This window comes from Cervus elaphus, chromosome 20 (genome assembly GCF_910594005.1).
Source record: "Cervus elaphus chromosome 20, mCerEla1.1, whole genome shotgun sequence".
NCBI lineage: Eukaryota > Metazoa > Chordata > Mammalia > Artiodactyla > Cervidae > Cervus > Cervus elaphus.
Window position 1 is genome coordinate 87,804,183 of NC_057834.1, and position 144,179 is coordinate 87,948,361.

The 144,179-nt window shown below is 38.7% G+C and overlaps 1 protein-coding gene, 1 non-coding gene and 1 pseudogene across 3 annotated transcripts; 1 reads left to right on the forward strand and 2 right to left on the reverse strand.

Annotated features, from left to right (window-relative positions):
- Positions 1-33,469: 33,469 nt before the first annotated feature.
- Positions 33,470-34,099, forward strand: LOC122677504 (annotated as a pseudogene).
- Positions 34,100-36,427: 2,328 nt separating this feature from the next.
- Positions 36,428-96,022, reverse strand: PTGFR (prostaglandin F receptor). Of its 2 annotated transcripts, none has more exons than XM_043877323.1 (3): positions 95,591-96,022; positions 93,288-94,155; positions 36,428-40,317 (listed from the first exon to the last, which is right to left on the reverse strand). In XM_043877323.1, the coding sequence occupies exons 2-3, from the start codon at positions 94,083-94,085 to the stop codon at positions 40,027-40,029; spliced, it is 1,089 nt and encodes a 362-aa protein (XP_043733258.1). In that variant the 5' UTR covers positions 94,086-94,155; positions 95,591-96,022; the 3' UTR covers positions 36,428-40,026. The 2 variants fall into 2 exon arrangements, with proteins under 2 accessions (XP_043733258.1, XP_043733259.1); XM_043877324.1 differs by lacking the exon at positions 95,591-96,022 and adding an exon at positions 95,468-95,586.
- Positions 96,023-132,655: 36,633 nt separating this feature from the next.
- Positions 132,656-132,819, reverse strand: LOC122678604. The gene has a single exon (XR_006336254.1). It is a non-coding gene; the product is annotated as a U1 spliceosomal RNA (small nuclear RNA).
- Between the last annotated feature and the right edge of the window lie 11,360 nt (positions 132,820-144,179).

Consider the following 144,179-nt stretch of genomic DNA (forward strand, 5'->3'; position numbering starts at 1 on the left):
CTGAGTTTGCTCAAATTCATATCCATTGAGTCAGTGATGCTATCTAACCATCTCATCCTCTGCTCTCCTCTTCTCCTCTTGCCCTCAAACTTCCCCAGCATCAGGATCTTTTCCAGTGAGTCAGCTCTTCTAAGCAGGTGACCAAAGAATTAGAGCTTCAGCTTTAGCATCAGTCTTTAAAATGAATATTCAGGGTTAATTTCCTTTAGGACTGACTGGTTTGATCTCCTTGCAGTCCAAGGAACTCTCAAGAGTCTTCTCCAGCACCGCAGTTTGAAAGGATCACTTCAGCGTTCAGCCTTCTTTACGGTCTTACTCTCACATCTGTAAATGACTACTGGAAAAACCATACCTTTGACTAGATGGGCCTTTGTCAGCAAAGTGATGTCTTTGCTTTCTAATGCACGGTCTAGTTTTTACACTTTTTTCCAAGGAGTTTTTCTTCCAAGGAGCAAGAATATTTTAATTCCATGGCTGCAGTCACTGTCTACAGTGATTTTGGAGACCCAAAAAATAAAACCTGTCACTGTTTCCAATTTTTCTCAGTCTATAGGCCATGAAGTGATGGGACTGGATGCCATGATCTCAGGTTTTTGCATGCTGAGTTTTAAGCCAACTTTTTCACTTAAGAGTGCTCACTGCCAAATGCCTTATATGCATTATATTAAAACATTTCAAATATGTCTCCTTCTTCAGATCTATAATTACTTCATTCTCTCTCATGTTTCTGCTGTTGAAGCTCAATGTTCAATGGAATTTAAAACCTGTCATTAGCTGTATCCTAAAGGGTATAAATAAAATAGAATAATATGCTATTAGATTCAGTGAGGGAATGAAAGGGCTTCCCTTGTGGCTCATCTGGTAAAGAATCTGCCTGCAATGCGGGAGACCTGGGTTCAATCCCTAGGTTGGGAAGATCTCCTGGAGAAGGGAAAACTACACACTCCAGTATTCTGGCCTGGAGAATTCCATAGACTGTATAGTCCATGGGGTGGCAAACAGTCAGACACGACTGAACAACTTTCACTTCACTTCACTTCTTAGTCAATTGCTTCAAAATCGGTGGGCAGTGCTTACTCAAAGAGTATACTGCCCCAAGTTCCTTTCGGCTGGTGAGAGACCTATAACTAAATTCTGGTCCTAAATATCAGCAGAAGTGTTTTGTAGGACTTGAGAACAATTGGCTGAAAGGTATTACTAAAGTTAGTTGGAGTTCATTATTTTCCCTTACACTATTCTTCCTTCTGAGAAGGCAAAATGATAGGATACTGAAAGAGGAACTCCCCAGGTCGTTAGATGCCCAATATGCTACTGGAGATCAGTGGAGAAATAACTCCAGAAAGAATGAAGGGATGGAGCCAAAGCAAAAATAATACCCAGTTGTGGATGGGACTGGTGATAGAAGCAAGGTCTGATGTTGTAAAGAGCAATATTGCATAGGAACCTGGAATGTTAAGTCCAAGAATCAAGGCAAATTGGAAGCGGTCAAACAGGAGATGGCAAGAGTGAATGTCAATATTCTAGGCATCAGTGAACTAAAATGGACTGGAATGGGTGAATTTAACTCAGAGGACCATTATATCTGCTACTGTGGGCAGGAATCCCTTAGAAGAAATGGAGTAGCCATCATAGTCAACAAAAGAGTCCAAAATGCAGGACTTGGATGCAATCTCAAAAACAACAGAATGATCTCTGTTCGTTTCCAAGGCAAACCATTCAATATCATGGTAATCCAAGCCTATGCCCCAACCAGTAACGCTGAAGAAGCTGAAGTTGAATGGTTCTATGAAGACCTACAAGACCTTATAGAACTAACACCCAAAAAAGATGTCCTTTTCATTATAGGGGACTGGAATGCAAAAGTAGGAAGTCAAGAAACACCTGGAGTAACAGGCAAATTTGGCCTTGGAGTACGGAATGAAGCAGGGCAAACGCTAATAGAGTTCTGCCAAGAGAACGCACTGGTCATAGCAAACACCCTCTTCCAACAACACAAGAGAACACTTTACACATGGACATCACCAGATGGTCAACACTGAAATCAGACTGATTATATTCTTTGCAAGCAAAGATGGAGAAGCTCTATACAGTCAGCAAAAACAAGACTGGGAGCTGACTGTGGCTCAGATCATAAACTCCTTATTGCCAAATTCAGACTTAAACTGAAGAAAGTAGAGATAACTGCTAGACAATTCAGGTATGACCTAAATCAAATCCCTTATGACTATACAGTGGAAGTGAGAAATAGATTTAAGGGACTAGATCTGATAGACAGAGTGCCTGATGAACTATGGATGGAGGTTCATGACATTGTACAGGAGACAGGGATCAAGACCATCCCCATGGAAAAGAAATGCAAAAAAGGCAAAATGCTTGCCTGAGGAAGTCTTACAAATAGCTGTGAAATGAAGAGAAGCGAAAAGCAAAGGAAAAAAGGGAAGATATTCCCATTTGAATGCAGAGTTCCAAAGAATAGCCAGGAGAGATAAGAAAGCCATCCTCAGTGATCAATGCAAAGAAATAGAGGAAAACAACAGAATGGGAAAGACTAGAGATCTCTTCAAGAAAATTAGATACCAAGGGAATATTTCATGCAAAAATGGGCTCAATAAAGGACAGAAATGGTATGGACTTAACAGAAGCAGAAGATATTAAGAAGAGGTGGCAAGAATACACAGAAGAACTGTACAAAAAAGATCTTCATGACCCAGATAATCATGATGGTGTGATCACTCACCTAGAGCCAGACATCCTGGAATGCGAAGTCAGGTGGGCCTTAGAAAGCATCACTATGAAAAAAGCTAGTGGAGGTGATGGAATTCCAGTTGAGCTATTTCAAATCCTGAAAGATGATGTTGTGACAGTGCTGCACTCAATGTGCCAGCAAATTTGGAAAACTCAGCAGTGGCCACAGGACTGGAAAAGGTCAGTTTTCATCCCAATCCCTAAGAAAGGCAATCCCAAAGAATGTTCAAACTACTGCAAAATTGCACTCATCTCACATGCTAGTAAGGTAATGCTCAAAATTCTCCAAACCAGGCTTCAGCAATATGTGAACCATGAACTTCCAGATGTTCAAGCTGGTTTTAGAAAAGGCAGAGGAACCAGAGATCAAATTGCCAATATCCTCTGGGTCATCAAAAAAGCAAGAGAGCTCCAGAAAAACATCTATTGCTGCTTTATTGACTATGCCAAAGCCTTTGACTATGTGGATTACAATAAACTGTGGAAAATTCTGAAGAAGATGGGAATACCAGGCCACCTGACCTGCCTCTTGAGAAACCTGTACCCAGGTTAAGAAGCAACAGTTAGAACTGGACATGGAACAACAGACTGGTTCCAAATAGGAAAAGGAGTTCGTCAAGGCTGTATATTGTCACCCTGCTTATTTAACTTCTATGCAGAGTACATCATGAGAAATGCTGGGCTGGAGGAAGCACAAGCTGGAATCAAGATTGCCGGGAGAAGTATCAATAACCTCAGATATGCAGATGACACCACCCTTATGGCAGAAAGTGAAGAGGAACTAAAAAGCCTCTTGATGAAAGTGAAAGAGAACAGTGAATAAGTTGGCTTAAAGCTCAACATTCAGAAAACTAAGATCATGGCATCTGGTCCCATGACCTCATGGGAAATAGATGAGGAGACAGTGGAAACAGTGTCAGATTTTATTTTGGGGGGCTCCAAAATCACTACAGATGGTGACTGTAGCCATGAAATTAAAAGACGCTTACTCCTTGGAAGGAAAGTTATGACCAACCTAGACAGCATATTCAAAAGCAGAGACATTACTTTGCCAACCAAGGTCCATCTGGTCAAGGCTATGGTTTTTCCAGTGGTCATGTATGGATGTGAGAGTTGGACTGTGAAGAAAGCTGAGTGCCAAAAAATTGATGTTTTAGAACTGTGGTGTTGGAGAAGACTCTTGAGAGTCCCTTGGACTGCAAGGAGATCCAACCAGTCCATCCTGAAGGAGCTAAGTCCTGGGTGTTCATTGGAAGGACTGATGCTAAAGTTGAAACTCCAATACTTTGGCCACCTCATGAGAAGAGTTGACTCATTGGAAAAGACCCTGATGCTGGGAGGGATTGGGGGCAGGAGGAGAAGGGGATGACAGAGGATGAGATGGCTGGATGGCATCACTGACTTGATGGACATGAGTTTGAGTAAACTCTGGGAGTTGGTGATGGACAGAGAGGCCTGGCGTGCTGCAGTTCATGGGGTCACAGAGAGTCGGACATGACTGAGCCACTGAACTGAACTGAACTGATTCTTCCTTCTGCAACTCAAACAAGATGACTGAAGCTCCTCCTGCCATTTTGGATTGTGTGGTGACCTGAAGAAGGAAACCACACCCTTCCATGGTGGAACACAGAATCAGTTTGGCTGCCTAATGAAGCTCTGTGACTGCCATACTAACCTCTGGATTTCATAGTCCCTTCTTTCTTTTCATGCCCTCCAATCTTCTGCTGTTGCCACATGATAAGCTACAGTAGTAGAGAAATCCATGAATGCAGTCCATTGATGTCAGCCTATGAAAGCATAGATTAGGGTAGAGAAAGAGAGAAAAGTACCCATCCTTCCAAGGTGTAAAATTATGTTACAGATGTGAAACAGTGACTTCAGAGAAGTTAAGGAGCCTCCCAAATTACAAAGATTATAAATGATAAGGTCTGGCCTTAAACTCACACTTTAATCCTTTCTATGGAGAAGGAAATGGCAACCCACTCCAGTATTCATGCCTGGAGAAGGAAATGGCAACCCACTCCTCCTTGGACCAAGGAGCCTGGTGGGCTACAGCCCATGGGGTCACAAAAAGTTGGACATGACTGAGCTACTTCACTTCATGTCATGCTAGCATTAGGATTAATTAACACAGGATGAGAAAGAATAGGTCTAGACAAGCATGCAGTCAACATGGACCATAGTGGATAAATTATATAGAATGATGAAAAGAAAAGGAGGGTTGGAGGTGAGTTCCAGAAGAGACAAGGTAAATAAAAGATTGTCTCTTAGACAAGGTAAGAGTCATTACATCACATTGAAATAATCCCCCTCTGATTGAAAGAACAGTAAGCAGAATTTACAAGCAACTGTCATCGTGTAATAGAGCTCAGGTTGAGTGTACAGAGTCTGAAGATTACCTTTACTCAGAAGATCTTACGACAGCTTCTCACTAACTGTGGTCAGCATAGTCTTTTAGAATGACTGTTGCTTCTGTCAGACTTTGGACGACATGAACAACACTATGTCTTCACTTTTGTATCCTCACTATCTAATGCAGGTCTAGACACATGGGAGGTGCTCAGTAAAACTTGCAGAATAAATTAACACAAATACATTGGTGGTCAGTGTCATGCCCTCTGTAGGAAAAAAAAAATGGCTAGATTGGACTCAAATTCTACAATTTAAGTTACTTGGAACAATTTTCTTAACTTTTACACTTATTAATTAGTAAACTGAGGAAAATGACATCTTCCTCAGATAGTTGTTTGGAATAATAAATGAACACAAGTAAAACAATGCTTGGAACGTAATAAGCATTCAATGTGTGTTAACTCTAATTCTTACATGTTTTAAAATATCTTTTCTTTATTATGTTCCTTTGATTACAAAAAAAATTTAGCCTAGTTGAATATGAGTATTTGGGAAAAATAAGAGAATGAGAGAAAACATTTATGTGAGAGAGGAAAATTTGCGAGATAGTCATTGGAGAGAATGGGTTAGGACTCAATGTCAAAGAAACTGTGAGTTCATGGTGTTGAATACTTGATTGATGTTGTTGATCAGCAGTCTGTGGCCCCAGTAAGCTCTGCAAATGTGGTGTTCCTCCAGCAACGTTCCACTGCTTAAGTACAGATACAAAGACAGTATGCAATTTGGTTTTCAATTTTGCCAACCAGATGAGTTAAATAAAAAAAAGGAGTAAGGGATTGGGAGAACCTGAACAAATGATAAAGCATGCAACTAGCAAGGTTATGACCAGAATTTCTAAGATTTCAGAAGTGATTCTGTTTTCTCATGATTTATATCTCAGAGTTAAATACAGTATTGGACAGTGAAGTACAATGGTGGAAAAGACCATTAAAGAGATGGAGAGCAATATCTGAGAGACCAAGATGTTGATTAAACCATGGAAAATATCTTGGTCAAGGTGGTAATGTTTCCACTCTGTGATAATAATGTTTCCACCAGAAGATCTACATTGATTCCAGGAGTGGGTGAAGGCGGCATAACAGGATGTTATTATAGGCCCTAAAAAGCTATGGACTTTATAAGAGAAAGGGCTAAGAAACACAGACATCCTTATATTAGCTTCTATATCTAACCATCTATATTTAAAATAAGAAGTTCACACAGATACCTCCAATTCCAACCCATTAACTTAGGGATTATTTTACCCTTGTCCCTTTTCATATTTATAAATCCCTTCTCTGACAGTGAAAAACCTGACTCCCATGATCCATGGCCTACTTACTTATTTATTTAATCCCCACTGTCTGTAACTAACTCCTAGTCAAGCGAGGTGAAATCTTAGCCCAGGACTCCCAGCTGTCCCTCACTTCCTGATGGGGGGCTACGGGGGGGGCTGATGGTTAAGACAGTTGGAGGGATAGGGAAGAAGGTAGAAGAATAATGTCCAGTTACAAAGCATGGCTTCAAGGAGTGCACTACAACTACTGATCCCACGCTCTAAAGCCTTTGAACCATAACTACTGAAGCCTGCACACTCTGGGGCCACAACCAATGAGCCCCTGGGCCGCAGTTACTGAAGCCCATGCACCCTAGAACCAGCAGGCTACAACTACGGAACCTGCGTGCTGCAACTACTGAAGCCTCTGTGCCTAAAGCCTGTATCCCACAAGAGGAGCCACCACAATGGGAAGCTCTTGTACCATTACTAGAGAGTAGCCCCTACTCTCCACAACCAGAGAAAAGCCCATGCAGCAACAAATACCCAACGCAACCAAAAATAAGTAATTTTTTTAAAATTAAGTGAATTTAAAAGAAAGTGTGGCTTGGCGCTTGCCGCTCTCCTGCTCTTGTGCAGAAAGTACTGAGAATTTTGTCTAGAACCAAAATCTCTGCCTCCCCTTGCCCCCATCCCAATGTGAAGGGCTTGATCCCCATGGCAAGGGAAGAAAATATTTTCAGTTAGGTAAAGCTGGCCCCTTGAAGTCCTTCAAGTGTACTGCACTGACCTCTCCACGTCTTAATTATTAATACTACTCAGTTAGAGATCTTCAACTTAGTAATTAGCACTACTGTTGTTGACTGAGACTAAATTAACTTTCAAAACTAGATTTCTTCTTCTTTTCCTATTTCTTCCCCATTTTCCCCAGCTGCTCTGCCTTAGTTCTATGAAGCGTAGGCAGTGGCTGAGTGTCTCTGACCAATAGCTCCTGCCAAGTACCCTCTTCTGCACGGCTCCAGCCCTCTTGAACTCAGGTGACATTCATTCCCCTTGTTGCTTCAAGCCTCCATGAGTCATAACCTTTTGCCACTGTTGCTGGGCTCCAGGCACTTCAGTATCATTTGTTGGCTTTCTTAATTCTGTCCTCACCTGTGCTAAAGTCTTTTCAGTAGATTCACTATGTGGAATTCTATTTTCCACCAAGATTCTCACTGATAAAAGATTAAAAAATGAGTGCAAGTTGCTTCCTAGAGTACCTTAACGTGTACCATGTAGCTATTAACAATAGCTCTTATAACTGAGTTATTATACTGCTTCTCCAAAGTTTTCAACAGAGCCAAATATGTATCCAGAGGTAGACTTTGAAACATCATTTCCTTCTCATGTATTTGAAATACACTTGATATCTCAAAAGTATTTAGGTACAACACTAATATTTCATGGGCATCAGCAGCTTTTTATGCACACTTTTAAATGTACATCTAGGCCATCTTAAAAAGACATTTTTATATATCACGTTAGCATGGGTATACATATTATTTGTAAAAGTTTTTAGAAAAAAAAGCTTTTAGGATAAGAATAAATTAGATAGCATTTGTTCTATTGGAATATAAAAATTTGAATTACATTTATTGGAACATTAGTTATGAACCTTACAAAATAAAACATATCTTCCCAAATATTTACTGCTTTCCAATAACTAAGTGTCCTAATTTGCATAGATTTACAATATGAGTCAGTAGAAAAAGTCACTGCAAGACTTCTAGCCAATAATAATCCCACATATCCATCCAGTACTTCTAACATACAAACTGAAAGTCAGTTCCCATGTACTTTAACTGATTATGGCATATTTTATTTTTCTCTCATTCTACTCCATACTCTTGAGAGTCCCTTGGACAGCATGGAGATCAAACCAGTCAATCCTAAAGGAAATCAACCCTGACTGTTTACTGGAAGAACTGATGCTGAAGCTGAAGCTCCAATACTTTGGCCACCTGAGGTGAAGAGCTTACTCACTGGAAAAGACCCCGATGCTGGGAAAGATTGAAGGCAGGAGGAGAACAAGATGACAGATGATATGGTTGAATGGCCTCACTGACTCAATGGACATGAGTTTGAGCATCCTCTGGGAGATGATGAAAGACAGGCAAGCCTGGCATGCTGCAGTCCATGGGGTCGCAAAGAGCTGGACATGACTGAACGACTGAACAGCAACAACCCTATACCCTAGCATATGTGTGTACCTAATCATATGTGCATGCAGACAGTGACTCTTTAGGAGAGGCTACCCAAACTAGAATAGATAAAAAATAAGAATTAATAAAACCATTAAGTTCCACAGTGGATAAGTAGCTCAGTAGCTTTTGTGAGTTATGCCTTATACGCTATCATCCGACCCTTTCCTTCAGAATCGTCTCTGGATTTTCAGACAACCCAAAGGGTGTATGTGATCTAAACACAAAGTTCCTCTTTACTTTCCTCCTGCTGTGTTTCATTGTTCAGCTGCTATTTATTCCCATTGCTGCTATATGCCAGAGAGTTGTCACAGTCACAAGAGTGCAGTAGTTGATTTATCAATATCTGTAACTTTCCCAACTGCTGATCAGTGCCCTTTAGCAGAAAGGAGTTGTTCAATGTGGGGGATACAGGTACCATTCTACAGCCACCCTATCTCCTTACTAGCCATATAAGCTTGTATGAGCCTCTCTGTGCCTCAGTTTCCTCTTTCTCTAAAGTTTAGGATTGCCATTATCTTATTGCTGTTGTTCAGCCCCTAACTCATGTCTGACTCTGCCACCCCATGGACTGCAGCACACCAGGCTTCCCTGTCCTTCACTATCTCAATTTACATAACCCTTTCTGTTCTTAAATTTGGATTAAAACAGTTCACAAAATCATCTAAATGTTTTAGAGACTTGAAGTAATCTCTTCCTTTGCCAATAAAATTAAAATGCTTCATTTGTTGGCAATTTGTTCATTAAAAGCTTCATTAAATCTGAATTGTTAGTTCTGATAAATAACTTCTACCAAAAATTCCTCCCAAATTTCAATGGTTAACTCAGGGGAAGTTTATTCTTCACTCATGAAATAGTGGTAGGGGAGTGGATGGAGGGTGTCCCTCTGCTGCATGCAGTAGGTCAGGAACCCAAGCTGAGGAAGACTCCACCATCTTCAACACAAAGTTCCTAAGGTTGCTATAGGCGGTGATATCCCCAGCACTGGAAGAAGAAACACAAATAGGATCAGGCAGAAGGCTTTAGGAGCCAGTGCTGGATTCAAGATTGCCGGGAAAAATATCAATAACCTCAGATATGCAGATGACACCACGCTTATGGCAGAAAGCAAAGAAGAACTAAAGAGCCTCTTGATGAAAGTGAAAGAGGAGAGTGAAAAAGTTGGCTTAAAACTCAACATTCAGAAAACTAATATCGTGGCATCTGGTCCTATCACTTCATGGAAAATAGATGGGAAAACAATGGAAACAGTGACAAACTATTTTTGGGGGCTCCAAAATCACAGCAGATAGTGACTGCAGACATGAAATAAAAAGACACTTGCAAAAAAAAAAAAAAAAGACACTTGCTCCTTGGAAGGAAAGCTATGACCAGACTAGACAGCATATTAAAAAGCAGAGACATTACTTTTCCAGCAAAGGTCCATCTAGTCAAAGCTATGGTTTTTCCAGTAGTCATGTATGGATGTGAGTGTTGGACTATAAAGAAAGCTGAATGCCAAAGAATTGATGCTTTTGAACTGTGGTGTTGGAGAAGACTCCTGAGAGTCCCTTGGACTGCAAGATGATCCAACCAGTCCATCCTAAAGGAAATCAGTTCTGAATATTCACTGGAAGGACTGATGCTGAACCTGAAACTCCAATACTTTGGCCACCTGATGCGAAAAACTGACTCATTTGAAAAGACCGTGATGCTAGGAAAGATTGAAGGCAGGAGGGGAAGGGGAGGACAGAGGATGAGATGGTTGGATGGCATCACCGACTCAATGGATGTGAGTTTGAGTAAGCTCCAGGAGTTGGTGATGGACAGGGAAGCTTGGCAAGCTGCAGTCCATGAGGTTGCAAAGAATCAGACATAACTGAGCGGCTGAACTGAACTGAACTGGTAGGTAGAGTTTGAGTTGGAAACAAATGGTCAGCATATTATTTTTAATAATCATTTTATTTTGGAATAATTTTAGATTTTTTTTAATTTCAACTTAGTACAGAGTTCCCATATTTCATCACCCTGTTTCCCCTAATATCTAATATAACCTTGGTAAATTTGTCGAAACTATGAAACCAGTATTGGTACATTACTGTTACTAAATGCCAGACTGTATTAGGGTTTCACTGGTTTGTCCACTAGTCTTGTTTTTTTATCATTGTTCCAGAATACAGTCCAGGACTTCACATTTCGTGTAGTTTCTTCTGGCCTGTGACAATTACTCAGTCTCTCCTTGTTTTTCATAACCTTGATAGTTTTAAGGAGCATTGATCAGTGATTTTATAGAAAGTCCTGCAAATTGAATTCATCTGATGGTTTGCTTATGATTAGGCTAGGGCTATGATGTCAGGAAAAAGTGCCACAGAGGTAAAACTGAAGTGCCCTTCCTATCACAACATATTAATGAATACATGCTATCAACACTCACCACTGGTAATGTTTATCAGGATCACTTGGTTAAGGCAATACTTGCAAAGTCATTATTTTCTCCTATTCCATCCTTCAGAAGTAAGCCATTAAGCCCAGATCACATTTGGAGGATATTTTAGGTTAAAACCAAGCAGAGTAAAAAGTCATTGAAAAACACGATTCCTGTTCCATGCTATTCTTGTCTCCATTCATAGACAATAGACACTAATGTCTACATTACAGTAAATAATAAAAGGCTATCTGTATTTACTGTCTAAAAAGCATTTTGAACCAGATGAATTTAGTGTTGCTTATTCATTGTTAAATTTTAAGCTAGCTCTTTTAGTAGTATTTAATACAATCTTAATTGAAGCAAAAGTCCACTCACACAGAATTAGTCTGGGATAGTTTCTCCTATAAATCAGATAGAACCAATAACACATAAAGTAGAAAGTGTTAGTTGCTCAGTCACATCCAATTCTTTGTGACCCCATGGACTGTAGCCCACATGACTCCTCTGTCCATGGCATTCTCCAGCAAGAATACTGAGGTGGGTAGCCATTCCCTTCTCCAGGGGATCTTCCCAACCCAGGGACTGAACCCTGGTCTCCCACATTGCAGTCAGATTCTATACCATCTGAGCCACCAGGTCACTCCTAAAATTACATTTTTTAAAATAATTCACATTGGCCTTCAAACAATGTTTTTCTAAATCACGTGGAATTATTTCAAAGTACAAACCTTAGTTTAAAATACATTTATATTTACTAAAAAAAAATTAATTAATTAAATAAATAAAATACATTTATATTTACTGCTTAATATTTGCCTTTAAGAGCCTAAAATTTTATTTTGGCAAAATAAACACTTTAAAAGCTGTTTCACATGTGAAATTTTCTTTGATGTGTAATTTAATAAAATGATCAACATACATGTGTTTCTACATTTTTTTTATAACAAGCTCTAAAAATCTGGCAAATTGTATTTAGTTTGTTTTGATTTTGTTTGTTTTGTTCTGAGAATTTTTTTTATTCTTAAGTAACCAACAAGGGAATGGAGAAATGGCTCCAATGGATGAAACTCAGGATTCCTTCTATTCTTTACAATATATATGGTATATGTGGTAAATCTATTATTCTTGGTATGACAACCACTATGCTAGAGTTTTTTTAACATTTCACTAGCTGAATGATTTGTTTGTTTAACTAATATATGGGGTGAGGGGGGGATACTACAAAAACGTAGTACTGAAATCTCTCAGCTCCTCCTCTTCCCCAGATTGGGAATGCTTATTAAGATTCTTCAAAGAAAGTGAATTATTTCATTAAAACTTGATGTACAGCAGGCCTTTCCTGAGGTTTACAAAGGTTTACAAGACTGTGTGTAGCCTATTACCATTTTATAAGTGGCTGGATGTTCTCTAAAATCAAAACTGAGGGAGACAAGACAGTAATTGGTCTTTTCATCAAACAATAAAGCAAATTAGCTTTTTGTTGGTTTTTTCTCCCCTTTAAAGTTTCCTTAAATTTCAAAGTCAAAGAAAATAAAATCTCTTTGGCCATCAGGCAAGCAGCCTGTTAAGAAAAACAACTTCTGATGACAGCAAAATGCTAAATAAAGCTCTTTCGATTTGGAGAAGCCTCTTCTCTGTCTCAGGGTAAGACTTCACCAAAACCATCCCCGATCAGAAGATATCAGTTATGTTTTTAAAGATATTCACAGAAGTAAATTTCATCACTGCTCTTAGGAAAACATCTTCTGTTAACAAAATACCAGTGCAACAAACATTACTGCTTCCAGCCACTGAGGGATGCTTTGTGATTCTATCTTCAGTTTCTGAAGTTACTGAAATTTTAGCCTGGAAAGCTGGCACTAGAAAAAAAATCAGAGAACAAGAATATGCAAGTAGCAAAGGATAAAATTGAAACTTATTCCAAATCTGGAAAAAATCTACCAAATTACAAATATTTTTCAGACAATTTAATTGATAGCATAGATACAGGTCTAATAAGTACTCATATAGTATTTATGAAATAAACAAATGCTATAAAATGTTTACAGCATCACCACGATATAGATCTCCCCTATCAGCATGATTCTTCCTGTGAGAAATTTATATGTAGCAACAAGCCAGGATAGGAATTTTAAAGAGGAATTTATTTCATTTTACCTTGTAAAGAAAATGACACATAATATCTGAAATAACTGACATTTTTCATATTTTAAGCTTTTAGAACAGATATATTAAAACAGCATAGTTATTTAAACTGATTTTGCTCTTGCCTTTGAAGTCTTCCTACCATTTTTATCTCATTAAGTATTTATTCCAAATAACAATGTGACAGACAACAAGGATATTGATAATGAGGTGACAGGGGCAGAGGAGCTGACAAATGTTGCTTTCTATTTCTTTACATTTTGTGGCAAAAATTGCATAAGAATTAATAATGTATTATAATCAGTATTTAAGTTCTAATTCTCTCAATAAACTTAGTATCATTTGGCCTCCATTTGCAGAAATCAGCAACAGTAATAACCTACCACAGAACTATTATGATGATTAAAGGAGACCATGTATGAAAAATAATTAGTGGCAGTCAGACATGAACTGAGTGTGTTATATATGCCAGGCACTATGCTGAATTCTTTTCATGTGTTATCTCATTTTCAGTGTTTAAAGAACTCTACAAAAAGAGCGACTTCGCTTTCACTTTTCACTTTCATGCATTGGAGAAGGAAATGGCAACCCACTCCAGTGTTCTTGACTGGAGAATCCCAGAGATGGGGGAGCCTGGTGGGCTGCCGTCTATGGTGTCACACAGAGTCGGACACGACTGAAGCGACTTAGCAGCAGCAGCAGCAGATGCTGTGATTAGTCGCTCATTCGTGTCCAGCTCTGCGACCCCACGTACCGTAGCCAGCCAGACTCCTCTGTCCATGGGGATTCTCCAGGCAAGAATACTGGACTAGGTTGCCATGCCCTCATTCAGGGGATCTTCCCAATCCAATAACCAGGTCTCCCACATTGCAGGCAGATTCTTTACTGTCTGAGCCACCAGAGAAACCCAAGAATACTGGAGTGGGTAACCTATCCCTTCTCCAGGGGAACTTCCCTACCCAGGAATTGAACTGGGGTCCCCTACACTGTAGTCAGCTTCTTTACCAGCTGAGTTACCTGGGAAGCCCCTCTCCTGTGTTAATATGCACATTTTGCATTATAGTAGTTATACAGTATAGATGGGGAAACAATGGAAACAGTGAGAGACGTTATTTTCTTGGGCTCCAAAATCACTGCAGATGGTGACTACAGACATGAAATTAAAAGACACTTGCTCCTTGGAAGAAAGCTATGACCAACCTAATCAGTATATTAAAAAGAAGAGACGTTACTTTGCCGACAAATGTCTGTCTAATCAAAGCTATGCCTTTTCCAGTAGTCATGTATGAATGTGAGAGTTGGACTATAAAGAAACCTGAGCACCGAAGATTTGATGCTTTTGAACTACTGTGCTGGAGAAGATTCTTGAGAGTCCCTTGGTCTATAAGGAGATCAAACCAGTCAATCCTAAAGTAAATCAGTCCTGAATATTCACTGGAAGTACATACTGAAGTTGAAACTGCAATACTTTGGCCGCCTGATCCAAAGAACTGACTTATTAGAAAAGACCCTGATGATGGGAAAGATGGAAGGCAGGAGAAGGGGACAACACAGGATGAGATGGTTGGATGGCCTCACCGACACAATGGATATGAGTTTGAGAAAGCTCCAGGAGTTGGTGATAGAGAGGGAAGCCTGGTGTGCTGCGGTACATGGGGTCACAAAGAGTCAGACACGATTGAGCGACTGAACTGAACTGAACTGAGTTTAAATCCTTCAACTTAATTTTTCTTTTTCAAGATTGTGTTGGCAATTCTATAGATCCTTTACATTTCCATATAAATTTTAGAATCATTCAGCAGTTTTTTGTTTTTTTTTTTTTTTTTGGAGTCTGGCAAATCTTTATTTTTTACCGTAGCTTTTTTTTTTTTTTTTTTAATTAATTTTTTTTTTCCAGTGGGTTTTGTCATACATTGATATGAATCAGCCATGGATTTACATGTATTCCCAATCCCGATCCCCCCTCCCACCTCCCTCTCCACCCGATTCCTCTGGGTCTTCCCAGTGCACCAGGCCGGAGCACTTGTCTCATGCATCCCACCTGGGCTGGTGATCTGTTTCACCATAGATAGTATACATGCTGTTCTTTTGAAATATCCCACCCTCACATTCTCCCACAAAGTTCAAAAGTCTGTTCTGTATTTCTGTGTCTCTTTTTCTGTTTTGCATATAGGGTTATCGTTATCACCTTTCTAAATTCCATATATATGTGTTAGTATGCTGTAATGTTCTTTATCTTTCTGGCTTACTTCACTCTGTATAATGGGCTCCAGCTTCATCCATCTCATTAGGACTGGTTCAAATGAATTCTTTTTAATGGCTGAGTAATATTCCATGGTGTATATGTACCACAGCTTCCTTATCCATTCATCTGCTGATGGGCATCTAGGTTGCTTCCATGTCCTGGCTATTATAAACAGTGCTGCGATGAACATTGTGGTGCACGTGTTTTTTTAAAAAATCTGCCTTCTTATGGCTTATTCTAACATAATGTTTATCATAATATATCATCATGATTTGTTTAAATACCTGTTTCTCTTCTACTGCGAGATCCCTCAAAGAAATGAGTGTGTCTTATTTATTATATTCTTAGAATCTAGACTCTTATTATAGAGAGTGCACTTTTGAGATTTCTGATTATTTGTTAACTGACTAATACAATTAAGTCAGCCTTGAGTTGGTTCTTATGGTGTCTATGAAACAGAGTACAATCTTTCTCCTGGTTTTCCCCTAGGAAGCAACAATTGAAAAAAAAAGTGTCCTTTGTATTTTAGCTATTTGAGACTACTGAGCTTGTCTCCCCACTCCTTACCTATGATAGAATTCATTTTCCTAAATTGATCCATTTTCTGTAAAGATCCAAATTACTGATTGATCTACTAAAGTTAAAACATATTGCCACTTACCCAATAGGTCAAAAATGGCCAATATACACAACACTGTTGAGAAAAATTAACAAAGACCTATATTATAAACATGCTGTGCTCATCGGTTAAAAGACTCAATGTTGTTAAAAATGTCTATTCTTCCAAACTGATCACAGAGTCAACATAATCATTACCAAATTTGATTTGGTGGTGAGATATTGGTTAACTAATTCTAAAACTTATTTGGAAACATAAAGGATCCAGATTACCAACGTAATCTTGAAAAAAGAGAAAGTTGAAGTACTAATCTCAGATTTACTGTGAGACTCATTGTGAAGTTACTTCAGTACAAAAAAAATGTGCTATTGATATGAGGATCTGTTCTGCTCTGTTCAGTCGCTCAGTCGTGTCCAACTCTTTGCGACTTCATGAACTGCAGCACGCCAGGCTTCCCTCTCTATCACCAACTCCCGGAGCTTACTCAAACTCATGACCATAGAGTGATGCCATCCAACCATCTCATCCTCTGTCATCCCCTTCTCCTCCTGCCTTCAATCCTTCCCAGCATCAGGGTCTTTTCCTTTGAGTCAGTTCTTTGCATCAAGTGGCCAAAGTATTGGAGTTTCAGCTTCAGCATCAGTCCTTCCAATGAATATTCAGGACTGATTTCCTTTAGGATGGACTGGTTGGATCTCCTTGCAGTCCAAGGGACTCTCAAGAGTCTTCTCCAATACCACAGTTCAAAAATATGAGGATAGACTGATAGAAAAAATAATATAATCTAGGGATAGACCCACATATACACATTCAATTGATTTTCAACTAAGGTGCCAAGACAATTCAATAGCATCAGTGTTTCTAATAAATGACATTGGAACAACTGAATATTCATATGGAAATAAACCTAAGGTACCACATATACAAAAATTAATTTAATAAAGTCCATGTACCACACACAAAACCCACAACCAAAAGTTCTCAGAATAAAACATAAAGAAATATCTTCTTTTCCTTTTATTAGGCAAGAATTTTTTGGATAACACACAAAAAAGAAAAAAATAATAAATTGGACTTCATCAAAATTTTAAAGTTTTTTCAATCCAAAGATACTACAAAAAAGAAAAAATAATAAATTGGACTTCATCAAAATTTTAAAGTTTTTTCAATCCAAAGATACTACTAAAGTTTTTTCAATCCAAAGATACTGCTAAAGATCAATCCAAAGATACAAATAAAAAAGATGAATGACCCAATTAGAAAACAGTCAAAACACTTGAACAGACATTTTACAAAAGAAGATATATAATTGGTCAACAAGCACATAAAAAGATGCTTAATGTTTTACTTCAACTCCTTTTTACTTAAAAGAAACTAAAACATAGATGTCTATCAACAGAAAAGCTTAGCTCTGAATACACACAGCAGCTTTAATAAGCCCCAAACATGGAACAGACCAAATATCCATCAACAGGAAAATAGATGAGCAAATTGTGGTAAGTTCAAACAAAGAAATACCACTCAGTTAAAAAATAGAAGGTGATGCGAACAAATTACTAATCCATGAGTTAATCTCAAAAACATTTTGCTGAGTGAAAGAAGGCAGACAGAAGAATATACATATATAATTCCCTTCATGTTCCTTGTAAGAATAGACAAATTGATCTCCAGTGATACAAGTACATTAAGGATTCTACAAATGAGGCAGCCTTCTTGGGGCTCCATTAGCAGAAATGTAATAATAGCAATACTTTCCACAGAACAGTTATGATGATAAAATAAGACCATGTATGAAAAAATAATTAGTAGCTGTCAGTAACATGAATCGAGTATGTAATATGTGCCAGGCACTATGCTGTTTGATTTATGGATTCTTCCATGTACTTGAACTTGATCGGTTTCCACACTGATTTCCTCAGATCAAACATGGCTTCGCTCCTAACTTTGTGAACTCAGGATTCTAAGCCAAAACTTAGGATTTAATAAGCATTTAGGCTCATCAAAACACCTTGAGTTATCCCAAGTGCAATAGCACCCCTGACCTAATCTGTTAAATAATTATTACTCCTAAGTTCTCACTCATCTTATCATGGCACAAGATTCCAAATGTATTAAAACATACACACACACACACACACACACACACACACACACACACACACATAAGTAGATTTGCTGCCTTCATTTCCACTTTTAAGGTTTCCACACTGATTTCTAAAGTGCTCAGTACAATATTCTTCACCTAGTGAGTTCTGTCATGCATAGTGATGATTAACTGACATTGAAAAGGTACATACCAACAAGATTAGGTTGATTCTATTAATGATTAATGTATTCTATTACCCTATAAAGGATAGGCCTTTTGGGATTCTGGTATTTTTAAAACATCTTTAAAATATCATATGCCTATTCAATATCTTGAAAATATCAAACACTTTGATTCCAGAAATACATTACTGAAGCATTCAAGAGATGAATGCTCAGTGATCAAAAACCTTTAGCAAAGGAGTTCCCATCATGGATTTTATTTTGCCAGTTCCCCGATGGGATGGGCAAGGGCTGGGGGAGGGGGGCTGGTAACCCTTTATTTGCCAAAAGCATCTAATAAAACCAATTGCTTTACAAACTAATGAGAAAAACAGTAAGAACAAAGCAGATCTTCTTGGAATATTACTTGTAGGATAAACAAACCATAGAATAGGAGAAAATAACATATTCAGCCACACAATTCACTTTTTTTCTTTCCAGCAACATGCATTATCTGAAAATTGAACCAGTACCAAAGAAAGGCATTCTAGGAAAATGAAGCAGAGAAAGGAGGAAAGAAGAAGCTAGCATATTCACTTAGAAATCCTGAAGGCACAGAATACCAAAGTGAAAAAGAAAATGTGGATATTGTACCACAGGCTTTTCCAGTGTACAAGGCAGTTTCCAGATCTCTAGGACTGAGTGATTCCTATAACAGCGTCTTGCTCTCCTGTCCCAGGTGCTGACATGGTCAATTCTCTGTGATTTTTCTTTAGATAACCATCATCTGCCCCAATGAAAGAAAGTGGTAAAATAATTTTTAAAACTGGGGATTTACAAGCTTCTAGCATCTCACTGTTTGCCACAGTTTGGTAATTCTCAGAATAAAGTCATTTAACATTCCCATTACTTTGCCAACAAAGGTCTGTAGAGTCAAAGTTATGGTTTTTCCAGTAGTCTTGTACAGATGTGAGAGTTGGACCATAAAGAAGGTTGAATGCCAAAGAAGTGATGCTTTTGAACTGTGGTGTTGGAGAAGACTCTTGAGAGTCCCTTGGACTGCAAGGAGATCAAACCAATCCATCCTAAAGGAAATCAACCCTGAATATTCATTGGAAGGACTGATGAGCTGAAGCTCCAATACTCTGGCCACCTGATGTGAAGAGCCAACTCAATAGAAAAGACCCTGATACAGGGAAACAATGAGATGAGGAGGAAAAGGGGACAACAGAGGATGAGATGGTTGGATGGCATCACTGACTCAATGGACATGAGTTTGAGCAAGCTCCAGGAGATGGTGAAGGACAGGGAACTCTGGCATGCTGCAGTCCATGGGGTTGCAGAGTCAGACATGATGGAGCAACTGAACAAAGTTCCCATGACAAAAATTAACTTAGATCTCACAGGGAGATTGACTATCTTTAGATTTCTCTTACCTGCCAACTACGACTTTGTTAGTGCAATTCTCCTAATAGTTTTGGGGGGTTTTGGAGGGAGGGGTACTAACATAATTCCCCACTATATTAATATTTAATAGTAATGTTATGGTATGATAAATGCACAAAGCCTCTTGGAGATTTACAAAGCACTTTTTGTTTACTTCAGTTTCATTGTAAAATAGTGACAGTAATATATGTCTCATGGGGTTTTCTTATTTATTTATTTTTGTTTGCACTGGGTCTTCACTACTGCACACAAACTTTCCCTAGTTACGAGTTGGGGTTACTCTTTGTTATAGAGCATGGGCTCTAGATTGCCGGCTCAGTAGTTGTGGAGCAGGGGCTTAGTTGCTCCATGGCATGTGGGATCTTCCTGGACCAGGGATTGAACCTGTGTCCCCTGCATTGGCAGGCAAATTCTTAACCACTCTACAACCAGGGAAGTCCTCAAGGGGTTTTTTTGAGGGTTAAAAAATGTCCAAGTTCAACTATTGGAATGAAGAATACTCCAAAAATGTGTTTCCCACCCCTCTGCACACACACACATATAGCCCCCTTTACCCAACTGCCCACTTGCAATTGGTGTAGAGGTATATGAACATTAGTAATGTCAAAGGATGTTATTAGCCCTAAATTTCTAAGAGCCAATTATCAACTAGAAATGAATATTTCTTTTTTAAAAGGTATATTCATCCTGTACATAAATAAAAAGTATTTATTCTTTTTTTCTAGAAACCGTAAATAAAACTTGTTGATTAAATGTACTTACAATGCAGAGTTTCAATTTAGGAAGGTGAAGAATTTGGGAGATGGATGCTGGTGAGAGTTTTACAACAATGTGAATGTACTAGTGCCATTGGAGTGTATGGTTAAATAGGATTAAAATATTAATAGTATGCTTCATATTATGTGACTACTGCAATTAAAAAAACATTTAAAATATAGGCATAGCAAAAAAAAAAAGATGGTTGAGTATATTTCTAGAAGAAAACAAAGAAAGTGGTAAAATAATGAGTAGTATTTGGAGTATATACACTACATAATAGAATCCTTTAATCATTAAAAAAAAAAAAAAAACACCAGGGTAATGGTGGTGCTAGAGGTGAAGAATCCACCTGACAATGAAGGAGATGCATGTTTCAATCCCTGAGTTGGGAAGATACCTTGGAGTAGGAAGCAGCAACCATTCAGTATTCTTACCTAGAGAATTCCATGGACAGAGAAACCTGGTAGGCTACAATTCATGGGGCCACAAAGAGTCAGACACGACTTGAGTGACTGCGCTATGGAATTGTCAATCATGGTATCGATGTCCAGTCCTATAAACTATGTGATTTACACAGCTCTTTAATTATACCATCACATTAAAAATTACTTTTCATAGCATCAGTGTAGCCTCAATCTTAAGAGACTGGTGTTTTAATCCTCTCTCTGTGCTTTTAAGCAAATATTTTCACCAAGTTATAGATTTTGTCTATTTAAAATGAGGTAATAGTATAATGGAATAATACTACCAAGTACAGATCAAATTAGATCACTGATAAGCTTATAAATCTAAAATTTCAGGCAAGAGAATTTGATTTTCAGAACTTGATAAAGAGGCCTACTTGTGGTCAAATTCAATTAGTCTCAGAACACAAGCATAATTAGGGGCTTCCCTGGTGGCTCAGAGGTAAAGAATCTGCCTGCAGGAGACGTGGGTTCAATCCATGGCTTGGGAAGATCCCCTGGAGAAGGAACTGGCAATACACTCCAGTATTCTTGCCTGAAAAATCCTATGAACAGAGGAGCCTGTAGGGCTATAATCCATGGGGTCGCAAAGAGTTGGACACGACTGAGTATGCAGGCATTCACAAGCGTAGTTATTGGTAAACACATCTGAAAAGTAGAAGGGGACTCAGAAATCTCAGAGAAGGGAAAATGGTTTGTTGGATTACCCAGACTCTCCAGAAAGGACCCACTAAAGACAAGATAATGAAGAACTTTGTTTGTCATGCTAAGTAATTTGGACAAATTTGATAGTAATGAAGACTGGAAATAATTTAAAATCAGTTTGTAACTGTTGTTCAGTCACTCAGTTGTGTACAACTCTTTGCAACCCCATGGCCTGCAGCACGCCAGGTTTCCCTGTCCTTCACTATCTCCTGGAATTTGCTCAAACTCATGTCCATTGAGTTAGTGATGTCATCCAACCATCTCACCCTTGATGTCCCCTTTCCCTCCTGCTCAAAGTGTTTCCCAACATTAGGGTCTATTCTAATGAGTCAGCCCTTCATATCACATGGCCAAAGTATTAGAGCTTCAGTTTTGGCATCAGTCCTCTCAGTGAATATTCAGGGTTGGTTCCCTTTAGGATTAGCTGGTTTGATCCCCTTGCTATCTAACGGACTCTCAAGTCTTCTCTAGCACCACAGTCCAAAGGCATCAATTCTTTGGTGCTCAGCCTTCTTCATGGTCCAACTCTCACATCCATACATGATCACTGGAAAAACCATAACTTTGTCTAGACAGACCTTTGTTGGCAGGGTGATATCTCTGCTTTTTAATACACTGCCTAGGTTTGTCATGGCTTTTGTTCCAAGGTGAAAGCATCTTTAAATTTTATGGTTGTAGTCACCATTTGCAGTGATTTTGGAGCCCTAGAAAATAGTCTGTCACTGTTTCCATTTTTTCCCATCTATTTGCCATGAAGTGATGGAAGCAGATGCCATGATCTTTGGTTTTTTTGTGTGTGTGTGTGTGATCTTTGTTTTTTGAATGTTGAGTTTTAACCCAGCTTTTTCACTCTCCTCTTTCACTTTGATCAAAAGGCTCTTTAGTTCTTCGCTTTCTGCCATAAGGGTGGTGTCATCTGCATATCTGAGGTTATTGATATTTCTCCCTGCAATCTTGATTCCAGCTTGTGCTTCATCCAGTCCGGCATTTTGCATGATGTACTCTTCATATAAGTTAAATAAGCAAGGTGACGATATACAGCCTTGACATACTTCTTTCCCAATTTGGAACCAGTCTGTTTTTCCATGTCCAGTTCTAACTGTTGCCTCTTGACCTACATACAGGTTTCTCAGGAGGCAATTAAGGTGGCCTGCTATTCCCATCTCTTTAAGAATTTTCCACAGTTTTTTTGTGATCCACATTGTCAAAGGCTTTAGCATTGTTAATGAAGCAGAAGTATGTGTTTTTCTGGAATTCTCTTGCTTTTTGCATGATCCAGTGGATGTTGCCAACTTGGTCTCCGGTTCCTCTGCCTTTTCTAAATCCAGTTTGTACATCTGGATGTTCTTGGTTCACATACTGTTGAAGCCTATAGCTTGAAGGATTTTGAGCTTTACCTGGTAAAGACTTTCCCTAGAAGTCCAGTGGTTAAGATTTTGCCTTCCAACACAGGGAGTGTAGGTTACATCACTGGTCAAGAGAGAAGATCCTACATGCCTAGAAGCCAAAAGAAACAAAACATAAAACAGAAACATTGTTGTAAAAACTTCAACAAATAAAGACCTTAAAAATGGTCCACATCAAAAAAACAGGTAACTAAAATAGAAATATTTTTAGGAGGAAAATTCCACATTCAATGTAAATGGTCAAAGTGGTTATTCTTTGTGCACAAAGTGGTTATAAAAAATAGTTAGGCAGACATAGATCAGGTGAAACGTAATTCTTGATTGCAGTGGGAATTATAATGAAGAGAAAAATTTAAAAACTTACAGGTTGGGACTCAACAGCCCTCTCTTAATCATCAGAGCAAAGAATGACTTGTATCCATAAAGAAATGTGTCACTGGGCAAGTGAAGGTCGAACCACACAGGCTCAGATGGTATTAATAGTTACAAATTTAATAATGAGACTCTCACTGACTTGCAAAACTTTTCAGAATTACAATTGAAATGCTGAATTTCAGGGGGTCATCATCTTGTAAAGAGTTACTGGCATTGCTTATGAGAGTTGAATTATTTCCAAGGGCAGTGTTGTAATATGATGGTGTATCATCATCCATTTCTCCTTTTTAAATTAATTTTTTTGGAATATAGCTGCTGTACAATGTTTAGTTTCTACTATACAGTCTCAACTATATATAGTATATATTCCACTATAGTCTCTACTATATATTCAATTCACCACAGTGCATTAAAAGTAGAATTCCCAGTAACCTGCCAGGCTTCTCTGTGGAATTTTCTAGGCAATGATACTGGAGCAGGCTGCCATTCCCTTCTCCAGGGGATCTTCCTAACTCAAGGATTTGACCCGTGTCTCTTATGTCTCCTGCATTGGCAGGCAGTTTCTTTACCATTAGCACCTTCTGGAAAGCCCAGTAGTATACATATATATATGTCAATCCCAATCTCCCTATTCCTCCCACCACCCCACTTTCCTCCTTGGTATCCATACATTTGTTCTTTATGTCTGTGTCTCTATTTCTGCTTTGTTATTCTTCAGATCTGCAGAAGTTTTTCTTCTGAGGCTAAAGACAATAATTCTTTTCCCCTGATGCTTACTTCTCACAAATTAAAATTCAGAAAACTTTCTAAATACCTACGGTGATTGACTGCAATGCCAGCACATAAGCTAAGCAATTGATGCTGCTTCATTAGGTCAGAATGAATTGCTGTCTCACTTCTGAACCGAATCACAATCCATGGTAGGTTCTCTTGAGAGGTAAAGGCAAGCTGGTCCAAAATGTATTTCTATTTTAGTCAGACATAAACTGTAATGGGTTTAAATCAGTAGAGGGCCAACAATTTATCATCAAAGGTGTGAAGGATGGACTAGCATGTTTAGAAAAAAAGCCAATTGATACCTCTTTGCGATAGCACAAAACCACAACCAATGCACAGATCCAAGCTGCTCTTCTCAAGGCTTTGGCACGTGGAGTTCCTGGAACACCCATCCCGATCACCACAAGTTTCTGATTAGTACAATTAATACGGGCTGGGAGATGAGTGCCACATACCAGAAAGAGGGTAAGACCCACAGGAGCCACAGTGAGATCATCTGGCGCATGCTCCCTCATGGGAAATGCCACTGTTTCTTAAGGCATCACTGAAAACATCACTCAGTGACAATTTTAATATCTGCTTAACCGCAGTTTGGAAAGCAAACAGCTATGTAGTGCTTCTAATTTTAGCTTCTTTAATTCTCAGGACCTTTTTGCTCTGTGTAGCATTTTCTTTAGAGCATTGCTGTGAGGAAATCACTAATCTTATAAAATAAAATCATAGCGTGATGACAAATGTCACAATCTTCAGGAAACTGCATCCAGTTGCTATTTTCCACTCTTTTAATAGTGCCATGTTTTACAGATTAGTGTATTTGGCACTGAGATTTCAGAATGATATATTTATTTAAAGAAGTGGCTACTTAAAACATGTTTATCTGTGTTTATGTTACTTTGTAAGTCTCCCAGTAACCAATGATACACTATTCTTGAGAGGGAGAGGAGCTTCCCTGGTAGAACCTTGTCTTGAAAAAGCAAAGCCTGGGCCTTTGCTTCTGTAGTTTTTTCCCTTTACCTTAGAAATACCATTTATTTGGTCTTGCATAACAGACCTTGTATTCTAACACCTTTAGAATGAGATTTTGGGTTCAAGTATTTTTATTTAGTTTTGGTCTGTTTACTGTCTACAGTTAGTCTAATTTAATTAACTTGACCCAAAAGCACTAGTATTATATTTTATTTGGAAACTGAAACATTTCAGTACCCCTCTGGGAAGCCAAAAACTGACTAAAGATTTATTTTACCAAAGCAGCAAATTATTTTAAGATTAACTGAACTCAAGCAAGAGTGGAAAATGTGAAGATCAAAGAAGATTGTAAACATTGAAAGTGTAGGCAGGAAAATACAAAATTTATCCAAATAGCCTTGTAAAAGGTTTTTGGTTAGGGTTATAAAAGGTAAGCAATATTTTGGGGCTACTACGGGAATTTTGCAAGTGTACAACACAAAACTTCGTTTGACACCCGTAAGAAATTTATAACCAGCTAAACTGTGGCCTCACTTAAGTCTCCTTTGTCTTTTTGAATATGATTTTTACTGTCAATCTATATCATCCCATATTCTCCTAGCCTCTTTCTAGATAGCTCTTAAATTTTTCAAGCAAATTTTTTGGGATTGGAGCAAAAAGAGTGTTTATGAAAGGAATTAAATTACCAGTACTAAAACAGTGATACCATTTTGCCCTGTCAAAAAGTTGTTTCTTGGTTCATTGTGAGTAGCTGATAGACCAGTGGCTCTCAGAGTGTGGTCCTCAGACCAGCATTGCCTAGGGACATTCCCCTGGATTTTGTTGCTACTGCTGCTAAGTGACTTCAGTCGTGTCTGACTCTTTGCGGCCCCATAGACTATAGTTCAACAGCCTCCTCTGTCCATGAGACCCTCCAGGCAAGAGTACTGGAGTGGGTAGGCATTTACTTTTCCAGAGGACCTTCGCAAAGCAGGCATCAACCCTCATCTCTTACATCTCCTGCATTGGTAGGCAGGTTCTTGTTCAGTTCAGTTCAGTTCAGTTGCTCAGTCAAACTGAGCAACTCTTTCTGACTGTTCTCAACTCTTTTGAGCAACTCTTTGTGAATGTTCGACTCTTTGTGACCCCATGCACTGCAGAACACCAGGCTTCCCTGTCCATCACCAACTCCCGGAGCTTACTCAAACTCATGTCCATTGAGTCTGTGATGCCATCCAGCCTCTCATCCTCAGTCATCCCCTTCTCCTCCTGCCTTCAATCTTTCCCAGCATCAGGGTCTTTTCCAAATGAGTCAGTTCTTCACATCAGGTGGCCAAAGTATTGGAGTTTCAGGTTCAGCATCAGTCCTTCCAATGAATATTCAGGACTGTTTCCTTTAGGTTGGATCTCCTTGCAGTCCAAGGGACTCTTAAGAGTCTTCTCAAACATCACAGTTCAAAAGCACCAATTCTTTGGCATTCAGCTTTCTTTATAGTCCAACACTCACATCCATACATGACTACTGGAAAAACCATAGCTTTGACTAAATGGACCTTTGCTGGCAAAGTAATGTCTCTGCTTTTTAATATGCTGTCTAGTCTGGTCATAGCTTTTCTTCCAAGAAGCAAGTGTCTTTTTATTTCATGGCTGCAGTCACCATCTGCAATGATTTTAGAGCCCCCCAAAAATAGTCTCTCACTGTTTCCATTGTTTCCCCATCTATTTGCCATGAAGTTATGGGACCAGATGCCATGATCTTAGTTTTCTGAATGTTGAGTTTTAAGCCCTTTTTCACTCTCTTCTTTCACTTTCATCAAGAGGCTCACTTTCTCCATAAAGGTGGTGTCATCTGTGTATCTGAGGTTGTTGATATTTCTCCCAGCAATCTTGATTCCAGCTTATGCTTCATCCAGCCCAGCATTTCTCATGATGTACTCAGCATAGAAGTTAAATAAGCAGGGTGACAATATAAAGTCTTGACTTATTCCTTTCCTGATTTGGAATCATACTGTTGTTCCAGATCTAACTGTTGCTTCTTGACCTGCATACAGATTTCTCAGGAGGCAGGTCAGGTGGTCTGGTATTGCCATCTCTTGAAGAATTTTCCACAGTTTGTTGTGATCCACACAGTCAAAGGCTTTGGCGTAGTCAATAAAGCAGAAGTAGATGTTTTTCTGATATTCTCTTGCTTTTTTGATGATCAAACAGATGTTGGCAATTTGATCTCTGTTCCTATGGCTTTTCTAAATCCTTCTTGAACATCTGGAATTTCACAGTTCACATACTGTTGAAGCCTGACTTGGAGAATTTTGAGTATTACTTTGCCAGCAAGTGAGATGAGTGCAATTGTGCAGTAGTTTGAACATTCTTTGGCATTGCCTTTCTTTGGCATTGGAATGAAAACTGACCTTTTCCAGTCTTGTGGCCACTGCTGAGTTTTCCAAATTTGCTGGCATATTGAGTGCAGCAGTTTCACAGCATCATCTTTCAGGATTTGAAATAGTTCAACTGGAATTCCATCACCTCCACTAGCTTTGCTTATAGTGATGCTTCCTAAGGCCCACTTGACTTTGCATTCTAGAATGTCTGACTCTAGTCCAGTGATCAGATCATTGTGGTTATCTGGGTCATGAAGATTTTTTTGTATAGTTCTTCTGTGTATTCTTGCCACCTCTTCTTAATATCTTCTGCTTCTGTTAGATCCATACCATTTCTGTCCTTCATTGTGCCCATCTTTGCATGAAATATTCCCTTGGTATCTCTAATTTTCTTGAAAAGATCTCTAATCTTTCCCATTCTATTGTTTTCCTCTATTTCATTGCATTGATCACTGAAGAAGGCTTTCTCATCTCTCCTTGCTATTCTTTGGAACTCTGCATTCACGTGGGTATCTTTCCTTTTCTCCTTTGCCTTTAGCTTATCTTCTTTTCTCAGCTCTTTGTAAGTCTTCCTCAGACAACACTTTTGCCTTTTTGCATTCCTTTTTCTTAGGGATAGTCTTGATCCCTGCCTCTTGTCTAATGTTATGAACCTCCATCCATAGTTCTCCAGGCACTCTGTCTATCAGATCTAATCTCTTGAATCTATGTGTCACGTCCACTGTATAATCATAAGGGATTTGATTTAGGTCATACCTGTATGGCCTAGTGGTTTTCCCTACTTTCTTCAATTTAAGTCTGTATTTGGCAATAAAGAGTTCATGATCTGAGCCACTGTCAGCTCCCAGTCTTGTTTTTGCTAACTGTATAGAGGTTCTCCATCTTTGGCTGCAAAGAATATAATCAATCTGATTTTGGTATTGACCATCTGGTGATGTCCTTGTGTAGAGTCTTCTCTTGTGTTCTTGGAAGAGGGTGTTTGCTATGACCAGTGCGTTCTTTTGGCAAAACTCTGTTAGCCTTTGACGTGCTTCATTTTGTACTCCAAGGCCAAATTTGCCTGTTACTCCAGGTATCTCTTGAATTCCTACTTTTGCATTCCAGTCCCCTATAATGAAAAGGACACCTTTTGGGGGTGATAGTTCTAGAAGGTTTTATAGGTTTTCATAGAACCATTCAACTTCAGCTTCTTCAGCATTACTTGTTGGGGCATAGATTTGGATTACTGTGATATTGAATGGTTGGCCTTGGAAATGAACAGAGATCATTCTGTCATTTTTGAGGTTTCATCCAAGTACTGCATTTCAGACTCTTGTTGACTATGATGGCTACTCCATTTCTTCTAAGGAAGTCTTGCCCACAGTAGTAGATATAATGGTCATCTGAGTTAAATTCACCCATTCCAGTTCACTGATTCCTAAAATATCAATGTTCACTCTTGCCATATCCTGTTTGACCTCTTCCAATTTGCCTTGATTCATAGACCTATCATTCCAGGTTCCTATGCAATATTGCTCTTTACAGCATTGGACTTTACTTCCATCACCAGTCACATCCATAACTTGGTGTTGTTTTTGCTTTGGCTCCATCCCTTCATTCCTTCTGGAGTTATTTCTCCACTAATCTCCAGTAGCATATTGGGCACCTACTCACCTGGGGAATTCATCTTTCAGTGTCCTATCCTTTTGCCTTTTCACACTGTTCATGGGGTTCTCAAGGCAAGAATACTGAAGTGGTTTTCCATTCCCTTTTCCAGTGGACCACGTTTTGTCAGAACTCTCCACCAAGACCCATCCCTTGGATGGCCCTACACAGCATGGCTCATAGCTTCATTGAGTTAAACAAGGCTGTGGTCCATGTGATCAGTTTGGCTAGTTTTCTGTGATTGTGGTTTTCATTTTTTCTTCCCTCTGACAGAGAAGGATAAGAGGCTTATTATGGAAGGTTCCTGATGGGAGAGACTGACTGAGGGGGAAACTGGGTCTTGTTCTGATGGGCGGGGCCATGCTCAGTAAATCTTTAATCCAATTTTCTGCTGATGGCTGTGTTCCCTCCCTGTTATTTGACCTGAGGCCAAACTATGGTGGAGGTAATGAAGATAATGGTGACCTCCTTCAAAAGGTCCCATGCATGCACTGCTGCACTGAGTGCCTCCAGCCTGCAGCAGGCCACCACCAACCCACACCTCCACTGGACACTCCTGGACACTCACGGGCAAGTCTGGGTCAGTCTCTTCTGGGGTCACTGCTCTTTTCTCTTGGGTCCTCTCTTGCATCAGTCTCTTCTGGGGTCACTGCTCTTTTCTCTTGGGTCCTGGTACACACTAGATTTGTTTGTGCCCCCCAAGAATCTGTTTCCCCAGTCCTGTGTAAGTTCTGGTGGCTGTCTGGTGGGGTTAATGGCGACCTCCTCCAAGAGGGCTTATGCCATAGCCAGGTCTGCTGCACCCAGAGCCCCTGCCCCTGCAACAGGCCACTGCTGACCTGCACGTCAACAGGAGACACTCAAACACAGTTCTGGCCCAGACTCTGTGGGGTCTCTGGGTCCTGGTGTGCACAAGATTTGCTTGAGCCCTCTTAGCATCTCTGGCGAGTGTGGGTTTTGATTCTAAATGTGATTTCACCCCTCCTACCATCTTGCTGGGGCTTCCCCTTTGCCCTTGGATGTGGGCTATCTTTCCTTGGTGGGATCCAACATTCTCCTGTCTATGGCTGTTCAGTAGCCAGTTGTAGTTTTGGAGTTCTCATAGGAGAAGATGAGTGCACATCCTTCCGCTCGGCCATCTTGCCACATCTTGTTAGAAATGTAAATTTGGTGGTTCCTCCCAAGACCTACTGAATAAGTCAGTGGAATAGAGTCCAGCAATCTGATTCAGCAAGACGTTCAGCTTAAAAGGGTTTTCCAGGTGACACAGTGGTAAAGAATCCACCTGCAATGCAGGAGGCCTGAATGCAGCCTCCATCTCTGGGTCAGAAAGATCCCCTGGAAAAGGAAATGGCAGCCCACAGTAGTATTCTTGCCTGAGAAATCCCATGGGCAGAGGAGCCTGGCGGGTTATGGGCTCTCAAAAGAGTCAGACATAACATATCAATTAAACAACAGCAAGGTTAAATGAGATCCCCAGGATGGACCCTAATCCAATATTACAATATTATCCTCATCAGAAGAGGATATTAAACACAGACAAAAGACCATGTGAAGATAAAGGAAACGGACAGGGAGACAGGCTTCATTAGAAATCAACTTTACTGAAACCTTGGTCTCAAACTTCTAGCCTCCAGAAATGTAAGGAAATACATTTCTGTTGTTTAAGCCACCTAGTCTGTGGTGCTTTATTACAGCCCCAGCAAAATAATATACCTCCTAATTAACCCACCTAACCACCTGGAAACTACTCACGGTCATGGAAGACATATGGCCAACAGGAAAAATGGTATTACATAAATATTCTTTACTCAAAAAACAATTCAAATGCTGAGTCCTACTAGTGATAGTGGCATTGTTTAATACTAAGGGTACTATTGCTTTTATTATTGTGTGGTCTAGACCACTGTTTCCCATTCTGAGTTAATAATAGAGGCCCGGTGAGCTAAGTGCAATATTTCAAAAAGCCTAGTGGAAATCTATCCAAGATAAGACTTCAAAAATATAACTTAGAAAAAACATTCTGAAATTACTCTCATGATGTGGGATCTATTGGTTATATATCTGGAATTTAAAAAGAAAAGTTAGAGGCCCATTTCACATGACATACAAACATACATTCCATGAAAACTACACAGTTTAAAGATTAAAAACAAAACTCAAATTGTAGAAAATGACATAAGGGGATATATTTATAATCTTTGAGGACAGAAAGTCTTTCTAAACAAGAAACAAAAGAAGGAATCCATTAAAGGTTAGTTCTGCCTGAGTGAAAATGTAAAATTCTTATGTGCTGAAAGACACCTTCAATGCAGAAGAAAGTGGCAGCCTGATAGAAAAGTATTTGTAGCAAACATAGAAAAGTATCAATACCTGCTGTGGACACAATCATGTCTCCCTCACACCAAATTCCTACGTGTAAGCCCTGTCTCCCAATGTAATGGTATTTAGAGATGGGGCATTTGGGAGGTAATTTAGTCTTTATTTTTTAATTAACTTTCATTGGAGTACAGTTACTTTAAAATGTTGTGTTAGTTTCTACCGTACAGCAAAGTGAATCACCTATAATATACATATATCCCCTCTTTTTTTAATTTCCTTCCCATTTAGGTCACACAGAGCACTGAGTTTCCTGTACTATGACAATAGGTTATCATTTGGTGAGGTCCTGAGGGCAAGATCTTCATAAGGGAATTAGTGCCCTTAGAAAAAGAGACCAGACAATTTGCTTCCTCTCTCTGCCAAGTGAGGACATAGCATATAGGATATAGCAAGAAGATGCTTAGAAGGAGAGCCCTTGCCAGTTAATTGTCTAACACCTTAATCTTGGTTTTCCTGCCTCCAGAACAGGGAGAAATAAATTTCAATTGTTTAAGCCATCTAGTCTATGGTACTTTGTTAGAGAAGCCCAAGCTGACAAAGATAATATCCTTAATATACACAGTCTTCCTGCAAGTCAAGAAGAAAAAATGAGCATATTAAAAATGGATAAAGGTCAGGGACAGGAAATTTACAGAGGAAGCGCAAATGACTCATAAACGTATAAAAAGTTGCTCATCTTCATTAGCGATGGAAAATGCAAGTAACCTCAAGAATGACTTAAATATAATTTATTTTTTGCCAATCAGATTGGTGACAATACAAAGATTGCTGGAATACACAATACCTGATGTCACGAATAGGGCATCTTCTCTTAAAAGAGGATGGGGGTACACGTTGCACAATTTAGCAATGCATATGAACATTGAAAACGAGCAGGTCTTAAGTTAGCAATTCCACGAAACACACATACACAAAAACATAAAGGTGTGCATATCAAAATAACATCATTTTTAAAAGGGAAATAACTGAAAACAAAAACTTTCCCTCAAATAGGAAAATTTTTAATTTAAATTATAGCACATTTATATTATGTAACACATTTATAAATGTGTATACACATTTATTTATATTATTTATATGATGTAATGCTATTTAACTGTTAGCAGTATTCTGAATATATTGACATGGACTACAGGAGATCCAACCAGTCAATCCTAAAGGAAATCAATCCTGAATATTCACTGGAAGGACTGATCCTGAAGCTGAAGCTCCAATACTTTGGCCACTTAATGCAAAGAGCTGACTCATTCAAAATGAACCTGATGCTGGCAAAGATTAAGGCAGGAGAAGAGGATGACAGAGAATGAGATGGTTGGATGGCATCACGGACTCAAAGGACATGAGTTTGAGCAAGCTCCAGAAGACAGTGAAGGACAGGGAAGCCTGGCATCCTGCAGTCCGTGGGGTTGCAAAGAGTTGGACATGACTGAACAACTGAATGACAAATTGAAATTAAAAAGTGCAGAACACAACAGCATGTCTTATATGATCTCATTCGTTAAAACTAATATGATGTAGGTGTGTATTAGTGTAAAATTGTCTCCTTTAACATGGGAAAGGTAGCAACATAACAACAGGCGCAATTTGCTAATTTGTAGTTTTACCAATCAGACATTAAAAATAACTCAGATGAAATTAAATACGAAACTCTAAGATTGAGTTTATGTCCTAAGTAGAAAAGTAAAGGGCACTTCAAATCCAAAATACAGTTCCTTCAGATTTCAGTAATTCTACGTCTCCTTTTTATGACTAAGATGCCTATAAAACCGATGCATAATTTTCCTTTTCCAGCCAGTACAGAGCTACTTGGAGGCTGGTAGGGGTGGTGAGGCCCGAAGCAGCTTCTGTTTTTCTGAGCAGCCCTGGTCAGTACAAAATGGACCCAGTAGTCTTGAGTTACATGGACAGTCTCCTGCAGCAGTCATCTCACTACTGGATCCTCCAAACTGGCTCAATGACCACATTATTGGGTTTTCCTTTGAGCACCTTGCCAACAGTCAATTTCATGACTGCTCTGACCATGTCTGCTTCATCAGCCCTGAAGTTACTCAGTTCATCAAGTGGCTGTCAACCCAGCAGAGATCACCGTGTTCCTTGAACCCTTGGATCTCCCCAACAAGAGAGTTGTATTTTTAGCCATCAATGATAATTCCAACCACACAGTTGGGGGAACTCACTGGAGCTCGTTGGTTTATCTGCAAGGTAAAAATGGCTTTTTTCATTATGATTCTTATGGTAGCAACTCATTCCATACAAAGCAGGTAGCAGAAAAACTAGAGGCTTTCTCAGGCAGAAAAGGAAACAAACTGGCCTTTGTGGAAGAGAAAGCCCCTGCTCAACAAAAACAGCTGTGACTGTGGGATGTACATGATATGTAACACTGAGGCCTTGTGTCAGAACTCCTTTAGACAACAGCCAGAATCACTATTGCAGCTAAATCACTCCTACATACATCACAAAGAATACAGAAGAATGGACAGATCTCACTGCCAGACTCGCTTAAAAATTAGCTGTTGAAATATATTTGACTTTTGAAGTCTCTTTTGCCTGTCCCCATGTATTGGAGGGCTGCAGTCTCAGTGCCTGAGGGAAGATGCCCAGGAGAGAAAAGCTTAGAATGTTTTCCTTCCCCTGAGAGAAGGTTGTCCTCTGCACTATCCTAATGGAAAGTTTCACTTTAACCCTAACTTCAGAGCAAATTGTTCTCTGTAGACGTCTTCAAAATATGCACCAAAACTGATTAGTTCCCTTTTGGGCTCCCTCATCCACACTGGTTTATTACAAAGAAAAAAGATTGATCTGTAAAACAAATTAAGAATACATTACATCTAGAAGCAAGAAGAAAATCATAGAGCAACCAAAAACCAAAAACCACAGCCCACATATTTCAAGAGATCAACTGGCTAGAAGCAGATTAAGACCTAACCTAATTCACAATCAAAGTATTATCAGTTACTCAGTTCTGTGACATCTCTTCCACTCAACAAGCAAAGGCTTTCCCAGGCATAACCTTTGCCAATACTTGATAAAGGTGATGTAAGCCCATAGTTGCCCATCTGATTCCTGGAGCACTTTAAGTGTGTTGAAATAAATGTCTGTGGTGGACCTCTTGTTTTGCTTCTGAAACTTACTATAAGTTGGTTTATTTTTGAGATATAAAAGAGAAAAAGTGACCTTTCTCAACTCTTTCACTTAATTCAAAATGCAGACAATGTAATTTTTGAAATGTGGAACCAAGAGTAAAAAAGAAATGCTATTCCTTCTAAATTAAAAAAAAATGCATAATTTCACTATTTTTCCCACAATCTAGATGAGTAACTAAAAATTATACTTTAGCAAATATTAAATTTTTGGTCATATAAAAATCTTCCAACTATTAATACTTTTTCATAATTGCATATCATATCTTTATCATATTACTTTCAGTTGATATTTTTGCAGGGTAGAAAGACAACTCTGCCAGAAATTCTTTACAATAACTTCCTACAGAATCTTTGAACAAAACATTCACTATACATAAACTTATATCTCAAGATTCCTAAGATTTCAATTTTGCCAGGTTTCTGATTCATTTCATATACTGTCATGTTTGGGTTCAAAATGAAGCGACTTGGTGAAAAAGAAAAGAAATATAGTTTAATCTTATTCTAGTGCTATTATCCTACTTTGGATTTTCTAACAGTTTGATAAAATTCAACAGCAAAGAGTATATTAAGGTATCAAGATATTCTAAAAGTGAAAGTGAAGTCGCTAAGTCGTGTCTGACTCTTTGCAACCCCATGGACTGTAGCCTAATAGGCTCCTCTGTCCATGGGATTTTCCAGGCAAAAATACTGGAGTGGGTTGTCATTTCTAAAGAGACTGAAAATGCAAAGGTAAAAGCAAATTTCAAACATCTTCATTTATTAGAAAAACAACTATTTCAGACAATGTCGCAACTAGGCTATTCTTGGGCATTGTACAGAATGTTTTACTCCCTGCATTTTTAAAAACCAAGCTTTTCACTTTTTATTCTGTGGTGTCATCTAAAATTTCTATTAATTGCAAAAGGCTTGTGAAATATATATGGCATTCATTCTGCTTTATCTTTGTAGATTACAAGATTCTTAAATAAATGAGACCTAAATATTAGGGATGTTTCTAAATACATTAAAAAAAAATTTTAAACCTGGTTCCAGTTTGAATGCTCCTAGGAAGTCAATAATGGAAAAAAAACAAAAAAACAAAAACCCAATTACCTAATATGGAAATCACTACTGCTATCCACCGATTTTCCTCATCCCTCCTTTGTGATATTTCATAGTATTACACTTACCTGCCCTGCTTGAAGTTAGTGGGGCCATTTTACTTGCTTTGGCCAGAGATGTGTGAGCAAAAGTAATATGTGTCACCTAAAGGTGGACGCTCTTAGAGCCAGTGCCTGATTCATCAGGCTGTTTTTCCCTTTAGCACCACAAACAGCAACATCCAATATTACTGCTGCTTCGTCCCAAGGTCTCTGAGGGCTCCCCTTCTGAGTGGACAGTATCCACGGGTGAGATCCAAAGCTTCCTGGATTTATGGCACTGAGATTTGGGGGTTGTTTGTTATTACACGTATACTTGTGCCACTGTGTTTTGGAAATGATCAAATTCCCATCGGAATTATAACCTACCTACGTAAGATGAGGCACTGGAAAAAGAAAGAAGGCAGATGTCACAGAAGAGCGGACAGGAAAGGGATAGCAAAAGGAAAATAAGCTGAAATCCTTAGTTTAGGTTTCAGGAACCTAAACCTGAAAGTTCAGGTTCCAGAGTTCCAAACTGTATATGATCTTCCTAAAAATAACCAGTCTTGATAAACACCAAAAGTTTATTTTTTAGAAATCATTTGTTTGAGGTTTTAAACAAGTCAAAGCACTAAAATGACATGAGTTGCATACTGATGGAAGACACAAAATATACATATCACTATTTACTCTCTTATACAATCCAACAAGTATGAAGAGCAAAAAATACATTTATTCACATAACACATTTCATCAACTGTTAAAATATGTCAATGACAAGTTGAAGTCCAACAATATTATTTACCAGGCAGTAGAATATTCTGACCCCCAGTGAAGCAGGAAAATGTACACTCCCATCCTTTATAGTCTCACCTTAGAAAATTAGTTTTGAACAACAATGATAATATATATGTGAAGCTTGCACTAAGTTTCACAAAAAGTTCACTTCACTTACTAAATGATTTTACCTGGACTCTGAACTCAGGGTGGGCACAAAACTAAAGCAGGTTTATCATTTTCATACTGAAAATGATCAAACAAGATCATTTGTTTTACAAGACAGATATATCTATGTATACATGTGTATGTGTTAACTTAGTATTTTTCACTTTAGCAACAACAGATAATTAGAAGCAACTTTCTGCTTTTATAAAAAAAAAATGTTTAAAGAACATATTTCTATCATCTAGTTAAACCCATCAGTAAAAAGTCTGATATTTTGGGATATACTTAAAGCTAATTATGAAACAGCACTCTCTTTCTGTACACCTAAACACGTCTGCTGGGGGTTTTTAGTCTTGTTTTCTTAAAGTGCACTAACATTAGAAAAAGCCTGCTTTTTTCAAGTAATCTGCCTAGAAAAACATAATCCCCCAGAAATAATGTAATCAAATTATATATGAAGTTGCTTAGATACTATTTTATCCAATGAGAAGGGAAATTCAGTTACTCTGATGGTCTAATGATAAATTTTGAAGTAGACTGTAAAGCTTTAAAAGTGCTAAGCTTGCTGAACACTATTTCCAGTCATTTGAACAAATATCCTTCCCCTTTGAACAAATATATGAAAGTTATTGGTAGATGCTCCACTTTATTATTCATTATATAATAAATTGTCAAACCACATGGAAATACATATAATAACAGAAATAAAATTGCGAAGTCAGATATGCATATTGTTGTACTCATTTCATTTCATTTTCTGTGGACAAAAAAGCCGAACACAATGTAAGCACACACATTCTTTGACTATTTTTTTTCCCGATTTTTGGTGTTTATTTCTTGAGTTTAACAGCATCATGAAACCAATCTAGTTGTTCTAAACCTAAGCTCAGATAATAGAGATAACCCTTCCAGGATATGCAGAGAATGACTGCCCTGTCACTCCCCAAAATCTTGCATGCTAAGCTCATGCACTCCCACACACGGCCATGTCACAATATCTCCTCAACACAGACACACATGGCCAGAGCGACATCATAGCAAGAGAGAAGCAATTCTGTCATTTGTCTTCTCGAGGAGAAGAGGCCTAAAACTGAGGTTTTCTCCTCCATATATCTCCTAGATTAGGCTCTATGGAGCTGTTCACTGCAGCATCCCAACCAGCCTGAGGAGAAAGGATGGAACTCTGATTCCTTCTACCTCAGCTCACAGAACACCAACACTCTCTCAAGGAACTGCAGGAAATACATATCTCCTCTAAACCATCTATAAATTCTTTTAGTCTTTAAGTGCTCCTAAAACATGTGAGAACATTTATGTAATATAACAGCAATCACAAATTGCAACAGCTTTTTAAAAAGTATATACACTGGAGATAGATAGATACATATATCTTAAAATAGCCAACATGTAGTTGTCAGCTTAAACTAAAAGTACACAAAACCTTTGCACTTCCATGCTCATTGGCACCAACATATCCTTTCCAGTAGTTCAATTTGGCAAGTATCAAGCATCTACTATGTGCTCTATATATGTGAATGACCTAACTTGGTGTGATTCATCATTTACTGGTCATAAACTAAGAATATCATATACCAGTGTGTATATGCATGTTGCCCTACTTTAAATTCATTGGGAAGAAAAACAGTTGTCTTTAAAGCTTCACTCAGGCTGTTTGCTTGAACAAACATTCTTCTAGTGTATTCATTACATTAAGCATACATTCTTTTAATGTATTCATTAGAATTTACCAACATTCACCAAAGTAAACAAGAACAAGAACTTTTAAACTACCAGTCAAAAGCAAAAATTTGTAAAACTAGTAATTTAAGTCTAATTGATCTGTACAGATTTCCTAGAGAATCTAGTCAGTTTCACAAAGAAGATTAATGTTAAAACAGACCCCAACTAATGAAAAAACTAGTTTTTTATAGAAATGCATTTCCCGACTATAAAGCAGAACTAGCGACCCTATGCTCTGACAGACTCGGGACATTTTGAATGATTACTAAAATTCTTCAAGTTCAATTACACAAACAAGCAAAGAAAAAATTTAAAGTATTATTAGGAAATTTGGAGAGAGATTTTTATCTTTTGGGTAATCATTATAAGGGTCTCAAAATGCCTGGCTAATTGCCAAACTTCCCCTTGACACTGGTAGTACAGGCTTTGGAAGATGCCATCTTACAGATTTAAGGAATTCTTCTCAACTGAAATTTCTGATGTCCTTGGTGTGTGTGAGAGGATGTGTGTGTGTACAAGTGAGAAGAAACACTAGCTGCAGATGGTCTTGAATATTTTCCTCTAGAGGTTGTGTTTCTTTTGTTCCCTGACACAGAAATGACACTGTGTCAATGGCGCTCAGGTAAAGCACCTTTACCAATGTTCTATGAACCCATCACTTGGGGTTTAACTTCTGCTTGTTTGCATCATCCATGGCTGAGCTCCTTAGGAACTGCTATAGTAAAAGTCACCTCTACACCTGCTCACACAGACTTTGTTTCTCTACAAATTACTGACTATACATGAGCATTTTCAGAGGAAATGGTGATTACTTAAAAACTGTGCAAATCTACGACTTCACAAGAATATCTTCAAACAAAAACTGACCTTCATATCAACAAATGCAAGCAGTCATATCTGTCAAATATGACAAAGAAAAGTTCATTCTAAACAGGCTCACAAGATCAGGCAACCTGACAGCCAACCACATATGTGGAAGTCATTATAAGAAGCCACAATCAATCCCCTGTGACATGACAACGCATGTATTAACTGAGGCTATGTAATGAGGAGTAAAACAGACCAGATCAAAAGAGGGTGCCCCATTTCACTGTGCCTGGTCTACATAAAGCAGTGACCCCCTAATTAGCCATTTCACTGTGCAGATAGTAGACCAAATACATGCTTCAGGCATCAAGAGAGTCACTCATTTCAAAGGCAACAATAAGCACAGATAAGGCCCAAACTGCTTTCAGTTTGACTCCTATGGCATTATTTTATCACATTTACCTCCAGTTGACAAAAGCATGTTAAAATATGTAATTATACAGCTAATTTAACAAATTTAAAAGCCAAGTCTGACAAAAGTGCCCCCATACTATCTGGGTAAGGGCTGATTTTTCCAGTTAGACTTTCTCTATTTATACAATTAACTGAAATATTGCCAACACTTTTTTAAATTTGGTCCTAGACCTACACTGATTTACCATCCTATTCAACTAGGTGCATGTTTGCTGAGTTACTTTCTCTGTAACTGGTAAATCAGAAATAGCAGCAACCTTTAAGGAATTTTTAATGGAGCTAAGCTCCCAAACATGCAAGCTGATGACATGTACTCCACAACAGCGTCTGGTACACACATAGAGATTCCTAAGGACAGCCTTCCGGAGAAGAATATACACCCAAGGATCTAAGATTTGATTCCACGTTGCCATTCGAAGAGTAAAAAGGGTTCTTTCACAGGAATCCTTAAAATCTTGTATATTCATTCCAATGCTGGCCATTGTCACCTGCAAAACAAACAAAATAGAAAAATCAGTTGATAAGACATTTCCTCAGTCCTACAGTTTTTTAACTTAACAAACTGCTACATGGTATTTATTTCACTTTCCACAAAGTGATGTTATTTTGCAAAACACTGAGAAAAAGAAATGATAGCAGAATAGCAGAAACATTGACACAGACATCTAAATCCTTTGAATTCAAACTGACACCAGAACTACGAAAACGACAACTTATATGGCAAGTCAAATGTGCACAAACAGAATGACCAAAGGGCAGACACTGATCCTGGTAACAGACCTTTTCTTACCTCTGGAAATAGAAAATTCAAAGCCAACATATTTGCAGATTTTGATGAAAAACTAAAGTTTATTTATGCAAATAGATTAAAGTATAGATAAGCTAAAGTTTATATAAACTATAGATAAGAGTTTTTAAATTTTTATTCAGAACAGCTATACATTGTCACTAAGTCATGTCTGACTCTTTGTGACCCCATGAACTGTAGCCCTCAAGGCTTCTCTATCCATGAGATGTCCCAGGCAAGAAAACTGAAGTGGGTTGCCATTTCCTTCTCCAGGGGATCTTCCCAACCCAGAGATCCTATCCATGTCTCTTGCATTGGCAGGAGAATTCTTTACCACTGAGGCCTATATATACCAGGGAAGCCCTAGCTATAGATTGGAACTGGTCTAAGCACTGAGCCTCGCTTTAACTTCTCAATGAACATTTGCAGAACAAACAAGATGTCTTTGAAAACACCTTGGATATAAAAACAAATAACAAATAAATGAACAAAAGGTAAAACTGAAAACTTAAGGGGGATTACACAATAATGTCAGCAGGATTAAGAGACAATGTAAAAGCCTAAAACCCAAATGAAAAAAAAAAAATCAAGTCTTCTTGGTCTTCTTGATGGGTCATTATCAAGAATAAAATGTTTCAATTTGGCTGGTGATACTCATGGTTGAAGGAGAAATGTCCCTTACCAAAACCCTCATTGTCTACACAACAAAATACAAACTCCTTAATTGCCTTCTTGATGACGCATCTGAAATCCACCTCTATAACCTCATCTCTCCTGCCAACACCCTATGCTCCAGCCACAGTAAAGGCCTCAACTGTCCCAGATCCACCATGCCCTTCTGAGCTTTGGCTTGTATGACTCTCATTTTGAACCTCTACTCACCATTTCTCTACCTGACAAACTCCTATCCATCCTTCAAACCCCATGTCATAATGGGCTCACCTCCATGAAACTTTTCCCAACTTCACTGAGATAAATTAGCAAGTTGTGCTGTCCCAGCACCCTGTCCCTACTCAGCTGTGTCACATGCCACACTGCATGATAACAATGCATTATTTACTTGCAAACCTATGATCATCTCTTCTTCTTATTTCTAATATCTGGTACAAAGCTGGCACCTAAGATGTTCTCAGTCAATGGTAAAATGAGCAAAATTATATTAGTTTTTATTCACTGAGGCTGTTTCTAGAAGAACAGCATCTAGTCATCAGAGAAACATCTGCTCATCCATCACAATGGTCTGATATTTTGAGGCCTAGAATGTTTCTAAAAGTAAAGGATTCCAAGGCAGTTTGTTGCCACTAAAAGGAACAAGATCTTGCAGTCCATGCAGATCCTTTGGGAAATGACTCCTTCCTTTATGGTTCCTCTTGTAGGGGAAAAAATGGTCAAAGAGCAGGTCTAAAGATTCTCTAGCTAATAAAATCAACCAAGTTTCACTGCACAGATAATTAACCCTCAGACAACAGTGCCTGGGTTAGGTCCAGACTCTTCTATCACTTCTCCCCAAGTCAGCTAACAGGATTGAAGAAATAAGCCTATATGAGCCCTGTTTCTCTTAAAAGAAAGAAGGGCCACGGCCCAATTGGCAATTGACTTGAGATGCTCTCATTTTATGTTTTTTCTTTACTTATCAAATATTTGTTGATTTGCTATGTGCCAGGCATTGTGCTAGGCTCTGAGGACACAGTGGCAAACGAAGCAGGTATTGCCTGTCCTTATGGAACTTACAATCTATTTGCTTCGCCTTTTTTTTTTTCCTGGATGGGGGTTGGGGAGGAGTGGGTTCAAGAATGAAAGAAGCAATAGTTCTCATGCCTGATAAATATTAAGTGAATGCATTTCCTGTTAATGACTGCATGTGTTCCTAGAGATCTCAAAGCCCAGCAAAGACACTGCTCTCAAAGTAGCTGGGAACAAAGATGCTTGGTGCACTTGGATGAAACAGCTGGGCCTAGTTTAGAAACATGCAAGCTTAAAATGTTTCAGTTACATGACATGCACTTCTCTGACTCTCCTCTGTCCCTTTCAAACACCAATGTGGTCACCAGCCATGAAAAAACATTGAGTCTTCTGCTGAGGGCAACCAGTACCCAGGGTTTTTTCCAGAATACCAGGGTAGTGGCCAGACACTCCTCACTCTCCCCTTCCCATGACCCCAGCCCCAGCCTGGAAACATGGTTGCTCTAGAACCTAGCTTGGGAGAAGCACCAACCAGTTACCCACCAATAAAGATGTGGGTGGAGTATTTATGTAAAAGAAAGATCATTAGTATATTGTTGACAGTAGTATATTATTGAAAATTCAGGACAACCCACGTATGCAACAAATCATAAATTATGGTAATTTCATGTAGTGGAAGATATGTAAGCATTTATGTTTGTGATTCAGTCTTATTTTAATATTTATTTTTATTTATTTATTTGGCTGGACTGCGTCTTAGTTGCAGCATACAGGACCTTTTCTTTTTAGTTGTGCCATGCAGGATCCTTTTAGCTGCTAACTCTCAGCTGTGGCATGTAGGATCTAGTTTCCCAATCAAGGATCGAACCCAGGACCCCTGTATTAGGAGCTCAGAGTCTTAGTCACTGAGCCACCAGGTAAGTTCTCAATTTTAATTTTTTAAGGCAAGTTACCAAACTATATTGACTGTCTGATCCCGATTTTGAAAAACTTTATGTAATTTTGTGCTCACATAGAAAAAAAGCTAGTGTATTTCAATGGGTTATCTCGGTTAACTCTAGATAGTAGAATTGCAGAGGACTTTGATTTTCTCCTATGCTTTGTCTCTAATTCACTACTTTGTTCGATTATGAATCACTTCATAATCTGTAATTTTTTCCTCAAGTAATCTGTTGAAATATACAAGCATACCTTGTTGTATTGTGCATACCTTTATTGTGCTTTGCAGATACTGTATTTTCTTTTTTTTTTTCCTACAAATTGAAGGTTTATGGAACCTCGTGTTGTCAGATGATGGTCAGCATCTTTTAGCAATAAAGTATTTTTAATTAAGGTATGTATATATATTGTTTTTTTAAACATAATGCTATTGCAAAGTTAAGAGCTTACAGTATAGTGTAAAACATAATTGTGTTTGCCCTGGGAATCTAAAATTTCATGACTTACTCTATTGTGACAGTCACTTTACTGTGGTGGTCTAAAACCAAACTCATGATATCTCCAAGGTTGTTGTTGTTGTGGTTTTAGTTGAGAAGTCATGTCCAACTCTTGGCAACCCATGGACTGTAGACCACCAAGGTACTAAGTCCATGAGATTTCAGGCAAGAATACTAGAGTAGGTTGCCATTTCCTTCTCCAGGGGATCTTCCCAACCCAAGGACTGAATCTGCATCTTTTGCACTGGCAGGCAGATTCTATACCACTGAGCCATCAGGGAAGCCCTTGATCCCCAAAGTAGGCCTGTACTATTGCACTAAAGTCTCAGAACTAATGTTGATCATTTACAAATGTCTATGTTTATGTGAGTGGGGTACTAGAGAATTGCTGGGGAATTTCAGCCCTGATAAGCCTGATAGAAGGTTGGGAGTTGGGGTAAGAGCAGGAAGGAATGTCTACCATTTTCCCCAGGCTCCATCAACAGTCACCTCACAAAACTTAAAAGCATTCTTCTCTGGCTGGCTCACTGGAACTTGGATTCCAGAGCGTTGTGCATAGATTCTCATCACTCACGCAGTCTTTCATCTAGTTTCTAAGAGCTACTTGACACGTAACTATGCTGTGTTATTTTCTAAAATATATTCCTTTAGAGCTTGGCAGGTTAGTCAGTCATCTTTGTTAATGATTATAACTCTAACTGAGAACTGAAAAGGCCAAGTGTTTAGATACTCTATGGAAAAACAAATGAATTAACTTGATACTTCTCAAGACACTCAACATTAAGACAATAGAGAAATAATGAAATCAAAGAAGCATGTGGGCCAGAATGTTTGTGTTCATTGCTAGTTGCAAAGAGCAAAACAGACAGATGATACAATAAGATCTCCACTTATTTGGGCCACATAATACAATTAACTGTTAAGTGACTTCATATTTCCTAGAATTAACGTCTAAAAAGATGACCTTTTCATCTTAGGGGATGGGAATGCAAAGGTAGGACATCAAGAGACACCTGGAGTAACAGGCAAGTTCCAACTTTGAATACAAAAGCAAGCAGGGCAAAGGTTAACAGAGCTTTGCCAAGAGAACACACTGGTCATAGCAAACTCCCTCTTCCAACAACTCAAGAGATGAATCTAGATATGGACATCACCAAATGGTCAATACCAAAATCAGACTGATTATATTCTTTGCAGTCAAAGATGGAAAAGCTCTATACAGTCAGCAAAAACAAGACCAGGACCTAACTGTGGCTTAGATCATCAGCTCTTTATTGCAAAATTCAGACTCAAATTGAAGAAAGTAGTAAAAACCCTAGACCATTCAGGTATGACCTAAATCAAATCTCTTATGATTATACAGTAGTGACAAATAGATTAAAGGGATTAGATCAAATAGAGTGCCTGAAGAACTATGGATAATTATTCATAACATTGTACAGGAGGTGGTGACCAAAACCATTCCCAAGAAAAAGAAATACAAAAAGGCAAAATGGTTGTCTGAGGAGGCCTTACAAATAGCTAAGAAAAGAATAGCAGCAAAAGGCAATGCAGAAATGGAAAGATACACCCATCTGGATGCAGAGTTCTAAAGAACAGCAAGGAAAGATAAGAAAGCCATCTTAAGAGAACAATGCAAAGAAACAGGAAAGCAATACAATGGGAAAAACTAAAGATACTTCAAGAAAATTAGAGATAACAAGGGGACATTTCATGCACAGATGGGCACAACAAAGGACAGAAATGGCAGGGATCTAACAGAAGCAGAAGAGATAAAGAAGAGGTGACAAGAATACACAGCAGAAGTGTACAAAAAAAAAGGTCTTAATGACCCAGATAACCATCATGGTGTGGTCACTCACCTAGAGCCATACATCCTGGAGTGTGAAGTCAAGTGGGTCTTAGGAAGCATCACTACGAACAAAGCTAGTGGAGGTGATGGAATTCCAGCTGAGCTATTTCAAATCTTAAAAGAGCATGCTGTTAAAGTCTTGTACTCAATAGGCCAACAGATTTGGAAAACTCAGCAGTGGCCACAGGACTGGAAAAGGTCAATTTTCATTATAATCCCAAAGAAGGGCAATGCCACAGAATGTTCAAACTACCATACTATTGCACGCATTTCACATGCTAGCAAGGTAATGCTCAATATCCTTCAAGTTAGGCTTGAAATACATGAACTGAGAACTTTCAGATGTTCAAGCTGGATTTAGAAAAGGCAGAGGAACAGAGATCAAATTGCCAACATCCGTTGGATCATAGAAAAAGAAAGAGATTTCCAGAAAAACATCTACTTCTGCTTCATTGACTACACTAAAGCCTTTGACTGTACGGATCACAACAAACTGTGGAAAATTCTTAAGGAGATGAGAATACCAGACCACCTGACCTGCCTCCTGAGAAACCTGTATGCAGGTCAAGAAGCAACAATTAAAATAAGACAGGAACAATGGACTGGTTAAAAACTGGGAGAGGAGTATGTCAAGGCTGTATATTATCACCATGTCTATTTAACTTATAAGCACAGTACATCATGCAAAATGCCAGACTGGATGAATCACAAGCTGGAATCAAGATTGCTCGGAGAAATATCAACAACATCAGATATGCAGATGATACTACCCTAATGGCAGGGTACAAAGAGGAAATAAAAAGTCTTTTGATGAAGATGAAAGAGGAGAGTGAAAAAGCTGGCTTGAAACTCAGCATTCAAAAAACTAAGATCATGGCATCCAGTCCCATCACTTCATGGCAAATAGATGGGGAAAAAATGAAAACAGTGTCAGATCTTACTTTCTTGGCCCCCAAAATCACTGTGGACAGTGACAGCAGTCATGAAATTAAAAGACACTTGCCCCTTAGAAGAAAAGCTATGACAAATCTAGACAGCATATTAAAAAGCAGAGACATCACTTTGCGGACAAAGGTCTGCACAGTCAAAGTTATGGTTTTTCCAGTAGTCATGTATAGATGTGAGAGTTGGACCATAAAGAAGGCTGAGCACTGAAGAATTGATGCTTTTGAAGTATGGTGCTAGAGGAAGACTCTTGAGAGTCCCTTGGACTGCAAGGAGATCAAACCAATCAATCCTAAAGAAAATCAACCCTGAATATCCATTGCAAGGACTAATGCTAAAGCTGAAACTCCAATACTTTGGCCTCCTGTTGTGAAGAGTCAACTCACTTGGAAAAGACCCTGATGCTGAGCAAGATTGAAGGCAGGAGGAGAAAGGGGCAATGGAGGCTAAGATGGTTGGATGGCATCACCGACTCAATGGTGTTCTGTGGTCCCTGGAATCACAAAGATTCAGACACAACTTAGTGACTGAAAGATGACAACTGCCTATCCCGGCTTCCCTGGTGGCTCTGTGCTAAAGAATCCACCTGCCAATGCAGGAGATGTGGGTTCAATCCCTAGCTTGGGAAGATCCCTTGGAGAAGGAAATGGCAACCCACTCCAGCATTCTTGCCTGGAAAATCCCATGGACAAAGGAGCCTGGCAGGCTACAGTCCATGGGATTGCAAATGAGTTGGACATGACAGAAACTAAACAGCAATTCTGTATCAAACATTAAGGTCACCAAATTAATCAATCTTCCAGGCCACTCTACTCATACTCGCAGAGCTCACATTCATTAAAGTTTTATTCTGGAAGTTACTCCATCGTCCCCTACCCTGTCTTCTGTTGACTGGAATCAGTACTCCAGTGTCTATTAACAATTATAAGCAATGTTAAATTAAGAATTATGCTTTTGTTCCTCTGAGTAATCATGAAAGTAAATCAATCCATTAGTGAACAGTTTCTTAGTGTATATTCCATCCAGTCCTTCCAGTAGATGCCAGTGATGCAAAGAACAATAGTTAGAGAAATCTCAACATATGATATATTTTGCTTCTTTATTTAGATTTTGTCTCTGCAACTAAAATATCACCTTCGAGGCACGTACTTTTATCTGGTTGTCTGTTGTATACCCAGCACCTGGCGTACATAGGACAGGTCAATATTAGTTGAATGAATTAAATGAATGAAATCCCTATGAGTAGAGACTGATAAGAAAGCAAACAGTTAGATTATTGTAAGTAATATAATAGAGACATATAAAAGGTGCCACAGGCAGAGTTACTTGCTAGTACATGATCACAGATGCAGTCATTAAAGTGGTGAGTTTTTGTAATTTTTCTAGGACATAAAAACTTCATTTAGTCAGACTTGAATAACTTTGCATTTATGGTGATTCTGCAGCAGTTTGTCTGTACTTCTCCTTAGCGCCATTTTTTTAAGGAAATTTAAATGAATATATAATTAAAAACCCATTTCTGATAGAATGTTCAGCTTCTTTAGATACCAAGCCATTTTTAAGAATTTTATCAACATCTATTTTCAAATGAACAATGTCTATGACAACTATACACGGGTCTCATCTAGTCACTAAAACAGATAGTTTCATACATAGTTATCTCACTCCAAGAAGCAGACCATTCCTTCCTCTCTTCCATCATCAGAGAAGATTTAGTTCGGGGACACTTTTTGGGGGGAATAAAAGCATGCACAGACGTACAGTCCACTGATTTTCAAGTTATTGTCCCTTATAACATTGTTATCCAAAGACTGATCTTTAGGTTTGGCACTTAAATAACCACAGAGATGAGGGCTAATTCTGATTATGCAATTACAATCCAGTCTTACTATATGATGACAAAGGTCCATTTGGAAGTTTTACCAAAGAACCACTTCCTTATACCTCCATGTTTAAGAAGTTCAATCATTGTATAAATTTAGATAACTAGTGATAAAGAATGATGCATAGATGAGGGATTTTTAAATGTCATAGTACCTACAAAAATTCAAAAATTCAAAATTTAATTTTCATTTAATTTCATTTATATTGCCATAATGGCAATTTTTAAAAGGTACATAATCACTGAGTATAATCACTGAATCTGTCTCACTAGAACAGGTAACTTTTAAAGTTAAATATACTTATGGTGATTTAACTATAGCATTTATGCTTAAAATAGAATATTTTATCTCTACAACAGTGACTACAAGAACCTTGAGAAAAAAAACTTAACTCTATTTAAAAAAAACTCAACTCCTACATAATATTTTTAAAAAGTAACAAATTGAAATGTAGAAGCTCTAGCAGGATGTATCTTTCAACTATGAACTTTTTCCATATCTAAATTTTATAAATTCTACATTGTTGAATATAGAAGGTAATATTTCAATAATTTCCTATTTATTGAGTACTCATTAAAATTAAGACAATATTTGTACCTGGTGAATGATGCAGAGATAAGTAAAAGAGAAATATTACAGTGTTGGGAGAAACAGACAAAAACATATATTATTTCTTATAACACAACTCTACAACATCTGTGAAATGCTGCCTACCTCCAAAGTATACATTTATGCTGCATGATACAAACACTTGTACAAATTTTTTTCTGTTTGATTTGTTGATAGATTAATCAATGGTCCAATCAACAGTGCATTTTTGTCTCTGTCTACAGACTCTGACAGTTACAAAGAAATGAGAAAAATGTGTATACTGCATTATGACAGCTCCCCTCTAGAATGGGACTGTCCTAAATTATACTATTTTACATGCATCTTTGCTCCTTCCTGACAGCTGAGGAAATGAGGTACCAAGCAAAGAGCAGGAAAAATTTTCAACTGAACAGTATGTAGAGAAGAAAAAAAGTGTAACACTTGAAAAACAAAACTATTAATCTTTCCAGACAAGGGTAATTTGTAGAATACATGTATTATCATTTTGTATTCCAGTATCTTCTGCCAGACCTGTACTTTTTTTTTGAGTCTGCTTAGAAGGCAAATTTATGCCAGAATTTCTAGGAATAATTGTCCACATAGGCCCCTGCTGCTAGTCTTTACCCCTGCAAAAGTTGTAATTTTCTGACACTTTTCAAAGGAATAAAATATAGTCATCCAAGAATACCAAACATAAAAAAATTTCTCAATAAAATGTTTACTTTTTTATATATATACATATACGTGCATGCTAAATTGCTTTAGTCATGTCCAATTCTTTGCAACCCCATGGACCCATAGCTTGCCAGGCTCCTCTTCCATGGGATTTTCCAGGCAAGACTACTGGAGTGGGTTGCCAAGCCCTCCTCCAGGGGATCTTCCCAACCTAGGGATCAAACCTGTGTCTCCGGCACCTCCTGCATTGGCAGGTGGGTTCTTTACCACTAGTGCCACCTGGGAAGCCCATATATATATACATAGATATATATCACATGTGATCATTTCTCTAAGGAAGGCTATTGTTGTTCAGTTGCTCAGTCACGTCTGACTATGCGACCCCATGGACTGCAGCACACCAGGCTTCCCTGTCCATCACCCTCTCCTGGAGCTCGCTCAAATTCACGTCTATTGAGTCGGTGATGCCATCCAACCATCTCATCATCCAACCAACTTCTGTCATCCCCTTCTCCTCCTGCCTTCATTCTTTCCCAGCATCAGGGTCTTTTCTAATGAATTGACTCTTCACATCAGATGCCCAAAGTAATGAAGCTTCAGCATCAGTCCTTTCAATGACTGTTCAGGGCTGATTTCCTTTAGGATGAACTGGTTGGATCTCCTTGCAGTCCAAGGGACTCTCAAGAGTCACATGGACATTTTTCACAAAGTAATGTCTCTGCTTTTTAATACACTGTCTAGGCTTGTTATAGCTTTTCTTCCAAGGAGCGAGAATATTTTAATTTCATTGCTGCAGTCACCATCTGCAGTGATTTTGGAGCCCCCAAAAAACTAGAGTCTGTCACTGTTTCCATTGTTTCCCCATCTTTATGCCATGAAGTGATGAGCTTCCCTGGCAGTTCAGCTGGTAAAGAATCCGCCTGCAATGCAGGAGACCCCAGTTCAATTCCTGGGTCAGAAAGAACCCCTGGAGGAGGGCATAGCGATCCACTCCAGTATTCTTGCCTGGAGAATCCTCATGGACAGAGAAGCCTGGCGGGCTACAGCCCGTGGGGTCCCAAAAGAGTCTGACGTGACTGAGCGACTAAGCACAGTACCTCTTAGGAGAAGGAAGGCTATGGATATGTACTATGCTTAGTTGCTCAGTTGTGTCCAACTCTGCGACCCCATAGACTGTAGCCTTCCAGGTTCCTCTGTCCATGGGGTTTTTCAGGCAAGAATACTGGAGTGGGCTGCCCTTTCCTTCTCCAGGGGATCTTCCCAACGCAGGAATCAAACCAGTGTCTCCTGCACTGCAAGCAGATTCTTCACCCACTGAGCCATCCAGGGAAAAAAAAAACATAAGAAATGTGAAACAAAATAAATCAAAAGATATGTTCCATGAATCAAACAGAGATTGTACTGAGTTACAATGAGAGCAACTTACTCACAACTGAATAACAAACTCTACAGTTAAAATAAAATGTATTACCAACTGCAGACTCTACCATAGAACTGGACCAGCATCAAAACACATGCCAGGACCCAGTCATAGGAACTGTCATACTGGTAGTTATGGGATACTAATTCTCAGCAAAGACAGACAGCCTGCTGTAAACTAGAGCAACATGCTATAGAACCTAAAGCAAGAGATACGGCCATGAATAATAACAACGAAAATCAGAACTGAGTATTGCCCTGGACTAGGAAAGCTCTTTTATATAGTAGGTCAAATAATCTTCATAATGACCGTATGACTATGTACTAATGTCATCTACACTTTGCAGATAAGAGAACTGTGGTTCAATAAGATATGGGACTAGTCCATGTGAAGTGCTGGGCTTGAACGAGAACATTCTCAGGACCTGTCCTAATTACTACACTAGACTGCCTAGGGGCCCTGCAATTTACTTGCTCAATATTCTTGCCAAACTTCAGGAGAGTAAAGAAAGCTTCTTAGGGAGAGGGAGACACTGGGAGAGACTCTTACCTGAGGGAACAGAGCTCTCACCACACCCGGGCCTAGGGAAGGAGGCCCCCGGAATCTATTGCTCCAGCCAACGTTTCCATCCACCTTGAGGAAGTGGTGGGGATGGGAGGAGAAACGGGTTCAGGATTGAAGTCCTGCTCCAGCTGTAAACATACCTGAAAAAGCCCTTCTCTTTTTCCTTTCAGAGTAACACAGATATATCCAACTTGCCACTGAAAGAGGTCAAGAATGAGCTCCTCTGTCCATGGGATTTTCCAGGCAATTGTACTGGAGTGGGTTGCCATTTCCTTCTCCAGAGGATCTTCCCGACCCAGCGATCGAACCCGGGTCTCCAGCATTGTAGGCAGACGCTTTACCATCTAAGCCACCAGGAAAGTCCTCAAGAATAAGGCAGAAGCTACAAAACAAGGTTTAGGATTGATGTCTCTGAGTCAGAGGGGTCTGAAGAACTATGTTAATGTTTTTGTGACCCAAATCCAGTCATGAGTAAATGATTATGTGTTTCTGCGATCACTACAGCTAAGATCCATGTTCATGTTTCAAAGATAGAATTTAATTGATTCTGAGAGTAGGAAAAAACAAAATGTGTTCCATTTATTATATACACATGGAACTGTCTCCATCACTTCACCTGAAAAGAAAAAAATCACAAAATCTTAGACAACACAGGAAAGTCTCCTTTATCTAGTCCAGTCTTCTCCACAGAGCAGAAATTCCTTAATTAACTGTGAGAAAGACTCAGCGTTACTCATGAAAGAACCTCCTCCACTTTAACTGCGTGGGTTGTTGAACATTCCCTATTATCACAAGTTAAAATTTACTCTATGTATCTTATTTTTTTTTGCTCTCCAAAGCATCATGGATTAAGTCCACTTACTAAATGTCAGCCTTTCACATACTTTACTTTAAAAACAATACTGGTCTACCCTAATATAAAAAAGAAATAAAAAATATGAAATCTGAAAAAAAGAAAAATAACACTGATTGGTCTTACATTTTCTTCAACTACTAGTTCTTCAACTACTCCTCATACAACATGGTTTGCAAACTCCAGGCTGTCTCCCTTTTATACCCTAGTCTGAATCTTCCTTTTAAAAAACTCACTAGTCAGAAATAAAATTAATGCTCTATGTATGGTCTAGTAAGTACAAAGTTCAGTGGAACAATTATTTCCTGGGATCTGAATAAACTGCCTACCTGTGCCTCCAGTATTACGTCAGCTAGTTTCTCCTTTGCATGCAGCCGGTGAATTGATTCTAACTCCTAGTATATCACAGGAAATTTAATTCCTCCCTGGGAATGACCTGTCCTTCCACACTTCCTACACCATCCTCACTAGGAAGCCTTACCTACGCTGTCTATAGCTTGGTAATCTCTCGTTCTAGATTCCCGTCAAGTTTGGCACCACTTCATAAGCACTAACAGACACAGTATCAGTATAATATGAAAAAAATATATTACAAAGAGATAATGACAGTATATGTATACTAGTCCTTCCCTATATTGTAAAAGCCTTGAGTAGGAATTATACTTTCTCAACTCCTTCTCTCTATGATACACAGGAGAACAGGGAAAAGACTCCCATAGCTTAGGTAAGAAAGACAAGAAGAAACAGACAATTTCAAGAACAGAAGTTCAGAGATTTAAGCAGAAAGCAGGCCTGGCAACCCCAGATCCAAGTCAAGGATACAAGGTGAAAATCAACAGATGTAAAAGAAAGCTTATGTGGATGTGTGTTTCAAGGATTACCTCAGATCTTTGAGGAGAAGGCAATGGCAGCCCACTCCAGTACTCTTGTCTGGAAAATCCCATGGACGCAGGGGCCTGGTGGGCTGCAGCCCATAGGGTCGCAGAGAGTCGGACACAACTGAGCGACTTCACTTTCACTTTTCACTTTCATGCATTGGAGAAGGAAATGGCAACCCACTCCAGTGTTCTTGCCTGGAGAATCCCAGGGATGGGGGAGCCTGGTGGGCTGCCGTCTATGGGGTCGCACAGAGTCAGACACGACTGAAGCGACTTAGCAGCAGCAGCAGATCTTTGAGACCATTAATTTCTAGTCTGCCCAAAAGTGTCTATTTACTTAAAGAGACTTGGTTAAAGCGAGTTCTAAATACTTAAAATTTTTAAGGTTAGAAATCAAAAAAAAAAAAAAAAAAGAAATCAAACATCTTCTCAGAAACCTTTCCTGTCCTTAGGGAAGGGTCATAATCTCAGGTCAAAACTGAGAATGATTTGGGAGGGTGAAGAGGAGCGATATAGATCAGAGATTTCCGACTGGCCAGATTCCAGAAGGACTAAGGAGCTTGGGAGGAGGGGAAATGGGCGCATCAAGGTGCTAGAACACAGACCTCTCTGTCTTACAGGTTAAAAAGCTTGTGTTGATTATCATAGTAAGTGAAATAAGTCAGACAGAGAAAGATAAATCTCATATGATGTCACATGTGGAGTCTAAAATAATGATACAAATGAACTTATTTACAAAACAGAAATAGAATCAGACATAGAAAACAAACTTAGTCACTAAAGGAGAAAGGGGGAGAGTTAAATTGGGAATTTGGGATTAACAGATACATACCACTATACATAAAATAGATAAACAACGAGGACCTACTGTATAGCACAGAAAACTAAATTCAAAATCTCATAATAACGTTTAATGGAAAAGAATTTGAAGTAGAACATATATATATATATATGTTATATACATATATATACATACATATATAATGATATATATGTTATACATGTGATATACATGTTATACACACACATATATATACACACATATACTTTCTGTACCCTTAAAATACTGTAAATCACTAAACATCAATTTAAATAAATAAAAGCCAAAAACCAAGCAACAAAAAAGAAACACTGCATATCTATAAAAGTACTGTAAAAAAAAAAGGTGTAGGACACTCAACATATCCTAATGGGGCAGTCTCCATGGTACGTAGTTAAGAATAAGAAAAGCAAGGTGCAGGCCAAGGAGTTCAGCTTGGTGCTCTGTGATGACCTAGAGGGGTGGGATGGGGTGGTGGGAGGGAGGCTCAAGAGGAAGGGGATATATGTATACATAGAACTGTTTCACACTATGTACAGCAGAAATTAACACGACATTGTAAAGCAATTACACTCCAGTTTAAAAAAAATTAAGAATCAAGGTTGCAGAAAAGCATTACATTTTGTATGAAGGAGATACAAGTTTATATACATAAATTTATGTTTGCATGCATATTCATAAAATGTCTTTGGAAGAACAAATAAACCAGTATCAGTGGTTGCCTGTCAGGGATAGGACAACAGTGAAACAGACTTACCTTTTTAAAGCTTTTGAATCTTGAACCAAATCAAAACATAATGCAAACAGTAATTCAAATGGAGACAAATAAAACTAAAACTCCCCCCAAAAAAACTTTTCTAAAACCCTGATGAAATAATTATCTTACTTCATTAAGATAAAAAAATTGCATAATCTTTAAAAATTGGGAATCACTATACTGTACACCTGTAACATATAATATTGAACGTCAACAACTTTGAAAAGATTTTTAAATTGTCTAAAAATTGTATCATTCCTTGAATAAGACTGTAGTGTTTGCTATCATTAAAAAAAAAAAAGAGCTTGTGCTATGCACCTTCTACATAATACATTGTCAGATTCAACCACTGTTAAATCAAACTCACTGGTAATCACTTAGGTTGATTTAATTTTAGAGAAGCCACGTAGCACCACTGGATTGGTACTAAGCCATGGGATATTCCCTTCTTTCACTGTCTGACACTTCTAGTCACAGGAGCAGAGCAGGAAGACGAGATCTGCTGGGGTGGCTTGGGCATAGTAGGAATAATGGAATTCTTTTACTCCACTCTGTCTTCAATGAAGGGCAGAAAGGGAAAGGAAAATTCATATTGGCACTTGATATATATTGACAAAACTCCCAAGGAGTTTTGAGACTATTTTTATAGTCTCAAATAGTCAATAGTCTCAAATAGTCAATAGGGACTATTTTTCTGATACTACAGATAAGAAAACCAAATCACAAAAACATTAATTTGCCTAAATTTACTCTGCTGGTAAATAGCAGAGGCAGGATTTAAATCCAAGTCTACCTGGCTTCAAAGCCCATGACCTTTCACTGTACCATTCCCAGTAATGAGACCAGTAGTGGTATATTATGTTCACAAACAAGATGATAAAAAGAAAATAAATAACATTTAGTGAATACTTATTATGTCCCAGGCATTGTTTTAATACTTTATTATCATCTTTAAGCCTGTTAACAATCCTTTGAGGAAAGAAGTATTATTCCTATATCAAGATAAAGAGACTGAGGCACTGAGAAGTTAGGTAACTTGCCTCAGGTCATGCAACTAAAACATGGTTGAGTCAGGATTTGAGAAACTGGAGATGATGAGGAACGACTCATGTACTAGTCTCCCTGGCATTGGTATGTCTCATTTTTAAATCTCTAGGTTTCTATTTCTGTCTGCCTATGTCTAGTTGTCTTTCTAGCAGATTCTAGCACTCTCTCACCCAGTATTCCTATTAATATACTTTTACTAGTATCATTTATTTAAATCAGGAACATATGCTTATAAATGCATTGCTCCAAATCTCTTGTACCCGAAATAACACACGCAACCAACAGGTAAGTCATATGAGCTGAGTACCACACAATTGAGGTGCTCTTCAGAAGGATGGTTGTCAAAAAGATGCAAGAGCAGAGGAGAGCTATCCACTCAGAAAGGAAAGGTATTTTTTAGCATTAACTGAGAGATGTAAAGTGATACAATAGACAAAGCTCTGCTGTGTGCTGTGCTTGGTCGCTCAGTCGTGTCTGACTCCTTGCGACCCCATGGACTGTAGCCCACCAGGCTCCTCTGTCCATGGGGATTCTCCAGACAACAGTACTGGGGCGGGTTGCCATGCCCTCCTCCAGGGGATCTTCCCAATGCAGGAATCAAAGCTCAGAATCTTTTTATTTTCCTTTTTCATATCTACCCCATGATGAATGGCATGATTATTACTTTATTAGTCTCTTTCCTCTCATCCTTTTGACTGGTCTTCAAATACCCTTTTGGATCTTTTTTTTTTTTTCAATTTACTTTTTTAAAATCCACACTTCTAAATTGTTATCCTTAGTCGATTATTTCCATTCTTCGGCAATAATGAAAATTAAAAAATAGTAGGCAAAAATTTCAGGCCTTAGAAAAAGAAAACACCTGTATGAAAATACATGTTTCTTTGTATGTCCTACCTGTTATAAAAGTGATATGAAGTATTTTACTTTGAACTATGCTATAGCAATACTGTAAACTCTGGCTTTTTCTAGCTATGATTATCTATCTCAAACCCATAATTAGACTTTAAAAAAAAATGGTTATGCTCTAAACATTAGCAGTGATAGATACATAAGGTATTTTCATCCTAAGAAATGTTTATCTTAAATGTCATGACTAAAGTAATTATTAGCAAGTCACCTATGACTTAAAGGGAAAACAACTAGTTCAAAATCAATTGTAGTATTGGAGGAACAAAAGACTACTTTGTTTGACTGCTGGCAACATTGTTTTAATAGCAAAAGCAGACTGTAGCAGTAAGGTGTTTCAGACTGGATGTTAGGGTGTTTCAGTAAAACATCCACCCTGAAACACAATGTTTTTCCAAAGGGAAATTTACAACAAAGCAAAGTTGGTTTGTTACCGCAGAAGTTTGGAAAGATTTTCTAAAGCCTCTTTTAGGCTCCAGCACAATAATTTATTATGTAATAGGAATTTTTAATGAAATGAAGGTACCTTCAAAGAGAAAAGATATCCACCATTTTTAAGAGAAAACTGGTCATTGAAAAACCCACAAACCAACTGCAAAGGCTCTCAACAACTTTATGGGTATGTTGGTCACATACTCTTTATAGATGAACAAATTGAGACACATAACACATAACTGGGTAGTCTGGGTCAGGATTATAACAAATGTCTATTAAACTAGAAAGCATAATATAAGTATAATTCAAAATGAAATCAACATATGCTTCTGCTCAAGGGAAAGAAAACAGACCTTGCAGATTATCCAGTCAATTTAGTTAAAAATAATTCCATTTCATGACAGCACTTGAGTCACGTGTCTGTCTTGAGTCTGGTTGTTTAGTCACAAAGATAAGTTAAAAATGAATTATCAATCATTTACTGATAAATGATTAAGAATAATATTAATCATTGAGATTATTTTTTACTTTCTGATCTTAATTATCTAGAGTTACATAATCACACTTTTCATTTTTCTTCAGGATATCTAAGTAGCAAACTGAAATTTGTCTTCCTTAGTTGTAAGTCAGTGTATACACTAGCATTCTTTTGACAACAGGCTACTGGCCTAAATCCAATAAAATTCAGTCTCTTCCATGTGATTTTCAACACTTAGCCACAAAGCTCTGTTCCAAATCCATTTCCTCTATGAAACAATCTAGTGCAATCATTATACCCCACATGGTTCTTTCCCTTGATACTTTGTTCTGTATTACCCAATCATCAACCATTTCACAAGCATATACCATGGCCCCACTAAACCATAAACTCTGCAAAGAAAAAGACTGTCTGACTTGTAAATCTTCATCCTTAGTGCCCCCCTCAGTGTGCAATACATAATAGTGAAAGTCGCTCAGTCGTGTCCGACTCTTTGCGACCTCATAGGCTATACAGTCCATGGAATTCTCCAGGCCAGAATACTGGAGTGGGTAGCCTTTCCCTTCTCCAGGGGATCTTCCCAATCCAGGGATCAAACCCAGGTCTCCCACATTGCAGGCAGATGCTTTACCAGCTGAGCCACAAGGGAAGCCCAATAAATACTAAATGGAGGAATGAATGAGAAGAAATTTCATGGTCCATGGAAGCCACACAAACCACGACTCTTCCTTTACACTGCACTGGGCACATAGTACTGCCTAGTTGTTAACTGGCATACAACCTTCGCAGTAATGCCGAAAACTATCCCAGTTGGCTTCAATGGTTGCATCAGCGTCATAAATAAATGAGTAGCCAACATTCATCAACTTTATGATACAGTTATGTTCAACATCCAATAGAAAGCAAAGTTAATGAGTTATAGCATTTGGGAAGAGAGGATCTTTTAAAATTTATTTTATTTTATTTATTTTTGTCAAGAGACTAAGTGAAGTGGTAAACTTGGACCTTGAAAGTCTAGCATAAATATGTCACTGATGTGTCTCTTTGGCATGATCTTAGGAAATGCAATTACAACGACATTTTGCATTCTATTAATCATATTTCCCTAAGACTTTAGAAAGGCTGTCATTTACTGGTGTATTAGCATCATCATCATCAAAATTTTACAATAAAACTTTTGTTAGTTTAAAATACAGTTAAGACCCAGAGGCCAGCAATAACTGTCTAAAAATTAAACCATTTTACTACAATATGAAAAATTATTGCTATTCACTGGTAAAAAGATTTAACCTTTTATCCCACAGCTTTCTCAAAAGTCATAAAAAATCTAACTTTCAAATAAAAATATTTATTTTTTTGTGCTGTATATAGTTTTTAGGTTGAGTTGATAATCTTTCTGAAAATAAAGTAAATAAAGTACTGACTGCAAGATCTCTGTCTTTTATACAGCATTTTATCTTACCTAAAAATTCATAGCTGATACGAATTGTATGGCTTGTGGGAAAGTATAAGAAGACGACTTTGAGAATTTGCCAAAGCAGTCTACTAGAAAGGAAACATCAGTCATGCTATTTGCTATTTGATGAACTTTTGTTCATCCTTAACAAGGGTTACACAGCCTTGTGAAATTTGCCTTTTATGAAGCAGATTGAATCCTCTACCTATTTTATAGATAAGTTATGGTTGTCTCTACAAGTCACACAAACGCATTCTATTCCTTTTAATGAGTGACTGAAACCCACCCATTAAAAACCTCCTTGACTCACTACTGACCATACTTTCGCTCTACCAGACACTTCACTCCTATTGCTATCACAAATCACTGTGTGTGTTATGGCTATTTCTTGCTACACAGTGACATAGGTGGTGATCTCATTCTTTTCACTTGTCCCAAATGAGAATCTATGCTTTAAAGAATATGCAGAAATGCCAGTGACCCAACTTCATTCTGATAAAATTACTGGTGTTCTTGTCCTGCCCCTCTATGTTCAGAAGGACCTACAGGTGAAACTGTTTGGGACCGTGGATGTCTGTGGCAAACTGGGTATTAGCGCGATTCACTAACAACACACATTTCGATCATTCCTCACTGACAAATGATGCCAAACAAAGCAAAAGGCAAGAGCACTAGGACACATCTAGCAGGATTCAGTCCTCTCATTTAAGATGTGTGGGACTGTGTCATGCCTATAATGGAGGTGCAGGAATGTTCCTGCCTTATCTACTCTCGGTGTGGAGTTACACTTGATGCTACATCAACCCTGCACTTCAGCAGCCTCTCAGAGAAATGTATTGGTTGTCTTCAATTTTTTATCACCACATAGGACACCACTTTGAAATAAAGATCTAGCAGTAAATTTTTAGTTTCAGGGAATAACATATTCTGTATAGTTCTTGCAGTATTGGGCAGGACCTGGAGTTTTTGTTTGTTTTTTGCTCGTAAAGGCATATTGCCAATCTAATAAAAATAAGTATCAGTAATAGATTTAAATCAACTGGAGTACTCTTTGGTGCAAGCATTATATAAACAGTTATTGATATTATACAAGCCTATCACTAATTTTCTGGTTTTAGAAAAGGCAGAGGAACCAGAGATCAAATTGCCAACATCCGCTGGATCACTGAAAAACCAAGAGAGTTGCCGGGAGAAATATCAATAACCTCAGATATGCAGATGACACCACCCTTATGGCAGAAAGAGAAGAAGACCTAAAAAGCCTCTTGATGAAAGCAAAAGAGGAGAGTGAAAAAGTTGGCTTAAAGCTCAACATTCAGAAAACGAAGATCATGGCATCCGATCCCATCACTTCATGGCAAATAGATGGGGAAACAGTGGAAACAGTGTCAGATTTTATTTTTGGGGGCTCCAAAATCACTGCAGATGGTGATTGCAACCATGAAATTAAAAGACGCTTACTCCTTGGAAGGAAAGTTATGACCAACCTAGACAGCATATTCAAAAGCAGAGACATTACTTTGCCAACAAAGGTCTGTCTAGTCAAGGCTATGGTTTTTCCAGTGGTCATGTATGGATGTGAGAGTTGGACTGTGAAGAAAGCTGAGCACCGAAAAACTGATGCTTTTGAACTGTGGTATTGGAGAAGTCGCTTGAGAGTCCCTTGGACTGCAAGGAGATCCAACCAGTCCATCCTAAAGGAGATCAGTCCTGGGTGTTCATTGGAAGGACTGATGTTGAGGTTGAAACTCCAGTACTTTTGCCACCTCAGGCGAAGAGTTGACTCATTTGAAAAGACCCTAATGCTGGGAGGGATTGGGGGCAGGAAGAGAGGGGGATGACAGAAGATGAGATGGCTGGATGGCATCACTGACTCGATGGGCATGAGTTTGAGTAAACTCCAGGAGTTGGTGATGGACAGGGAGGCCTGGTGTGCTGCAATTCAAGGGGTTGCAGACAGTCGGACATGACTGAGTGACTTAACTGAACTGATCACTAATTTTAGAAGATTGCTTATAATTTATAACTAGTGAATTGAAACAGCTTCAAAGATTTCTAAGCAGCAAACAAAATATTGTGATACCACCCTTGGTCCTGTAGTATAATAAAGAATTTGGGTGGCCATTGTCCCCTGGTTCCTGGGCAGTAGCCTCTAAGCCCTTGAAATTTCCCAAATGATAAATGTGTCTATTATTCATGGTGGGCCCCTGGAATCAGGCCTGAGTTTATGCTAATGAGGTGACTCATGGTGGTCCCTTAAATAATTTCAGGATGGGGACAGGCCATGCTGGAAAGACCATTCACGTAATTAGTGGGTTGGAGCTTTGAACCACGTGAGATCACCCTGACCTCCTGGAGGCTGACATGATCAGTAATTCAATCAATCATGACTAGGCAATGAAACCTAATTAAAAACTCTGGACACTGAAAGCTTGGGTGAGCTTTCCTGGTTGATGCTGCACATTGATGTTTTGGGAGGGCGAAACATCTTGAAGACATGTAAACTTGATATTGTGGCACCCTCCCAGATCTTGCCCAATGGGTCTCTTCCTTTGGCTAGACTCATTTGTATACCTACTCTACAGCAAAACACTAAAGATAATGCTTTCCAGAGTTCTATGAGTCACTCTAGAGAATTATCAAACCTGAGGAGGTAGGAGGAATGTCTGAATTTATTTCCAGTTGGTCAGAAATGCAAGTGGCCTGAGAATCTCCAAGCTTGCAGTGAGTGTTTAAAGTGAGGGCAGTCCTATAGGAGACTGTGCCCTTAATCCGTAAAATCTGAAATACCTGTGACCAGTTAGCATCAGAATTGTATTACAGGTCCCTTGTTAGATCTTTGCACATGTACGTGTGATAAAGGTTAAGACTGGAAATATTATAAAAGTCCTGAACTGCTTTAGTTTTGGCATCCTGATATTGATCTTACACATGATGGAATTTGTGATCAAGATACCATTTTCATACCTTTAAAAGGCAATCAGAGGATATATGTGAACTAAGTCATGGTGGATACCATAGGCATTGTGCTTATTCGGGTTGAGGTGCTCAGTCATGTCCAACTCTGTGGCCCCATGGACTGTAGCCTGCCAGACTCCTCTATCCATGGGATTTTTCAGGCAAGAATACTGGAGCGGGTTGCCATTTCCTACTCCAGGGGACCTTCCTGTCCTGGGATCGAACCAGCGTCTCCTGCATCTCCTGCATCAGCAGGTGGATTCTTTAGCACTGACCACCTGGGAAGCCCACCCTAGGCATAATCACTAGCAAAAAAATTCTTGCATTTGTTCAAAGTATAGAGTTTCCGATAAAGTTATTATGATTCCTTTCTGATTGGCATAAGATAAATACTTTATTAGAAAAGTATAAAGGATGGAGTCAGAAAAAAACCTTAAAAATCATATACCTTGGCTATTTGTTTCACAGGGAAAAAAATAACTGAGGAAAAGGACATTAAGTGATTTGCCCAATAGCTATTTAACATCGGAGCTGGGACTAGATCTGTAACATCTCAAATCACACTGTGATGTCCAAACTCCTTGTGGTGAAACATGTTCAGTTACCAAGGCAGATAAATTGTAGTCTAGTTGTTTTGCCAGTGAGAGAGAGCAAAAAATAGCTATGTGGGATACAATCATATGCTTTGTCTTTCTTCTGTTGATCATTAAAGTAGCATTTTTCATATTTTCTTTACATTTCTGCTGACTTACCTAACAAAAGAGGTAGCCAATGCAGAAAACCACTCATTTTATAAGCACTTATAAAGCATCTATTATAAATCATATATTATAAATCTGTACTAGGTACTTAGAGATGTCAAGATTAATTATTAAGCCCCTCTTTTCTAGTGAGGAGAACTTGATCCTTCATTAAAAAATAAACACAGTTGTATAAGTCCTGTGGTGACAGCCATGAGGAAGCACAGAGAAGAAGGCTGGGGATATCACGGGTGGGTCTTCTCTGGCCAACTAAGGAATTTGGCCATTATTCTGTAAGCCTGACAAGCCATTAAAGGGTTTTAAGCAAAACAAACAAAACACAAACAACAACAAAACAGAGGAAAAAAACAAAACCTTCCCTATTGCATATTTCCCTAATGCGTACATGGGATATGACTGCCAACTTGCTTGACTCTCTCAATAGAAATGTTTTCTTTTTTTTTTATTATTATTATTTTTTTTTCCAGTGGGTTTGTCATACATTGATATGAATCAGCCATGGATTTACATGTATTCCCAATCCCGATCCCCCCTCCCAGCTCCCTCTCCACCCGATTCCTCTGGGTCTTCCCAGTGCACCAGGCCGGAGCACTTGTCTCATGCATCCCACCTGGGCTGGTGATCTGTTTCACCATAGATAGTATACATGCTGTTCTTTTGAAATATCCCACCCTCACATTCTCCCACAGAGTTCAAAAGTCTGTTCTGTATTTCTGTGTCTCTTTTTCTGTTTTGCATATAGGGTTGTCGTTACCATCTTTCTAAATTCCATATATATGTGTTAGTATGCTGTAATGTTCTTTATCTTTCTGGCTTACTTCACTCTGTATAATGGGCTCCAGCTTCATCCATCTCATTAGGACTGGTTCAAATGAATTCTTTTTAATGGCTGAGTAATATTCCATGGTGTATATGTACCACAGCTTCCTTATCCATTCATCTGCTGATGGGCATCTAGGTTGCTTCCATGTCCTGGCTATTATAAACAGTGCTGCGATGAACATTGGGGTGCACGTGTCTCTTTCAGATCTGGTTTCCTCAGTGTGTATGCCCAAAAGTGGGATTGCTGGGTCATATGGCAGTTCTATTTCCAGTTTTTTAAGAAATCTCCACACTGTTTTCCATAGCGGCTGTACTAGTTTGCATTCCCACCAACAGTGTAAGAGGGTTCCCTTTTCTCCACACCCTCTCCAGCATTTATTGCTTGTAGACTTTTGGATAGCAGCCATCCTGACTGGCGTGTAATGGTACCTCATTGTGGTTTTGATCTTGCTGCTTTTCTTTCCACATAGCTCAACAACCTCAGTGGTTTTGCTAAAACTATGAAGAAAGCCAGGTATACTCTAACTTAGTGTTTGTTCAATCTCTATCATGCTGCTGCTGTTGCTGCTAAATCGCTTCAGTCACGTCCGACTCTGTGCGACCCCATAGACAGCAGCCCACCAGGCTCCCCCATCCCTGGGATTCTCCAGGCAAGAACACTGGAGTGGGTTGCCATTTCCTTCTCCAATGCATGAAAGTGAAAAGTGAAAGTGAAGTCGCTCAGTTGTGTCCGACTCTTTGCGACCCCATGGGCTGCAGCCCACCAGGCTCCTCCGTCCATGGGATTTTCCAGGCAAGAGTACTGGGGTGGGGTGCCATCGCCTTCTCCGAATCTCTATCATAAAAGTCTTATAATAAAGAAGGTAGAACCAGTTCCTTGTCTGAACAGTTAAAACTCAGTTTTGCAATTCCTGGCTCAAGTGAGAATCATGATGGAATCTAAACCAGGCAGACAGTAAAGGAATCAGGTACCCACCTGAGTGTGTAAGCACCTTCTAGAGCCCCTACACGCCTGTGGCCCACTGTGTCTCCAAGGCACTGTCCAGGGAGAAACCAAGTCAGAGATTTCTGGTCGCAGAAAACCTTCCAACACATAGCTCTCCGTTCCATAAGGAACGTGGGAGGCGTGCTGCTATTTGCAGAATCCTTGGGTAGCTCCTCAGGATTCCAGGGACGAAGAATAATACAGTCCATCAAAACAAACACACAAGTATAAATTATTTACACAAAAAGTTAATTTAGTCTTGGTTTAGAGGCCTAGCAGTTAAGACTATCAGTTTATGATCCAGAGGTAAAGCCAAACTGAGGAACTTCCTACAAACTAATGACAAAAACTCTTCAAAAGTGTCAAAGCCATAAAAGACAAGGAAAGACCATGAAATTGTCACAGAGACTAAGGAGACATGACCAAGGAGTCACATCAGTGTAATACTGGATCTCAGATTGGACCTGGAACAGAAAATGGTCTTAAGTAGACTCCAAATAGAGTCTATATTTAAGTTAATTGTATCATACCAATGTGATTTTCTTAGTTTTGATAATTGTTCTATGGTAAAGCAAGATGTTAACATTAGGGGAAGCAAGGTGAAGGATTTCTTTGCAACTATTAGTAAATCTATATATATATTTTTTAAAACAATAAGCTTGTATGGTTTTTTGGGTTTTTGGGGGGGTTTTTTTGCGGTTGTTCTGTTTGGGGAGGTTTTAGCTTCTTGTTGTTGTTGTTGTTGTTTAGTTTTTAAAGGAATATACGTTTATGGAAAAAACCACTACAATACTGTAAAGTAATTAGCCTCCAACTAATATAAATAAATGGGAAAAAAAAAAAGGAATATAGGTTTTAGAGTCAAAGTCTTGGGTTTAAAACTTAGTTCTATTTCTTACTAGCAATGTAGCCTTGGGCAACATCCTTAATCTCCTTTAATCTCTGCACTTTACTTTCATTATCAGTAAAATGAGAATGAGCTTTCCCAATGGTTCAGAAGGTAAAGAATCTGACTGTTATGCAAGAGACCAGGAGAGGTGAGTTTCATGGTTGGGTTGGGAAGATCTGCTGGGGAAGAAAATGGCAACCCACTCCAGTATTCTTGCCTGGGAAATCCCATGGACAGAGGAACCTGGTGGGCTACAATACATAGGGTTACAAAGGGTCAGATATAACCAAGAATGCAATCTGACATTTGAAAATGGGAATAATAAAAACATATTTGTAAGTGAATAAGGTTAAATAAGATATTTAAACACAGTATTGTGTCAGGTACATAAATTCCTACAAAGTTATATCTAGTATTTGCTAATGAACATTACCATAATTATTAAATTTACCATTATTATTGTTGTTATTATTAGGATTTTCTGGTTCTGGTGTCACTTCAAGAACTAATAAATGAGCAGTGGTATTATAGATAGCATACATTTACTCTCTTGCTCATTCTGTGGGAGTCAGAAGGAGTAAACGGGCTCCAGTATCTTCTGGGGTAAATTAACTAATCAAGCCTAGGCTATGTAACGTTGCTGAGTGTGGTGTGAGAGGGGTGGAGGCTGAAGTGGACAAGTACATGGATGGAGGCAGCTTCACCAGCCTATAACAAATGCCCTCATCAATTTATATAATTCTCTTTCAATGAACAGATGATTATCCTCAATAAGCTACTATACCAGCTGCCTGAAAGGTACCATCAAGATTAAGAAATCCATGAATTGTTGTAAACTGTCAGTTACAACCAGATCTTTGTGTTCCAAAGAGCTGATGAGACGTTGTCTTCAGAAATCTGGTATTGATATTTTTGCTGAATTGGAGGCCAGTTTTAGACATACTAGGAGTACAGTTCCCAAGAGTTAAGAGTGTATAAGGATAGCATTTGAACAAATGAGTGACTGAGTACTTTAAAAACCTTCTGGACCCATTCTTTAAACAATGAAACATAAACAGTACCTGATATACAAACTTTTGAAATATCACTCATTTATCAGTTACTTTTTAGAGTACAGAATACAGCTCACATAACAATGCAGAATCAAATTTAAAATATTTTGCACTGACACAAAATATTAACTAAAATAAAATTCTGTTGCAATGTTAGTAATCCTTACACACACACAAAGTTATTTTGTAAATTGAACTTTATATCATAACTGAGGGCTTCCCTGATTGCTCAGTTAGTAAAGAATCCACCTACAATGCAAGAGACCCCGGTTCAATTCCTGGGTCGGGAAGATCCGCTGGAGAAGGGACAGACTACACACTCCTGTATTCTCGGGCTTCCCTTGTGGTTCAGCTGGTAGAGATTCCACCTGCAATGTGGGAGACCTGGGTTCCATCCCTGGGTTCTGACCCTTAGAGTCCCGATATTCTAGTTAATCCAAAGACACTTATACTTGTCCTTCACATTCTCCTTTTCCCCAGATGCTATTCTCCAATGCAGAATTTTTATTCCTGACCACCACCTCCCCATGAGCTCTGAATTGAACTGTTTCTCCTCCTTTGACTGCTTCAGGGTACTGGCCACCTTGGACTCAGTCTCTAAAGATATTACTCCCTAATTTTACAACTTTTTAAAGATGTAAGTGAGACTTCTGGTAGAAAGGAGAGGGAAGTCTACAAACTAGTTTAATCTGTCTGTAGGACAATTTGGCAAAATACATCATATGTCTTTATAAGATATTTTCCCTTGAAACTATCAATTTTATGTCTACAAATTTATTCTAAGGGAGTAAATAGGAAGAGTATGCAAAAATCCACAGGAATCTCATCTCAGTGTTGTTCGTAAACAGAAAGCAGCCTCTAGAAAAACAGAAGCAACCTCTAATAAGCAGTAATTTGTAAAATAGGTTATAGAATAGCTACAAAATGGGACAGCATGCAGCCATTAAAATGATGTTGCCTAAGAATGCTTACAGAAAAGACAAAATATTTACATTGTAGTTAAGAAAATAAAATTACAAAATAGTAGCATTTTAGTTTGATTATAATAGTAATGACAATAGCTGAAATTTACTGCATAATTACTACATGCCTTCTGAAATAGGTACTACTAATAATCCCGTTTTAATTACAAGGAAAAAGAGACAAAATAAAATTAATCAACTTGCCCAAGGTCAAATGGTTAGTAAAGACAATCTGACTCCCAAAATTACACATATAATACAGCCTCTTTAATACATGTGTATAAGCTTTGAGAAAAGCATGGAAGAATTTAACAGAAAGATAACAGTACTTAACAGAGGTTGGGTATGTATCTGCCATAAGCAGAATTTCTAGACTGACCCCTAAAGATATTCCAACCCAATCCAGTGTAATGAGATGTGCCTCCCATGATTATGCTATATTATAATAAGGTACATGGACCTTAACACAGTGAGATTGTCCAGGTGGACCTAATCTAATCACAAGAGCTCTGCTAAAAGCATAGAACTTTCTTCAGCAGGTAGGAAGGAGTCAGCGAGATCCCAAGGATTCAGTGTACAATTTCTGCTTTATTGATGGAGGGGGCCACATGAGAAGAGAGGTCAGCTGCCTCTAAGACCAGAGAGCAGCCCCCAGCTGACAGCCAGGAAATAGGAACTTCAAATCTATGGCTGTAAAGAACTGGACTCTGACAACAACCGGAATCAGTTTGGCAGAGGATTTTTTCCCCAGGCCTCTAGGCTGGAGCCCAACCTCACTCTTAATTTGATGTCATTCTCAGGGCAGAGAACCCAGGTGAATTCACCCAGACTTCTGATCTCCAGAACTGCGAGGTAATAATGTTGGCAATTTCACACTGCTAGGAAGGACTGATGTTAAAGCTGAAACTCCAATACTTTGGCCACCTGATGCGAAGACATGACTCATTTGAAAAGACCCTGATGCTGGGAAAGGCTGAAGGCAGGAGGAGAAGGGGACGACAGAGGATGAGATGGTTGGATGGCGTCACCGACTCGATGGACATGAGTTTGGGTAAACTCCAGGAGTTGGTGATGGACAGGGAGGCCTGGCACGCTCTTGTCCATGGGGTTGCAAAGAGTCGGACACGACTCAGTCGTATCTGATTCAGTCCATGGACTGCAGCAAATGAGTCAGTTCTTTTTAAGCCACTCGGCTAAGTTTGTGTGAATTTGTTATCTAGCGATAGAAAACTAGAGTACTCACAAGGGACTTAGAATTAGGAAACAATAAAATTTATATATTAAAAACCTACAACAGCATTATACTTGAAGGAGAAAATCAAGTACAGACACTTTTTAAGATCTGGAACAAGGTAAGGACATCTGTTATTACTACCATTCCCTGAGTATTGTAATTCCTGTCCAATGCTATTTTTTAAATGAGGTATATAAGAATTAGAAAAGAAGAGATCAAATTTTGTCATCTTGAAATGATTAGAATCAATAAGTGATTGGAAGCAATAAGTTTATCAAAGTTGCTGAATACAGGATCAAGTCAGAAAGATAGAAAACTTTTCTCTACACTGACATTACCAACCACAAAATATAAGAGAAAACTCATTCAAAAGAGCATAGAAATTATAAACTATCTAGGAATATACTTAAACAAGAAATAAACAAGCCCAATAAAGCCCCTTACATTTTTTACCTCTCCTTTTCCATATTTTCCAAAATTTATTTAATGAACACATATGGCTTTGCTAATAAAAATATACCATATCAATGGCGATACTCAAAATATTTAGAACATTGGTACCAAGCAGAATGGCATGGGCAATAAAGAAGTCGCTCAGCCATTCAGGTATTTGACAGGTGAAGAAGAGCCTCACAACCTCTAATTGTTAATTATTGTATTTCTCTCCCTGAATTGGCTGGGAAGAACAAACTTCAGCCCTACACTTTATTTGAAAATTTTCTCTCAATTAATTATTTTTTCCTGTGCTCACAAAGAAAGAGAGGACAATTAAATCAATAAGGCAAGCTGGCTTACTTTAAAAACACATGAAACAAACAAAAAAAACATAAGTGGCATAGAAGGGAAAAGGCTATGTTCGCATGGTTTCACATGGGATGGAGAATGAAAGAGTAATAAAGCAAAACCAGGGAATTCCCTGGCGGTCCAGGGATCAGAACTCGATACTTTCAGAACTCGGTGCTTCCACCGTAGTGGCCTGGGTTCAACCCCTGGTCAGGGAATTAAGATCCCACAGGTTTCATGGCTCAACTAAAAAAAAAAAAGTAAAATCAGCCCATGTGGCCTGCACATGATCAGCAGTCTGAGCATTTTATCCTGCCTGAGGGAACAAAGTAGAAAACGTATGGCTCAGATTACATGTCCCACATGAACTCAGTCATTCAGAAATGCAAACAGGAGGGCCTTGCCATTACTTGCCTTCAAATTATGAAATGACCAGATTAAAAATCCTTGGAGCTTGATTTTCAGACCCCGGAGAAAGCAAAAAGACAGTAATTAAAGCATGTGAGCATATTAAGTAAGTACTTTTATAAAATCCACCAGAGTGGTAAGTGTAACAAAAAGTAACTTAAGAGGTCAAATTGGTTTTTTTCTTTTTATCACAATGCTGGTATCCCCAACAGATAGCTTGTTTCTCTTAATTCAGAATTGTTTTAGAATGTCAACACATGACTTCTAAAAACATGCCATCTCAGAATTTTGCACTTACTCCTTTCCATCTTTGGAGAGTTTTCAAAATATTATTCGTGCAACTAGTTCACTATTAAACATCAATGGTGCCTAACAATATTTGGCCTTGCACAAAGCCATAAAATATTTAAAACTGAGAAAATGCACATATCCACTTTACAAAACAGAAACAGACTCACAGACTTAGAGAATGAATTTATGGTTACCAGAGGGGAAGGGATAGATTGGGAGTTTGGGGTTAACATGTACACACTGCTATATTTAAAACAGATAACCAATGAGGTCAAATTGTTTTCATTTTACAAAAACATTCAAGGAGCATCAGAGAGAAACACCCTCTGTTTACTTTAACCACAATTGATCCCAAACTGAAGGCAGTTTGCTGTCAAATTGCACTAATTCATATCACTCAGAAAGGTCTAGTAAGTCTGAAAATGACCACCAAATGTATCAAGACTGTTATTCCCTTAGGAGACTGTCAACAAATGCTCCGGAAATTTCGTCCTTGCACTACCATAAAATTGTGGTTCCATGCCACTCCCTTCTTTCCAGTATATAAATTCCCTGTTATTTTTTCCATCAAGCTACCAAGTTTTCTGGTATTATTTGTGAAATCAGAAAGCCAAGACCTTCCTCTGTGGTTATATAGAAGATATTGTATTCCTAAGAGGTTTTGCAAATAGTACCACAAAAATTGTCTTGCTTAAAAGAAAATATTTCCCAGAAATAAACAAGAGGAGATAAACATATGGAATCAACAAGAAATCAGGCTTTGCATTCAGGTAAGTGTTTTGATAAAGGACTGAACTAGCCTTCAGATTCCTCTGCTTGGGTTAACCAGTGAAAGATACAAGATCCAAAACCCTGACTTGCACAGGTCCAAAATCCCAAAAGGTAAAACGGTGTCAGGTTGGCACCTTCGAGAAGAACTGACCTTATTAAATGCATTCATATTAAGAAGCACATCATGAAAAGGATGGACGCAGTAGAAACTGAAAATGACATTTACAACAAGTTTATGGAAAAGAAATCCGTGTGGGGAAAAGATGAGATCATTTAACCCAAGGAAGAAAAGAAAACAAAACGTTTATAAATCAGTGATTGAATCATAAAAAGATTTGCAATTCTAGACGAGAACTCAATCTCATGGTTGGTAGTTAAGAGCCTGCTTCACTAAACCTAAAGACCACCAGAGATCACATAAGCCTGAACTCAAGGGAGCTTTAGTCAAGAACTCTCTACCCTCCACTGCTAAGTGTAGACTAAATACGGATGAAGGTGTCAGCAAAGCTGCTCCTTGGAAGGTCATGGGCACTTGTTCACAGGGTACTTCTGTAATATAGTCAGTTCTGCTCATGCCTCCCCAAATAAACCACAAATTCCTTTGAAGTTAGGATCCCATTTTATTCATGTTTATATACCCACAAAGCACATGTGCAAATGCCCATGGTACACACTTAGTGACAGTTCTTCAAATTACTACTTAGCTTTACTAGAGTACCATATGGAATAATGGTCATAATAATAATCAAAACAATCACACAGCACCTCTCACTGGATGCTTACCAGGTATCATGTGAAGATTCACAGGATACTTAATCAGTGATATAGTCAGTAATGTCATCCATATTTTACAGAAACTAAAATTGAAGCCCACAAAGATCCTCAATAATTTGCCAAAGGAGATGTGGCTAGTCATAGGTTGGGAATCAATGCTGATCCTTTCTTCCCAGCAACTGAAGCTGAAGAATAGTTAAGCACTTTGACTTAGAAGGCATAGTCTCTATACAAGTCAGAATTTGCTGAGGCTTTTTACGGGGGGCTTGTTCTTTTCCTCTGCCCTTAAATACTTTAAGCCCCTGTAGAAAAAGTCTATAAAATAAAATGCCCCGTGATGCTTCACACAATTTAAACAGTGGGAACTATAGTAATAAAATAAATAGTTACATTTTTTAAAAAGTGTTTCTTATTCCAGAATCAAAGCCTGAAAACCCCAAACAAGGGATCTGTAAATGCTTGGCTCATGGTCTATCTGACATGGAATATACACTCTCCTAGAAATAAATGTACATACTCATTCTTCACACTGTAGTCACAGACACAGTAATGGTTGAATGTTTCTCTTTTGTAGTCAAATAATTAGTAGGGCATTTCAAAACTGATGTCTCTAGAGTCAAGAAACAGAAAATCACTTGTAACTAAAGCATGGAGTTATGTAATTTGTGTGTATGTGTGTAGCTGTGTCAAACCGAAAAAAAAAAACAACTCATAATAAAGGGAATCAAAAAAGAGTCAAACAACCTCATCTCAAAAGTAACACAAGATGGATAATTGCATATTTTCAACCAAACAAATGATCATCAAAATGCCCTTTGGTAAGTCGGTAGAGAAGACATACTGAGATTATTGACCAAGTAGAACAGATAAGATATAACTAACTGTTTTTCTTTAAGATTTTTGCCACACAATATAATTGCACATTAAGCCTTAAGAAGAATTGTTTTCAAAGTATTTCCTTTGTTACTCACAAGCTAAATCGTGATTTATTATTTGCCTTATCTCCCAACATAAGTTCTGGAAAAGCATTGTATTCATTACACATATTTCAAGTGAAATTTTTCAAACAACTTTCTGCTCTGTTGTAATCCATCCTGCTCTGTTGTAATCCATCCTTTATGTTGTAGCCAAAGTTATCTTTTAAAATCATACATCAGATCATATCTTTATCTTGTTAAGAAAGCATTTCAACCAAATTTAATCCAAACTCAGTGACCGAAAACATCCTCGACAATCAAAGGTCCCCGACAATCTGACCCTCGCCTTCCTCTCCATCCTCAAATCCTACCACCCTCACCTGTGCACCCCTTGTTTCAGTTAATGGTCTTTGCCCTGTTTCTCATTACAAGGAGCTCATCCTCACTGCTACTTTTTGTGCCATTTGTTCCCACTACCCGGCCACCCTGCCAGTATATCTTCCTGTGGTGGGCTCCTTTCTGTCATCCGGGGTTAGCCTCATCATGAGGCCTTCCCTGACCACCCAACATAAAAGGGCCCCAGACCCACCCTGAGTAACAGCACTTCCATCTATATGAAGTTATTCTGTTAATTTCCTTGGTTACTTCTCTCTCTCTTTGTCTCTATCTCTCTGTCTTTGTCTCTCTCTCTCCAAACAGTCCCTACCCCTGGCAACCACCACCGTTAGACAAATGGAACCTCCATGAAAGAGGGAATATTGCTGTCTTGTCCAGCATCATGGACTTCCCTGGTAGCTCAGCTGGTAAAGAATCCTCCTCCAATGTGGGAGATCTGGGTTCAGTCCCTGGGTTGAGAAGGTCCCCTGGAGAAGGGAAAGTCTATTCACTCCAGTATCCTAGCCTGGAGAATTCCATGGACTGTATGTATAGTTCATGGAGTCATAAAGAGTAGGACACTCACCATCTAGCACCATAGTCCTAGAATACAGAACAACGCCTGACACATGGAAGGCCCTAAGAAAAATATTTATTGAATAAATGAACATTTCTAAACATATTATATTTATGGATGCATTTTAGTTGTTTTTAATAGTGAATTTTCACTAAGGCCCTATCTTCAACTGCCTAAAAATCAAGGACAATGGCTTCCTCCAACTGCAAATATGCCTGACTATGACTGACTGCAAGACATTTGGAATAAACAGGCTGTTCAGTGAGAGATGAACACATTTTCAACATAAAAGTTTGTTTTGTAGTAATCAAAATTCTGAAACTGGCTCCTCATGGCACCCTCTGGTTTTAATCAAGCCTCACTGGTCCCTCCAAACATTCAACAAGGACAGTCTCCTCTGATTTCAACTTTCAATGCTGGAAGAGCAGAGAAAAACACTTCTCAATGGGTGAAAAAAAAAAAATCTGTACATTATCTAGGCTACTTTTGATATTTAATACCAACTAACAGAGCTGTCATTATTATTTTAAATTTACCCAGATAAATGAGGACACATTTAGGTTAAGGACAGCAGAAAAAGCTAGAAGACTAAGGACATAGTCAGTGCTCTGGAAGGGAGAAGAGAAGCAAATTCTTTTTTCCAATTATTGAAGGCAGACTTGTTAGCATACTTGTTCAAAGACTTACTCCCAGTCAGGACCATGTCAGGATAAGAGTGGAGTACAAAAATAATCCTCCTTTTAGTCCTGTTCACCTTTTTCTACAAATCACAACCTGCTCAGTGTCTTTCAGCTGTCTTCATGTCAGAGCTCTTATCTGTGAATCTTGACTTTCTGAAGATATTTTAACTAAAATTTGCATTGTAACATATGGCCAGTGATGTTACAACTGCTCATGATGCTACATGCAAATAACATCCAGTCTTATATGACTGGATTCTTTGGGGAAACCTTCTGAACATAGAGAATTATAGTCTCCTTGTATGAAGAAATATATAACTGAAAAGGTAATAGGGATTCAGTGCACTAACATCTGTAATGGCTACTGCCATGAAATTAAAAGACACTTGCTCCTTGGAAGGAAAGTGATGACAAAACTAGATAGCATATTAAAAAGTAAAGACACCACTTTGCCAACAAAGGTCCATATAGTCAAAGCTATGGTTTTTTCTCAATGGTCATGTATGGATGTGAGAGTTGGACCATAAAGAAGGCTGAGCGCTGAAGAATTGATGCTTTCGAATTGTGATGCTGGAGAAGACTCTTGAGAGTCCTTTGGCCTACAGGAAGATCAAACTAGTCAATCCTAAAAGAAATTAACCCTGAATATTCATTGGAAGGACTGAAGCTGAAGCTCCAATACTTTGGCCACCTGATGCGAAGAACCGACTACTGGAAAAGACCCTAATTCTGGGAAACATTGAAAGCAAAAGGAGAAGGGGGTGGCAGAGGATGGGATGGTTAGAAAGTATCACCAACTCAATGATCACAAATCTGAGCAAACTCTAGGAGATAGTGGAGGACAGAGGAGCCTGGCGTGCTGCAGTCCACGGGGTTGCAAAGAGTCAGACACGACTTACTGGCTCAACAACAACAACAAACATTTGTAAAGTGCTAAGAGTGTTGTCTGGCATATGTCAGGAGCTATACGTGAAGAGTTTTAATTAATTAATTTTTATATTACAAAACAAAATTTCTAGGCAAAAGCTTTACATTTAAAATGATCACAACAATTACAGTTTCTAGTTATATTTCATGGAGAAGGAAATGGCAACCCACTCCAGCAGTCTTGCCTAGAAAATCACAGACAGGAGAGCCTGGCTGGCTATAGTCCATAGGGTCACAAAGAGTCAGACACGACTGAGCGACTAACACTTTCACTTCAAAACTAACATTTAAAAACAAAATCCTGATGTGACATCATATGAATTTAATAACCACCATTATAAGGATGCTGTTTCATTCACTAATTTCATTTGTGATGAAAAGATTCTAAGAGATGAGCTGCATCTTCCTTGAACCTCTGTAAGTAGTGTACCATGCACAGCAGGATAAATAAAGTACAAAAATATGGCCTTGACTATGTCATCAGGGGCTCCTTGTTTGTTTGCGAGATTAGACAGTTATAAGACAAGTAGTGCAAATTTACAACTATATAGAAATTTGATGCTATACTTTCCCCATAGGAAGAGAGATAAATATGGGCTATAATAATCAGAATAGGTCATGAAGAAAATTATTACAGATATAAAAAACAAACCAAGACTTCCAGAACTGTAATTCTCTAATAAAAAGAAAATCAGATTTGCATCAGTGTAACATGTTATAACAACATATTCTCCTAGAGAGATGATCTTTAGCCAACAGCCACATGTACATTTGATTATACTTCATGCTAAACCATGCAATTTGGACGTTTTAGTTATGAAATTCAGATTTTCTTTAATAAATTTTGGAAGGAAAATTACATTACTTAATCAACATTTGTATATGAGCATTCTGATTTTGGGCTTCCCTGATAGCTCAGTTGATATACAACCCGCTTGCAATGCAGGAGACCGGGTTCGATTCCTGGGTCAGGAAGATCCGCTAAAGAAGGGATAGGCTACCCACTCCAGTATTGCTGGGCTTCCCTTGTGGCTCAGCTGGTAAAGAATCTGCCTACAATGTGGGAGACCTAGGTTTAATCCCTGGGTAGGGAAGATCCCCTGGAGAAAGGTTGATTTTAATTATAAAAGCATACTCACCTATTCTTAAAGTCATGCTAGCACATTAATTTCTCCCTCCCCTCCTCAAGCTGGGGGATAGGTCTGTCTCTGAACAGGGGGGCCTAAGACCGAACTCTCCCTCTACCCACCTCAAAGAAGGCTCTTGTTTCCCACAGATCTCAATGGCCTTCGTGGACAGGAAAAATGAGGCTAATTCCAAAATACAGACCTTCATCCTTCAAACTGAAACATTTCTATTTTGGCTGTGGGGGAGGGGTGATGGGGCATTGGACCAAGAAACCCCTCAGGACTCATTAGGTTCTATTACTTTGCTGAGGACATGAATATACAGGGCATCCTTCAGAAATCACTTTGATGCATGAATTTCAATTGATTGTTTGCTTGTCACATTATCCTGTTTAGCATATAAATAATCTCTGGGCGATTTGAACTGATGTGTATTTGAGTTTTCAGCAGCTAGGTAAAACAAAGCAAGAAGTCCAAGAGAAAGGTGACACCAATGCCATGGTTAAGCTTAAATCAATTCATACTCAAAGCAGATATTCAAGACAAGGGCACCGATACAGGTAAACCAGGTTATTCATTCATCTTAACAGCCAAACATAAAATGGCTTGCTAAATCAACCATGAAATCCACATCAATATAAAACCATAGAAATAAGCAGAGTAGCTTTTGCATTCCTGCCATTTATCTTAGACAGACCTAAAGCGGGCAATCAGGAGAAGGTCAGTAGCACACAATGGAAATTACACCTCGACAGACAGACTACTGTCTTCTCTACCACTCAGGAGAGATTTTAGCAAGTAGTTCTGGCATCCATAATCACACATCAGCCTGCTACGAGCTGAGAGAGATGTACTAAAAAGGCAAAGATCTCCTCTAAATGTCATGCATTTTAAACTGCCTAGTTTTTTGGTTTGTTTGTTTTTGACTGAAAACTGCAATTCTTTACGTTGTTCAGTTGCTAAGTCATGTCCGGCTCTTTGCAACCCCATGGACTGTAGCTCGCTAGGCTCCTCTGTCCATGGAATTCTCCAGGCGAGAATACCAGAGTGGGTAGCTATTCCGTTCTCCAGCAGACCTTCCCAACCCAGGGATCGAATCTGGGTGTCCCACTTGACAGGTTGATTCTTTACCATCTGAGCCTCCAGGAAAGACCCAAGGTCCACTGTGGCCTGCAGCAAATTCATGGGATCAGGCAGAACTGACCTACTTTCTACACTGGAAATTAGCCATGCTTTTCCCTTCACTGACCTGCTCCCCTTCTGATTTAACTTCATACTCCCCAAATTAGCAGAACTAAAGTATCCACCAGACTACGGACCACAGAAAACACGAAAATTTACTCCCCATGTTGTATCTTTTTCAATATCAGAATCCTAGCACCCAACCAAGAGTTATTGGAGGCATGACAGAAAGAGAAAGAAAACTTCTTCTTATTCTGCTTGAATGTTATGATGATGCTATAATAAGAATGGCATGAAAAGATTCTTAGACTATTCCAATAATAGTAAATGCACAAACAAAATCCAAAATAGTCAAAAAGTCTATTGCTGTCATTGCACTAATAAAGCTCACCTTCAATATAAGATAAAGAATTTAAAGCAAAACGTTTTTAAAGGGAGAGGGAAGATTGCTTTATATTTATAAAAGGAATAATTTAAACAAAGATATAACAGACATGAATTAACCCCTGATGACATTACATTGAAATCTAAATCTTTGAAATCCAGTGAAAACCATTAGAAATACAAACAAAACACAAATATAATCTAAGTTCTCATACATATTATTTGACAGAGCAATTGAAAGAGACTTAAGAAAATAAGATTCTATAATAATTTGATTGAATAGCTGTATATTGAACTTTGTAACTTAAAAAACAGTATAAATTCTTTTCAAATGCCCATGGATATTTATAAAATCTGATAATAAGAGCTTAACTAACTTGAAAACAATAAGATTTATAAGTTGATATAAGACATTTTTAAACTATTAAACAATCCTCTGTGAAGACTAACTTAAAAAGAAAAATTTCAAATTTAATACAAAATATTCATTAAATAAACACATTTATAAATGTATATATCCATATTTGTATATATATATAATATATATATTAGTAGAGAAGAATCTTAATAAGCAAATTCTCAAAACAAAAATTTGCTACTAAAATTTATACTCTCAAAAATTGATTAAATTATACTAAAATGTACCAATATTGGATCAAAAAAAGTATGAACCTCAAACCAATAGACAGAAAAAAACTAAAACTTTAAGAAAATAATACTGAAATGATTCCATATCATCACAAAACAGCTGATATCCAAGTTATTTCAATTATTCCAGAACACAGAAAAAAATTTTCCTACTCTTGTTCAAAACTAACATAATTCTAGTATTAAAAGCAAAAGAATAAAACAAATGAAAATTATGGACCAATAAGACTTTTATAAACATAAAAACATGCATGAAAGACCTCTCCAACAAAAATATATGCAAATACCAACATGCACATGAAAAAAGTGCTCAACATCATTAGTCTTTGTGTGTGTTAGTCGCTCTGATGTGTCCAACTCTTTGTGACCCCATGGACTGTCGCCCACCAGACTCCTCTGTCCATGGAATTCTCCAGCAAGAATGCTGAGGTGGGTAGCCATTCCCTTCTCCAGGGGATCTTCCCAACCCAGGGACTGAACCCAGGCCTCCCACATTATGCTACCCGGGAAGCCCTTCATTAGCCTTTAAGGAAATGCAAATCAAAACTAGAAACGACTTACCACATCAACTAGACATAATATATAATACAAAATGTTTTAATAAAATAAGTGTTGGCAAAAATGTGGAGGTACTAGAACCCTCATACATTGTTGACAGGAAAGTAAAATGGTCCACCATGTGGAAAAGAGTTTAGTGGTTCCTCAAAAACTTAAAACATAGAATTACCACATGACCTAGCAATTCCACTCCTAAGTATAAACTCTAATGAACTGAAAATAAACGTTTAAACAAAAATTTGTACACAAATGTTCATAGCAGCTTTATTCCCAACAACCATAAGACGGAAACAATCCAAATGTCCATAAGCTAATGAACTGATAAACAAAATGTGGTCCATTTATCTGAATGAATATTATTCAACCAAAAAATGGAATAATGTATTGATACATACCGTTACATGGAAGAACTGTGAAAAAGTTATGGTAAGTGAAAGAAGCCAGATACTAAAGGTATAAGCTTCCAATTATGTAAAGTAGCAAGAATAGGCAGGTTCATAAAGACGGAAGAGAGAGTAGTGGTTGCCACGGATCACAAAAAGTGGGGAATGGGAAAATGATTGCTTAGTGGGCACTGGGGTGTTTTTTAGAGGGAAATTAAAATTCTCTGGACAAGACAGGGATAATGGTTGCAGAATACTGTGAATGTACTAAATGTCACTGAATTGCATCTTTTAAAGTCAAAATAGTGAATTTTATACTATATGAATACTGTCACAGTAAAAATAAAAAATAAATGTATCAATGCTTTCTTATATAATGATATGAAAAATAAAATAATAAAATAAAAAGATTTTATTATGATGATAGGGAAACATTTTAAAATCTTAGGATAAAAATGATGTGAAGCACTGTTACGAAGAAACTACAAAATTATTATTCAAAACATGACTATGATCATGAAAGGAAATACTCTTATACTGTAATTGATAAACTGAACACAAGTGTAAATAAAATGTGAAGAAAAGTTAAAGTTAGGTCAATAAGATGAAATAAAGGGTATAGAAAGATTCAAACACATTTAAGAATTTCATATATAATAAAGGTAAAAATTTAAAACAGTTGCAGAAAGATGATTTAATAAATGATTTGGGATAACAAGCTAACCATTCAAAATGAAAAAAATGTCATGCTATTAACTTGTAAATTAAATAAACATAAGTTTTAAATGTATTTTAAAAAAAAGACAAAAAAATTAAAAGGCAAAAGTGATAGGAGAAAGTATTAGCCAGAGAAAGTATTTCTTAACATGAAACAGAAAGCAGTAACTACAAAAAAATTATTGACTCATTCACTACTTATAATGAAAATACTAAATTAAAAAGCTAACGATTTACATGAAAAAAACAACTACTTTTGTAACTGATTTTATAATTATTTTTACATATTAGCATTATCTAATCTTTGTCATCCAAAGACTTCCTGAAAATCATTTACAGATAACCATACCTTCACAAAAGAAAGGAGATAATGCCCAACAACATAAGAAAAAAGCTCACTCTGTTAATCAAGGCACTTAACTAGGATGTAGTCTGTTTCTGATGAGTAAAGGGATGCACCCAGTATACTAACAGTGTTTATCTCTGGGTAATGAGATTTAAACGACGTTTTTAAATTTTAATTTGTACTTTACTTTCTTACAATAAAATTTTATGGTTGAGGAAAACCTTGCCCTTTTCAGAGTAGCTTGAGAGAATATAACACATGAAAGTCAATATTCCTCAATAAGGAGAAGATGCCCATGGAAATAAAGGGAGGTCTTTTCTTTCCAGTGGAGTTTCTATGACAGGAGAGCATCTGTCCACCCTCACACCCAATAAGCCAGTTTTCTGCTGCCTTCACTGCCTCGTCCCTGCTCCTCTCCCCATCCCATATTCTGTCTCTCTGTCATTCATATGGTTTTTATTTTCCTTGTTTTCTGGTCCTCCGTCATGAACATAAATGCACGAAGCAAAATAAGGAAAGATGCAACCATAGTAATAACAATAACAATTACTGTTGCTGCTGCTGGAAGTGAAAGTCACTCAGTCATGTCTGACTCTTTGTGACCCCATGGACTATACAGTCCATGGAATTCTCCAGGCCAGAATATTCGAGTGGGTAACCTTTCCCTTCTCCAGAGGATCTTCCCAACCCAGGGATCAAACCCAGGTCTCCCGCATTGCAGGAGGATTCTTTACCAGCTGCTGCTATTTAATACTAATGCACCTTTGGTCCCAGAGGGTCCTCCACTATTGCTAAAGCAATTAACTCTCTGCTGTGCTCCCAGGCAGGGCCAGAAAAATACATATAGTTATATTTATGTTATATCAAACAAAGAAAGAGAAGGAAAAGTAGGATGTACATAAGAGAGATTGGAGGAGCAAGTACAAAGCTCACAGGTAAACTGAAGGAGCGAGAAAGCATGATTTCTAGAATTTGGCTCAGGAATATTTTCCCAGGTCATGTCTTTATCTCCACGCTTTACTCTTCACCTAGAGAGATACCCAGCCTCTTGCTCAACAAAAAGCTGCTGAAAGAATAAATCAGCGAATAAGTTAACAAGTAGATTGAAGCATAAATGATTTAATTTCCTTCATTTATATTTATTAATGTTCACAGCAACTTGCTTTTAAGTCCTTGCTAACATTTTCCTAACCTAACTTCTTGGAAAGAGTTAATTGCTTTTGTAATGCTTTCACCAACATTTATTTCTCTTCTATATCCTGAGTCACTTTCCTTCTCAAAAGATAATCTAAAAATACTAATTTGAATCATTAAATTTTTATTATCTGATTCAATTTTTCTGCTAGTCATATTTTACTTGAAAAATCATCTGGCTTTTAATATTAATTTATTACAAACTGCTGTTCTCTAATCTTGTTCAAGCCTGTTCCAAATATTAGAGAGTTTATTTGTACACTTTTATATCTCTAGTAATTATATACATTATTATCTCTTTTCTCCTGGTTTTACATTACAATTTACATCACTTGACTTTGGATCACAGTTTTTCCAGTAATTTTTCTTTGTAAATGATGTGCTATAGATATTTATAAGTTACCAAAACAGTCTCATCCACTACATTCATACCAGAATACCTGCTATTCTTTTTTGCCAGTTTTTTTTTTTTTTTTCCCCCATGCAAAAGCATTTATTTGGTTATCCATTTTAAATACAGCAGAGGGATAGTGAGGGAGTCCAAACTTGACTGCACCTGCTATTGTATCTGCTATTTTATTCTAACATAAAGTATAATCAAATATCTTCTTATCTCAATTTTCTATATATGTCCTCCATTTTCCTTTTCTATAAGTACTATTAATTAAGGCCATAGATATCACTACCAATTAGATCACAGAGATTGTTATTCTGCATTTAGAATACTGCCTGGCACCTGGTAGTGCTCAATAAACATTTGTCAAATAAATAAACAAATAATTCCTTGTGGACCACCAATTTGGGGGTAACAGCTTCCTGCTGTAGCACTCATATTCATTTAGCAACTAATTAAAAAGTGCCTTTGATCATCTTGTTGACAAATGATCTTTTGTTGGCTTTCACTGGTCGGCAGCATTAATATTTAACAGTAACAGCAACAAAAATGATAACACCATAGTAACTGAAGCACATGGTATTTATTCTGTCAGGCACTATATTAACTCGGTGGTGGTTTAGTTGATAAGTCGTGTCCAACTCTTGCGACCCCATGGACTGTAGCCCAACAGGCTCTTCTGTCCATGGTATTTGCCAGGGAAGCATAGTGGAGTGGGTTGCCATTTCCTTCTCCAGAGGATCTTCCCGACCCAGGTTCTACTTGAACCAAAAGTAGACTGTCACATTACCGACACGGGAGGCCTTGGAGGGCGGCTGCCTGGGGCCCGTGGCTTCTATATTTTAAAAGAATATATAAAGGCAAATTTAATTTAGAGATTTTATTTAATATCTATAGAAACTACACTCCCATTAAGGGACCAGGAGACTTCCAGCCATATTGCTTTTTGAGTTACAGTGGAATTTTGATGAAAACGTGAGCTGCACTAATTTTGTGTTGCAGGATGCGGGAGTCGAGGGGTACTGGGGAAATGGACACATTTTCAATAGGTTTCCCATATTTTTCTACATTTGCTTCCTTTTGTCCCCCTTCTCTACAAGGATGGTGTTTTAAAAAATTAATGCACATTTAATTGCACATTTAATGCACATTAATTGACCCATGTAACTTGCTTTGCAGGAGGATTATTTTACCGTGGAGTCACCAGAGAAGCCCAATTATTTTAACTCACATCTATTAATTTACTTAGTCCTCAAAAACAACTCAATGAAGTGATACTATTATTCTATTTTACATATGAAGAAACTGAGGCAGAGTGGTTAAGGACACATAGAAAGTGGAAGAAATAGGACTTGAACCCAGACTCTTAACCACTACATGATAATGACTCTCCAAGACCTAGTATTTTAATTCTTAGGGTGTATCTTTTACTCCAACTAAGTTATAAGCTCTTCAAGGAAAGAGCTTAATCTTTTACCTCCTGGAATCAGTCACAGCCCCAAGATTAGTGCCTTATATGTAACAGGCTCAATAATTTTTTGCTAATTTTAGCACTGACCAATAATGCATAAGTCAATATCTAATAAATTATACTATAATAATAAAAATTTGAATTCATATAAGATGGGAAAGATTAGCATGAAACATCTTTACTTCTGGTAAGGCAGTGAAATGAGGCACAATAATCTGAACTGTTGGGTGAAATTGTCCAGGAACATTATCTGTAGCTATGAGCTCCCTCTGTTCCTTTCTAATGTAACCAAACCTTCTCAACAGAGGAAACATGGAAAACATCTGAACTAAACACAGACGATTATTTCTAATTGAGATGGTGTGTGGTAATGACAGCAAAAGATTTTTGAGGATTTGGAGATTGTGTTGAGCATACTATGTGCCAATCACCATGTTATGCGATTGAAAGCAGGGCAGATCATACCTACTGACAGTACTTGTCAGTAACTACTATTATCATAATCAGTTCACAGATGTACAACATTGGCTTAGAGTAACTACAGGTCACAGCTAAGAGGTGGTGGGGTTGGGACCTGGCCTATGCTTAAGTAACTAGAGTATTCTAAAAGGAAGATTTGACTGGGGATTATGCACCAAAGTCTAAAATCATGGAACAATAGACTGGTTCCCAACTGGGAAAGAAGTATGTCAAGGCTGTATATTGTCACCTTGATCATTTAACTTATATGCAGAGTACATCATGTGAAATGCCAGGCTGGACAAAGCACAAGCTGGAATCAAGATTGCCGGGAGAAATATCAATAACCTCAGATATGCAGATGACACCACCCTTATAGCAGAAAGTGAAGAGGAACTAAAAAGCCTCTTGATGAAAGTGAAAGAGGAGAGTGAAAAAGTTGGCTTAAAACTCAACATTCAGAAAACTAAGATCATGGCATCTGGTCCCACCACTTCATGGAAAATAGATGGGGAAATAATGGAAACAATGAGAGACTTTATGACTTTATTTTGGGGGCTCCAAAATCACTGCAGATGGTGACTGCAGCCATGAAATTAAAAGATGCATGTTCCTTAGAAGAAAAGCTACGACCAACCTAGATAGCATATTAAAAAGCAGAGACAATTACTTTGCCAACAAAGGTCCGTCTGGTCAAAGCTATGGTATTTCCAATAGTCATGTATGGATGTGAGAGTTGGACTATAAAGAAAGCTGAGTGCTGAAGAATTGATGCTTTTGAACTGTAGTGATGGAGAAGACTCTTGAGAGTCCCTTGGACTGCAGAGAGATCCAACCATTCAATTCTAAAGGAAATCAGTCCTGAATAATCATTGGAAGGACTGATGCTGAAGCTGAAATTCCAATACTTTGGCCACCTGATGGGAAGAACTGATGCATTGGAAAAGACCCTGATGTTGGGAAAGATTGAGGGCAAGAGGAGAAGGGGATGACAGAAGATGAGATGGTTGGATGGCATCACCGACTTGATGGACATGAGTTTGCGCAAGCTCTGGGAGATGGGGATGGACAGGGAAGCCTGGCATGCTGCAGTCCATGGGGTCACAAAGAGTCAGACACAACTGAGCAACTGAACTGAACTGACTGACTAAAATCTAAAATGATACCTTTTACATAATCCAATTGTCTCTGTCTCCTCTGCCATCACACCTAGCCACACTTCACTTTGGCATTTCACTGTCTGAATTTAATTTGGGGGTTCAATAGCTTAGCAGGAGTGAGAAAAACCACCACCTCCCCACCTCTGGATAAAACCACAATTGTACCAACTCCTCTGTGGCATCACCATCCTGACACCCAGCACTGACAAATTTACCCAAACTTTGAAAGGTAATATTTGAAAATATCAAAAGGCAAATTTCTCCTATTGAATGAAATTCTCTCTGAACACAGTTAAATGACATTGATAGACCTGGTAAAATCTGGTGCGGCTATGACTGCCTTCCAAAGCAAATATAAATGAAATGCCTTTTATACACCTCCTGTAAGAATAAGACTAAGCAAATAAAATTAAAACTGGCAACCCAAAGAGATTCGGGGCACATCAACATCTTGAATTGTGCTTCAAATGTTTTTGGGCTTAACTTAAAACTCCAAAGCACATTAAGGCAGAAGACTTTCAGATCCATGATGGTATAAATTTAATCCACATGTGTCTGATTCATTTACACTTGAAGCATTCAAGTAATGTTTTGTAAGTGCCGTCTCAATGTCTATGACATCTCTGGGCATTTTTATGTCTTTCTCCTTAAAAAACAGGAAATCATGCTTTGGCAAGAGTAAATAAACTTAAAATACCAAAGTATTACAGACCACCAAGCACAACTAAATCAACAGACTTTTGTGTAAATTCTCAATCCAGCAGTGTCTTTTTTTTAATTAGATTGACTTTTGCTGGTCCAATTTTACACCATTCATTTCCATGAAGGGAGATGTTATACTCAAATATGAGTTCAATTCCAAAGGCCTATAGACAGCTCAATAGATTTACCAAATCACACTGTAAAGCTATGTGTAATATACTTTATATTGAGATAATGTGTGAATAAATGGACTTCTAGAAGAGGGTCCTAAGCCAGATTCTGTGGGAAACAGACTTTGAGACAGTGATCTACATGCAGAAATTTTTCTGAAGGGTGTGAGGCGATGAGGAAAGCAGGATTTGGCAGAAGGAGGCACAGAGCTGGAATGCAGTTACAAGTTCTGAAGGGCACAGGACCCTTCAGAAATGTCCCACAGGAGGCAAGGGTGTGCTTTAGGTCCCCACACCCACCCATCACTGTCCACAGAACGACCAAAGAGAAGGGGCACAACCACAGACAAGGCAGCGCCCTTTGGCTGAGGGTAATTTCCCTGAGGGGAAAACTCACCCCATAGGGGATCCAAGTGGAATACCAGTGTCTACTAGACAAGGCTGTTGAGATTTTCTGAGAATTAATCCTCTGTGAATATAAGACCTACTCAGTCTTTTAGTCTGATTAGCAATACAAATTGAGCCATATATTCACTCAATCAGCTAGCAAAGGCTTGAGGTAAGCAAACTCATTTTATAGGGAAATTTCAACATTTACTATGGAGCTTTAATTTATGACAATGTACGACCAGTGTCTGTAGGTCTTACTCAAAGAAATTTTCTCCTCCTGTGTCCTGAAATAATCCCCTCAAAGATAAAACACCAATAAAAAACACATCTTGGAGAAAAAAGTTCTGCACGTAGAGAAGAAGGCAGTGCTAAAGATAATAATGGGGCAAAAGTAACTTTGAAGAAGTTGTATCACCTAGCTTTTTCTCTTTGCCATTGATAATTCACATTTGATACCTGGTTCCTTTTCATTCATTCATTCAATAAACATTGGTTATGACCTACTTGTAGAAACTAAAACATAAGCCAGCAAATAGCTCTTAAACGCCAAGAACCATTGAGACTAACAGAGGAAACTGACATGTAAACAACATAACAAAATAATATCAATCCCAGCTTATCTACGAACTTCTTTCAGATTGCTGATGAAATTCCTAAATTCTAGCACCAGACTCAAATTATAGAATGTTCAGGATTCTCCAGGATGCAATTCTAATACTCCTGGGAAACCTCTGAACACACTTTCACCTCTTAGATCTCTCCAATCCAAATCCCAATCCACAGTTTTGAAGTATACCCAAGGCCAACCAATCAAGTCCTGACCCCATCAGCAGACTGAGTCCAAAGTGGAAATGAGAACCACTACCCACTGAGCGCTTATTTACATTAGATTCATTTAGAAAATACTTATTGGGCCCAACTCTGTGCCAGCCATTGGTCTTAGAATTGAGGACACAGCAATAAACAAGGTTCCTTCCTTCAAGGAGCTTACATGCTAGAGTCAGAAGCCAACAACCACCAAGTAAGCAGATAAGTGTATCCCATATTATCTGATACTGCTAAATGCTATGAGAGTAAATAAAGCAGAGGCATGGAATAGAGAAGAGAAGGGTTACTTTCTAAGACAGCCTGGTTAGACAATATGGTATTTAAGAGAGGAGTCAGGGAAGAGCCACATGGAAGTCAGGAGGAGAGTACTCCTGGCAAGAGAACACCAAGGCTTCAGGCTCGGGATGTGTTCCCAAATGTCCTGTCCAGTGGAACTGTTCCTCTGCCAGCTCCTGTCACTGACTTCACACCACATACTTCATGTCCACCCAAACACAAGAGCAGCCTGAAGACCCATCATAGAAACTACATTTAACTATCTCTAAAATGTGCCTTATCTTCTGGATATGAATTTTGAGTTGTGTCTGAGTTGTTTAAGAATTTCATAAAAGTGGGGTTTCCCTGGTGGTCCAGCGGTCAAGAATCCACCTGCCAGTGCAGGGTATGTGGGTTAGATCCCCAGTCCTGGAAGATTCCACATGCTGAGAGGCAACTAAGCCTGTGAGCCATAAGTACTGAGCCTGTGCTCTGGAGCCCAAGCTCTGCAACAAGAGAAGCCACCACAATGAGAAGCCCACACACCGCAACTAGAGAGTAGCTCCTGCTCACCACCACTAGAGAAAGCTTGCATGTAGCAACAAAGATCTAGTGCAGTCAAAAATAATAAATAAATAATTTTTAAAAGAATTTCATAAAAGTAGAACCCAAGTATTATCAGTCCTTTCTCCAAACATCATCATTGCAGCTTCCACAATCTAAACCAGGGAGCACTCCCACTTCACAAGGGAAACCAGCTAAAACAATTATCAACAATATCACCTCTAAATTAGTAGCAATGCAAGAATAGCCAAAAAGATCTGACATAAAGTTATAAAACAATCCAGTTTGTTTTTAATTTTAAAATGAAGCTCATTCAAAGTCCTTTATTTGGTACAGTGAGATCCAATGATGGATTGGTTAATTAATTTTTTTAGTTTGGGAAGTAATTCAAACAGGTACACATTATGTATGCAAATATTTATACATTTCCACATTTTCATTTGAAATATGTAAATGTACATCCATTCACCATCTTTTTGCTGTAGAGCCAGGTGGAGAGGACACATACACAGATTGTCATTATACAGTTTTTACACATGATAATGAGGGCCAGCCTCTCAAAGAAAGCAATCTTACTAGTAGTCAAAATGTTCTATTCTGTTGTGTTATTCCACCATTTGCCACTAGCCCTGTAAGATCTGGTCTTTATGACGCCAATACCTTTAGCAATTCAGTAGAATTCAATTAACCATTCAGTTATTTGATTTCTATCTGACAAACATCTTAGTGACCAAATGTTTAACTACATGACTAGAAATACTAGCAGAGGAGTAAAAACCTTAGAAAAATTAAAATCAAACTCTATGTATGAAACAAAACACACTTCTTGGGTAAATTCACCTATATAAGTTATCATTTTGCTCTTCATATACTTTCCAATTCAAACTGATCCTTCCAGTAAAAGACTGCTAAAGTTGAACTGTATCATAACTCGACAGTTGCTCACTTACGGAACAGATTAAAAATTACCATTTGGTTTCAATATCTGCTTAATTAACTTACCTACAGAACTCAGAACCCACATTCTGGTAAATCATTTCCCATCTCTTGACATTCATACTACTTAAGTTACAGTCAACCAGTCAACAAGTATTTATTGCTCTGCCAAACTAGTGAAATAAGTATAGGAATAATAATAAGTTCTTTTTAGGATTACATAGTCTAGAAATGGAATGTTAAAAAGACTCACTACCTGAAGAAAGACAAAAGTAAAGAATATTAAGGAAATGTTACTTAGAAGTGCTGGTAAGTGTCTTCTTTTTCCACATCACTCTAGAAACATCAGAAAAATATCTTCAAGGTTTATTTATTAGGAAAAAGTGGTTCACCTAAGATGCATGCAAGACAATTTTATAACGGCCATTTGACTCTCAAAGATTTTTGTATTAACTTGTTGCTAAGTGGAATTGTAGGTTAGTCAGTACCTATTGCATTTCCCTGTGTTTTTCAGTTGGGATTGTAATTAAATGAATTTATATGAATTAACAGTGTTTAAAACTATAAAATTCAGATATTGAAAATTTTTACAGACATTAACAAGTTATACTTTAAGCTAACATTATGATTATGTTTCTAAGTATCAATTCCTGAAAATAAGCATATACAGACACACACATACACATATATTCCTCCTTTTGTGGGGAAAAAAATAGGGAATTTTTAGGGCAGTGAAACTATTCTGTATGATACTGTGATGGTGGACACATATCAACATACATTTGTTAAAACCCACATGCCGTACAGCACAAGGAGAACCCTAATATAAACTGCAGACTTTATAATGTACTCATATTGGCTCATCCATTGTAACAAATGAACTACATCAATGCAAGATGTTTATAGTAAGGATTAATGGGTGTGAATGGATGGAGACATGAGGAGGTATGTGAATTCTATGCTTTCTACTCATTTTTCTGTAAACCTACAACTACTCAAGAAAAATAAAATCTACCAAAAGAGATTTCTAACAAACATCATGATCATCTTACCTTTGTATTAAACTCAATCATCAGAATTAATACAGTATCCCCTTTTTCATCAGCCACAAGTTTTAAAAGTTTTAGACATTATGCCAAAGCTATTGATAAGTTCTGATGCAGTAAATCCTGCCAATCCCAGACACCAGCATCTGCATTACTCACTTCCTCCTTTCAGTTTATGCATGCACCGGTACCCTTATTCCAGTTTGAGGCTTGAAAAATGACAGTGAACACAGGTCAAAGACCGTCTGCAGATGTTCGTTCAAATTCAACATTTCATTCTTATCAGGATGAGAGAAGGCACAGTGTAGAGTAGGGCATTGACCTGGAAGATGTCACAGTTATAGTGCATCTGCAGGAATTTAGCAGCTCAGTTTCAGAGAGATGTTGTAAACATTTAGAAGCTTCTAAAATGTAGGGTGCAGAATGATGGCTCAGCCATTAACGCCTGTGCAGTTCCTCCTGGGCATTCAGAGGATAAAGGGAAAATGGTTCTATAGGGAAATCAGTGTTGGGTGTTATTTCGGCATTCCCAAGCTAGGGTTTTTCATTCAGGTTCCATTTAGAACTGTCTGAGGGCCTTAACAAAACAAGTAAGGCACTTGTTATAAGTCACAATTTATAAATCCTTTAACCAGAACTTGCCATGAAGACCCAAGACTTCACAAGAGAAAGAAACTAGGAATGCAAAGAATGCTTGAAACAACTTAAAACATCAATTCAGCATGGGCTATCTGTGGTAGACCTACTACCCATCTGATGCAGAAACAATTTTTCACACTAAAAAGCACTTTAGAAGTATTGATGCATTGGGGTCATAAGTGTAGCAATAATTCACAGTTAAATAGAACACAGACCTCAGAAAATGTTTTATAAATATAAAATTATATTTCCACTAGGATATATATTCAAGATATTAACTAAATTGTAATATCTATTTTAGCAGTAAAGAAAAGCAAAACTTCAGGAAAAGAAATTAGAGAAAAACATAAATTCAAAATATTCCTGGTGAGGATGAAACTTTCTTACCTTCTATTGCCTGACAGTAGTTAACCTAAAACTCCTATTTCTCAAAGTCAAAAGCCAAAACTAAGTAGAATTTTAAGGGTGACTTGAAAAAAAAAAAAAGCCAAAACCAAAACACCAGTGATTAGCCCAGGGTTACCTGTGTCTCATTAAGTTCACTACTTCGTGGTTTTCAGGCTTTCTCCAGAGCTTCATTTTTACATTTTCTTTAAATATTTTCAGCTACCTCTTTTCTCCCTTTCTTAGCATTCCCTTTCCAACCCTCAAATCAGTCATTTTTTACTCAGACTCACTTTTTATTTTAAAAAGCTACTTTATTTCAAGTTTATAAGAAAAGGAGAATTATTCTAAGGGAATTCCCCTTGTCAAGTAGCATAAATTAAACTCTCCAAGAATGAACACTGAAGGGATTCCAAGTGTTGACAGAACTTTTCTCAGCTATTCACATTCAAACAACTAAACTATGAGCTCAGATGAGACCCCAAGTTGGGTTCACCTAAGGCCTCCTAAATTAACAAGAAGCAAGCTTCGACATGTTGATTTGCCATTGACAGATGTAGCCTATCCTCCGCTAGATTGGGCACCCCAGACCAATTCCAGAATACTGTGTAAAAAATACTTAAATGATACAATTCCAGTAGCTAAATTCAAATTGTAAGGAAATAAGAGGTATAGAAATTAAGAAATATTTTAAAAGCAAGAAATCCTTTTGCAGAATAAAATTGACTACCATAGGATCTATCTGCAGCAGTAACTCTCAAGACTTCTGTTCACCAGGACCATCAGGATTGTTTATTAAAGCTCTACTGGCCACAATTCTTAGACAATGAACCCACAGGGGCCTAGAAAAACTGCATTAAAACAAGCAAGAACAAGCACTTGCATATCACTATGCAAGGTACAACCAACCATGACCTTTGTGTTATGGCTACCTTTGTCTTAACACTTTTGCCTTACCTCTACCTGAGTATCAGCTGTATTACTAGCTTTGAATACCAATCTGTTTCCCCCTTGGTAAACAGAAAAAGGAATGGAAATAATCTTTACTGCCATCAGTAGCTACATACACAAGGATGTTTTCTCTTTCATTGTGTGTTATCACCTTTTCCATCATAAACAGTTGCAGAGAGTTATGGCCATACTTATCAATCACAAGTATTTTTTGTCTTCTATTTAGAAAGTCATATAAATGATTTATGTTTGTTGCTAATTCTTTAACCTTAGCCTTCATTTCCAAATAAAAATACCAAGATGTTAAATATAGCTGCTGGAAAAAGAGGCAATGAAATGATAAGAGAAGATTCCTTGGCTCTCATATCCCTCCCTGCATTACTATCATCCTCGGTTAATAAACTAGAGGTTTCTTTACCTGATCTACCCATTGAGGTCACCTGTACTATCCAACTATCTCAACTCATCACTTCCCTTTGCAAACTGAGACCTGGTCATTGTGTGTTGGAAGAAGCCAATCTATAAATCACAAGCCCATGTGACTTTCTATCAAGATGTACTGGAGTCCATTCCAATATTGTTTTATAGTCATTTTTTCACATTTTAGAAACTAATCATATTCAGTATATTAAAACTGTCATTTCTGCAAAAATTACTTTATACCACACTGCAATAGGTAACACTATGGTTAGAATTGTTTAGTGAGAATATTTCTTTTATTTCCAGGCTTGTGGGAAAATAACCATGTGTCATAGTTAGCTTAATTCTAAGCCAGAGATGAGAACTAAAATAAGTTCTGAATAGGAGTAAATTCCAGCACTCAAAAGATGAAACAGCATTGCCCATCAAGACTAACATCTTTGAAAAAGACAACAAACCTTGTATTGAATATGGATTAACTGAAAAAGCAAAAAATTGTCAAAACCATAGATCCTTACCAGAAACGGACTCCAACAAATGCAGGAAACACACATTATACCCAGAAGCTGGATGACCATTTCAAAGTGATGAGACCTGCCTTGTCTGTGCTGCTGACTTCTAAATTTAACTTTCAAAAGTGAAATTCCCGTGATGGCATTGCAAACAAATGAAACACCCAGGGCTAGGAGCCCCAGAAAAGCAAAAAGTAAAAGATAAAACCTATCTTCCCAGTCTTTGATTTGATCTGTTTTGTAGAAACACCAGGTCCTCGAAGCTTGAATTTTATAGTCACGATGCCCAAGGATGGGCAGCAAAGCTACAAAAATAGCAAAAAAGCACACCCCACTCAACATCATTTTAACATGTTTGGTTGTAATTTTTGTAGAGTGAAATATTGGTTTGGTGACTCCAATACATCGCTCAATGGCCATCAGACTGCCTAAAAAAAGTGGGCACAGACCAGAGAACACCATGCAGATACCAAAAATACTGCAAAGGATATTTGACTTGTCAAAGTAGATCCAGTCTTTATCAGAAGCATACACAAAGACCGCTATAGTTCCATTGATGAGGTGCCCAAAGAAATCTGTGATCACTAGAGCACTAGCCAAAAGCAAAAACGATGACTTGTACTTCTGTCTAAATCTCTGGTATGCCTTCATGAGAATAGCAATGGCAAGGCTGTTCGATAAGATTCCCACTGTCATGAAGATTATTGAAAAAGATATTGAAAGGTCTTCTTCCAGTTGGCAAGTTGTATTTGAAAGGAGCTCAGATGCAGGAGACACTGACTCTATAGAACTGTTTGTGGACATTGTTGTGGAGATAAGAGCCGGCCACTCAAGTCATCTCCCTCTCAAGAGTTTAGGCTTGCAGTCCAGAGATCTGTAGCATAAAGAAAGAGAAATCATGAGCCCTGGAAAACTGCTCATCTGGCATCCCAGCACCCTATGGTGGGAATCAGATTTATCCAGCCTATCAGGAGCCAGGTTGCATCATGCTGAAAACAACACACATCTGCCTGGGGTTCCACATCTCATTTTCAAGGTAAAGAAGCTACCAGAACTGAGACCTCTTGGTTAACTTCTGTGTCTACTCTGCCAATGAGCACCTCCAAAATCTCCTCCTGACACTTCACTGACACCCTAAAACTTCAGATTTACCAACTCACTTAACAAGACTAGATTTAAAACCAACTGAGTTTTTAAAAGTATGATAGTCTATTCTAATAACTAAGTGACGGTTTATACTTTTTGCTTTTTCCTCTGATGAGCTTTGCCCCAAAAGTGTAGATTATTCCTTTGGGAACTATGTCTGTTTGTCAGGCAGACAAAAATCATCATCCCCAAATTTTGGAAGGGTGCAGGGTGGAGCCGCAAGCGCACTGACGCTGCATGGGCTTCTCTGAATAAGTTCTGAATTCGAGCTAAAACGATGTGATTTAGCTCAAATAACAGCAAACCACACACCTCAGTGACCCATGGAAGGCTACCACCTGTGCAGAAATGCAGGTGGGTGACAGCAAGGGAGACGACCACCCTCACTGTGGGCACTTCTTTCTAGATGCTGCTGATCTTAAGTTACAGCTTCAGGGCAGCAATATCCAAGGCGAGTTATTCATTTGTAGCTCTTTCCCTAAGGCTTCCTTGGTAGCTCAGAGGGTAAAGAGTCTGCCTGCAATGCAGGAGATCTGGGTTTGAACCCTGGGTCAGGAAGATGCCCTGGAGAAGGACATGGCAACCCACTCCAGTATTCTTGCCTGGAAAATCACGTGGACGGAGGAGCCTGGCGGGCAACACCCCGTAAGGTCGCAGAGTCGGACACGACTGAGCGGCTAATACACAGCTCTTTCACTAGTAAGCTGAGACCTGAGTCACAGACCCTCTATGCCCACCCCCGCCGCCACCCCGCCCCGAGCTCTTTCAGCCGGCGTTTCCCCAACAGCTTTCCCGGAGGTTAGGAATTCCGAAGCCAGCCTTTCCTGGGACCGGCCCAAGCGGGGCCGCCCCGGTCTGCCCGCAGGGTGGCCGCCTCTTCCGAGTCTTACTCACAGCGCTACTTTCGCCCGCTGCTACCCCAACGCCCCCAGGCCTCTGCTTGCAACATCCTTCCCAAACCTCTTAACTGGCTGAAACTTTCTGCGATTGCTCAAACGCCAGAGGGCCGGTCTCCCTCCCACCCCCGGGGCGCCAAAGACCTGCGGTGATCCGGATGTGGGGGTCGAAGTGTCGCGGGCAGGGAAGCGAGGGGTGAAAGGGGATATTTTCCTTCACCCGTTTCCCTCCTCTTAGACCCTTTCTCCCAGGTCCCAGTCGCGCACCTCAGAATCCGGACGGGTCGGTCTTTTCTCTGCGACTGTATCCCCAGCTGGGGGCATCTGTTCCAAACGTGTTGGCCAGCGCAGGCTCAGGTACCCTCGGGTGCGGCTGCCTGTCGCCGCCCCGGGCGTCCGAGAGTGCGGTGGCTAAACCTCAGCCGGCCTGAGCATCCGGAGACCAACGCGTGGGAATCTAGCCGCTAGAGGGGTGGTGACCTTGGCATCCCCGGCTGCGGGCAGGGCTCTAGGCGGAGCAGAAGGGCGCGCCGGCCCGTGGGCCATCCCGCGCCCCTCTCTGCTTCGCCGATGCCGCCTGAGCGCAGCGCCGCGCCCGCGCCACGGCTCCGGCCCGGACTCGCTCTCGCCGCGCGTCCGCCCGCGCGCTCAGCCAGCGCGGAACCTGCCCGCTGCGCGCGGCTCGCTGGGTCCTTTAGCACCTAGCGGCGCTCGCCGCCTGGGCGGGGAGGAGGGCGCGGTTGACCTCCGCCCCTTCCTCCCCGCCCCTTTCGCCTTGAGCCGGACGCGGAGAAACTTCAGCACCGTGCTCAGATGCTACAGCCCCCCTCCTCAGCATCACTACGGCCCTCTTAGCTGCCCGACCACTTAGGGGAAAGTTTTGTTTTAAACTCCTTCTCCAGCTAAAGGCGCCATCTCTATGGCTGTAAAATAGGAATCAGGAGAGCCGAGGAAAGCGTGCAGACAGCAGTCGTGAGAGCGTATTGAAACTGTCAGATTGTAGTTTGCCGACTGTTCATCCCAAATCCAGCTTAAAAAGAATAAGCCAGGTACAAAGAAAGAGATGGTGCATTTGAGATGGTGGGCTTAGGGGCCGATATCCCCAAGAAGTGAAAAACATTCGGGCCACGTGTTGTCAGTGGGAAGTCGCTGCCTTAGGCTTCGCTGTCCCTTAGAGGACTGGACTGTTTCTAGCTTTCTAAAGAAGGTGAGAGGGGAAGGGTGAGGCGTATTCTCGCAGGACACATGCAGATAAAGCAGTAACATTTTAGTGATTTTAAAAGCCCAATGGTGAGAGAATTTCTAGTGGTGTGTTTACTCAAAGAAACTAATAAATTTTGCTGAAATCGTTTCATAATCAAGTAAAGAAATATCCACTATTCCATTAGGAATTGTAATTCGAGTCATTTTAATGTTGTAACCGCTTTTTGCTTATATTGTTTTGATCTGTACCTATTAACTTTATGTCATCTTCATAGTTTATGGAAACGTATTACTGATCTTTGCTCTTTTTGTCAGTAAAATATTGCCACAACTTATGTGAAAAACCAATGCCACATGGAAATAAACCCTCTTTTCTCTGTTCTAAAATCAGAAGGGGCCTCTAAACTCCTGGAAATTAAAAAGGACCATAAAATGCTACAGTGAGATAAATAAATTAGCCATTAACTATAGAGAAGAATGATTGCAGTTTTTTTTTTATTGCAGTTTTTCACTATGGTAGACACTGAGGGTTTTTTTTAATGATATGATCATAGCTTGTAAAATAAAGTATTACTCAGGTAGAGTCACTTGAAAAATCTGGTTAATCAAATATTCTAGTTAGTAGAGAATAGTATGTCTGAATGACCAGTGTCCAAAAAACAACTATGTAATAAACCACATGGAAAATGTGAATCACACAGAGCACTATTCTATCCTTTAGTGATTAATATCACTTGATCACATTGGATACAATTATCTATTTACTTACGCCTCTCCCACTGAACTGCATTTCTGCAAAGGTCTTATTCATCTCTCCATCCTCACCTAGGACTATCCTCCTGGTCACTTACTAACATTGTTTGAATTCATCGGTGGTACAACCAACATTCTAGGATCACACTTCAAGATCTTGAAAAGTCCCCATCTTTCACTGGCACAGCTCACTAACAACAGCTACTTAATTTGCTGAGTGAAAAACAGAAAATTCTCATGAATGCCATTTCAAGTCATAATGTTTATTACGTATATTTAAAACATTATTAATTTATTTTTCAAAGTGCTAGATAAATCCTATTTTTTTAAAGTACCTACTTTGAAAAAAAAGTGTCTACTTTGCATGTATTCTTGGAGTTCTATTTTTAGAATCCATTCCTTAATCAAGAAACATTTCACCTGAATCTTAATAAAAGATTCTAAAGAACCTACATCTCTTCTCAAGATAGAGTATATTAGTATCAGTAGAGAAGGTACTAACTAATATGGAAGAGTAAATAATTAACTGACGACTCTTAAAAGAAAAAAATACATATCTGGCCTTATTGCACCCAAATCTGATCCCTATTCAAAGTTCCCAGTGGCAGCCTCTGACTGCTTACATAAGGAATTGCTAAGTCACTTTAGTCGTGTTCGACTCTTTGTGACTCTATGTCTAATAGCCCACCAGGCTCCTCTGTCCGTGGGATTCTCCAGGCAAGAATACTGGAGTGGGTTGCCATACCCTTTTCCAGGGCATCTTCCAGACCAAGGGATGGAACCCACGTCTCCTGCGGCGCCTGCATGGCAGGCGGATTCTTTACTGCTGAGCCACCAGGGAAGCCCCAGTGTGAGGAAGAAGTGCTGGCAAATCAGCAGATGAGAGAAACAAACAGATCAAAAATTAGTTGGTGGGTGAAGGGGGTGAGAGATGGTGAGGGGGCAGGTGGGAAGGGGGGTGGTTGACAAAATTCTTCTGAAAAACAGTAGTTGGTATCATTACTGCTGAGAAGCAGACGCACGTAAAACTCAACTTACACATTCATTCAACAAATTTCTTGAGTGTCTATTTTGCATCACACACTGTTTCTAAGAGGCAGAAATACAGCTGTGTGGACAAAGCATCCAAGCCCCTGCTCTGGTGTGGCATTGAAGTGAGGGAGGGCACTTACTTTTGTGGCGCCTATGTCTAAAACCTTCATGTGATTTGGTGGCTTCCCTTTAATGGAGCCAAAGCTGATGTCAGCCTGTCGACAGGAGATAACATGACAGGTGTGGGCTTGGCAGTCACGTTCATTCAGGATTAGATGCAGAACACTATGCTCAGAGAAGTGTGCACATTCTAATTAAAGTCAGAGAAACCGGGACTCAATGACACTGAGGACAGAGTAAAAACTCCATAAAAATTAAAAGGCGTGTTGGAAGTTGATTTTTATAGTTTTAATAAAACTGTCTAGGAAAACTTTTCTGGAATTTACCATTGACATTCATGCTAGAAACTATGTCCCAGTTTGGCAGTAATTAAAATAACAACTTCTTTTTTAAAAAAAATTATTATGTAACTCTTTGAAGCACCAAAAGTAACATATGTAATGCATTTGTAAGTTGTGAATTATTATATAAAATAAACACCCATGTACCTACTATCTAATTTAAGGACTATGTGGATTTCCTAGGGCTGCTGTTACAAAGTACTACAGACTGGGTGGCTTAAAAAACAGAAACGTATCTTGCAGTCTGGAGTTTAGAAATCCAAAATCAAGGTGTTGGCAGGGTTAGTTCCTCCTAGGGGCTGTGAGGGAGAATCTGTTTCATATCCCTGGCATGGCTTCTGATGATTTGCTGGCAGTCTTTATCATTCCTGGATTTTAGATGCATCACTCCAATCCCCACTTTCATCTTCACATGCCATTCTCTCTCTTTGTCCTCACATGGTCATCTTTTTATAAGGAGACCAGTCATATTGGATTTGGGACCCACCCTACTCCTGTACGACCTGATCATAATCAATTACATCTGCAACAACACTATTTCCTAATACAGTCACATTCTAAGACACTGGGGGTTTGGATTTCAAATTTATTTTGGGGAATGTAGGGGGAAAGAGTCATTCAATCCATTGCAAAGGCTATACAAAAACATTACTAACATTGTTACATCTATCTTCATGTTTCTGTCTCCATTTCATTCTTCTGTATCCCTCCCCCAGAGATAATGGAGATAACCACTATCCTGAATTGTATGTTTGTCATCATTCTCTTGCATTGTATTGTTTTATTACATAAATATGCATATGAACCAATGTATTATTTAATTTTCCTTGTTTTGTAACTTAACCTCCTATAACTTGTTTTTTTAACACAAGATTTATAAGATTCACAGATATTGTTGTATGCAATAGGAGTTATTCATTTACAAAATTCTACAGTCATAAAAATTTGGGTATCCAAATTTTTAAAATATCATCCTGTTAATGGTTATTAGGATTATTTCCAGTTTTCTGTTCTTAGAAAATAATCTACTATGAATAATCTTGTATTTATCACTTTGTGTAGGAGTTTCTCTAGGACATATACCTAGAATGAAATCACTGGGTCACAGAGTTTGAGAATGTCCAACTTTCCAAGATAAGGCTGTGCCTAGGAGTTTTCTTTCATATTTGTGACAACACTTGGAATTGTCTATCTCTTTAATTATTACCAACCAGATGGTTGTAAAATAATATCACAATGGGACCTAAATTATATTTCTCTTTGCATTCCTGTCTCTTTTTCTGTGAAATATCTGTTTGTCTCTTTTGTCCAAATTTTTATTGGATTTGTTGTCTTTTTATTAATTCTTTATGTGTTCTAGATACTAATTCTCTATCAGTTGTAGAGACAACATCTTTTTCTAAATCACAGCTTGCCTCTTCATTTTCCCTACTCTCCTTTCTTTGCTAGCATTGTTTTACACAGTGCTTAACTTAATGTGATCAAATTTCAGGATCTTAAATCTCATCTTTTATGCTGTACTTTAGCATCTTTTCTGTCACATTTTAAAAGCCTTTCCAGAACCTGGATTATAAGATATTCTACTATATATTTTCTAAACATTTTAACATTTGTGCCATCCACATTTAAGTCTTTAATCCTACAGATAATTATTTTTGAGTATTTGTGAAGTAGGAATCCAGGGAGTTCCTCTATACAGATAACCAATATTTGTGGTGCCATTGGTAAATAATCTCACTATTATGGGTTGCATTGTGACCTTTAAAATTCATATATTGAAGCCCTAACCCCCAGCACCTCAGAAAGTGACCTTATTTGGGGATAAGGCCTTTACAGAGGTAACCAGGTTAAAATGAGGCCATCAGGATGAGTCCCATTCAATCTGAGTGGTATCCTTATAAAAGAGGGAGATTCAGAGACAGAGACACGTACAAAGAGAACACCACGTGAACGTGAAGATGGCCCAGTTACAATACCTGCCATGGAAAGAGGCCTAGAACAGGGGCTTCCCTCACAGCCCTCAGAACAAATCAATGCTGCCAACAGCTTCATCTTGGACTTCCAGCCTCCAGAGCTGTGAGCCATTTCAGTTGTTTAAGTCACCCCATTTGTGATACTTTGTAATGGCAGCCTTTACAGATTTGTACATCCTCCCTTCCTGATGAATCTCTCATAGACCAAATTTTCATATATGCATGGGAAAATAATTATTCCTTGACAGAACTACTATACTCATTGGGTTCCACTGGACTCTGGTTCCCCTGGAAAGTACTATTTGGGGAGTGCTATTGTTACCCTTAGGACAAACTGAATTTTTTAAGGTGGTTTTCAAGACTCTTCTTAATCTATGTTCCTACTTCTGCCATGAGGCTTAACTCTCCTTCCTCAGCCCTAAAACTCTTTGCCCAGTCACACTGACATCCTCAGTTCCTACAACCTGTCCCTTGGCCTTCTGCCACCACTATCTTTAGTAATCTTCCTTCAATCCCTCACACATTGCCTGATCCCTATTCAGACTCCAATGTTCAAAAATTAGTGTGCTTTCTGTACATCATGCTAACTGCACGTCTGTCATTGCCATTGTATATCCAGCACTTTGCACATGCTGTGGAGGTGCTCAGGAAAGAATGAATGAATGAAGGGGACATACTTCAGAAGTGGAAATCCGAGCACAAAGAAGTAACTTGCCTGATTAGAGTGGCAAATACATGTGACAAAACCACATCTATCTGACCAAAAACCCATACTCTCACCAACTCTTCATATGGCTTCTGGGTTTACTAGGACATAAAGTGCCGTCCTTTATGCACAGTTTGTTGCTGCTAAGCCTACCACCAGAAGGGCAGATGCCTGTATTGTTTTCCTTTTGGTACAAGAAGTTTTGCAATAATCCATCTACATTCTTTCACAAGATCCAAGACCCACAATGCCACTGTTCCAGCACTTATGCTTTTGTTAACTCTTCAAGACAGGCAAAATGGAAAATCTATGTGGTGAAAAGAAGGGAAAACTTGGAAGGAAGCAGAAGAGAAATGTATTGATTTTCTGCCCTTTGCCAAGCACTGTGATGGGTTCTTTAAGTGTACACATCAATGCCACCAGGTGGTTATTCTATCCTCATTGCACAGAGGAGAGATGAGGAAGCTGAAGCCCAGAAAAAAAATAAATTCTTTGCCCAAGATTACACACCTATGCTGAAAGGGAGGTGCAGATCAAACCATAAAATACTCAGCAATTTCTGCTTCCAGGGGTGGGGGCCAGTGCAGATCCTCTTAAATCTCCTATCCATCCCCACATCTCCCCATTAGCCTGGACCCTGCTATTGGCTACTCCCATGGAGCTCTGGGTGCCTATCACCATTCACTATTTATTCTACACATGTACTAGACTCAAAGTGAGCAACGTGTTACGCTAACAAATTTTGAAATGCAGGGATCAGGTAGCCGCTGTTTCTGCCCTCAAGGAGCTTAAAAATCTAGACTGGCATGCTAGTTCTTGTTCATGACCCCCTGTTTTTTTCCCTCTTCATTCCATTTCATCTTCATCCTTTTCCAGGATTCAATTAGCCCTCTTCATATTTTTCTTCCTGTCTTATCTGACTTCAATATTTCATATAGATATCTAGGATCCAACTAAGAAGCAAATTTAATCCACCCAGTACCCTATTATCTTTAAGTGACCCCTGAGCAGGTGAGACACAAGACATACAGTGTTTGACAAAAGTGAAGTGACAAGGACAAGTTTGCACCAGGGAAGAGAATGGACCAGACACAGCATCACAGAAACTCCTGAAGGCACTGGGGACCACAGACAGGGGCCACAAAGGACGACTGTTTTGCAAAGAAACTGCCACCTTCACTTTTTTCTGCATGCTTGCATATGAAAAGATATAGGATTTACATATATGGAGGTCTGACTGTGTCTCAATGATAAATGTTTTACATATATATTAAATTAATTTTTCCAAGAACTCTATTTAGAAAAGGCAAAACTATGACCTTCACTTTGCAGAGAGGTAATTGAGGCACAGAAAGATTAAGGAGTTAAACTGCTTAACACAGAGTGAATTCAGTACCTGGTCTGCCCAACTTCTTGATCCTAACTCCTAGCCCAGCTGCCTCACTGGCAGCTAAGACACCCTTGCACGCTGTGGTCTAACATGCAAGGTTTCCCAGTATTGGCAGCTGTCACAGAATGTCCTTTTGTGGCTAAGTGGTTATCAGGGGTCATCTTGATTCTTTATCTGTATTCAATACTTGTCTACAATTTTCTCATGGATTTTACTTCAGTGAAATTTCAAAACACCCACATCCAAACCCAGAGCAAATCTGAAACCACATCAAAAGATCATGAGACCATCCTTGCCAAAGTAAAGAAAATCCCCCTTAAAAAGAAACATTAAAAATGAGTCCCTTGCTGGAAGAAGAAAATATTGATAGATTCACTTTTCCCCCAACTTGGCACAAAGGAGAAATTGCTTTCTCTGAAAGATGGAGCCGTCTCAGGGGTGTAAAAAAAATATCCAAAAGCTGAACTCAAGTAGGACTGCCTGCTTCACCATGCAGCCAGTGCCATCTTGAAATTTCTCAATCACTTTAGCTTTGAATTGTGTATTTAAGTGAAGTCCAATGAGACAATGGAGCCTGCACCCCCAGTTGAGACCTCCAAATCCGGTACACACCCACATCCCCGGGATGGGGTTCCCTGGGATGGGTTCTTGGCCACCCAGTCCCCTGCCCCAGACCTCAGCCAGCCTCCATCGACACCCTCACATGGTAACTGCTGCCATTCTTCACCGAGGAAGGGGCCTGGCCATGAGATTGAGTAGGGTGGGCACAAGGGTCACTCTTCACCAAGGAAGGGGCCTGGCCATGAACTTGGGTAGGGTGGAGATAAGGCATCTCGGGGCCAAGCGTGGCTGCTACACTCCCACTCCAGGTGAGCTTATCTGGGCCCGGGCAGGGCAGGCTTCTCACCCCCTCATCCAGCTACTGAGCACATCTGGGCAGAGCGGTTTAAGATCTTCACATGCTCAATGGCTCAATCGTGTCCAACCCTTGCGACCCCATGGACTGCAGCCCATCAGGCTCCTCTGTCCATGAGATTTTCCAGGCAAGAATACTGGAGTGGGTTGCCATTTCCTTAGGGGTCTCCCATCTACTATGAACTAAAGCCGTAGGCCCATGGAAATAGGGAGCCACCTGGTTCAACCCCCCTGGCCCAAGCCCCCTACGGACACTGCACATGGGTCCCTAGTTTGATGGGAGAAGGAACCCAGTAGCCATCAGGCTCAAGCAAATTCACACACACCTCAGAGACACTTGAGTATCTGTGAGGGTTTTGTATTGGCCCCTGTGCCCCAAGGGCCCCTCAAAAAGCTCCAGTCTGGGGAATTTTCTCTTCTTCCTTCCAAGTCTTTCTCATTCTGTCTTGAGTTTGTCTCTGACCAGCTCAAGGCAGCCTTGAAGGACAAGCCACAAAATAGAAATTGTGTAATTTTGGTGACTCCACACCCAAGTGAAATGTGATATTTGCATTTGAATTGGCATTGCACAATATAGAAAGGAACAAGAAAATTCATCCTAGTAGTCTAACATTTTAATTTCTATTTCTTTAGAACATCAAGTAGCAAATAAACAACACCATGACAAGTCCAGAGAGAGACCAAAGGGAAAAAATTTATGTTGCAGTATTTTTAAGTGTACTTTCCCCCTACTTTTTACATTTCTTTCTCAGTTTCCACACATCAAACACTGGATCCCAGTTTTCTGGGTTCCTCTAGGTTACAACATACAATCAATAAACATTTGGTAAGTGAATGAATAAATTTCTATAACAATTTTCCCTTATGGCACTAAAAACTCTCTACCTGCTAAACTGACAGAGAGGCTGTGTCCTCTGTATTTTTGTATTTCCCTAAAACTCAGCATAATTCCTTTGTTGATGATCATTATAGTGTATTGAATCACCACATACACTTTTATTTTCCCTTGTCTCAGTAACTGTATCTCTCTAGACATTTAGACTGTGTCTCATCTAGACATTGTGAAGTGGAGATCAAAATTATAGGCTGAATAAATAAAAACGAAAAATACTCTCAAATTATCCAACACACAAAACAGAAAAAAATTGAGAGGAAAAAATCGTTCTCAGATGGAATTGTGCAACTCATTAGCCATCTTCTCCACAACTTGCTTCCTACCCAGGCAAAGCTGAGGCATCAAGTCTCATTTTTCTAAAAGCCAGTTAGAACTTAGGGTAATATGGTTGATGTTGTTTCCCCTCCTATTATAAAATTTTTTTAAATCAAACTGAAAGTTGAAAGCTCCACATGGTCATAAATTTTTTTTAGTTCAAAAAAATCTTGGCTCTCAGATGTGACTTCTCCAACAGTAAGAGGCTCTCATTTTGTGAAAGTGTCTGCCAGAACCAGTTATCACTAACCAGAGGGAAAACACTGCTGTCAGAACGCGGTGTCCTTGACAAACAGAAACTTAGTTTCTCCACACATGTTGGGAGTTTGTCTTTGCACATCATCATAATTGAGAATAAATCTTTATTCTCAACAGGACAATCATCAGACAGAAATGTCTCCCTTTCCAGAACATTTCTCCTACACAGTGAACACCTTCTGCATCTCCATCACAGCTGATGGTCTAAGCACAACTGAATGAGGCTGGAACTTTGTCTCAAAATGTGAACATTCTCCTGATATTTCTGTTCTTTTTAACAATCCCAAGTATCCAGTGGGTCAACATATTAGCCATTTGTGATGCCCCCTCTCTCCCTACTCCAACAATGGCTCAACATGCCAACTTAGTCATCAATTTGCTGATTATCTTAGACAAGTCACTGGACCCTTCTGATCTTCAGATGCTTCATCTACACACTGGAGAACAAGAGGCAAGGGAGACAGAAAAAGAGAAATGGCAGGGCTAGAATAGTCTTTAGGATTCTATGTTGATGTTTAGTCTCTCAGTCATGTTCAACTCTTTTGCAACCCCATGGACTGTAGACTGCCAGGCTCCTCTGTCCATGGGATTTCCCAGGCAAAAATCCTGGAGTGAGTTGCCATTTCCTCCTCAAGGGGATTTTCCTGACCCAGGGATCAAACCCGCATCTCCTGTATTACAGGTGGATTATTCACCACTTAGCCACCTGGGAAGCCCTAGGATTCTGGATTAGTTCTCCAGAAAAACAGAATAAATAAGGTACGTGTGTGCTTGTGTGCATATGTGTATGTGCACATATACATTACAAATATATATGACACTCATATTCAAATATACATCATATATAAAATATGTATGACATATGTATACTTAATATACTACATGAGTATTCAGCCCACAGGCAGAGACTCAACAGAACCATGCTCCAGTTCGAGTCCAAAGGTAGACAGCTGGGGAATCCCCTCTCACTTGGGGAGGCCTGCCTTTTTGTTCTATTCAGGTGTTCAATGTATACACACACACACATAGAGCCTAGTGGCTCTCTTTCTCTGCAGAACCTAATACAAAATCCTAATCCTACTCTTTGACCTCTACATGAGAACAACCATTCCATATACCAGGTGGGAGGTCAGGGCACCAGCATCTGGATAGCACTCCATACAGAATATGAGTCACACAGGGAACTAGAGGACAGAATTAAAATACTAAGGGGAAAGCCATTTGTAAAGACTAGGTGAATGTAGTGGGATTAGTGGAAATCAGCTCACTGGACATGCAAGTGCCTAGGACTCATCCCACATACTCCATGGGAAAATCTACTCCAGTTCCCCTTGGCTTGTGATCTGAGTCCACTGATAGCTCCATCAGAACAGGCCCAGGAATCTGCTAGAGAAGATTCTAGCAAGGACAGACACACCCTGCTAACTCTACCACTGGCTTACACATTTATTCAACAAACGTTTATTTCTTTAGCTTGAACAAAGTTCTGGATGCAATGATTTTAGGCTTTCTGGAGTGAGTTTGCCACCCAGTTAAAGCTAAAACTTAAGTGGGCAAAAGACCTTTGATAAAACTGGCATGATAGTCACCACCCAACTATAACTTGAAGAAGAAAGAGAAGTTGAGTTCATAATCCACATCACATCTGCATGTTATCTCAGAATTTAACTACATCAGGGTGTGGTATAGAAAACACACTGGGTAAGCCATGCTGCCACTGAAAGCCTGAAGGAGCTTGGAATATGAAACGAACCACTGGTCCAGGACTAGACTGGCCATCACTGTGTCATTGTGCCTTCAACTTGCCAAGAAAGCTCCTCAAGTGGTCAGTCTAGGCTGTTTGGTCAGGAAGGCCTGAGGCTGACACATCTAACTGAAATTTAATTACCTCTGCCTCATATATAGATTCTACCAGTTTCAGATACATTAAATTCAGACATCAGTTCAGTTCAGTTCAGTACAGTCACTCAATCATGTCCGACTCTTTGCAACCCTATGAACTGCAGCACGCCAGGCTTCCCTGTCCCCCACCAACTCCCAGAGCTTACTCAAACTCATGTCCATTGAGTTGGTGATGCCATCCAACCATCTCATCCTCTGTCATCCCCTTCTCCTCCCACCTTCAGTCTTTCCCAGCACTTTTCAAATGAGTCTGTTCTTCACATCAGGTGGCCAAAGTATTGGAGTTTTGGCTTCAACATCAGTCCTTCCAAAGAATATTCAGGACTGATTTCCTTTAGGATGGACTGTTTGGATCTTGCTGTCCAAGGGACTCTCAAGAGTCTTCTCCAACACTACAGTTCAAAAGCATCAATTCTTCAGCACTCAGTTTTCTTTATAGTCCAACTCTCACATCCATACTGGAAAAACCATAGCTTTGACTAGATGGACATTTGTTGGCAAAGTAATGTCTCTGCTTTTAAATATGCTGTCTATTGTACTTTGTACTTTATAACAATAACAAAATAACTTAACAAATGAAATAAAGTAATACTGTGTGCTGTATTAATGGGAAAAAAAATATGCTATCTAGGTTGGTCATAACTTTTCTTCCAAGGAGCAAGCGTCTTTTAATTTCATGGCTGCAGTCACCATCTGCAGTGATTTTGGAGCCCAAAAAAATAAAGTCTCTCACTGTTTTCATTGTTTCCCCATCTATTTTTCATGAAGTGATAGGACCAGATGCCATGATCTTAGTTTTCTGAATGTTGAGCTTTAAGTCAACTTTTTCACTCTCCTCCTTCACTTGCATCAAGAGGCTCTTTAGTTCTTGTTCGCTTTCTGCCATGAGTGTGGTGTCATCTGCAAATCTGAGGTTATTGACATTTCTCCTGGCAATCTTGATTCTAGCCTGTGCTTCATTCAGTCCAGTATTTCTCATGATGTGCTCTGCAAATAAGTTAAATAAGCAGGGTGACAATATACAGCCTTGACAATATAAATCCAGACAGAGACTATACCAAAAGTGCATAATATATGTTTTATATATATGTTTATATATATGTTTTACACATAATATAGTATATGTGCATAATATATTGCAAAAGTGTAAGACTATATGCCAGAAGAAGAAAAAATTTTAGAAGAAATTACTTCATCAGAATTAAAAGCTTGACCTTAAAATAAGCAAATATTTATAAAATTAAAAGAGGCAGTGGTATCTGCTAAACTCAGTTGATTTCAAGTACAGTCATTATATATTTACACTCAAAAGCAATGGAAAACTTTTTTCTCACATACATCATTGGTTGATTGATTTCACTCTCCCAAACTGGTATTTTGAAACTAATTTAGACAATGTCTGTATGTCTACAGTTATCCCCTATTTAACTTAACAGACCAGATGTTAATGGTTTCCTCTTCCTAACAGTAGACTCTACAAAGGCTTACATAAATAGCCTGAAAACTACTTCTCTAATCGTCCTCTGCCTCTCACCTTAATCACCTTGGCTATTTTTCCTGCCTTAGGGTGTGGGTACGGTTGTTCTCTCCATCCGGAATAATTTTCCCACAGATATCCACTTAGCCAACTCCTTTACCATCATCATGTCTTTGTTCAGACCTCACCTTCTCAATGAGTCTGCCCCCTAGTTACGCCGTGAAGTATACGCGCCCCACCAGCCCTCACCAGCGCCCTGCATGGATCAGGCCTCTCCCTCCCTCCCACTCTGTGCTCCTTTTTCTCTTTTCCATAGTGCTGTCTACCTGCTAACAAAATACATGATTTCCTCATTTATTATAACTTTTTTGCTATCTCCTCTTCTAGAATGACATCTCCATGAATGCTCTAGTGTCCCATGGCTGCAATAACAAACTACCACAGACTTGGTGGGTTAAGCAACATAACTGTGCTCTCTTATGGTTCTGGAGGTCAGACGTCCAAACTCAGTATCCATAGGCTTCTGTCAAGGTATCAGCAGGGAGGCTCTGATGGAAGGATCCATCTCTTTCTCTTTTTCAACTTTTAGAAGCCACCCTCATTTCTTGACTTGTGGGCCTTTCTTATAACTTCAAAGCACACTACTCCAATCTCTACCTTCTCCTTTACTGAAGGAAAATCTCTGTCTCCCTCTTGTAAAGACACTTCTAATCACACTTAGAGGTGCACCAGGATAATTCAGGCTAACGTCACATCTCAAGGTCCTTAACTTAATCCTACCAGCAAAGTCCCTTCGCCACAAAAAGTAACATATTCACAGGTTCCTGGGACCATGATGTCAACTATTTTGGTGGGCATTTCTCAGCCTACCTCAAGGAGAATAGGAATCTTGTCTGTTTTGTTCCCTCAGGTTATCTCAACCCAAACCTGGGACACAGTAAGGACTCAATAAATGTCAATTAGCAAAGTTAAACTGCATAAGGTAAAATCATACAAACAGTTTACAACATTTAGTTGAGAATCTGAATGTATAATATCTGATCTTGAGAAGCATCCACAGATGACTGCACAACGTGTTTTTTGTTGTTGTTGTGCTCAGTCGTGCCCAACTCTCTGTGACTCCATAGGCTGTAGTCCACCAGGCTCAGTAGGATCCCTTTCGCCGTGAGATTTCCCAGGCATGAATACGGGAGTGGGTTGCCATTTCCTTCTCCAGGGGATCTTCCCAACCCAGGGATGCAAGCGCCATCTCTTGCCTCGCCTGCATTTACAGGTGGATTCCTTACCCCTGCACCACCTGGTAAGCACCTCATAATGTGGTAAAGCATCCAAAGAAGCCAGACGGCCGAGTGTCACTCGCATCATCTTTAACCTGCTTCACATCTTAGGACATTTCTTTTTGTGAAATAAATGAATTCTCTATTGCATTGAATTGCCCCTGAATGATCAGACTGAAATATGACCTCTCTTTTGTTTCTTTTTAAAAAATTCTTCCACCTTTTTGCATTGTCTATGTGCTGTACAATTCTCTGTGAAGGACTGCTTCTCAGGGTGCATACATTCAGAATCACTAAGTCATAATGCTTAACTAACCGTTAGTCAACAGTTATTGCATGACATATTCCTCTTGGCATGCTCTTAAAATCTTTATTACCTCACAGAAAGGAATTACAACTCCAGATAACAACCCACAATATTGACACTCAAAAATGTATCCTTTATCACTTGATTATTGGAGATTCATAAGACTTGTGGAAACAACCAGAAGCAGTGGTCACTCTCAATCAATAACTATCTTATCTTTAATCCACCCCATGAAGCAATGAATCAAGCTATGGATATAGGCTTTATTTATTTATTCATTTGTCTTGCTCCACAAAAGATCTGACTATGGCTTAATGGGTGCTGTTTGAATAAAACAGATGGTTAATTTTTATTTTATCTTTTAATTTATTTTTATTGAAGTACAGTTGATATACAATATTAAATAAGTTACAGGTATGTAATATAGTGACTCACAACTTTTAAAGATTATATTCCATTTAAAGTTGTTATAAAACATTGTCTCTACTCCCTGTGTAGGACAATATATCCTTGTAGCTCATTTTATATCTAATAGTTAAATTAAAAATCCAAATTCAGAATTAAAAATTATGACTGGGCAAAATACCAATAAGAGAGTAGACATCAATATCAGGAAAACTTAAATATGCAGTTTATCAGCATTATAGAATTACTGCATTTGAGTCTGCATTGGATCCAAGCTTCTTAGTAAGCACCACTTAGTAAGTAGAGGAAGTCATGTAGTTGTTTCAGACAAAGAAAGAAGGGAGAAATGTCAGTTCTTTGGGGTGGGGGTGGGGAGGATTGCTCTTGGCATGTGAATGAGAGATATCATGATGGAAGATGCATAATATGATGTCACATGCAACGTGCAAACGTGACTAAGAACACTAGAATCATAAAGATTCTGGCTTTGAAAACTGGCCCCACTACTTAACCTCTCTAACCTCAGTTTTCTCATCGGTTAATAGATATTTTTTAAGTACCTACCTAACAGCATTATTGTAAAGAGTAAATTATGCTTAAATGCAAAGCAGTTTAACATGGATAGCAATACCTACTTGAAAGGACTGCTGTACAGAATAAGTGATGCAAGTGATGCAAAGTAATGCATCATTGTCAGACACAGCAACAGATGCTATGCCAAAGGTTCAAGCAATGTAGGCTATTATTAACATCCATAGCATTTTACGTCTAAGATAAATGTCCTACCTGGAATCTAACTGGAAGCTTAAAGTTAAATGTGAAGCTCTAGTGTACTGTACGCTGGGCTGGAGGAAGCACAAGCTGGAATCAAGATTGCCGGGAGAAATAATAACCTCAGATATGCAGATGACACTACCCTTATGGCAGAAAGTGAAGAAGAACTAAAGAGTCTCTTGATGAATGTGAAAGAGGAGAGTGAAAACTCTGGCTTTAAAGCTCAACATTCAAAAAACTAAGATCATGGCATCCGGTCCCATCACTTCATGGCAAATAGATGGGGAAACAGTGGAAACAACAGCTGACTTTATTTTGGGGGCTCCAAAATCACTGCAGATGGTGACTGCAGCCATGAAATTAAAAGATGCTTACTCCTTGGAAGAAAAGTTATGACCAACCTAGACAGCATACTAAAAAGCAGAGACATTACTTTGTCAACAAAGGTCCATCTAGTCAAGGCTATGATTTTTCCAGTAGTCACGTATGGATGTGAGAGCTGGACTAGAAAGAAAGCTGAGCTCTGAAAAATTGGTGCTTTTGAACTGTGGTGTTGGAGAAGACTCTTGAGAGTCCCTTGGACTGCAAGGAGATCCAACCAGTCCAACCTAAAGGAGATCAGTCCTGGGTGTTCATTGGAAGGACTGATGCTGAAGCTGAAACTCCAATACTTTGGCCACCTGATGCAAAGAGCTGACTCACTGGAAAAGACCCTGATGCTGGGAGGGATTGGGGGCAGGAGGTGAAGGGGACAACAGAGGATGAGATGGTTGGATGGCATCACCGACTCAATGGACATGGGTTTGGGTAGACTCCGGGAGTTGGTGATGGACAGGGAGGCCTGGCATGCTGCGATTCATGGGGTTGCAGAGTCGAACACAACTGAGTGACTGAACTGAACTGAACTGAAGTGTACTGTTTTATATAAATAACAGTGGCATGGAATTAATTTGATGATTTCTAAATGTACTGCCAACTTTGCTCTTCAGCTCAGTTCAGCCACTCAGTTGTGTCCGACTCTTTGCAACGCGATGGACTGCAACATGCCAAGCTTCCCTGTCCATCACCAATTCCTGCAGCTTGCTCAAACTCATGTCCATTGAGTCTGTGATGCTATCCAGCCATCTCATCCTCTGTCATCCCCTTCTCCTCCTACCTTCAATCTTTCCCAGCATCAGGGTCTTTTCCAATGAGTCAGTCCTTCACACTAAGTGGCTAAGTATTGGAGTTTCAGCCTCAGCATCAGTCCTTTCAATGAATATTCAGGACTGATTTCCTTTAGGATGGACTGTTTGGATCTCCTTGCAGTCCAAGGGACTCTCAAGAGTCTTCTCCAACACTACAGTTCAAAAGCATCAATTCTTTGGTGCTCAGCTTTCTATATAGTCCAACTCTCACATTCATACATGACTACGGGAAAAACTATAGCTTTGACTAGATGGACCTTTGTTGGCAAAGTAATGTCTCTGCTTTTTTACTATGCTGTCTAGGTTAGTCATAGCTTTTCTTTCAAGGAGCAAGCATCTTTTAATTTCATGGTTGCAGTACCATCTGCAGTGATTTTGGAGCCAAAAAAAAAAAATAGTGTCTTACTGTTTCCATTGATTCCCCATCTATTTTCCATGAACTGATGGGACTGGATGCCATGATCTTAGTTTTTTGAATGTTGAGTTTTAAGCCAACTTTTTCACTCTCCTCTTTCACTTTCATCATCTTCGCTTTCTGCCATAAGGGTGGTGTCATACGGGTATCTGGGGTTATTGATATTTCTTCTGGCGATCTTGATTCCAGCTTGTGCTCCATACAGTCCAGCATTTTCGCATGATGTACTCTGCATAGAAGTTAAATAAGCAGGGTGACAATATACAGGCTTTACGTACTCCTTTCCCAATTTGGAACCAGTCTGTTATTCCATGTCGAGTTCTAACTGTTGCTTCTTGACCTGCCCCCTCATAGTCAATAAAAGAGTCTGAACTTTGCTGTAAATAATGGCAATATCTGATACTATTGAGCACCTGCCATTCAGCCAGACATTGTTCCCAGTAATTCACACAGACTATATCACTGAATCCTCGCTACAAATACTATCCTGTTCCTCACTGCACAGATAAAGAAACTAAAGTTCCAGGAGTCTAGGTAGCTTGCCTAACTGCCCAGCAAGGAAGTAACTGATAACTCTAGTTCTCTCCAAATTTGATTGAATAACTATACCCATCTTATAATAACAGTAGACTGGAAAGTTCAATTAGAGAAGCTTGAATGTAACTCCTCATTTTAAAGATGGAGAAACAAGTCCCACAAGACACTGCAGACTTGTCCAAAATTCTCAGGTAATTATGGCAAAACTAACATAAGAAGCTTTTCACTCTGTGGGGGAGAGCGGGAAAGGTGTAATGGATAACTCTGTCAGGGAGAGGTGTGGTTGGTGAGTGCATTCAAATGTATGATGATGAGAATGGCTCCAATACTGCTCTGTTGCAACATACACTTGACATTCAAAAAAAAAAATCAGTGAAAAAAACTCATTAAAATTAACTAATGTTTGACTAAGTCTGATGACTGTGTTCCAGTGGCTCATTTGATCTCCTCATTAGGCAGGACCACTGTCTTATTCTCCCCACGAAATGAGTAATGAAGCACAGTGCTGATCATCAAGAGCACAGTAAGCCAGGCCCCCATTTTGCTCCTCCGTTCTGACCTTCTGCTCCGCAGTTAACAAGATGACTAGATCTCAATCAATGGGAGCCCTCTCTTTTATTTCCCTCAGTCTCTCACCAGACATCTAGTAACAGTTCTCACAAAGTATCACACTCTTTGCAGATTCTTACTATTGTCTGTTTTCATGCTGGTTTTCATAAGTAAACTTTAGGTGGTCACCAGAATGCTTTGACTTTCGGAAGTAATCAACATTTTTGAGCATTTTCTACGCTTCCAAGAATTTGCTTAAGTACTTTATTTGTATTAACCTCACTAACACATTTTATTCTCAGGACAGTACTATGAGGCAGGTACTCTTATTATCCCAATTTTGGAGATGAGGTAACATACAAAGAGGATAAAGAATGTGTCCAGAATAAGGATAAGGAATGTGCCCAGGGTTTCAAAGTTAGTAGGTGGTAGACTGAGGGACAAACTCAGGCAGTAATGATCCAGAGTCCACACTCTGAATCAAACCTTGCTGACTAACCCCACAGCAAAGATGCTAAAATGAAACTGGAATATATTATTACAGTCATTTTGTTCTACAGAAACTGAAGTGATCAAAAGAGGAAAAGCCAAAAAAAAAAAAAAGAGGAAAAGGCAATATGTAAGAATGGAGCTTTCTCACTGAAGAATTTGTACATTGCCTGTGCCCTGAAAGGTAGACTCATCTGCCCAGAGCACCCACCAACTAAATGCTGTACTAGACATGGGACACGATCTTGTCCTCTTATAACTGATGAGTCCACAAGCTAAAACACTGCTTCATGCTCACTCAGATTTTAACCCTACACACGCAGCCATGCTCTCATCCTCCTTAATAAAACCAACAAGGGATCCAGGCTAAAATAACATACGGTCAGGAAGAGTAAGAATTAAAGGATCTAGCGAAACTTAGAGCACAATTACTGCATGTTTTTATCCATTTTAAGATATGCAGTACCTTATGAGTTCATAATATTTTCTCACATTACAATTTTCATGATTTAGTATATAAAATGTATATTTATAATATATTTATACTTCATATACTTTATATATTTGCAACATTTCTCACATCACAATTTAATTGAACACTTTAATAGATTCTTTTCATTTCTTTTTAAATCAACCTATTTCCAAGTTAAAATGGACTTACATTGTTTTCCATACTTTTGAAAACTAAAAAAAATATATACCAGACACATTCTATTGCAGTTTTCTCCTTCATGGTTTCTGAAGTTCATTTCACAACCAAATTTCTTATAGATATCATTTGTGATAGAGGATCAAGCAGCTTGATATTCATTTTAGAGTGCATTTGTCTCCCTTCCACTCAACCCCTATACCATTCATTGAAGTTTAAGATAAGCAGAACACTAAATATTAGAGAAATGCAAACCAAAACTACAGTGAGGTATCACCTCATACCAATCAGAATGACCATCAACAAAAAGTCTACAAATAATAAATGCTGGCGAGTGTGCGGAAAAAAGGGAACCCTCTTACACTGTTGGTGGTAATATAAATTGGTGCAGCCACTATGGAAAATAGTATGGAAGTTCCTTTAAAAATTGAAAATAGAGTTACCATATGACCTAGCAATTCCACTCCTGGGCAAACATCTGGAAAAGAGTAAATGTCTAATTCAAAAAGATACATATTCATAGCAAGCACTATTTATATTAGCCAAGACACGGAAGCAACCTAAATGTTCATCAAATGTTGAGCAGATAAAGATGTGGTATATACGTACAATCAAATATTACTCAACCATAACAAAGAATGAAATAATGCCATCTGCAGCAAAATGGATGGATTTAGAGATTATCATATTAAGTAAGACAGAGGAAGATAAATATCATATGATATCACTTATATGTAGAATCTAAAAAATGATACAATTGAACTTACTTACCAAACAGAAACAGACTCACAGACTTAGAAAACTTATGGTTACCAATTAGGGAAGGAGGTGGGGAAGGGACAAATTAGGAGTCTGGAATGAGCAGATACAAACTGGTATATATAAAATAAACAAGGTCCTACTCTATAGCACAGGGATCTACATTCTATACACATAGAATAGCCCATAATGGAAAAAAAACTGAAAAAGAAAACATATACATGCATGTGTGTGTGTGTGTACATGCATATGTGTGTGTGTGTGCGTGTGTGTGTGTGTGTGTAACTGAATCACTCTGCTGTACACTTGAAACTAATACAACTCTGTAAATCAACCATACTTCAATTTTAAAAATAAATAAATAAAACGAAATTTTAAACTTAAAAAAAGGACAAGCAGCACACATCTCTCTGAAGCGGTATCACACACCAAGAGCACAGGTCCTGGCGCCAACATCCCTGTTTCACCTCCATCTGCATCATGCATTAGTTAGCACCTTCAGTGAGGTACTTGATCCCTCTGTGCCTTGATTTCCTGCAAAGCGGGGGTAATAACAGTGCCACCGTTAGTACTAATATTCTTCACCATGCACCAGGATGGGAGATCTGGCTCCTTAAAACACTGAAATGCTTCCATGCCAGTAGATAACCTGCTGCCATCTCAAGCATCACAGTGCCCACTCACACAGCCTCCACCCAGGCCTCACCCCCTGTGTGACCTCTATATTGTAAACATTAAATTTAAACATTGAAAATCTAATGCTCTGAATAGCAGGAATCTGACAACCCTGATCCAGCTGTGTACCCCAAATTCATTCCAGTGGGCCAGAAACCAAGCCTTATAGGTTGCTAAATGCTTTATATCACTTATAACTACCTTATAGGGTTGTTACAAGGAGCAAATAAATTTCACACATTATAGGAAATGCTCAAGAAAACTTTATTATTACTCTGATCGAAACTATTGATGAATAATATGTAGTGACAACTATATGAACCACTTGAAAAATGTTACCAGTAGTATTTCCTTATCACATAGCCTCAATTCTTAAGGCTATTTCAAAGACAAAGCAAGGGCTTCTCAGACTCATGAAAATCAAGCAGTGAGAAGAATCCCTCTGAGAAAAGCTCAGTTGTAAATGCATGTGCTTATCAATATTAATAATACAAAACAAATAACTTTTCTTAAAAATACATATATGAAGGGGTTAAGAGGATATCCAATAACAAGTGATGCTGCTATCTTTCTAACATAATATGATCTTTTCTAATATAATGAATGCTTATTTAAAGTGTCTTTCCTTTAGAGTCCAATAAAAACTTAATTAAAAAGTAAGAACTCTTAAACACCATTAGAAGGTAAAAATAAAGTTTTAAAATAGTTCAGAGAGGATTTTTTAAGTATTAGAATGAATATTTGAGCTAAAAATAAAAGTTAAATTGTATAGATCAATTCTTAAAATCATGTCATTATAAAATTACACAAAAAGCTGTATTTATAACTTGACACCATTTTCTCTCTCCTAATGGTTCCCGATATTTAAATGCAAAAATAGAATTTGCATATGTATATGTATGTAGCAGGGTAGAGGTAGGCTGAAGCTGGTACAAGCTAAAATAACCAGCTACAAATAAGAAGTAAGAACCAACTGCCTAAATGAATGCACTTTTTTAAAACTAAATAACAATTTAGGAACAGACTTATAATTACTGGAGCAATAACAACCTTAACTGTGAAACTACTACTGTGCCCAATAGTATTTTCTCTCGATAAGCACTGAAGACAGATTTTGTGATTCTTAGCTCTAAAAATTCATCCTTGGTATTTTTATGAGGTCCAAGATGATTTTATAAAAACTAAGACCTAGATTCTCTGAACATTTTCCAGAAAAGAAAGGTTTAGCGTTACTATGAAAAATCATGTCTACCATTCACCAGCATTTCTAGAAAACTCAGGAAAGTAGATGGAGTGATTCAAGGGGGCAGAAAGTAGAGGTCCAAAGACTATTTGGGAAGATCCTCCTATTTCAGGCTGTTTACAGCACTTGCTGTAAACTATGAGCCATGCCATGCAGGGCCACCCAAGATGGGCGGGTCACAGTGGAGAGGTCTGACAAAATGTGGTCCACTGGAGGAGGGAAAAGCAAACCACTTCAGCATTCTTGCCTTGAGAACCCCATGAACAGTATGAAAAGGCACAAAGATATGACACAGAAAGACCAACTCCCCAGGTCAGTAGGGGCCAAAAATGCTACTGGAGAAGAGCAAACAAACAGTTCCAAAAGGAACAAAAAGGCTAAGCCAAAGCAGACACAATGCCCAGTTGTGGTGAAAGAAAAGTCTGATGCTGTAAAAAGCAATACTGGAACCTGAAATGTTAGGTCAATGAATCAAGGCAAATTGGAAGTAGTCAAACAGGAGATGGCAAGAGTGAACATCAACATTTTAGGAATCAGTGAACTAAAATGGACTGGAATGGGAGAATTTAATTCAGATGACCATTACATCTACTACGGTGGCCAAGAATCTCTTAGAAGAAATGGAGTAGCCCTCATAGTCAACAAGAGAGTCCGAAATGCAGTACTTGGCTGCAAACTCAAAGATGACAGAACTATCTCTGTTCATTTCCAAGGCAAACTATTCAATACCACAGTAATCCAAGTCTATGCCCCAAACAGTGATGCTAAAGAAGCTGAAGTTGAACGGCTCTATGAAGACCTACAAGATCTTCTAGAACTAACACCAAAAAAAAGATGTCCTTTTCAGCAAAAGGAACTGGAATGCAAAATTAGGAAGTTAAGAGCTATCTGGAGTAACAGGCAAGTTTGGCCTTGGAATAAAAAATGAAGCAGGGCAAAGGCTAACCGAGTTTTGCCAAAAGAATGCACTGGTCATAGCAAATAGCATTTTCCAGCAACACAAGAGATCACTCTACACATGAACATCACCAGATTTCAATACCAAAATCAAACTGATTATATTCTTTGCAGCTAAAGATGGAGAAACTCTACACAGTCAGTAAAAACAAGACTAGGAGCTGGCTGTGGCTCAGATCATGAACTCCTCATTGCCAAATTCAGACTCAAATTGAAGAAAGTAGGGAAAACCACTAGGCCTTAGGTATGACCTAAGTCAAATCCCTTACAATTATACAGTGGAAGTGACAAATAGATTCAAGGGATTAGATCTGATAGATAGGATGCCTGAAGAATGATGGGCAGAGGTTTGTAACATTGTACAGGAGGCAGTGATCAAAACCATCCCCAAGAAAAAGGAATGAAATAAGGCAAAATGGTTGTCTGAGGAGGCCTTACAAATAGCTGAGAAGAGAAAAGAAGCAAAAGGCAAAGCAGAAAAGGAAAGATATACCCAACTGAATGCAGCGTTCCAAAGGATAGCATTGAGAGATAAGAAAGCCTTCCTCAGAGATCAATGCAAAGAAATAGAGGAAAACAATAGAACGGGAAAGACTAGAGAAATCTTCAAGAAAATTAGAGATACCAAGGGTACATTTTATGCAAAGATGGGCACAATAAAGGACAGAAATGGTTTGAACCTAACAGAAGCAGAAGATATTAAGAAAAGGTGGCAAGAATATACAGAAGAATGATATTAAAAAATCTTAATGACCTGGATAACCATGATGTTGTTGTGATCACTCACCTAGAGCCAGACATCCTGGAATGTGAAGTCAAATGGGCCTTAGGAAGCATCACTATGAACAAGATAGAATTCCAGCTGAGCTATTTCAAGTCCTAAAAGATGATGCTGTGAAAGCGCTGTACTCAATATGCCAGCAAATTTGGAAAACTCAGCAGTGGCCACAGGACTGGAAAAGATCAGTTTCCATTCAAATCCCAAGAAAGGCAATTCCAAAGAACATTCAAACTACAGCACAATTGCACTCATTTCACATTCTAGCAAGGTCATGTTCAAAATCCTCCTCCTTCAGTAGTACATTAACCAAGAATTTCCAGATGTTCAAGTTGGATTTAGAAAATGCAGAGGAACTAGAGGTCAAATTGCCAACATCTGTTAGATCATAGAAAAAGCTAGAGAATTCCAGAAAAAATCTACTTTTGCATCACTGACTATGCTAAAGCCTTTGACTTTGTGGATCACAATAAACTGCGGAAAATTCTTCAAGAGATGGGAATTTTAGACCACCTTACCTGGTGTCTGAGAAACTTGTATGCAGATTAAGAATCAACAGTTAGAACTAAACATGGAAAAACAGACAGGTTCAAAATTGGGAAAGGAGTGTGTCAAGGTTGTATATTGTCACCCTATTTATTAAACTTATATGTAGCGTACATCATGTGAAATGCAGGGTTGGATGAAGCGCAAGCTGGAATGAAGATTGCCAGAAATATCAATAATCTCATATATGCAGATGACACCACAAGTGAAGAAGAACTAAAGCACCTCTTGAAAGTGAAAGAGGAGAGTGAAACAGCTGGCTTAAAACTCAATATTCAAAAAACTAAGATCATGGCATCTGGTCCCATCACTCCATGTCCAATAGATGGGGAAACAATGGAAACAGTGACAGATTTTATTTCCAAAATCACTACAAGATGGTGATTACAACAATGAAATTAAAAGACACTTGCTCCTTGGAGGAAAAGCTATGACCAACCTAGACAGCATATTAAAAAGCAGAGATATCATTTTCCCAACAATGGTCTGTCTAGTCAAAGCTTTAGTTTTTCCAGTAATCATGGATGGATGTGAAAATTGAACCATAAAGAGGACTGAGCACCGAAGAATTGATGTTTTTGAATTGTGGTGTTGGAGAAGACTCTTCAGAGTCCCTTGGACTGCAAGGAGAGTACAAGGAGTACAAATACCAGTCAATCCAGAAGGAAACCAGTCCTGAATACTCATTGGAAGGACTGATGCTGAGGCTGAAACTCCAATACTTTGGCCACCTGATGTGAAGAGCTGACTCATTTGAAAAGACCCTGATACTGGGAAAGATTGAGGGCAGGAGGAGAAGGGGATGACAGAGGATGAGATGGTTGGATGGCATCACAGACTCAATGGACATGAGTTTGAGCAAGCTCCAGGAGATGGTGAAGGACAGGAAAGCCTGGAGTGCTACAATCCATGGGGTCGCAAAGAGTCAGACACTACTGAGCAACTGAACAGCAGCAGCTGAGGCCTGGCAGGGCAAAAGTCTGGCACTGAATGATCCTGTTCTCCCCACTTGCAGTGCCTTTAGAGGAGAAAGTGAAAATGTTAGTCGAATAGTCAGGTCTGACTTTTTGTAACCCACTGGACTGCAGCCTGCCAGTCTCCTCTGTCCATGTGGTTCTCCAGGCAATACGGGAATGGGTTGTCATGCCCTTCTCCAGGGGATCTTCCCAACACAGGGATCAGACCCTCATCTTATGTCTCCAGCATTGGCAGCCAAGTTCTTTACCTCTAGTGCCACCTGGGAAGTCCTTTAAGGGAGAAGTGAGTGTTAAGCTTCTCTGAACGGACTGCAAAGAAACTTCCAAATAAATGCTTGGGTCTTAGTATCACTTCCTTCATTAAAGAAGGGAAGAGTCAAAATTTTCCATTTGAAAAATAGACATTTTTCATTGTTTATCAGAGGAAAATCTGAAAATATGTACTACTGAAATTAGATTTTCATTTTTGCTGTTTAAAAAACACAGTTTATCAATGGCTAATGGAATTTTGGGCTTCCCAAAATTTGGCACTTCCCTCGGGCAAGTGCTGGAGACATAAGAGATGCAGATTCGTTCCCTGTGTTGGGAAGATCGCCTGGAGGAGGGCACGACAACCCAATCCAGTATTCTTGCCTGGAGAACCACATGGATAGAGGAGCCTGGTGGGCTGCAGTCCAGTGGGTCCCAAAGAGTCAGACATGACTGAAGTAACTTAGCATGCACACTCTCAATGTAGTCTTAGACTTTCAGCTAATTGCAGTATATTTCTCTTATTATTTTTTAAGTAGAAGTTCAAAAAATTTCAAAATAAGAATGCATATTCAGGATTAGATAATATTTCTCAAGAAATAGCAAGATTAATGTTCATGAAGAAAAAGGATGTTCGTAGAAATAAATTTCTATAATTTTTTCTATTACGTTTTAATGAATATTACAAATGTTAATATGCACACTTAAGAATAAAATATCAGGAGGAGGAGCCAAGATGGCGGAGGAGTAGGACGGGGAGACCACTTTCTCTCCTACAAATTCATCAAAAGAATAACTGAATGCAGAGCAAACCTCACAAAACAACTTCTGATCGCTAGCTGAGGTCATCAGGCGCCCAGAAAAGCAGACCATTGTCTTCGAAAGGAGGTAGGACAAAATATAAAGGATAAAAAGTGAGACAAAAGAGCTAAGGACGGAGACCCGTCCCGGGAAGGGAGTCTTAGGCGGCCTTGCTTGGGCTAGGGTCCGGGCCTGAGTGCCCTGAGGACAATCGGAGGGAGCTTCTGTGAGGTGCCAACTTGAACTGTGGGAGACCAAGGGGGAGAGAGTTGACCGGCCGGAACACACTGCCGGCCGTTCGCAGAACAAAGGGACGGAGAAAGTCCCAAGAAGAGGTCGCAGGCTGCGGACCCGCCCAGCCCCGCCGGAGGCAGGAGGCAGGGGGGAGGGGAAGGTCGCGGCGAGACACAGGGCGCAGGCACCCGACCGGCGCGGGTGGGGACTGGGGCTGGGGACGCGGAGGGCGGAAGGCGCGCGCACCCGACTGGCGCCAGCGGAAACTGAGACTGGGTCCGCGGAAGGGAGTGAGTGCGCCACACCTGGGGATAGTGCGCCCATCAAGCCCCTCGCTGCCTGGACCGCTCTGCCAGGGAAGGCACAGAGAGCAGGCGCAGCTTTTCCTTCCGCGCTTTTGTGTAACACCCGAGGGCTGGAACCTAGCGCAGCGCGGGGCGCGCTCCATATAGAACAGCCGGGAGCCTGAGCAGCGGCAGACAGAAAAAGCAGCGTCAGCCCCTCCCGGCAGCGCCAGCCCGCCCCCGCAGGGCCAGCCCTTCCCCGCAGCGTCAACCCCGCCCCGCAGCGCCAGCCCCTCCCCGCAGCATCAGCCCCTCCCAGCAGCGCAACGGAACTAGCTGACTGAATAAGAGTCCACCTCCGCCCGCCTGTGTCAGGGCGGAAATGAGGGTCTGAAGAGACCGGCAAACAGAAGCCAAATAAACAAAGGGAACCGCTTCAGAAGGGACTGGTGCAACAGATTAAAATCCCTCTAGAAAACACCGACTTCACTGGAAGGGCCCTGTAGATATCGAGAAGTGTAAGCTGGAACGAGGAGCTATCTGAAACTGAGCAGAACCCACACTGACCGCAGCAGCTCCAGAGAAACTCCTAGATATATTTTTACTTTTTTTTTCTAAGTAAGGAAAAAAAAAAAATTTTTTTTTTCTTTTTATATTTTTTCTTTTTTATTTTTTCTCTTTTATTTTCCTTTAAAATTCCCTATTACTCCCCCATTACTCCTTAACTTTCATTTACATAGATTTTTACGATTTTTTTAATTAGGGGAAAAAAAAATTTTTTTTTTTTTCTTTCTTTCTTTTTTTTTTTTTTGTTTTTTTTTTCTTTTTTTTCTTTTTCTTTTTTTTCTTTTTTCTTTTTTTTCTTTCCGTTTTCTCTTTTATTTTCTATTTTTCTTTTTCTCTTATTTCTTTTAAAGTCCTCTAGTACTCCTCTACTACTCTTCATTTTCATTTTCACTACACTATAACCTTACCAAAAAAAAAGAGAAGCCCTATTTTAAACCGAAGATTATTCTCTCCCAATCTTGACTCTCTGTTTTCTACCTCAGAACACCTCTATTTCCTCCTTTCCCCTTCTCTTCCCAATCCAATTCTGTGAATCCTTGTAGGTGTCTGAGATACGGAGAACACTCTGGGAACAGACAGCTGCGTAGATCTGTCTCTCTCCTCTTGAGTCCCCCTTTTTCTCCTCCTGCTCATCTCTATCTCCCTCCTCCCTTTTCTCCTGTTCATGTAACTCTGTGAACCTCTCTGGGTGTCCCTAACAGGGGAGAATCTTTTCGCCATTAACCTAGAAGTTTTATTATCAGTGCTGTATAGTTGGAGAAGTCCTGAGACTACAGGAAGAATAAAACTGAAATCCAGAGGCAGGAAACTTAAGCCCAAAACCTGAGAACACCAGAAAACTCCTGACTACATGGAACTTTAAGCAATAAGTGACCGTCCAAAAGCCTCCACACCTACACTGAAACCAACCACCACCCAAGAGCCAGTAAGTTTTAGAGCAAGACATACCACGCAAATTCTCCAGCAACACAGGAACATAGCCCCGAATGTCAACATACAGACTGCCCAAGGTGACACCTAACACATAGACCCATCTCAAAACTCATTACTGGGCACTCCATTGCTCTCCAAAAAGAAGAAATCAAGTTCCACGCACCAGAACACTGACGCAAGCTTCCCTAACCGGGAAACCTTGACAAGCCAATCATCTAACCCCACCCACTGGGTAAATCCTCCACAATAAAAAGGAACCACAGACCTCCAGAATACAGAAAGTCCACTCCAGACACAGCAATCTAAACAAGATGAAAAGGCAAAGAAATACCCAACAGGTAAAGGAACATGAAAAATGCCCACCAAGTCAAACAAAAGAGGAGGAGATAGGGAATCTACCTGAAAAAGAATTTAGAATAATGATAATAAAAATGATCCAAAATCTTGAAGACAAAATGGAGTTACAGATAAATAGCCTGGAGACAAAGATTGAAAAGATACAAGAATTGTTTAATAAAGACCTAGAAGAAATAAAAAAGAGTCAATTAAAAATGAACAATGCAATGAATGAGATCAAAAACACTTTGGAGGGAACCAAGAGTAGAATAACGGAGGCAGAAGATAGGATAAGTGAGGTAGAAGATAAAATGGTGGAAATAAATGAAGCAGAGAGGAAAAAAGAAAAAAGGATCAAAAGAAATGAGGACAACCTCAGGGACCTCTGGGACACTGTGAAACGCCCCAACATTCGAATCATAGGAGTTCCAGAAGAAGAAGACAAAAAGAAAGGCCATGAGAAAATACTCGAGGAGATAATAGCTGAAAACTTCCCTAAAATGGGGAAGGAAATAGCCACTCAAGTCCAAGAAACCCAGAGAGTCCCAAACAGGATAAACCCAAGGCGAAACACCCCAAGACACATAATAATCAAACTAACAAAGATCAAACACAAAGAACAAATATTAAAAGCAGCAAGGGAAAAACAACAAATAACACACAAAGGGATTCCCATAAGGATAACAGCTGACCTATCAATAGAAACCCTCCAGGCCAGAAGGGAATGGCAGGACGTCCTGAAAGTAATGAAAGAGAATAACCTACAACCTAGATTACTGTATCCAGCAAGGATCTCATTCAGATATGAAGGAGAACTCAAAAGCTTTACAGATAAGCAAAAGCTGAGAGAATTCAGCAACACCAAACCAGCTCTTCAACAAATGCTAAAGGATCTTCTCTAGACAGGAAATGCAGAAAGGTTGTATAAACGTGAACCCAAAACAACAAAGTAAATGGCAACGGGACCACACCTATCAATAATTACCTTAAATGTAAATGGGTTGAATGCCCCAACCAAAAGACAAAGATTGGCTGAATGGATACAAAAACAAGACCCCCATATATGCTGTCTACAAGAGACCCACCTCAAAACAAGAGACACATACAGACTAAAAGTGAAGGGCTGGAAAAAAATATTTCATGCAAATGGAGACCAAAAGAAAGCAGGAGTCGCAATACTCATATCAGATAAAATAGACTTTCAAATAAAAGCTGTGAAAAGAGACAAAGAAGGACACTACATAATGATCAAAGGATCAATCCAAGAAGAAGATATAACAATTATAAATATATATGCACCCAACATAGGAGCACCGCAATATGTACGGCAAACACTAACGAGTATGAAAGAGGAAATTAATAGTAACACAATAATAGCGGGAGACTTTAATACCCCACTCACAACTATGGATAGATCAACTAAACAGAAAATTAACAAGGAAACACAAACTTTAAATGACACAATGGACCAGCTAGACCTAATTGATATCTATAGGACATTTCACCCCAAAACAAGCAACTTCACCTTTTTCTCAAGTGCACACGGAACCTTCTCCAGAATAGATCACATCCTGGGCCATAAATCTAGTCTTGGAAAATTCAAAAAAATTGAAATCATTCCAGTCATCTTTTCTGACCACAGTGCAGTAAGATTAGATCTCAATTACAGGAAAAAAATTGTTAAAAATTCAAACACCTGGAGGCTAAAGAACACGCTTCTGAATAACCAACAAATCATAGAAGAAATCAAAAAAGAAATCAAAATATGTATAGAAATGAATGAAAATGAAAACACAACAACCCAAAACCTATGGGACACTGTAAAAGCAGTGCTAAGGGGAAGGTTCATAGCATTACAGGCTTACATCAAGAAACAAGAAAAAAGCCAAATAAATAACCTAACTCTACACCTAAAGCAATTAGAGAAGGAAGAAATGAAGAACCCCAGAGTTAGCAGAAGGAAAGAAATCTTAAAAATTAAGGCAGAAATAAATGCAATAGAAACTAAAGAGACCATAGCAAAAATCAACAAAGCTAAAAGCTGGTTTTTTGAAAAAATAAACAAAATTGACAAACCATTAGCAAGACTCATTAAGAAACAAAGAGAGAAGAACCAAATTAACAAAATTAGAAATGAAAATGGAGAGATCACAACAGACAACACTGAAATACAAAGGATCATAAGAGACTACTACCAGCAGCTCTATGCCAATAAAATGGACAACTTGGATGAAATGGACAAATTCTTAGAAAAGTATAACTTTCCAAAACTGAACCAGGAAGAAATAGAAGATCTTAACAGACCCATCACAGGCAAGGAAATCGAAACTGTAATCAAAAATCTTCCAGCAAACAAAAGCCCAGGACCAGATGGCTTCACAGCTGAATTCTACCAAAAATTTAGAGAAGAGCTAACACCTACCTTACTCAAACTCTTCCAGAAAATTGCAGAAGAAGGTAAACTTCCAAACTCATTCTATGAGGCCACCATCACCCTAATTCCAAAACCTGACAAAGATGCCACAAAAAAAGAAAACTACAGGCCAATATCACTGATGAACATAGATGCAAAAATCCTTAACAAAATTCTAGCAAACAGAATCCAACAACATATTAAAAAAATCATACACCACGATCAAGTGGGCTTTATCCCAGGAATGCAAGGATTCTTCAATATCCGCAAATCAATCAATGTAATACACCACATTAACAAATTGAAAGATAAAAATCATATGATTATCTCAATAGATGCAGAGAAAGCCTTTGACAAAATTCAACGCTCATTTATGATTAAAACTCTCCAAAAAGCAGGAATAGAAGGAACATACCTCAACATAATAAAAGCTATATATGACAAACCCACAGCAAGCATCACCCTCAATGGTGAAAAATTGAAAGCATTTCCCCTGAAATCAGGAACAAGACAAGGGTGCCCACTCTCACCACTACTGTTCAACATAGTGTTGGAAGTTTTGGCCACAGCAATCAGAGCAGAAAAAGAAGTAAAAGGAATCCAGATAGGAAAAGAAGAAGTGAAACTCTCACTGTTTGCAGATGACATGATCCTCTATATAGAAAACCCTAAAGACTCTACGAGAAAATTACTAGAACTAATCAATGAATATAGTAAAGTTGCAGGATATAAAATTAACACACAGAAATCCCTTGCATTCCTATATACTAACAATGAAAAAACAGAAAGAGAAATTAAGGAAACAATACCATTCACCATTGCAACAAAAAGAATAAAATACTTAGGAGTATATCTACCGAAAGAAACAAAAGACCTATACATAGAAAACTATAAAACACTGATGAAAGAAATCAAAGAGGACACAAACAGATGGAGAAACATACCGTGTTCATGGATTGGAAGAATCAATATTGTCAAAATGGCTATTCTACCCAAAGCAATCTATAGATTCAATGCAATCCCTATCAAGCTACCAACGGTATTTTTCACAGAACTAGACCAAAGAATTTCACAATTTGTATGGAAATACAAAAAACCTCGAATAGCCAAAGTAATCTTGAAAAAGAAGAATGGAACTGGAGGAATCAACCTGCCTGACTTCAGACTCTACTACAAAGCCACAGTCATCAAGACAGTATGGTACTGGCACAAAGACAGAAATATAGACCAATGGAACAGAATAGAAAGCCCAGAGATAAATCCACGAACCTATGGACACCTTATCTTTGACAAAGGAGGCAAGGATATACAATGGAAAAAAGACAACCTCTTTAACAAGTGGTGCTGGGAAAACTGGTCAACCACTTGCAAAAGAATGAAACTAGAACACTTTCTAACACCATACACAAAAATAAACTCAAAATGGATTAAAGATCTAAATGTAAGAACAGAAACTATAAAACTCCTAGAGGAGAACATAGGCAAAACACTCTCCGACATAAATCACAGCAAGATCCTCTATGACCCACCTCCCAGAATATTGGAAATAAAAGCAAAACTAAACAAATGGGATCTAATGAAACTTAAAAGCTTTTGCACTACAAAAGAAACTATAAGTAAGGTGAAAAGACAGCCGTCAGATTGGGAGAAAATAATAGCAAATGAAGAAACAGACAAAGGATTAATCTCAAAAATATACAAGCAACTCCTGAAGCTCAATTCCAGAAAAATAAATGACCCAATCAAAAAGTGGGCCAAAGAACTAAACAGACATTTCTCCAAAGAAGACATACAGATGGCTAACAAACACATGAAAGGCTGCTCAACATCACTCATTATTAGAGAAATGCAAATCAAAACCACAATGAGGTACCATTACACACCAGTCAGGATGGCTGCTATCCAAAAGTCTACAAGCAATAAATGCTGGAGAGGCTGTGGAGAAAAGGGAACCCTCTTACACTGTTGGTGGGAATGCAAACTAGTACAGCCACTATGGAAAACAGTGTGGAGATTCCTTAAAAAACTGGAAATAGAACTGCCATATGACCCAGCAATACCACTTCTGGGCATACACACTGAGGAAACCAGATCTGAAAGAGACACGTGCACCCCAATGTTCATCGCAGCACTGTTTATAATAGCCAGGACATGGAAGCAACCTAGATGCCCATCAGCAGATGAATGGATAAGGAAGCTGTGGTACATATACACCATGGAATTTTACTCAGCCGTCAAAAGGAATTCATTTGAACCAGTCCTAATGAGATGGATGAAACTGGAGCCCCTTATACAGAGTGAAGTAAGCCAGAAAGATAAAGAACATTACAGCATACTAACACATATATATGGAATTTAGAAAGATGGTAACGATAACCCTATATGCAAAACAGAAAAAGAGACACAGAAATACAGAACAGACTTTTGAACTCTGTGGGAGAAGGTGAGGGTGGGATGTTTCAAAAGAACAGCATGTATACTATCTATGGTGAAACAGATCACCAGCCCAGGTGGGATGCATGAGACAAGTGCTCGGGCCTGGTGCACTGGGAAGACCCAGAGGAATCGGGTGGAGAGGGAGGTGGGAGGGGGGATCGGGATGGGGAATAAGTGTAAATCTATGGCTGATTCATATCAATGTATGACAAAACCCACTGAAATGTTGTGAAGTAATTAGCCTCCAACTAATAAAAAAATTAAAAAAAAAAAAAAAAAAAAGAATAAAATATCAAATTGCAAAAATAATTGAATCACAAAATATCACCCTGCTACTTCCCTCTCCTTCCCTTTTTGAAGTGAATAAACATAGTTGTGGAAAGATCTTAAAAATATAAAGCACAACTAGAAGGTAGAATAAAAAAGAATAAGATTGTCAAGGCAGAGAGGAGTAACGGTGGACAAAAACAATTATTACTTGCAAAATTTTCATAATTTTGCAAGTAATAATAAAAAAATTTCACAATTTTTATATGAGAAGTTGTACAACAGAAATCCATAGGCTCCCTGTTATGAGACATCATTAACAGTAAAAATTTATTAACTTCACAAATAATTTTGAAGGCATTTCATGACACTTTGAGGATGTGTGTATGTGTGCGTGCATGCATGTGTGTGTGTTAGTCAGTCAGTCGTGCCTGACTCTTTGCGACCCCATGGACTGTAGGCTGCCAGGCTCCTCTGTCCATGGGATTCTCCAGACAAGAACAGTGGAGTCAGGTACCAGGCCCTCCTCCAGGGGATATTCCTGATCCAGGGATAGAACCCATGTCTCCTGCATCTCCTGTACGACAGGCAGATTCTTTACTGCTGAGCCACCGGGGAAGTCCTCTGAGGACATAGCAGTGAACAAAACACCAAAATCCCTTCCCTTGGAAACCTTTCATTCTAATGGGAAGAGACCTGGGTCCTGGCACTAGCTGTTCCCACTGGCATGGCTGTTCTTACTGTGATTCCGTCAAGTTCCTCTCATACTTCAGGCCCCCAGTTTGGAGGTAACCAGACTAACCCACAAAGGATATGATGGTGGCTTGGACCAGGTTGTGAAAATGTGAGAAGAGGGTGAACATATTTTGAGGGTAAAGTCAATAAGATTCACTGATGGATTGGACATGGAGTGTAAAGAAGAGTCAAGATGCCTCCCAGATCTTGGCCAAAGCAACAAAAAGGATGAGGTTCCTAATAGCTGAGAAGAGTAAGAACAGGTGTAGAGATGGTTTGATGAGGTAGATAGGAATTCAGCTGCAGATGTGGTAAGTTTTAGGTGCCTGTTAGAACTACAAGTAGATATGTTGAGCAGGCAATTGTGCACATAAGCTTGGAGATCAAGCGGAAGATGTAAATTTGGGAATTATCAATATTTACCTATAGATGATTTTTTAAAATAGGAGACTGAATGAGATCACTAAAGGAGCAACTGTAGATAGAAGAAAGAAGAGGAGGACTCTTAGTTGAGTTCAGGCTGATGACAAAGGAACAGCAAAAAAAGACTAAGAAGTAGCAGGTAGGTGGAAGGCAAATCAGATAGGTGTGATATTCTGTGGGGCAAAAGTAAAGAAAACAAGTAAAGGTAAAGGACAGAAAAGTAATCAACTATGACAAATGCTACCAGGAGGCCAAATAAATTCCTAAGAAGTGATGCTTAAGAAAGTGGAAATACATGGTGACTTTGACAACAAAACCAACTAAATGCTATATTAAATACTACACATGCATGCAAGATAAGTCGCTTCAGTCGTGTCCAACTCTGCAATCCTATGGACTGTAGCCCACCTGACTTCTCTGTCCATGGGATTTCCCAGGCAAGAGTAGTGGAATGGGTTGCCATTTCCTTCTCCAAGAGATCTTCCAACTGAGGGATCAAACCCACATCTCTTGCAGGTGCAGATTCCTTACCAAGAAATCCCTGGGAAGCCCAATATATAGTATATGTGAAAATGAAAGAAAGTAAAAGTCGCTCAGTCATGTTCAACTCTTTGCGACCCCTTGGACTATACAGTCCATGGAATTCTCCAGGCAAGAATACTGGAGTGGGTAGCCTTTCCCTTTTCCAGGGGATCTTCCCAACCCAGGGATCAAACCCAGGTCTCCTGCATTGCAGGCAGATTCTTTACCAGCTGAGCCATGAGGGAAGCCCAAGAATACTAGAGTGGGTAACCTATCCCTTCTCCAGTGGATCTTTCTGACCCAGGAATTGAACCGGGATCTCCTGCATTGTAGGCAGATTCTTTACCAACTAAGCTATCAGAGAAGCTCAATATAGTATACAGTATACAGTTTAGAGTACATAGCTTAAGGCTCAGTGGTAAAAAATCTGCCTGCCAATACAAGATATGCAGGTCCAGTCCCTGGGTTGGGAGGATCCCCTGGAGAAGGAAATGGCAACCCACTCCAGTATTCTTACCTGGGAAATCCCATGGACAGAGGAGCCTGGTGGGCCACAGTCCATGGTATTGCAAAAGAGTCAAACATGACTTAGAAATTAAACAACAAATATACTATATATTTAATAAACATATATCAAATACCAAATTCTATAATTTGGATTTGTACTGTATTATAAGAATGTTTGGAAAGTGAGTTATAAAGTCAGGTCTCCAAAAAAGGTCATCAGATCTCACCTTTATGTTTATATAATTTATAAATCTTAGTATGTAGAGATAAATCTCAGTAATACTGTGATCTGCAGGGAATCCCTATATGACTCTTGGGTTACTTTTTGCTCAAAGGTGTCTAGCAAAGGGAGAGAGTGGGGCCCAAAGTGTGTGAATCTGCAAAGCTGGGAACACACTGTGTACTGTTCTATGTTACTTTTCTCTTGTACCACATTGCAAGCATTTCTCCTGTGGTCACACTTGGACATTGTTGGCATGTAGACAATGTTTAAAACTTAGGTAAGAGTGAAATAATCTTGGGAGAAATAAAAATAAATAAAAGAGGAAGGCTACTAGGATGTTCAGCATAAGAGAAACAAAGAAAAAGCAATAAATACAACATGGAGATCATTAATGAATTTAACAAAAGAAGTTTCAGTGGGGTGATGGGGTTTATAGAAGCCAGATTAGAGTTGGTGTAAGAGTGAATGTAGTGAGAAGGAAGAACAACATGTGTAAAGATGTCTTTCAAAGAGTGTTGTTTTACATGCATTAACTCATTTTATTCGCTCAACAGCCTTATGGAATAGGTACTCTTTTTTTTTTTTTTTTCTTCTTTTTCAGGGGAAAGCGCGAACGCAGTCCCCCACTACCACAAATTATGCAGTCGAGTTTCCCACATTTGGGGAAATCGCAGGGGTCAGCACATCCGGAGTGCAATGGATAAGCCTCGCCCTGGGAAAACCACCTTCGTGATCATGGTATCTCCCCTGCCAGGTAAGTATGGAATAGGTACTCTTGTTATTCTCATTTTACACATGAAGTAATTTGTCCAAGGTCACACAGCTACTAAGTGCTCGAGTTGGGATTTGAACCCAGGTCACTGTAATTCTTAAGCCTGTGCTCTTAACTGCTATTCAATATGGCAAGGTACATACATAGCACAAGATAAAGTACAGATTTTGATATTCACTGATTCATTCATTTAATGTATAAGAGTTAAATCACACAAAAAATTCTTAGATGTTTACCTAACCCAGAAGCAATTTTTGAATAGGTGAAAAACTAGATTTTGTGTTCAAAATCTGGTATTTATAATAGAGGAATGAAATGCTAATAAACTCCTCAAATATTCGCTCATCACTTCTTATGTACTTAAGATAATGGTGAGGTAACACCAAGTATGAGACTTGTCTGTTCTCAACTAGCTGAGCCCACTTGGCTGCTACCTTGATAAAGTGATGGACCAAACCGTCAGCACTGTGTGTGATCTAGATAGGATCTGCTGATATTAGTATGTGGGACAGTGGAAAGAGATATTTGCAAGGCTATTATAAACTCATTTTGAAATACTCAAGTCTAGTTTATTTTCCAGGCACTTTTAAAACTGTGAAAGGTTAAGGTTTCAATACTCTTTATCCATTTTTCTCTTTTATCATCTGATTACTTGAAAATCACATATATTAGGTATATATGTCTGGAAGGTCTGGCATATGACTTTACAGGTCAAACAGTTATAAAATATGTAGTAACACATTGTTAAGAGTAAATGATTCTTATGTCTTCACTTTCCAACGTGGATTTTAAGCGGTGTAAAACTGAGTGTTTTATATCCATTCCTATGTTCTTGAGTAGAATTTCCTTCAGGACTAAGTTGTTTCAGGAATTATCACACTATAATGTGTCCTTTCTTCTACACCAATCAAAATCATAAAGTTCTTTTATTAAATAAACCTGTAAATTTTTATACTTTTCCTTGCATTGCTCTAGTGTTCTTCCAGATGATTTAATTTTATCATAAGATTTTCCATGGGTAAACTTCAGCCAAATTCTTAAGATTCATGCTTGGTTTTTATACTGCATTGCTTCCCAAATTCTCTACAAGTGATTTACGACAGGACTGACAAACTAGAAAATTCTCTATGTGTACTTACAAATAGTATCTGTAATATACAGTACATGTGTATTCAATTCCACTTAACAGTTAGGAATTATATATATATATACATATATTTACATATACATCAGTATTTATGTTAATAAGAATATTATTATCATTATGAATAGCACATGTTCTCTGACACATATTTGAAAATAACAAATATTTTCAGAAAAGAATTCAATATAAAATTGATAAGAATCTAAACTCTAAATCAAAGTAGAGCAATCCACATATATATATATATATATACATAAAATATATAAATGGAATATGCTATGCTCCTGTTATATATAATTATATTTATTTATTTTAAAATTAGTTAAATTATATTCATTAATTTAAATTACCTGAATATATACTAATTTACTATATAATTATATATTTATGTAAATATTGTTAGTGGACTACAGCAACTGTATTGTTCTACCTTGATTTAGATTTCAGACTCTTATCAATTCAATATGTTGGATTATTTTCCAAGAATATTTGTAATTCCCAAATAGGTCAGAGAATATGGTTCCTATATATGAAAAGAATGTTGTTGAACAGCCAAAACTTGTCATCTTCCTTGACTGGGAGATGCTGCCAGACTTTATCAGTCAGTTGAAGAGCAATTGAGCGTCTCCTGATGCTGGAGAGCCACTCACAACAAAAGCTCTAGCACAGCTCTATTGTCATGCTCACATCATTTCATGAACAGCATGCCCATGAGATTATGCTCACCAGATCAAGGGTAATTCTGGGACTCAGCTGAGAACTGGCAAGGGATCTCAGTCATCTTTGGAACCCCAGTCCTTGGTACACAAGGTTTTCTGCAAATGTTTGCAGAATGAAAGAAGGATGAAGAAAAAGAAGGGTGGGTTAATTTAAGTGTCTCTAAAACTCCACTGTAACTCTGTACCTCCTGTCCACCAACTGAATAATCTGAAAGTCTGTTTCCCTAATTCCTCTAATTCCCCAATCCCTTTTACCTAATCTGTTGGTAAATTTAATTGGTCCTACTTCCACTATAAATCCTGACTCCATCTATTCATTCCCTCTCCTTCTCTCCACAACCTAGCCCAAGCCACACTCTAAACCTCACCTGAAACACTACAACAGCCTTCTTCCTAGGCTCCTGATTCCACTTTGTCTACCTCTAATGTTCCATAATACCACTTCCAGAATAGTTTTTTTTTTTAATATAAACCTAATTAATGCCACCAACTTGCCTAACGGGCACCAACAACTTTCAAATATGCTTAAACGAAAGCCAACCTCTCTCCTCTAAAAACTCTGCATAATCCAAGCCCTGTCTACTTCCCAACTGGCATCTTCCATCATTCTTCCCCAAGCGCACACATTTCCAAGCACACAAGCCCAGTTGCAGTTTCCCAAACACACACAAGTCTTCAAGATTTGCACACACACTCTTTCAACTGCCAGTTTGAAAACATAAGAGAAAAATCCTTCCCCAACAAGGGCTTGATTCTTTAATGTCAGGGAGTATACCTAGACATTTTCTGGTGAGATTTTTTAATTCCACAGATATAAAGAAAGTGCTACATGCTTAAAAAATAATTTTTACAAAATTATCCCCAAAAGAAAGAGAATCAAAAGGTTTTAGATTTCTAGCTTATAATATTGAGTATAGAATTTAAAAAGTAAATCTCTTAGCCATTACTAGAAAAAAATAGAAATCTGAACAAAAAAACTGTGACCTTGGAAATATTTATTAGATCGAGGAGAGAAAAACTAAATAAAATAACAGAAAATTAGAATAACTTGACAAGCTTGATTTATTAACATGTAGAATGTTGTACCCAATAAAATACTCATTCTTTTCAGATATTGTGGAATTATCTTTAAAATTAATAATACAGTAAACCATAAAAGAAATCATAATAAATTCCAAAAAGTAAGAATATTACAGTGTGCCTCACTAACCACACTGCTATAAAAGCAGTTATTACTAGCAGGTATCCTCCATCCTCCCACCATCCAGCTAATCATCTGTGACTTTAAAAATCTTCCTCCAAATAACTTGGGCTAAATAGAAATTGATTCTGAAATTATAGAATTTTTAAAGGGAAAGGCAATGATAACACATTGAAACTTTAAGATGAAATCAAGGAGTACGGAATAAAAATAATATAACTCTAAATACAAACATTAGAAAATAGGAAATATCAAACAGGTTATTTCAGTATTCTTCTAAAGGAGCTAGTGAAAGAATAAGTAAGTAAGCCAAAAGGCAGTCAAAAGAAGGACTCTGTTGAGATAGAAGCAGGAATTAATAAACTAGAAATGTAATAGTTCCAGAAATTGTGAAATGGCATTAAAAACCTTTTCTAGCACAAATAAGACAAAGATTTAGCAAGTCTGAATAAAAATAAAAAAGGGAAAGAACAAAAGATATGCAAAATTAGCAAAAGAAAGCCAATATAGTCACAGATACAGGTGAAATTTGAAAATCTAGATAAAATAGGTGACACTCTTAAAAAAATAATAATAAATTATCAAAATCATCCTGAGGAGGCAGATGACCTACGAGAGCTAATTCTAAAAAATAAAACAAAAATCTGTCAAATTTGTACTATCCTAAAAGTCACCAGGCCTTCAACAGCTACCATTATTAATATTCAACATAAGCAAGAGGAATTGTTAGCAGTTAGCACTTTCCAGGCATTGTTTTGAGCACCTTGTTAGGTGACTGACTACAATCTTACTTCTTTCTATAATCAAAGAAGCAGAGACAGGCAAAGTAATTTGTCAGCTTCACACAGCTATTAGGGGGACTGGAACACAGACATAAACATATACACTGCATGGTATGTAGTGACCACAAACCTAACATCTTGACCTCTAAATTATGTGCAAGAGTGATTTCACGTGAAAACAAGGTATTATTTTTAAGAGATACAGAAAAAACATTGATCATTTCAATAAAAGTAGAAAAGGTTTTGATAAAATGTAAAGCTATTCCTGAGTTTAAATAGAAACATTCAACATCCTTTACCGGATAAAAAATATTTCTCAGAAACCACCAGCAGACACAAGACTCAAAAGTGAAACAAGAGAGCAGAGATGCTTAAACTGTTATTAAGGGAGGAGATGTGCCCAGGTATGTTTAGAAAAACATCTTTTGCAGAACAAATAAGTTGGTTTGTTTAGCTATTAAGCAAATTAAACGGGTTTCTTTTATACTGGGGCATTTCTCAGGGCTTTAATATGTTAGCATGTTTGTTCCGTGACTTCTCTGGAATGGAATTTGCTGTGATGTTTCCCAAGCTTCTTAGACTACTGAACCCTTTGTTCTCCCCACTGGGAACTAGGGTACACACCTACACAGTTTAGAAAACACGGCTCTGAAGCCTGATAGTGCTAAAGGTATTGGCACTAAAATTACTAATAAAATAAGGATTCTCACTCTGATGCCTACTATTTGCCATTACTCCAATAACCTAGCCAATGCATAAGAGGAGATAAATAGATATAGATATTGGGAAGGAAGAAAAAACAATATCTGTAAATGATATGATGGCCTACATAGAAAATTCAAGAGCAAAATAGCCTATCAAATTATTGTCTTAAAATGACAATAACTTAGACATATTTTTAGATACAAAATAAGTATGTGTAGAAACTGGCCTCCACACTCAATAAACTCACAAGGCAGAATTTATATGCAGTCAGAAAGGGGTGAAAATAAGGAGAAGAACGGGGAGAAAAAATCACTGAACATAAAATACATCAGTTAATAATTTCCCCATTTTATCTCAAGAGTAGCAACAAGATTAAACACACTTCCTTTGTTTTGAATTTTGTATTCAAGGAAAATTAAAACAAGCCACATGATAGTGGATAATACAATTAAAAGTAAATCTGCTTATAATTAGCTATGTAAATTTTTGACAAGTTAACTTTCCTAACAGAATCTCAGGATTTAGAAGAATGTTACAGATCACCTAATATGGATCAAAAGCCTTATAAATATTTACCTTGATATATCAGAGCCACTTCAGAGAATTTATCATTAGAAAGAAGTCCAAAATATGCACAATACCGAGATCACATTTTAAGAGTGCAACATCACAAACTTCAGTGCATGCAAAAGGCTATTTTCTTAAAGAAATTACAGTATATTCACACTGTGTACCGAAACTGTGTTTACTACACTGACCTTAAAAATCCCATGACCACGTGAGAAATGTTTGCAAAGTGGCACAAGAGAAAAGTAACCTACAAAACAGTACACAGTCATTACCGCAACTTTGCAAATTCACACCCTTGGGCCTCACTAGTTCTCATTTTTTAGGCCCCTTTTAAGCAGGAAGTAACCTGAACAGCCACATAGGGATGCCCTACAGATCAAAACATTACTGATTCTTATCTTCATGTACTCAGATTATATTAAGATGATTTGTATTTTCGTCTTTGGGTTCCCATATCTGCAAAGTCTACACAATTCTTTGTAACCAAAAAAAGTTAACAAATAGCATTTTTAATTTTCTAGGTTAACCACAAAGCCTGTTCTTAGTCCTCTTGAATTATACTCCTCCCAGCACCTTCTACCATTCCATATTCAAAGGTCTCCAATGACATGACCTAAAGACTTCCAGGAAGATTTTGAACACTTCTCAACTGTGAGAGAATTTGTTCTTGGATTGAGCTGTAATCTGATTCTCTGTAACTTCCACACAGTGGCCGTGCAAAATAAGTTTATTCCTATTATAAGCAAGAGTTTTTCCAATGTTTTTAAGATATCAAGCATGTCGCATTTATTCTTCTTTTTCCAGATAAAATAGCTCCCAATTTTTTACAACTTTCCTCTTAGTGGCATAGATTTGTAATATTTCTATCAATGTGTGGAAAGATCTTTTAACATATATAGAGTGTGAAAGAAGTTAACATAGCCTTGGCCAGTATCCCTAACCAGAATAGGCATCATAAAAATAATAGCTGAAATGTCACTTAATGATGTAGCATTCTTGCTATACTGCCTTTGCTAATTTAAAGCAGCAAATGTTTTTTTAAAACATGTTGTTCAAATTATTAATCTATTTTTTAAAGAATCAATGCCTGCTTATCAAGTATGTAAGTGGGGGTTAGGGTATGTCACAGCCTGAAAGTTGTTCAAGTAGTGAATAAGACCTTTCTCATTCTGTTCTCTTGCTCAAGAACTCTCATAATGGTTCCTTCTCTTGGGTAAAGAGTCACCAGAAAGAACTCTCCCACCCATTTCTATATAAGAGATGAGAGACAAAAAGAATGATACACATTATTAATGAGAAATTTCCTAGCCCCCAAGGATTTATAAAGATTCCTCATAACAGAATATCTTAACAGAAAAGTTCCAATAAAAGCAAACAAAAGTATACAAATCACCCATGCAAGCTTGTAAAACCTACTTAGTCATACAAACAGATTTACAGTATAAAGAAAGTAGACAGGAGAAAACAGAAGTATGGAATTGAAATATGGGGTTGAGGGAAATGTGGTAACATTCAAGTATGTGAAAGACTAAAGGCGTTACCACAGTCACATGTCTGGACTGAGGGATGCGTGAGAGCCATTGGAGGAGGAAGGAGGAAAGCATAGCTGTCCTCTCTCAGCTCACCTCAAAGCCCTCGCCTCTCCGTCACTGAAATACTGTGGCACATAGGGACGATGACCCCACCAAGCAAGGTCTGGAATTGTCTTCAGTTTCCTGTGATAATTTTTCAACTAGGAGATTAAGACACAGGCATCTTCCCCAAACCTTATTCTGCAGTTATCCCCATTCTGCGTTTTCAATCTCACCATCTCTATTCAATCATCCTGAAGCATTTGGACATGCTCTAAGGTCTTCCTTCCGGGACCTCACCCATCCCCAGCTACAGTCCCACATCCTTGCTCTGCTTCACAACAATGCTTAGCAAAAAGTCTGAGTACCCGGTCACCACTTTGTTATCCCCCATCCCCTTTTCTTTTCAACATTTTTATTAATTTTTAATTAAATAAATATGTTTATTCACTGTTCCTCGTAAAGAAATGCAATGGTCTAAGGATGTCTTATGTAAGGTCACAAATGTTAATAACATGGTTTATGTTGATCCACATCCCCTTCCATCTATGCAAACATATATGCTTTTATGAAGAAACTTTGTTATCGTTTAACAAACTGAAACTGCACAGCATAAAGTATTTGCTATTTGCTTTACTGATTTGAGAATTCATGATAGAATCCACTTCAGTCCTGCTTCTGTCCTCCCACAACCCTGAAATTGTTTGTCAGTCTCACTGTATTACCCCTGTGCTGAGGCCTCTCAGGTGGCTCAGTGGTAAAGAATTTGCCTGCCAAGCAGGAGACCCACATTCGATCCCTGGGTTGGGAAGATCCCCTGGAGAAGGAAATAGCAACCCACTCCAGTATTCTTGCCTGGAAAATCCCATGGACAGAGGAACCTAGCAGGCTACAGTCCGTGGGATTGCAAAGACTCAGACACAACTTGGCAACCAAACCACCACCACCACCCCCCCTGTCAAGTACAACAATGTAAATACTTCCATGCTGTCAAGTACAAGGATCACTTCTCTAGTTTTCACCTTGCCCTGGCTCCTGGCAGAGTATGAAAGGTGACTACTTTCTTAAAGCACAGTCTTCACTTGGTTTTGTGATGCTCCAATTCCTGGTGTTCTTTCTATCTCTCTGGATGTCTCTGCAGTCTCCTTTGTTGGCCCTTCCACTATTGACCATCAAACGTTGGACATCTTGGACTTTTTTTCACTTTGCTACCTCTGCAACCTTTATTTGACATCTAATAGAAATATTATATTTCTCATGTTCAAAATGTAATTGATCTTCATCTCCAACTACCCATTCACTCCAACAAACATCCAAGTGGGTCATTAGGAGGGTAGGTAGTGGATATACAAGTTTGGAGATCAAGGAAGAGTGATGAGTCATAGTATAGATGATTTTAAAGCCATGGGCATGAATGAAATAACCCAAGAAGAGATTCGAGTCAGAGGCTTCCCCCAGTCCTTTGAAGAAATCAAAGAAAGGAGTCTTTTATTAAAGTTTGAGAGTTTTTTAAAATAACAATGCAGCATGGTGACAGCAACAGATTATTTCATAACAATGGGTCAGCTCTTCAGTCCTAAATTTGAAAGGCTCAGACAAGACAGCCAGGAGTTGTAGAGGCCTACAGGACCCACACTGAACCTGGCTGCCTCCAGCCAGGGTGATACAGGCAGGCCAGAGGCTCCTTTTCCTAATCGGCTTTCACACATAAACTTTACTCCAGTTGCACTTCTTTGTCAAAAGCCAAAGAGTAACTATCCAACCATTATTTCTTCATTATCCATAGAAAGAAGTTCATTCCTTGAATTTTCTGTTGTTTTGAGAAATGCAAAAAATTGTAGGGAGATTCTCTGGGCTTCTTATCTGAAAATCAGTCCCAATGCTAGAGCCAACTGAGCCAGATGAAATGTTGAAATCAAATTGCTGGCCTAGAGAACATACAGGCTGAACAACAGTCACATAAAATCAATGAAATAACCATTAATTCTTGTCTTCCATGTCAAATGAACTCAAGTCTTAAAAAAAAATTTCATTATCATGATCAGACTGCTCATGATAGTGATCAGCCTCTTTGAAGACGATAATGTGGTTGTGTAGTTTGAGATCTGTGTCTCTCCCTGAGTTACAGAAAATTCATTGATTTTGAAGCTGAGCCTATATAACAATACTTAACCAATAATGTGTCCAAACAAACATTTAATGTCATATATTCCAAGCATCAGGAGAATGAATTACTGTTTTGAGGAAATCAAGAGTATCACCTATGAGTAGTCACAGAATAAAACTATTCATAGTCTACCTTAGCAATTCTTCCAATTCATTGTCATATCAGATATCAAGTAAGTTCTGGGATAGAAGATCTGCAATCTAGATGGGGACCCAAAGAACTTACACCTCCAAAAGCAGCACTCGTTCTTCCGTTCGATAACCAAACACTGGTTGTCACCCACTATTTATTAGACACTCATCCCTGGAGAGACATCAGCATGACATCCACTCCCTCAAGGCACTCACGGTCTAACACAGTTATGAACTCAGAATGTTATATATACAATGATGGAATGTGTATGTACTATGAGGATGTGTTTTTTTTTAACTTCAACCCCTAGAAAGGAGCTTACAAAGGACCAGGGAACTTTAAAACACTAGTAAATTGATGATGGTGAAGAAAGGGTTCACCACCAGCAATTGAAAAAATTTCAAGAAGGTCAAAATTCTAAAAGGTAATAAAAAGCGATGAATATAAAGAAAATTGCACCATGTCAGAGTTGAGAAATTTGACTTATCCTTAAGAAAACAATGCTGACAAAAAAAAAAGAAAAGAAAACAATGCTGAGTATACGAGAAAATATCCTCCCTTTTAGAAGAAAGTTCAGCAACCTAGAAATAGCACTGAACAAAGAGGGTCTAAACATCAGAAATATAAACACCAGAAAAGCAACTCATGAAATAGGGCTGAACAGCATGAGACCCAAGGGTGGGGCCCCAGACAGAGATTGCAGGTTTTAATTCTGAGCCCCACTGTTTATTACGTTGTGTGACTTTGGAGCAAGTTATCAGACCTCTCAATACCTTATCTTCCCTGGTTGTACATTAAAACTGTACGCCTGATGCGAAGAACTGACTCATTGGAAAAGCGCCTGATGCTGGGAAAAACTGAAGGCAGGAGAAGGGGGCGACAGAGGACGAGATGGTTGGATGGCATCACCAACTCAATAGACCTTAGTTTGAACAAGCTCTGGGAGTTGGTGATGGACAGGGAAGCCTGGCGTGCTGTAGTCTATGGTTGCAAAGAGTCGCACACAACTGAGCAACCGAACTGACCTGAATAGGCTGTGTTAAAAACTTATTTTGAAGCTGAAAGTAAGTGATCTACTTAAAATACTTAGCTCAGCTCCTGGCACATAGGTAAGATCCACACAAACATTTTCTATTATTACTAGGTTTTCTGGAGAATTCATACTTTTATTTCTCTTATATTTATAGAGTCCAGCAAGTAGATGATACACTGCCTGAGGTGTCACTGAGAAAACATTGGGCAAACAATATTGACAAGAATCGTGTCCAAGAAGGGCTTATAACTGGCAACAGAGAGAGAAATAACAGGTAATCACAGTGTAATGTGAACTCAGAAAAGGGAAGTAGGAATGTTTATAATTCCCATAAAAATAATAAAAACTAAAAAATTTAGTTAACCACTGCATTGACCAACCTCTATTTATTAAATGCCCTGAATGGTTAGGCAAATTGAATTTACCATCTATTTTAGCCTCCTAACAAAACACACCAGTTCCCTAAGTTAACACAGAAACGGTGGGGAGAAGGCAAGTAGACCCTGCAACAGGAATTAGGCTGTTCAGAAGAATTGTTAGAGAGAAGGCCCTATCCTTCCTCCAAAGAAAAACAGCAAATGTGAGTTCTCTTCTCTATATTTGCTCCTCCTCTGACCTCATCTAGAATAAAAATCTGCAAATTAAAAAGCTGGTAATGTGTTATGGGGAAATCAGTCCAAACAATGAACATCTGAATTAAAGAATTTTCCATTGCAGTTTTACTACTTTTAAGCATATAAAATAATGAAGCTATTTCACACACACACAAGGAAGGATATATATCTTGAAAGCAGGAAGGACATATATCTTGAAATATGCATGTATGATGTGTGTGTGTGTGTGTGTGTGTGTATATATATATATATATATGTATATATATATATATATATATGTATATATATATATAAAATCATAGTCCCTGCTTTCAAGATGCCCAAAATTTAGAGAAAAGGACTCAGGCTACTGTAAATGTGTCTAACTTAACTCTTTGCCTCTGTTCTTGCTGCCTTCCAATTCATCCAGGAGCCTGGGTAATCTTTCTAAAATCAATTTGATTGAGACTCCCCTGCTTAAATGGCATCCCTAGTGGATCAGACAGTAAAGAATCCACCTGCAATGCAGGAGACCTGGGTTTGATTCCTGGGTTGGGAAGATCCCCTGGAGAAGGGCATGGCAACGCGCTCCAGTATTCTTGCCTGGAGAATTCCATGAACAGAGGAGCCTGGTGGGCTACAGCCCATGGGGTCACAAAGAGTCAGACATGACTGTGACTAACACAACTTCATGAGACACAACTACTTCTCTGTTTAAAAGCCTGCATTGCTG

Bases quoted from the DNA above. Each gene is read 5' to 3' on its own strand.
- PTGFR (XM_043877323.1), bottom strand. From the start codon at position 94,085: ATGTCCACAAACAGTTCTATAGAGTCAGTGTCTCCTGCATCTGAGCTC. The intron at 40,318-93,287 runs GTAAGGATCTAT...TTTGTTTTGCAG, and splicing joins TTTGTTGGAGTCCGTTTCTG to GTGACAATGGCCAGCATTGG.